Source organism: Leucoraja erinacea, chromosome 38 (genome assembly GCF_028641065.1).
Source record: "Leucoraja erinacea ecotype New England chromosome 38, Leri_hhj_1, whole genome shotgun sequence".
Lineage (NCBI taxonomy): Eukaryota > Metazoa > Chordata > Chondrichthyes > Rajiformes > Rajidae > Leucoraja > Leucoraja erinaceus.
In genome coordinates, this window is record NC_073414.1 from 8570014 (window position 1) to 8714192 (window position 144179).

General features: G+C 45.8%; 3 protein-coding genes across 5 annotated transcripts in view; all 3 read left to right on the forward strand.

The window, feature by feature from the left end:
* The first annotated feature begins 49529 nt into the window (after positions 1–49529).
* On the forward strand, positions 49530–88190 carry LOC129714253 (heterogeneous nuclear ribonucleoprotein L-like). Of its 2 annotated transcripts, none has more exons than XM_055663800.1 (14): positions 49530–49668; positions 51710–51831; positions 55362–55593; positions 58215–58300; positions 61190–61286; positions 63426–63513; positions 70607–70666; positions 71871–72190; positions 74308–74432; positions 76339–76540; positions 78018–78075; positions 79553–79573; positions 86062–86157; positions 87820–88190. In XM_055663800.1, the coding sequence occupies exons 1-14, from the start codon at positions 49627–49629 to the stop codon at positions 87864–87866; spliced, it is 1596 nt and encodes a 531-aa protein (XP_055519775.1). In that variant the 5' UTR covers positions 49530–49626; the 3' UTR covers positions 87867–88190. The 2 variants fall into 2 exon arrangements, with proteins under 2 accessions (XP_055519775.1, XP_055519776.1); XM_055663801.1 differs by having other exon boundaries at positions 63426–63498.
* Positions 88191–100274: 12084 nt separating this feature from the next.
* LOC129714254 (heterogeneous nuclear ribonucleoprotein L-like) lies at positions 100275–122535 on the forward strand. Of its 2 annotated transcripts, none has more exons than XM_055663803.1 (13): positions 100275–100430; positions 105456–105586; positions 107320–107557; positions 108513–108598; positions 109840–109936; positions 110316–110388; positions 115004–115063; positions 116597–116880; positions 117751–117872; positions 119026–119227; positions 120044–120101; positions 120211–120306; positions 122196–122535. In XM_055663803.1, exons 1-13 carry the CDS (start codon positions 100359–100361, stop codon positions 122252–122254), a joined length of 1578 nt encoding a protein of 525 aa, XP_055519778.1. In that variant the 5' UTR covers positions 100275–100358; the 3' UTR covers positions 122255–122535. The 2 variants fall into 2 exon arrangements, with proteins under 2 accessions (XP_055519778.1, XP_055519777.1); XM_055663802.1 differs by having other exon boundaries at positions 100279–100442.
* Positions 122536–125886: 3351 nt separating this feature from the next.
* The window catches only part of ech1 (enoyl CoA hydratase 1, peroxisomal), a 19699-nt gene continuing 1406 nt past the window's right edge, over positions 125887–144179 (forward strand). Inside the window, exons 1-9 of the mRNA XM_055663809.1 lie at positions 125887–125971; positions 131886–132051; positions 135041–135129; positions 137181–137305; positions 138505–138553; positions 140124–140188; positions 141551–141621; positions 142250–142321; positions 143307–143457. Coding sequence (XP_055519784.1) covers positions 125935–125971; positions 131886–132051; positions 135041–135129; positions 137181–137305; positions 138505–138553; positions 140124–140188; positions 141551–141621; positions 142250–142321; positions 143307–143457 — 825 coding nt within the window. The 5' untranslated portion in view covers positions 125887–125934. The remainder of the gene's footprint in view (positions 125972–131885; positions 132052–135040; positions 135130–137180; positions 137306–138504; positions 138554–140123; positions 140189–141550; positions 141622–142249; positions 142322–143306; positions 143458–144179) is intronic.

Sequence of the window (144179 nt, forward strand, 5' to 3'; positions counted from 1 at the left end):
AACCCCTTCAGATATTGATACAGGGGCAGTAGCCTCTCACACTCCATATAAATGTGGAACACGGTCTCTTCCTCGCCCTCTCTCTCTCACTCTCTCTCTCCCTCTCCGTCTGTCTCTCACCCCCTCTCACTCCCTCTCTCACTCTCTCTACCTCTCCCTCTCCTTCCCCCCTCTCTCTCCTTCCCTCTCTCGCACTCTTCTTCTTTCTCTCATACACTCTCCCCTCTCCTCCCGTCATTCCCATTCTAGAATGATGGAAATAGGTGGGTAGGGAATTCTTCAGATCTCATTCATCAAGTCTAATTTCATTTCCATTTGGGTCAACGACCAAGTCACACATTACCTAGAAACATAGAAACATAGAAATGAGGTGCAGGAGTAGGCCATTTGGCCCTTCGAGCCTGCACCGCCATTCAATATGATCATGGCTGATCATCCAACTCAGTATCCCGTACCTGCCTTCTCTCCATACCCTCTGATCCCCTTGGCCACAAGGGCCACATCTAACTCCCTCTTAAATATAGCCAATGAACTGGCCTCGACTACCCTCTGTAGCAGAGAGTTCCAGAGATTCACCACTCTCTGTGTGAAAAAAGTTCTCCTCATCTCGTTTTTAAAGGATTTCCCCCTTATCCTTAAGCTGTGACCCCTTGTCCTGGACTTCCCCAACATCGGGAACAATCTTCCTGCATCTAGCCTGTCCAACCCCTTAAGAGATCTTGAAGCACTGTCGAAGATACTTGAAACAGCAATGGGTTGAAAACAGAAGCTGAACTTGGAGAAGTCAGACACAGTCAAACTTAATGCGTGAAGAAGTCGTGTGTATAGAGAGTGGTGGATGCCTGGGGACATGGTTGAGGCAGCTTCAGAATTAAAGAACGTTCCTTTAGGAAGGAGATACAGGAATTTCTTTAGTCAGAGGGTGGTGAATCCGTGGAATTCTGGAGGCCAAGTCAATGAATATTTTTAAGGTAGAGATAGATAGATTCTTGATTAGTTCGGGTGTCAGGGGTTATGGGGAGAAGGCAGGAGAATGGGGTTAGGAGGGAGAGATGGCTCAGCCATGATTGAATAGCGGAGTAGACCTGATGGGCCGAATGGCCTAGTTCTGTCCTGTCACATATGAACCTATGAACAATAGCGGCATTGAAGACGTTTTTCCATAGACTGGTGGACATGCAGGGAATGGAGAGTTTAGATCGGTGGAAGATAGACACAAAGTGCTGGAGTAACTCTACGGGTCAGGCAGCATATCTGGAGAACATGGATAGGTGACGTTTCGAGTCGGGAGTCTTCTTTAGTTCTGAAGAAGGATCCCGACCTGAAACATCTTCTACCCATGTTCTCAAGAGATACTGCCTGACCCACTGAGTTACTCCAGCACTTTGTGTCTTTATTTTGTTGAAAAAAACATCTGCAGTTCCTTGTTTCAACAAACCCGGTCGTGAGATAAGAGGAGTGTCTTTATGATGCCTATATACTGGACAAATGGGAGAATGGTTTCCTGAGCAATAGGATTAAGAATCTTAGCTGTTAGTGATAAGACAATAGGTGCAGGAGTAGGCCATTCGGCCCTTCGAGCCAGCACCGCCATTCAACGTGATCATGGCTGATCATCCCCAATCAGTACCCCGTTCCTGCCTTCTCCCTGACTCCGCTATCTTTTAAGAGCCCTATCTAGCTCTCTCTTGAAAGCTAGAATTAGGCCATTAGAATTAACCATTAGGCCAGTAGAATTACATAGAAACATAGAAATTAGGTGCAGGAGTAGGCCATTCGGTCCTTCGAGCCTGCACCGCCATTCAATATGATCATGGCTGATCATCCAACTCAGTATCCCGTACCTGCCTTCTCTCCATACCCCCTGATCCCCTTAGCCACAAGGGCCACATCTAACTCCCTCTTAAATATAGAATTAGGCCATTTGGCCCATCAAGTCTACTCCACCATCACTGGATGGGTTTAAGAGAGAGTTATATAGAGCTCTAGGGACTAGTGGAATCAAGGGATATGGGGAGAAGGCAGGCACGGGTTATTGACTGGGGACGATCAGCCATGATCACAATGAATGGCGGTGAAGGGCCGAATGGCCTCCTCCTGCACCTATTTTCTATGTTTCTCAGATTTTCTTTGTGTGTTGCCCTGACTGACGTTCACCCATGGTCAGTCGTGACTGAGGGGGGGGGGGGCTACAATGATGTCCTGACCTGAGGCATAATTAAGGGGACAATTGGGTCCCAAATGAAAGCCAGACCCAGGATTGAACCGCAAATGCCTTCAGCAGTAAACAACCAAAGTCATCGTGGTTTTGAGACGTGGTTTCACACCGACTACTTTTTTGGAGTTACTTGAAGTGGTGACATGTTCTATATTTTGGTTTCTGGGAGGTATTTGACAAGGTGGCGGACTGGGCCTAAAAATATTGGTTGCCAGGAGACAAAGGGGGCCCCACTTCATCAGTGGCCCACTCGCCATGGGGCAAGCTGACACCCTGGCCAGTCCGCAACTGGTGCCACATGAAAGGTTATTGATGAAAATTAAATCTCACGGTGTTGTAGGTGACATGTTGATGTTGGCGGAAGATCCGTGGGACACACAGTGTTGGCACAGATTATGTAATGAGTGGGATGTTGGTATTGGGGCCTCAACTTTGTACAACTTTTTATAAGATCAAGTTCAAGAGAGTTTATTGTCATGTGTCCCAGATAGGACAATGAAATTCTTGCTTTGCTTCAGCACAACTGAATATAGTAGGCATGAATACAGAACAGATCAGTGTGTCCATATACCATAGAATATATATATATATATATACACACACATAAATAAGCAGATAAAGTGCAATAGGCTATTAAAGTTCAGATTTTTGTTTGAAGAGTTTAATAGTCTGATGGCTGTGGGGAAGGAGCTATTCCTGAACCTGGATGTTGCAGATTTCAGGCTCAGCCAATATAAATGGCTCAGACAAAGGCTCAGATGTAACGGTTGTTGAAAACCCAGCAGCGACCAGAAAGACGCTGCGACTCTTCGGGCAACTGAGGGGACGACTCACGACTATACAGGCGACACCCCGGCGACCATGTGGCCTGGTCGCCTATGGTCGTTTAAAAAATCGCCTGAGTGGGACAGGTCCATCAGTTGCTTATTACAGCCTTCTAGACCGCTAAGATCTTCTGAAACCAATCTGTTAGTGATTCCCAGAGTAAATACAAAACATGGGAAAGCAGGATTTAGTTACTATGCAACAAATAGCTGGAATAAACTTCCTGAAGATTTAAGACTTGCCTCAACTTTGACCACTTTTAAAACAAGACTGAAAACTTTTATGTTTACTTTAGCTTTCAGCTAAATCTTAACTACATTGCACTTTTAACTTTTGCACTTTTTATAATGCATTTTTAATTTTGCTTTTCTTTTCTTTTAGTTCTATTTTATTTCATTTTATTATTTCATTTTATTGTGTGACATGTTTTTATGTGAAGCACTTTGAGTCTGCCTCGTGTATGAAATGTGCTATATAAATAAAGTTGCCTTGCCTTGCCTTGCCATGTTAATGGGTTAATGACCTTGATGTTGTGGCTCACACTGAGATTTTATGCTGGATGTTAAAATGAGAGATCTGAATTACGGCTAGCCCCAGGCAATAAACAGTTCTTTTTTAATTAACCGGGCCTATCCGGCAGTCTAACCTACACTGTAATATGTACAGTAACTTAACACCATTCTTTCTGATCTGATTGAGATTTTTTAATTCATTCATACCGTGGGCTTTGCCCATTCCCTCATTGTCCTTGAGAGGTCCTATATAGAGTGGGTGTGGAGAAGTCTTTTCAGTAGTCGGAGAATCCAGGACCAGAGGGCACAGCCTCAGAATTAAAGGGTGTGTCTTTAGAATCGAGAGGAATTTCGTTAGCCAGAGGGTGGTGAATCTGTGGAATTCATTGCCAAGTCATTGGTATTTTTAAAGCGGAGGTTGATAGGAGGGAACGGCAGATGCTGGTTTAAACCGAAGATAGATACAAAATGCTGGAGTAACTCAGCGGGACAGGCAGCATCTCTGGAGAGAAGGAATGGGTGACGTTTCGGGTCGAGACCCTCCTTAGGGTTCTTGATTAGCGAGGGCATCATGGGTTACGTGGTGAAGGCAGTTGAGAGGAGAAAATAGATCGGCCAAGATCGAATGGCGGAGCAGGTGGGCCAAAGGACCTAATTCTGTTCCTGTGTCTTATGAGAGTGAGCTGTCTGCTTCAACCGCTGCAGTACTTAGATGCGGCAACACCCACACCCTGTCAGAGAGGGAGTTCCTGGAATTTGACCCAGCAATGGTGAAGGAACAGCAATAGATTTCTCGGTCAGGATCGTTCAGTTTAGTTTATATTAGATACAATGTGGAAACAGGCCCTTTGGCCCACTGAGTCTGGCAGTATCATCAAGGACCCACACCATCCTGGCCACACACTCATCTCCCCGCTACCTTCAGGTAGAAGGTACAGGAGCCTGAAGACTGTAACAACCAGGTTCAGGAATAGCTCCTTCCCCACAACCATTAAACTTGGCTCGGACAAAATTCTGAACATTAATAGCCCATTATCTGCTATTTGCACTTTATCAGATTATTTATTGATGTGTGTATATATTTATACAATGGTATATGGACACACTGATCTGTTCTGTATTCATGCCTACTATATTCTGTTGTGCTGAAGCAAAGCAAGAATTTCATTGTCCTATCTGGGACACATGACAATAAACTCACTTGAAACTTGAAATTTAAATCTTGAGTCCGTGCCGACCAGCGATCCCCGCACATTGACACAATCCTACACCCTTCTTCAGACTGGAGACCTGAAACGTCACCCATTCCTTCTCTCCAGAGATGCTGCCTGTCCCGCTGAGTTACTCCAGCACTTTGTGTCTATCTTCGGTTTAAACCAGCATCTGGATTTTTAACCGAAGGGAACATTTTTACATTTGTACTGGGCCAATTAACCTACAAACCTGTACGTCTTTGGGAGTGTGGGAGGAAACCGAAGATCTCGGAGAAAACTCACGCAGGTCACGGGGAGAAGGTACAAACTCCGTACAGACAGCGCCCATAGTCAGGATCGAACCCGGGTCCCTGGCGCTGTGAGGCAGCAACTCTACCGCTGCGCCACTATGGACATGGGGAGGAGGATTCCAGTAAGTCTCGGCAATATCCTGTGTTGCCTTCAAGGGGAAATTGACTAACTATAAATGTGAGATAAAATATGTCCTTCAGTACCAAGGTTAGGTAAACCATCTGATTTAATGGGAATCCCATTTCATTGAGTATAGAAGTTGGGATGTAATGTTAAAATTGTACAAGGCATTGGTGAGGCCAATTCTGGAGTATGGTGTACAATTTTGGTCGCCTAATTATAGGAAGGATGTCAACAAAATAGAGAGAGTACAGAGGAGATTTACTAGAATGTTGCCTGGGTTTCAGCAACTAAGTTACAGAGAAAGGTTGAACAAGTTAGGGCTTTATTCTTTGGAGCGCAGAAGGTTAAGGGGGGACTTGATAGAGGTTTTTAAAATGATGAGAGGGATAGACAGAGTTGACGTGGAAAAGCTTTTCCCACTGAGAGTAGGGAAGATTCAAACAAGGGGACATGACTTGAGAATCAAGGGACTGAAGTTTAGGGGTAACATGAGGGGGAACTTCTTTACTCAGAGAGTGGTAGCGGTGTGGAATGAGCTTCCAGTGAAGGTGGTGGAGGCAAGTTCGTTTTTATGATTTAAAAATAAATTGGATAGTTATATGGATGGGAAGGGAATGGAGGGTTATGGTCTGAGCGCAGGTATATGGGACTAGGGGAGATTATGTGTTCGGCACGGACTAGAAGGGTCGAGATGGCCTGTTTCCGTGCTGTAATTGTTATATGGTTATATTGTTATATGGTTCATGCCGATTCTCCCACAGTTTAGAAGCAGACTTCAAGCCACTAGTAATAACCATATTCAGACCATGAAGTAGGGAAGTCATCTTGGTAAAGGGGCTGTCCCACTGCGGCAACCTAATTGACGAGTTTAGAAGAGTTTAGGAGAGAGTGAAAAAATGACATGTTGAAGACCTCCTTCAACTATGTAGAAGACTACCTACGACTAACTTCGGGAAAATTGGACACCGAATAGTGGAGAGTGAAGATGACCTCCTTCGACCTCCCTTCCACTATGATGAAGACTATCTACGACTACCTTTGACTACCCTCGATTACCTACGACTAACATGCCGACCTACTACGACCTACTTCGACTAAACCTACGAGTAAAAAAACGTGTAAAATTGTGTACAATATGTGTAAAATTGTCTCTAGTGTGTGTAGGATAGTGTTCCCTGTCCCACGGTACGAGTTCATTCCAAGACCTCTCCCGAGTTTCTAAAAAAATCGCACTCGCGGTAAGCACGGAGAATGAACGTAGCGGGTACGTCGGAGCTCGGGGACGTCTCGTAACGCTAACGGCAGGTACTCGGGAAGACTCGCTAACGGCAGGTAAGCACGGGAAGACCCGTGAAGATTTTTCAACATGATGAAAAATGTTCACGAGAGCCCCGAGTACCGACGAGTGGCCATTATTGTAAATCTCCGAGTTCGAATCAGGGCAAACTCGGGAGAACTCTTGGAATGAACTTAGACAGTGGGACAGGGGTTTTAGAGTGCGGGGATTGCACGGACCCAGTGGGCGGAAGGGCCTGTTTCCACGCTGTATTTCTAAACTAAACTAAATAAGGGAGACAATTAGCGAGGGTACAGAACGGTGAAGAAGCAACAGGCATGAGTGTGGGCCAACACTGAATACATCTCAGCATCAAATCACACATCTTAATCATTGATAAGGTTACCTTCCTCTCAAGATAACCTTTCAAAGCAACTGAGAGGCCAGGATACAATTTATTTTGAATATTGATGAACCCTGAGCGGAAAGTGCCTGAACAGGTGTCCACAAGACTACGACATGCAGACTTCTTAAGGGGCTGTCCCACTGCGGCAAACTAATTGGCAAGTTTAGAAGAGGTTTGCCCTCGACTCATACTCGCGGCATGGTCGACACAAGGTCCTTTATAAATCAGAGCATTGAGTATAGAAGCTGGGATGTAATGTTAAAATTGTACAAGGCATTGGTGGAACCAATTCTGGAGTATGGTGTACAATTTTGGTCACCCAATTATAGGAAGGACGTCAACAAAATAGAGAGAGTACAGAGGAGATTTACTAGAATGTTGCCTGGGTTTCAACAACTAAGTTACAGAGAAAGGTTGAATAAGTTAGGTCTTTATTCTCTGGAGCGCAGAAGGTTAAGGGGGGACCTGATAGAGGTCTTTAAAATGATGAGAGGGATAGACAGAGTTGATGTGGACAAGCTTTTCCCTTTGAGAATAGGGAAGATTCAAACAAGAGGACATGACTTCAGAATTAAGGGACAGAAGTTTAGGGGTAATATGAGGGGGAACTTCTTTACTCAGAGAGTGGTAGCGGTGTGGAATGAGCTTCCAGTGGAAGTGGTGGAGGCAGGTTCATTGGTATCATTTAAAAATAAATTGGATAGGCATATGGATGAGAAGGGAATGGAGGGTTATGGTATGAATGCAGGCAGGTGGGACTAAGGGGAAAAATATTTGTTCGGCACGGGCTTGTAGGGCCGAGATGGCCTGTTTCCGTGCTGTAATTGTTATATGGTTATATGGTTATAAGGTCCTAGGAGGTCTTCGTAACTCTCCTCCATGCACGAGAGTGGTCTCCGTGTACTCGAGGCCTCAGCCAGGTCGCGGCGTATTTTTCAACATGCTGAAAAATGCCCGCGAGTAAAAAAAGATCGCCATGGGGATGTTTGATAAAATGCAGGTAGACACAAAATGCTGGAGTAACTCAGTGGCCCAAAACATCACCTATTCCTTCGCTCCATAGATGCTGCCTCACCCGCTGAGTTTCTCCAGCATTTTTGTCTACCTATCATTTTCACTGTGGTCGGGGACTGCTGTGGTACTATCTCTCAGCACATCAGATGAATAATTAAGGTGATGGATATGGCAGTTAATTAGTGTGATCGGGCAGTGCTATTCCTAGCCTGGCATTAATTATTTGCTGCCTTACCGCATTGTTATGCAACAGTATCCATCGTGCAGGGGGGAATGGGCCAAAGTGGCTGCCAGGAGCCACCTCCGTTAAACTGCAGGCAACAGTCACAGCAGATACATCATTGTTAATACATGGAATTCACTGGGATTTAGACTCTAGACTCTATCGAGATGCAGTGCGGAAACAGCCCGATAGGCCATTTAGGACCGAGACGAGGAAAATCTTTTTCACCCAGGGAGTTGTGAATCTGTGGAATTCTCTGCACGGAAGGCAGTGGAGGCCAATTCATAGAAATATAGAAACATAGAAAATAGGTGCAGGAGGAGGCCATTCGGCCGTTCGAGCCAGCGATCATGGCTGATCGTCCCCTATGAATAACCCATGCCTGCCTTCTCCCCATATCCCTTGACTCCACTAGCCCCTAGAGCTCTATATAACTCTCTCTTAAATCCATCCAGTGACTTGGCCTCCACTGCCCTCTATGGCAGGGAATTCCACAAATTCACAACTCTCTGGGTGAAAACATTTTTTCTCACCTCAGTCTAAAATGACCTCCCCTTTATTCTAAGACTGCGTGTGGCCCCTGGTTCTGGATTCACTGGATGTTTTCAAGAGAGAGTTAGATAGAGCTCTTAGGGCTAAAGGAATCAAGGGATTTGGGGAAAAAGCAAGAACGGGGTACTGATTGGGAATGATCTGCCATGATCATATTGAATGGCGGTGCTGGCTCAGGAGCCAAATGGCCTACTCCTGCGACTATTTTCTATATTTCTATGGTTCTCAACTAAACTAAACTGTATGGTGTGCAATTTCATGGCCGACTTTGAGTTCAATTTATTGTCACATGTACCGAGGTACAGTGAAGCTTTTGTTGCGTGCTAACCAGTCAGCGGAAAGACTACACATGATTACAGTCGAGCCGTCCACAGTGTACTGATATATGACAAAGGAAGTAATGTGAATAACGTTCTGTGCAAGATTAAGTCCAATAAATTGCAATCAAAGATAGTCCGGGGGTCTCCAATGAGGTAGATAGTAGTTCAGCACCGCTCTCTGGTTGTGGTAGGATGATTCAGTTGCCTCATAACAGCTGGGAAGAAACTGTCTCTGAATCTGGAGGTGTGCGTTTTCACATTTCTGTACCTCTTGCCTGATGGGAGAGGGGAGAAGAGGGAGTGGAGGCTTTGGAGAGGGTGATGAGTGCTTGGAACATTCTGTCAGGTGTTTAAAACCTTTTTTCCCATTGATATCAAAAAACTAAATTCTTGGACACACTCAATGACAGAGTCTCCATATCACTTTAAGGGCTGGTGATTCCCAAAAATTCACCAGCCTCTAGGTCAAGAAATTCCTTCCTATTTTTGGGCGCTCACGGTGGAGCGTGAAATATGAGGTGCTGTCCCTCCATTTTGTTTTTGGCCTCACTCTGACCGTGGAGGAGGCCCAGGACAGAAAGATCAGCGGTAGATTTGTTCCCTCGCAGCGCCAGAGTCCCAGGTTCGATCCTGACTACGGGCGCTGTCTGCACGGAGTTTGTACGTTCCCCCCGTGACCTGCGTGGGTTTTCTCCGGGTGCTCCGGTTTCCTCCCACACTCCAAAGACATGCAAGTTAATCGGCTTCAATGTAAATTGTCCCTAGTGTGTGTGGGATAGAGCGAGTGTACAGTGTGATCGCTCGAGAGAGAACGCAAGGGTTACTTGAAATTAGAGAAATCAAAGTCATACCACCGCATTGTAAGCTGCTCAAACCACAAAATAAGGGAAGGGATTCCACGCCAGTGGGACACATGAGTGGCAAGGGTGTGAGGTAAAATTGTGATTTGGGGAAACTGTATTGAATGTATGTATAGCCTCTGAGAATGTCAGGTGGTGCTGTGTATGGATCATTTATTGGAGGAGGAGCCTGCTTGGGGAACGGCTTCTAACCAGCAGCCGTCCGTTTAATTTGCTTTTTTAAAGTTTTTAGTGAGTCCTGTGTCTCGTCCGTTTGGAGAAATGGACTTTTAAATGTGGGGGGTAGGGGGCAATTTTGTTTCTAGGTCCCTACCTGGTAGGTGAGGCAGCTTTTTCTCCGTGCTGCCCGTCGACCCGTCCTCGCGGCCTACCAGCGGGCGTGGAGCGCCGTTTCCTGGCGGGGACCGCCCAGCACCTTGGCCTCGGTGGCGGCACAGCGCTGGAGCGCTATCGTGGAGCGGAGCGGGCGATGCCTTGCCTAGGTCGCCGCGCTGGATCAACGCGCTGGAACTCCGGTGAGCTGAGACCGCCGAGTTCAACACTTCCGGGCTGCGGGTCTGCGGAGCGGAGCGGGCGGCGCCGATTTCAACATCGGGAGCCTGGGAGCTCCAACCCGGCGCGTCCCTGTCGGCTTCGGAAGCCGCGGTCCCCAGTTAGGAAGCGGCCGTTCCAGGTGGCCCAGCCGCTGAGTGGACTCTCCTGACGCCGTGGCAACACCACCCGGCCAGAACGGCCAGGAACATCGGGCCTCCGTAGAGGCAATAGCGGAGGCCTCAATAGGCCTGACTTTGGGTGAACTTCGGGTTGGGGACTGGACATTGTGCCTTCCCCCACAGTGGTATCCATTGTGGGGGGATGATTTTCTGCCTGTATGTAATCCTGTTAGTCTTTGTCCAAGATGGCTGCCGTGAAGAGAGAGTGGACGCTGGCATGGTTTAGCTACCGCTGTTCTCTCTTCACATTGTGTTTTTGATTTTTTGTTTTTGGACTGAATTCTGTTTTTAATTTGTGTTTCTGTGATGTCTTTATTATTTATTTTATTCTGATTATATGTTTATATTTCCTGTTAATCTTTGTAAGGTGTCCTTGAGATGTCTGAAAGGTGCCCAAAAATAAAATGTATTATTATTATTATTATGAATTGGATATATTTATTTCTCGAATAAAGTCTAGTTTGAAATTTTAAAAAAAGCGAAAAAAGAGGTGCTGCTCCTCCATTTTGTTTTTGGCCTCACTCCGACAGTGGAGGAGGCCCAGGACAGAAAGGTCAGCGTGGGAATTGGAAGGGGAATTTAAATGTTTGGAGATCAGGGGGGCCAAGGCGACATTTATATCAAAGTAGTTTATGTATATCACAAACATAGAAACATAGAAACATAGAAATTAGGTGCAGGAGAGTGGACCATTCGGCCCTTCGAGCCTGCTCCGCCATTCAATATGATCATGGCTGATCATCCAACTCAGTATCCCGTACCTGCCTTCTCTCCATACCCTCTGATCCCCTTAGCCACAAGGGCCACATCTAACTCCCTCTTAAATATCGCCAATGAACTGGCCTCAACTACCCTCTGTGGCAGAGAGTTCCAGAGATTCACCACTCTCTGTGTGAAAAACGTTCTTCTCACCTCGGTCCTAAAAGATTTCCCCCTTATCCTTAAACTGTGACCCCTTGTTCTGGACTTCCCCAACATCGGGAACAATCTTCCTGCATCTAGCCTGCCCAACCCCTTAAGAATTTTGTAAGTTTCTATAAGATCCCCTCTCAATCTCCTAAATTCTAGAGAGTTTAAACCAAGTCTATCCAGTCTTTCTTCATAAGACAGTCCTGACATCCCAGGAATCAGTCTGGTGAACCGTCTCTGCACTCCCTCTATGGAATATTGTCCTTCCTCAGATTTGGAGACCAAAACTGTACGCAGCATATATAACAGAGTTCCCTCTAGCACAGATCCCTGCGGAACTCCACTGGGTACAGGCCTCCAGCCAGAATAACACCATTCCAACATAACCCTGTCTTCTATGAGTAAGCCAGTTCTGAATCCAAATGACCGATCCACCCTGGATTCTATGCATCTTAATATTCACTATCGGCCTACCATGGCACTATCGGCTTAGCATGAGGGACTTTATCAAAGGCCTTGCTGCCTTACAGTCATCGAACACATTTGTCACTAGGGTTGCCAACTGTCCTGTATTAGCCGGGACATCCCGTATATTGCGTTGAATTGGTTTGACCTGTACGGGACCGCCCTTGTCCCGTATTTGACTGTTACTCCTCGGGTCGAGGGGACTGTCGGGTCGTCCGGCCCCCGCCTCACCCGTCCCGACGTAGTGCAGCCCATGGAGTGCAGCAGCAGCAGCAGCAGCAGCACCTCGCCAGTGGCCCCATTGGTCGGCAGCCCGGCCAGTCACCGAACTTCGGACATTTACTTACCGCCGACACCACCACAACCCCTCGTGGCCCCGATCATCGGTTCACGAGTTGGACGGGGCGCCGGACTTTGCGCGCGATGTCATGCGGCCCGGGCCAAAACTCCTCAGCTGGCCCGCCGGCTGGATTTTGTGTGCAGTCCAGCACCCGAGCCAACTCATCATTCACCCAGTCACAGCCCAGTCGGTCAACGAATTGCCGTTGGGAATTTGTCCCTTATTTTGACCTTTTGTCCCTTATCTGGGAGTTGACACCTCCTCAAAAAACTCAATCAAGTTCCTAAGACCTACTGCGTACAAAGCCGTGCTGACTGTCCTTAATTAGCCTATACCTTTCTACGGATGAGAAAACCCAATGAAGGTCAGAGATCTCCTTTACTACGACCTGGAATGTTCATTCATAAATTCGAAGTCAGAAATGTCCATTCATAACCGTACGGTCTCAGGTGTCAATTCATGAGCTGCACACTTGAGGAGTTCATTCATGAAATTGGAAATCAGATATCTTCATTAATAAGTTGCGTACCCAAGGCTCGACAGAGGTGAATGGATATAAATACCAAGTTGTATTATCACAGGGGAATGTGGCATAAACGTATTAACAAACAAAAGCCAGCGGAAACAGGAAATTTGAAAACTAAGAGTTTTGCAAAGAATGAACAAGTCTTAATTATATATTTTTTAAATACTGTGTGGAAACAGGCCCTTCAGCTCACCGAACCCACGCCGACCAGCGATCACCCGTACACTAGTCCTATACAAGACACTAGGGCCAATTAGCCTACATGTCTTCCGGCGGAAACAGGAGCACCTGGAGAAAACCCACGCAGGTCACAGGGAGAACGTACAAACTCCGTGTAGACAGCACCAATAGTCAAGATCAAACCCGGATTTCTGGCGCTGTGAGGGAACAAATCTAACCTGCACGTCTTTGGGATAATAGACAATAGACAATAGACAATAGGCAATAGGTGCAGAAGTAGGCTATTCGGCCATTCACTGCGATCACGGCTGATCATCCACAATCGGTACCCCCCGTTCCTGCCTTCTCCCCATATCCCCTGACTCCGCTATTTTTAAGAGCCCTATCTAACTCTCTCATGAAAGCATCCAGAGAACCGGCATCCACCGTCCTATGAGGCAGAGAATTCCACAGACTCACAACTCTCTGGGTGAAAAAGTGTTTCCTCGTCTCCGTTCTAAATGGCTTGCTCCTTATTCTTAAACTGTGTGTGGCCCCTGGTTCTGGACTCCCCCAACATCGGGAACATATTTCCTGCCTCTATCGTGTGTCCAAGCCCTTAATAATCTCTAATAATGTTTCAATAAGATACCCTCTCATCCTAAATTCCAGAGTGTACAAGCCCAGCCGCTCCATTCTATCAACATTTGACAGTCCTGCCATCCCTGGAATTAACCTTGTAAACCTACGCTGCACTTCCCTCAATAGCAACAGATGTGATTGGAAACCAGAGCACCCAGAGAAAACCCATGCGGTCACAGGGAGAACGCACAAACTCGGTACAGACAGCACCCATAGTCATGGATCCAACCCGGGACTCTGGAGCTGTGAGGCAGCAACTCTTCCGCTGCACCATCTTGCCGCCTTAGAGTCCAGAGTTGGATTTCAACATTTCAAGCTTGACAATAGACAATAGACAATAGGTGCAGGAGTCGGCCATTCGGCCCTTCGGGCCAGCACCGCCATTCAATGTGATCATGGCTGATCATCCCCAATCAGTACCCCGTTCCTGCCTTCTCCCCATATCCCCTGACTCCACTATTTTAAGAGCCCTATCTAGCTCTCTCTTGAAAGCATCCACCACCCTCTGAGGCAGAGAATTCCACAGACTCACCACTCTCTGTGAGAAAAAATGTTTCCTTGTCTCCGTTCTAAATGGCTTACTCCTTATTCGTAAGTTGAGAAATAGCTTGCAGGGAAATAGATACCTTTCACAAAACGTAATCAATTAACTAAAATGTATCCAATTCCCAACAGAAAAATAATTAAACGGGTTTTTAAATAATTTTAAATAACTTTCAAACTCAAATTTTTAATTAACGCATATTTTAGTCAGAAAGCAGCCAACCTCATCAAAGACTTGTCCCAGGACAGGGACAAGTTAAAGCCTACGCCAGGTGTGGAGGCTGTTTACCAGATAGTGGCCGCATTAGTTGGTGGTGAATCACCTTTGTGTCATTGTAGATACTGAAGCAGCACCAATGCACCACTAGAATCCTAACAGGACGTTGACCGGATTAGAGAACTTTATAACATTGAATTCAATTAAAAGATACAGCATGGAAACAGGCCCTTCGCTCCATCGAGTCTGCCATTTATCATCCTTTCAGTCCAGTTTCCCACCCACTCCCTATCAAAGATCCTATAGCGGAGCAAGATAGACCACTCCTGCTAACTGCAATGGGCTGACGTGTAGTACGCAACGGAGCGGAACGTGGGCCTTTTTTTTATCCATTTCAGTAACCAGACCCGACCCGACTCGCAGTGTAATCAACGTTGCGGGGGAACAGTTTGTGTTAATAAATTATAATTCTGAAAATGAGGAGAAGATTTTTCCCAAAGAACTTTTATTTTTACGAGGATGTTTCCGTAACCGGCTTCCGTCTCCGCACTAGTATCTTTGCTCCGCTACGGGATCTTTGGTGCGGAGACGGAAGCCGGTTACGGAATCGGGGCCGGAAATGACCCATGAATCTGCCCATGACCGTACTACGTCTTTTTCGTCGAGTGGGCGATCTTGCTCGCTGTAGGATCTTTGCTCCCGACAGACTAGGGTGCAATTTACAGAGGCAAAATTAACATACAGTCCCACATGTCTTTGGGATGTGGGAGGAAGAAGTTAGGGCCGTTAAAGAAATGGGGTAGAGGTGAATCGGACAGTACACTAGCTTATGGAAGGTCCGTTCAGAAGCCTGATAACTGCGGGGAAGAAGCTGTTCCTGAGTGTGGAGGTGCGCGCTTTCAAGCTTCTGTACCTTCTGCCGGACGGGAGCGGGGAGAAGACGGAATGGGACACAGGGAACTGCAGATGCTGGAATCCTAAGCACGTGCTTTGTCCCTAGTGTGTGTGGGACCATGTCGACACGTGACGCCTGTGTGGTTATGAGTAGGCGCCCAAAGAGTCGTACCTTTTTCTGGTCGCCACTGGATTTTCAACATGTTGAAAAATGTTAGCAACCTGCTGCGACTATGACAATTAAGATTCCTCCTGTAAATACTGACACAGTCCCAGGGATTGTGCTTGCTATTCTTGCTATTGAGGGAGTGCAGCGTAGGTTTACAAGGTTAATTCCCGAGATGGCGGGACTGTCATATGCTGAGAGAATGGAGCGGCTGGGCTTGTACACTCTGGAGTTTAGAAGGATGAGAGGAGATCTCATTGAAACATATAAGGGTTTGGACACGCTAGAGGCAGGAAACATGTTCCCGATGTTGGGGGAGTCCAGAACCAGGGGCCACAGTTTAAGAATAAGTCGCCAATTTTGTTATATTCCGGACAGCAGAATGAATAACAACTTACACGCAGGCTGCCTGGATCACAAGAGAGCTTTATTACCCAACATCCCCATCTTATATACAACACCAACTCATTAGCATATACATGAATATGCATGAATACATTACACTAAGCCACTTAGAACGGAGACGAGGAAACACTTTTTCTCACAGAGAGTGGTGAGTCTGTGGAATTCTCTGCCTCAGAGGGCGGTGGAGGCCGGTTCTCTGGATGCTTTCAAGAAAGAGCTAGATAGGGCTCTTAAAGATAGTGGAGTCAGGGGATATGGGGAGAAGGCAGGAACGGGGTACTGATTGGGGATGATCGGGCCATGATCACATTGAATGGCGGTGCTGGTTCGAAGGGCCGAATGGCCTACTCCTGCACCTATTGTCTATTGTCTATTGCCCCCCTGCAAACGTCAATTGCCCCCCTGATACAATATTCAAAGTGCCTCCTGTAAATACAGACACACACACACTAGGGGACCCCCTATAGGGACTGAAAGAGCCAAGGTGACCCCTCCAATATATACTGACACGTTCAAAGTGGCTCCCAATACAAACATTCAGCTAAAATCAAGCTGTCCTCTATAAATACCACCAAACTCAAAGTGGCTCAGAATATAAATCTTACAATGTGGCTCCTGTAAATAATGAAACATTCAAGGTGACCCCCACCTGTAAATATTGGTACATTCAAGGTGAACACCAGGACTGCCTCCCTCGACTCCATCCAGAGACCCTGACAGTCCATTCAGGTGAGTCAGGGGTTCACTTGCACCTCCTCCAACCTCATCTACTGCATCCCACGCTCCAAGTGTGGACTCCTATACTTCAGCGAGACCAAGCGCAGGCTTGGCGATCGTTTCGACGAACACCTCCGCTAAGTCCGCCTAAACCAACCTGATCTCCCGGTTGCCAAACACCTTAACTCCCCTCCCCTCCCATTCCCACACTGACCTTTCTGTCCTGGGCCTCCTCCACTGTCAGAGTGAGGCCCAAAGCAAATTGGAGGAACAGCACCTCATATTTCGCTTGGGCAGATTACACCCCAGCGGTATGAACATTGACTTCTCTAACTTCAAGTAACCCTTGCTTTCCCTCTCCACCCCTTCCCCCACCCAAGACTTCCTACCAGTTCCACTGTTCGCCTCCTAGTATCTCTTTGTTATCACCTCTTACCCAATCTACAATGGGCCATTATCAGCCCCCCCATTTAGTTTAGCTTAGAATTACAGCACGGAAACAGGCCCTTTGGCCCTCCCAGCGACCCCCATACACTACCACTATCATACATGCAGAGGTAGAGTCGCTGCCTCACAGCGCCAGAGGCCCGGGTTCAATCCTGACTATAGGCGCTGTCTGTACAGAGTTTACATGTTCTCCCTGTGACCACGTGGGTTTTCTCCGGATATGCTGGTTTCCTCCCACACTCCAAAGACGTGTAGGTTTGCAGGTTAATTGCCTTCAGTAAAATTGACCATTTTCCATATAACCATATAACCATATAACAATTACAGCACGGAAACAGGCCATCTCGACCCTTCTAGTCCGTGTCAAACACATATTCTCCCCTAGTCCCATATACCTGCGCTCAGACCATAACCTTCCATTCCCTTCCCATCCATATAACTATCCAATTTATTTTTAAATGATAAAAACGAACCTGCCTCCACCACCTTCACTGGAAGCTCATTCCACACAGCTACCACTCTCTGAGTAAAGAAGTTCCCCCTCATGTTACCCCTAAACGTCAGTCCCTTAATTTCCCTAGTGTGTAGGATAGTGCTGGAGTACGGGGTGATCGCTGGTTGGCACGGACACGGTGGCTGAAGGGCCTGTTTCCACGCTGTATCTCTTACTTCTAAATTTAATAGCCATTCCGCCCATGTTTGCCATTGTTATTGCCATAACATTATTGTACCTGTACTGCTGCAACTTTGTTTATGGTGCTTTGTGTGTGTATGTACATGCATTATAAGCTACCTTAGACTTTCTGGTAAGCTCTCCCGGTTTAACACCTTATATACTCCTAAAGGGAGTATATATATTGTCATTTCCCAATCGGTGGCCGATTGGGAAAGGGGGAGATGCAGCAAGACCTGGGTGTTGGTACACCTTCATTGAAGGTAGGCATGCCGTGCAGCAGCAGTAAAGAAAGCGAAGTATGTTAGCTTTATTGCATTGCAAAAGGATTTGATTAGGAGCAGATATGCAGTTGTACAGGGTCTTGGTGAGACCACACCTGGAGTATTGCGTACAGTTTTGGTCTCCAAATCTGAGGAAGGACATTATTGCCATAGAGGGAGTGCAGAGACGGTTCACCAGACTGATTCTGGGATGTCAGGACTGTCTTATGAAGAAAGACTGGATAGACTTGGTTTATACTCTCTAGAATTTAGGAGATTGAGAAGGGGATCTTATAGAAACTTACAAAATTCTTAAGGGGTTGGACAGGCTAGATGCAGGAAGATTGTTCCTGATGTTAGGGTAGTCCAGGACAAGGGGTCACAGCTTAAGGATAAGGGGGAAATCCTTTAAAACCGAGATGAGAAGAACTTTTTTCACACAGAGAGTGGTGAATCTCTGGAACTCTCTGCCACAGAGGGTAGTTGAGGCCACAGTTCATTGGCTATATTTAAGAGGGAGTTAGATGTGGCCCTTGTGGCTAAGGGGATCAGGGGGTATGGAGAGAAGGCAGGTACGGGATACTGAGTTGGATGATCTGCCATGATCATATTGAATGGCGGTGCAGGCTCGAAGGGCCGAATGGCCTACTCCTGCACCTAATTTCTATGTTTCTATGTTTAGAGCAGGGATTGGTAACCTAAGGCCCCCGGGCCGAATGCGGCCCATAACCCAAAATCGCCTGGCCAACCGAGAAGCGCCGAGCGCGGCCAAGCTCTGACTCTACCGCATCCTGCGCAAAGCCGTCGGCACGGCCGTGCACCTTCTGTGGCACGTTGAAGAAAGAACTGCAGATGCTGGAAAAAAATCAAAGGTAGACAAAAATGCTGGAGGAACTCAGCGGGTGAGACATGCAAGGATTGCATAGATGCTGCCTCACCCGCTGAGTTTCTCCAGCATTTTTGTCTACCTCCGTGATTTGATCCGGGGCGGGATGGGGGCGGGATCCACATGTACACGTGATCAACGTGGCCCGCCATCCGCTCACAGACATGTGACCCGGCCCCCATGCAGAACAACGTTGCCCATCCCTGTCCTAGAGGCTGCCCCTGACTGTGGAATGTTAAGGGATGATCATTAAATATTTCATAATTAGAAAGGAAAAATATTTCATAGGGAGTGAAAAACCAAAAGAATTTCATAAGTTGTGTAGGAAGGAACCGCAGATGCTGGTTTAAATCGAAGATGGACACAAATGCTGCAGTAACTCAGCGGGACAGGCAGCATCTCTGGAGAGAGGAATGGGTGATGTTTTGGGCGAGACCCTTCTTCAGACTGATTTGTTATTGAACGGGTTTGAGTTACTCCAGTATTTAGTATCTATCTTTGATTTCATAATTGGAGGCCGAGCACGTGGACCGCACGTGGCCTACAGTGGTGGAGGACGCGCTTGCCCAGGCCCACCCTGCAACGTCGCCATGGCAACGGGCCTTCATGGTCAGGTCTTGAACCCTGCACTTACAACAACTGGGAGTTATAGAGTCATAGAGTGATACAGTGTGGAAACAGGCCCTACGGCCCAACTTGCCAACACCGGCCAACATGCCCCATCTACACTAGTCCCACCTGCCCGGACTTCAAAATGGCGCCAAACTGCTGATGCTGTATACTGTCTCGGTGTACTACTGCGATATACTTGTACGGGATCTCAGATGCTTATCTAAGATGTATCTAAGTGCTTATGTATAGTGATACTTGTAATGAACTGTATACTAAACTGAATTTCATTGTAGGGAAGGAATGGGTGACGTTTCGGGCCGAGACCCTTGTTCAGACTGAAAGTCCCGGGAAAGAGAAACGGGATTATATAGATGATGATCGACATCGGCGTCTGTATCTCTCTTTTCCCTTTTCCCGCGACTTTCAGTCTGAACAAGGGTCTCGACCCGAAGCGTCACCCATTCCTTCTCTCCAGAGATGCTGCCTGTCCCGCTGAGTTACTCCAGCGATTTGTGGCTATGCAGGTGCAGCAGGCAGTGAAGAAGGCGAATGGTATGTTAGCATTCATAGCAAAAGGATTTGAGTACAGGAGCAGGGAGGTTCTACTACAGTTGTACAGGGTCTTGTTGAGACCACACCTGGAGTATTGCGTACAGTTTTGGTCTCCTAATCTGAGGAAGGACATTCTTGCCATAGAGGGAGTACAGAGAAGGTTCACCAGACTGATTCCCGGGATGTCAGGACTTACATATGAAGAAAGACTGGATAGACTCGGCTTGTACTCGCTGGAATTTAGAAGATTGAGGGGGGATCTTATAGAAACTTACAAAATTCTTCAGGGGTTGGACAGGCTAGATGCGGGAAGATTGTTCCCGATGTTGGGGAAGTCCAGAACAAGGGGTCACAGTTTAAGGATAAAGGGGAAATCTTTTAGGACTGAGATGAGAAAAACATTTTTTTCACACAGGGAGTGGTGAATCTGTGGAATTCTCTACCACAGAATGTGGTTGAGGCCACAGTTCATTGGCTATATTTAAGAGGGAGTTAGATGTGGCCCTTGTGGCTACAGGGATCAGGGGGTATGGAGAGAAAGCAGGTACAGGATACTGAGTTGGATGATCAGCCATGATCATATTGAATGGCGGTGCAGGCTCGAAGGGCCGAATAGAAACATAGAAATTAGGTGCAGGAGTAGGCCATTCGGCCCTTCGAGCCTGCACTGCCATTCAATATGATCATGGCTGATCATCCAACTGATGAATGGCCTACTCCTGCACCTATTGTCTATGTTTCTATCTTCGGTGTAAACCAGCATATCTGCAGTTCCTTCCCGGACATGAATCTCACTGTAACTCGGTACATGTGACATGTGAACTGTCGATCCACGAGCTGGGAGTTTGGAAGGTTATGGTGATCTTGTATCAGCTTAAATCTGCCTCGAGCTGAGAAACAGTGCGGGGAGTGGGAATACCCGGCGCTCCCAGTGTGAAACTGCCGGCTACACCGCAGAGCTGCTCAACCTGTTTTGTAGCTTTCTCTGACTCATACGGTTCTGCAAACCTACACGCACCCCGATCAACTTCTCCTCTGGCTTTGAACGTGTGGCACGCTGACTCCTGCCAACCAGACGCAATGTGTAAGTGTTTCTCGTGGTGGGTGGGGAGGGGGCAAAGAAAAAAAGCCCGCACAGAAACTGAAAGCTAATCTCGTCTGTGTAAGTAGCAACTGCAGATGCTGGTCTACACCAAAGGTAGACACAAACAACTCAGCGGGACAGGCAGCATCTCTGGAGAGAAGGAATGGGTGACGTTCCAGGTCGCGACCCTTCTTCAGACGGGTTAGGGATAAGGGAGACGAGAGATATAGTCAAGTCAAGTCAAGTCTAGTCAAGTCAAGTTTATTTGTCACATACACATACGAGATGTGCAGTGAAATGAAAGTGGCAATGCTCGCGGACTTTTGTGCAAAAGACAAACAACAAAACAACCAAGCAAATTATAAACACAATCATAACACACATATTCTTTTACATGGTAAATAATGGAAGGAAAAACGTTCTGTAGAGTTAGTCCCTGGTGAGATAGGCGTTTACAGTCCGAATTGCCTCTGGGAAGAAACTCCTTCTCAACCTCTCCGTTCTCACCGCATGGCAACGGAGGCGTTTGCCAGTCCGTTGCAGGGGTGGAAGGGGTCTCCCATGATTTTGTTTGCTCTGGAGTTGCACCTCCTGTTGTATAGTTCCTGCAGGGGGGCGAGTGAAGTTCCCATAGTGCGTTCGGCCGAACGCACTACTCTCTGCAGAGCCTTCTTGTCCTTGGCAGAGCAATTCCCAAACCAGATGGTAATGTTCCCGGACAAGATGCTTTCCACCGCCACTGCGTAGAAGCACTGGAGGATCCTCGGAGACGGTGATGTGGAGAGATAAAGAACAATGAATGAAAGATATGCAAAAAAGTAACAATGATAAAGGAAATAGGCCTTGTAGGGTGAAAACCAGCTGGGAGAAATCTTGTTTGATTGGCGTTCAGCGCTATCGCTGGCTAAATGATCTGAAGAGTGAAATGACTGATCCGTTTGACAAAGTCCCAAGTTCAGTTCCTGCCGTCTGTTCGGTGAACGCCTTTAGATTCGCTCAGCAGAACGCCCACAGGTCAGACTGCTGCCTCGGAGCTGAGAGGCAGAGCGTTAATGGGGGATTTCTGCTCTAAATCAGTCCTGAGTCACCAATTTCTGGGAAGTGGGCACTGTGCGTGACTGCCCTTGGCTGAGTGATGTTCGGCTGGCTGTGGGACTTTACCATCTGTAAAAAATCATAAGATCATACGAAGGAGGATTACATTTATTAACGTCACGTGTACCGAGGTACAGGAAAACAGCTTGGTTTTAGAAACATAGAAAATAGGTGCAGGAGGAGGCCATTCGGCCCTTCGAGCCAGCACCGCCATTCATTGTGATCATGGCTGATCGTCCCCAATCAATAACCCATGCCTGCCTTCTCCCCATATCCCTTGATTCCACTAGCCCCTAGAGCTCTATCTATCTTATGCCCCTGTCCCACTTAGGAAACCTGACCGGAAACCTCTGGAGACTTTGCGCCCCACCCAAGGTTTCCGTGCGGTTCCCGGAGATTTTTGTCAGTCTCCCTACCTGCTTCCACTACCTGCAACCTCCGGCAACCACCTGCAACCTCTGGGAACCGCACGGAAACCTTGGGTGGGGCGCAAAGTCTCCAGAGGTTTCCATTCAGGTTTCCTAAGTGGGACAGGGGCATAACTCTCTCTTAAATCCATCCAGTGAATCGGCCTCCACTGCCCTCTGTGGCAGGGAATTCCACAAATTCACAACTCTCTGGGTGAAAAAGTTTTTACTCACCTCAGTCTTAAATGACCTCCCCTTTATTCTAAGACTGTGTGGCCCCTGGTTCTGGACTCGCCCAACATTGGGAACATTTTTCCTGCATCTAGCTTGTCCAGCCCTTTTATAATTGTATATGTTTCTATAAGATCCCCCTCATCCTTCTAAACTCCAGTGAATACAAGCCTAGTCGTTTCAATCTTTCCTCATATGACAGTCCCGCCATCCCAGAGATCAAGGTGACTTCCCAGGTGATGTTTCGGGTCAAAGCCCAAAGAAACGTCACCTATTCCTTCGCTCCATAGATGCTGCCTCACCCGCTGAGTTTCTCCAGCATTTTTGTCTATCTTCCATTCTAAAGGAACATCTTTATATTCTGAGGCTGTGCCATCTGATCCTGGACTCACCATTTACTGCATGCATCCCCATTCATATACTTCCATATCCAGTCTATCCAGGCCTTTCATTATCCGGGAAGTTTCAATGTGGTTCACTCCCCATCCCTCCAAACTCCAGTGAGTACAGGCCCAGAGCCAACAATAGCTCATCATATGTTCACCCAATCATTCGCATAAACCTCCTCCGGATCCTCTCCAGAGCCAGCACATCCCTCCTCAGATATGATGCTCCAAATGCGGACTGACCAGCGCCTTATAGAGCCTCAGCGTTACTTCCTTGCTTTTATATTCTAGTCTCTTCAAAATGAATGTGAATGTTGCATTTGCTTTCATAACCGTACCTCTTTGGTGTCTGTGAGGAAACCAGACCACCCGGGCCAAACTGCGGTCACTCGGACAATAGACAATAGACAATAGGTGCAGGAGTAGGCCATTCGGCCCTTCGAGCCTGCACCGCCATTCAATGTGATCAATGTAAGGCATTTCGTTGTCTCTGTACTGTACACTGACAATGACAATTAAAATTGAATCTGAATCTGAATCTGAATCTGATGTGATCATGGCTGATTATCCCCAATCAGTACCCCGTTCCTGCCTTCTCCCCATATCCCCTGACTCCGCTATCTTTAAGAGCCCTATCTAGCTCTCTCTTGAAAGCATCCAGAGAACCAACCTCCACCGCCCTCTGATGATAGTGCTCTTAAAGATAGCGGAGTCAGGGGATATGGGGAGGAGGCAGGAATGGGGTACTGATTGGGGATGATCAGCCATGATCGCATTGAATGGCGGTGCTAGCTCGAAGGGCCGAACGGCCTACTCCTGCACCTATTGTCTATTGTCTATTGTCTCATGACCCACAGAAAAGACCCACTAGGAAGACAATCATACTTGACTTAAGTTCAAGTCAAGTCAATGATCATCAATGGGAAAATTTGTTGTTGTGATATTGATGATGGAATTAACATTGGTCTGGGTACTCCAGAAACCTCCTGTGCTCCCATAATGGCCAACACAGCTATCCAGCTCCAGTAACGCAGTGGGACAGGCAGCATCTCTGGAGAAGTAGAAATGGGTGATGTTTGGGGTCGAGACCCTTCTTCAGACTCTGAACCTGGGCTGGGCAAGCCAATAGACAATAGGTTCAGGACTAGGCCATTCGACCCTTTGAGCCATTCAAACCTTCCTCTCAAAGTCAACATTTTTGGACCTGACAAAGTAAACCATATTCTGTGCAGGATGGAACTGCAGATGCTGGTTTAAACCGAAGATAGACACAAAATGCTGGAGTAACTCAGCATTTGGGACAGGCAGCATCTCTGGAGAGAAGGAATGGATTCTCATTCCATGGGTCCTCGTCTCATTCCTTCTCTCCAGAGATGCTGCCTGTCCCAAATGCTGAGTTACTCCTGCATTTTGTGTCTATCTTTTTTTCAAATCTGCAGTTCCTTCCTGTACCAGATTTAGCTTGCAGGTATAGAGCGGAAACAGGCCCTTCTGCCCGCTGAGTTACTCCAGCATTCGGTGTCGTAACCAGATTCTGTGGCTAATGTGCAGAACTCCACCCATCCACATCTCCATTCAGTGGTTCGGTGCGGTCTGCAGCCTGTGTGAACAGTGGCTGGTTTCATCACAGTGTGGCTCAGAGCCACCGCCCTGAGGATGTGATGACACTGCTCTCCACATATAGACCCGTATAAAAGAGAAGAGTCTCGCATTGTAGGGGCCCACAGTGTCAGAGTGAAGCAGGTGGAATACAAAACACTTTGCTTTTTGTCAGCACCTTTAAGAAATCCTTGAGATAACCCAGCAACAGTGTGCAGTGGAAGTTATACAGTGCCTGTTGTAATGTGGGTGATGCTGGAGCCAACTAGAGCACACTCAAATCCCCAGGCAGGATTACAGTCGTAAAAGGGCCTGTCCCACTTGGCAGTCATTTGCACCTCATTTATGCGTCATATATAAAATAGGTCAGTGCGACATCACGCGCAAATCATGCGTCATCATGCCGTCTGTTGGGCGTGATGTTATTAGAATACCCAGCGGCAACACATGGACAAGAAAGCTCATCAGCGCCTCTACATCCTGAGAAGATTACGGAGAGTCGGTTTGTCAAGGAAGACTCTCTCTAACTTCTACAGGTGCACAGTAGAGAGCATGCTGACCGGTTGCATCGTGACTTGGTTCGTCAACTTGAGCGCCCTGGAGAGGAAGAGACTACAAAAAGTAGTAAACACTGCCCAGCCCATCATCGGCTCTGACCTTCCCACCATCGAGGGGATTTATCGCAGTCGCTGCCTCAAAAAGGCTGGCAGTATCATCAAAGACCCACACCATCCTGGCCACACACTCATCTCCCTGCTACCTTCAGGTAGAAGGTACAGGAGCCTGAAGACTGCAACAACCAGGTTCAGGAATAGCTACTTCCCCACAGCCATCAGGCTATTAAACCTGGCTCGGACAAAACTCTGAACATTAATAACCCATTATCTGTTATTTGCACTTTATCAGTTTATTTATTCATGTGTGTATATATTTATATTATGGTATATGGACACACTGATCTGTTTTGTAGTAAATGCCTACTATGTTCTGTTGTGCTGAAGCAAAGCAAGAATTTCACTGTCCTATCAGGGACACATGACAATAAACTTGAACTTGAACTTGAACTTGGTTACGCACGGTGACGTAACCATGCCTCACCACGCGATACACGTGAGACGTCGGTACGCCAATGTGTCAGCGTGCGTACGCGATACGTCACGCAGGTTGTGCGCAAGGATTTCGTGCAGCACGAAACTCTGGAGCGCCGTGCGATACCACACGCAACTCCACACTCCTCCACGCCTCTCCACGCCTTTCAATGCGCCCGTCCCACGCTACCCAAACCCACGATCACATTTTTGGAGGTCGCTTAAATCACGCGCAAATGACGGAGAGGTGGGACAGGCCATTAAGTGGTCCACATTGGTGAGGTTGCTGAGAGTAACATGGTTGAAACAGTACCAAGGATTGTCTGGCATTTACTGGAGAGAGTAACCTGGAATATCACACCACTCCCACAGAGCCTAAAGTGTTAGTCTGTTGGAGGTGCGCTCGCATGCAAAAATTAACCATCTTAGACAAAAATGCTGGAGAAACTCCGCGGGTGAGGCAGCATCTATGGAGCGAAGGAATAGATGACGTTTCGGGTCGAGACTCTTCTTCAGACTTCCCCACAGCCATCAGGTTATTTAACTCCTCAAACAAAACTCTGAACATTAATAGACCATTATCAGTTTATTTGCATTGTATCTGTTTATTTATCCATGTGTGTATATATTTATACAATGGTATGTGGACACACTGACCTGTTCTGTATTCATGCCTACTATATTCTGTTGTGCTGAAGCGAAGCAAGAATTTCATTGCCCTATCTGGGACACATGACAATAAACTCTCTTGAATCTCGAATCTTGAATATATAGAATATAGAACAGTACAGCACAGGAATAGGCCCTTCAACCCACAATAGGTTAGATGGGGCACGTTGGTCGGCATGAACGAGTTGGGCTGAAGGGCCTGTTTCCCTGCTGTATGACTCTATGATTAATTATATCCACCTCAGGATCCATCCTCACCTTCTCCATCATGATCTGGTTTGGCTCAGCCACCAAGCACGACACCTGGAGTCTGCAGAGAATCGTCCGATCAGCTGAGAAGGTTATTGGCTGCAACCTTCCCTCCATTGATGAACTGTACACTGCAAGGGCCAGGAAGCGAGCGGGCAAGATCATCTCTGACCCCTCTCACCCTGGCCACAAACTCTTTGAATCACTTCCCTCTGGAAGGCAACTCCGGACTGTCAAAGCTAGCACAGCCAGACATAAAAACAGCTGTTTCCCCTCAGTAGTAGCTCTACTCAACAGCCAAAAATCTGTAGCCTTCTTTTGCTTTGGTATTTTATTTAATTCACATGTTTAATCAATAATGTTTTATTATTAATGTTTAATGTTTTATGTGTCATTCTTAATTCTTAATAATCACCGTATGTCATGTTGTCACTTGCGGGCGGAGCACCAAGGCAAATTCCTTGTATGTGAATATACTTGGTCAATAAACTTATTAATTCATTCATTTATTCATTTAAACTTACTTGCAATTGCTACAACAGAGAAAATAACACAATGAAGTCTCGTTAAGATATTAACGATACGATACGATAGAACTTTATTGATCCCAGGAGGGAAATTGATCTGCCAACAGTCGTAAACGCAACAAGACACATGAAACATGAAATTAAAGTGACAAGTGGAAAGGATTGGGGATGTGCAAAGATTGGGGGGGGGGGGGGGTGGGGAGTCGGTCTACCCCACGACAGAAGGGGGAGGAGTTGCACAGTTTGATAGCCACAGGGAAGAAGGATCTCCTGTGGCGTTCTGTGCAGCATCTTGGTGGAACCAGTCTGTTGCTGAAGGTGCTCCTCAGGTTGACCAGTGTGTGTCATGGAGGGGGTGTGAGCTGTATTGTCCAGGATGCTCCGCAGTTTGAGGAGCATCCTCCCGTCCACGACCAACCTCCCGTGAATCCAACTCCAACTCCAACTCCAACTCCAAATCCGCCCCCAGGACAGAGCCGGCCTGCCTGGTGAGCTTGCTTCATGTGTATTCAACGAGATTGCTCTTACACCACAGGGCTTTGTGGCTCTGTTTAAGCCACAACCCCACCCACAAGCACAATCAGGCAAGCCCTTTGAGCCAACATTAGTCAGACAACTAAGTATTTAGTAGAATTGTGTTTAATGTTCAATGAACCTGCCCTCGCTCCACAGATTGTGAACAATCCACTCAACAGGCTCAGACCTGCTTGAACCCTTTGGACGTCGATTCCTGCAGAACCAGCACATCTAGAATTGTTCATAGCTTTTGAGATGCAGCGTTGAAACAGGCCCTTCGGCCCATCGAGTCCATGCCGACCATCGATCACTCATTCACACTGGTTCTATGTTATCCCACGTTCACACAGCGGACCTGCCAGCTGTGGGCGGTGCTGAGTTTAACATCGCGGAGGCTTGCGATCGTTCGCCCAGGTCGCCAGTGTGAATCTCCGCCCACCTCAGGAGCCGCGGTCTCCGGGAGGAAGCGTAGCCGATTCGGACTCCAAGCCACTGAGAGTGTCCTTTCCGAAGCCGGAGATCCGAAACGTCACCTAATCCTTCGCCCCATAGATGCTGCCTCGCCCGCTGAGTTTCTCCAGCACTTTTGTCTACCTTAAACAGCATTGGAGATCAGTATTGAACCGGGGTCTGTGGCACTGTGAGGCAGAAACTCTACCAGCTGTGCCACCCAATGTATCCTTCAACCTTCCGGCTCAGGTGGATGGAACCTACCCCACCCACTCATACTCAATGGCTGACAGATATTATGTCCTGCCTAAAGCTCGAAATAATCAGGTACTCACTTCAACATTCAAATGGAAGGTTTCAGTAAGCATGGGGATCTTTTTTAAATGCATTCCAGACTTTATAAATGCTTGATCATCAAGCACAGTTTAACAGCTTAACAGTCTACCCATTCATTTATTGTGGATTATTGTTGAGACAGGCTGATATTTACATATGCTCACTGGCAGTGACTGGGGAGGGATTCTTTTTGGTATCTCATTTTTCTTTTATTGTTGTGGTCTTGTTATATGTTAGCATAAGTTGTTTTTTATTTATTCTTTTTGTGCACTCTGTCTGTAACATAATAGACAACTTTGCACTTTGTTATGTCCTGAAAACAAAATTTAAAACATTTTGATTTAAAAAGGCAATTTTCATCCTCTTCCTCAACTTTAACTCCATCGTATGATCGGAAAGGAAGATGTTTTGCCATCAACGCACCATATTCAATTTTATCTTGTTTCTCTCCAAAGCAATAGATCAGTCTGTGTTTGCCTGCAGAAAGACCTGGATAACACGTGGTCATGGACAAATGGCAAATAACCTTGGTGGCACAAATGATTGCTAGACAATGATTATCCCAGGCCAGTAAATGTTTAACCTGTTGACTTTGACATTCAGTAGCATTATCATTGCCAAGTCCTGCACTCTCACCAGCTAGAGGTCACCGTCCACAAGAAGCACAGTTAGACCGGTCACACACAATGGTGTCGGCCTCAGCAGGTCAAAAGTCAGGCAAGTTATGTTATACCCCTGTCCCACTTAGGAAACCTGAACGGAAACCTCTGGAGACTTTGCGCCCCACCCAAGGTTTCCGTGCGGTTCCCGGAGGTTGCAGGAGGTTGCAGGTAGTGGAAACAGGTAGGGAGACTGACAAAAACCTCCGGGAACCGCACGGAAACGTTGGGTGGGGCGCAAAGTCTCCAGAGGTTTCCGTTCAGGTTTCCTAAGTGGGACAGGGGCATTACTTTACATTCATCCAAAGACGTGGATAGACTTGGGCCCTGATTGAGAGGGGGAAACTTACAAAAAAGGTTGGAGCTAGATGTAGGAAATTGTTCCCGATGTTGGGGAAGTCCAGGCAGGGGTCACAGTTTTAAGGAAGGGGGAAATCCTTTCGAGATGAGGAGAACTTTTTTCACACAGAGAGTGGTGCATCTCTGGAGAGAGAGGGTAGTTGGGTGATTGGCTATATTTAAGAGGGGTAGATGTGGGCCCAAGGGGATCAGAGGGTATGGAGAGAAGGCAGGTACTCACTGATTTGATCAGCCATGATCATATTGGGCGGTGCATGCAAACTACTCCTGCACCTAATTTCTATGTTTCTATGAAGACACTGAGTGCTGGAGTAACTCAGCGGGTCAGGCAGGCAGCATCTCTGGAGAGAAGGAATGGGTGACGTTTCTGACTCATCATTTAACTCTCATCTCGGTGTATGGTGGCGCAGCGGGTAGAGCTGCTGCCTCTCAGCGCCAGGGACCCGGGTTCAATCCTGCCCTCGGGTGCTGTCTGTGTGGAGTCTGCACGTTCTACCCGTGAACACATCGGTTTCCCCCAGGTGCTCCTGTTCCCTCCTCTCAAAGACTTGCTGGTTTGTAGGTTAAATGGCCCTCTGTAAATCGCCCTTAGTGTGTAGGGAGTGGATGAGAAAGGCCCATTGTCATGCTGGAAGACTCTATGACTATGATTCACCCAGCCTTTGACAAAAGCATTTAGAACTCCCCCCCCTTCCGCATCTCATGACTGAACTTTCAAACATGAGTTCAGCAGAACATCCCCAAGGTGAGTAATGTCCAATGAAGAATGAAACTCAGGCTGAGGAAGCAGAAGCTAGCGTTCCTGTTCAGTTTAGTTTATTGTCCCGTGTACCGAGGTACAGTGAAAAGCTTTTGTTGCGTGCTAACCAGTCAGCGGAAAGACAATACATGATTACAATCGAGCCGTCCACAGTGTACAGTTACATGATAAAGGGAATAACATTTAGTGTAAGGGGTCACAGTTTAAGGAAATCTTTTAGGACCGAGCTCCAGCAGCGGAGAAAATCATTTTTTACACTGGAGAGAGTGGTGAATCTGCTGGCACCGAATCATCTCTGCTACGGAGAAGGTAGTTGAGGCCGAGAAGTGCGACATGCCCGGCTGGCTGCGGATAGGAGCTGCGGACACCGGCAAGAGGGAGTCCGGGCCGCTGAGGAGGAGATGCTCACCGGGGGATCCTTGTGGCTAAAGGCCATCAGGGGGAAGGGCCCCGACCACGGATGATGGAGGGGAAGGACTATGGTGGTACAGGATGTTACGTGACTTTCTGTGTTTGGATAAATCAGCCATGTTTTATTATCATATTTATATTATTTTTTTTTTGTGATTTTTTTTTATGTGCAGGCTAAGGGAAATTCATTTTGTTGTCGATGTGAATACAATACTCCAATCCTAGCACCTATTTTTTCTGAATCTGTGGAATTCTTCTATGTTCATTGGCTATATTTTTAATGCCTAAAGGGATCAAAGTTCGATCATCAAGATCATATTAGTGCAGGCTCGAAGGGGTCACCCTATGTTTTTATGTAAAGCCTGAGGTAGATAGTAGTCACCAATGAGGTCAGTTCAGGCCGCTGTCTGGTTGTGGTAGGATGGTTCAGTTGCCTGATAACAGCGGGGAAGAAACTGTCCCTGAATCTGGAGGTGTGTGCGTTTTCACATTTCAATACCTTTTGCCCGATGGGAGAGGGGAGAAGAGAGACTGGTCCTTGATGATGCTGCTGGCCTTGCCGAGGCAGCGTGAGGTGTAGATGGAGTCAATGAGAAGGGAGGTCGGTTTGTGTGATGGTCTGGGCTGCGTCCACAATTCTCTGCAATTTCTTACGGTCTTGGATGGAGCTGTTCCTGAACCGTGCCGTGACACATACCGATATAATTAACTTATAAAAATAGAAAGTTGGAATATGTGAGGATAAGCCTGTCATAGTCAGAGCCTGAAATGATTCGATGAAGGCTGTCTGGTTTCGCACTGGGTGGTACAGACTGGAGGACTGAGTCAGCACTTAGTCATGTGTCGTTCGAACATCACCACCTCCCAAGCAATTTGGCTGCTTTAGTTTTGGCAGAATCTAAATTTCCAGTTGAATCAGGCTCGTTACTCCTCAGTCACACTTGCGCCTCCCAGTTTTTGATGAGGTCTGAACACCGAAAGAAACAAAAAGCTGCGTGCAACTTCCTCGCAGTTACGGAAAGAGAAATCATCCCAAGATGCTCTACAGCCAGGGCCTGTCAATGTGACAGAATACTTAGCAGGCCAGGCAGCGCCCGCTCAGAGAGGAAATTATTTGTAAATCGGCCTTGGCAAAAACAACAACACTTCTCTTTCTTAAAATGATCTTTCAGCTTAGAGATACAGCACGGACACAGGCCCTTCAGCCCACCGAGTCCACGCCGACCCATTCACAGTAGTTCTATGGGGCCACACAGTCTTAGAATAAAGGGGAGGTCATTTAAGACTGAGGTGAGAAAAAACGTTTTCACCCAGAGAGTTGTGAGTTTGTGGAATTCCCTGCCACAGAGGGCAGTGGAGGCCAAGTCATTGGATGGATTTAAGAGAGAGTTAGATAGAGCTCTAGGGGCTGGTGGAATCAAGGGATATGGGGAGAAGGCAGGCACGGGTTATTGATAGGGAACGATCAGCCATGATCACAATGAATGGCGGTGCTGGCTCGAAGGGCCGAATGGCCTCCTCCTGCACCTATTTCTATGTTTCTATGTTATCCCACTTTCCCATCCACTCCCTACGCACTAGATTCAGATTCAGATTCAGATTCAATTTTAATTGTCATTGTCAGTGTACAGTACAGAGACAACGAAATGCATTTAGCATCTCCCTGGAAGAGCGACATAGCAACGTTTTGAATAAATAATAATAAGTGTCCGGGGGGGGGGGGGGGGGGGGGTGGTGATTGGCAGTCACCGAGGTACGTTGTTTAGTAGAGTGACAGCCGCCAGAAAGAAGCTGTTCCTCGACCTGCTGGTTCGGCAACGGAGAGACCTGTAGCGCCTCCCAGATGGTAGGAGGGTAAACAGTCCATGGTTGGGGTGAGAGCAGTCCTTGGCGATGCTGAGCGCCCTCCGCAGACAGCGCTAGGGGGATTTGCTGAGGGCCGATTGGGCTACGAACCCGTACGCCTTTGGGATGTGGAGCAACCAGAGGAAACCCACAGGAAGAACGTGCAAACTCCGCACAGACAGTGCCCGAGGTCAGAAACGAACCCGGGTCTCTGGTGCTGTAAGGCAGCACTGCAGGGTAGAGCTTCTATCAGCCGCAGCACTGTGCTGCCCTCTCTGTTCAGACAAGGCCACACAACACTTTGGTTTCATATCAAATCGATCCTGACTATGTGCGACAATAGACAATAGACAGTAGGTGCAGGAGGAGGCCATTCGGCCCTTCGAGCCAGCACCGCCATTCAATGTGATCATGGCTGATCATCCCCAATCAGTACCCCGTTCCTGCCTTCTCCCCATATCCCCTGACTCCGCTATCTTTAAGAGCCCTACCTAGCTCTCTCTTGAAAGCATCCAGAGAACCCGCCTCCACCGCCCTCTCAGGTAGAGAATTCCACAGACTCACCACTCTCTGTGAGAAAAAGTGTTTCCTTGTGTCCGTTCGAAATGGCTTACTCCTTATTCTTAAACTGTGTGGCCCCTGCTTCTGGACTCCCCCAACATCGGGAATTTGTTTCCTGCCTCTAGCGTGTCCAAACCCTTAACAATCTTATGTTTCAATGAGATGCCCTCTCATCCTTCTAAACTCCAGAGTGTACAAGTGTGCGGTCTGTGCAGCGTTTGTACCATCTCCCCGTGACTGCGTGGATTTTCTCCGGGTTCTCCTGTTTCCTCCCGCACTCCAGAAACCAAACCAAAGTCTAAAGAAACAGGAACTCCTGGAAGAAACCCTCGTGATCAGAAGGAGAACAGGCAAACTCCACACAGATAGCACCTGAGGTTGGCATCAAATCCAGGTTTCTGGCGCTGTGAGGCAGCAGCTTTTCCAGCTGAACCACCGTGCTGCCCTTAAAACGTTAGTTATGGGGTGATTTTGGAAAGGCAAATAGAATTATTTTTGATGGGCATGAAATCCAGTATGGATATGATGGGCCAAATGGCCTATTCCAGTGTTCTGTAAGTTCATGACTATCATAGAGAACTTCCCTTGCATGCAACCTTCTGTGATCAATAATAGACACAAAAGTACTGGAGAAACTCAGCAGGTGCGGCAGCATCTATGGAGCGAAGGAAATAGGCAACGTTTCGGGCCAAAATCCTTTTTCAGACTGATGCAGGGTGGGGCGGGAAGAAGAAAGGAAGAGGAGGAGCAAGAGGGCTGAGGGAGAGCTGAGAAGGGGAGGAGACGGCAAGGGCTACCGGAAATTGGAGAAGTCAAGCATTGGACAGGCAGCATCTCTGGAGAGAAGGAATGGGTGAGGTTTTGGGTCTTCAGTCTGAAGCAAGGTCTCAACCCGAAACGTCACCCACTCCTCCTCTCCAGAGATGCTGCCTGTCCCGCTGAGTTACTCCAGCATCTTGTGTTGAACCACAGTTCCTTCCAGCACATCTGCCCTGATCAATGATGTTCAACTATCGAGACACAAGAGACTGCAGATACTGGGGTTCAGATATGGGACGGTATCTCTTCAGGCCCCAGTTCACAGCAACAACATTGCAACATTATCAGTGGTGACCAAGGCAACCTTCCTTGTGGGAGCGTTGATGATTATCAGGCAACCGTGCCAATATTTCGTCCAAGCGTGGTTTATGTTATCAGTGACAATACCGAGTTGTATTTCTTTGTCTAGCTTGAATAATTGAATGTCTGCCAGGCTGAAATAGTGTGCTCTTTGTTCCCTTCTCATAAAAAGCCATTCAAAACTATTTATCTGGCCCAGAGTTGTACACAGAGCCTCAGTGATCTTCAACTTGTTACTATGACGATCACTCGCTCCAGCACCAGACTTGACAACACTTGAGCGGCTGTTGGGAATGATGAACTGTGACATTATTCCCAAGTAGTCGGCAAATGCCACTCGGACGTGGCGAGTGGGAGGGCGGGGTCAAAGCGTGGTGGGGCGAGGCGGGGATTGCCGCAGTTTATCAGAGTCACGGCCTCCTGATTAAAGGACGTACATTCAGAACGGAGTCACTGTGTGGAAACAGGCCCTTCGGCCCAACTTGCCCACACCCGCCAACATGTCCCAGTCACCAAGTGGCGGTCGGAGTTTCCTTCCGGTCGCGAGGGGGGTCCCCGGTGGGGGTCCCTCTACGCAGGGATTCTCCCCCTCTACATTGGGGACCTGGGGTGGAGGGTATTGCACCGAGGTGTTCCCTGCAACCTGTTTCTCTCGCGGTTCACAGACTCGCCAGCCGCCTGCCACTGTTGCGGGCTGGAAGAGTCTGTGTGCCACGTGTACATGGAGTGCGTGAGGCTGCAGCCACTGTTTGAATATCTAAAGGGGCTGCTCCTTGCCTTCTGGCTGCGTTTTTCACCCACCATCCTCACCTTTGGACACCCTGTGCGTAGGGGAGAGGGTAGGGCTGAAGATGTCCTGGTTGGGTTGCTCCTGGGCCTGGCCAAGCTGGCCATCCGCGAGTCACGGCGCCAGACTACCTGAGCCGGCTGCCTGCCCCTTTTCCGGGGATACGTCCATTCCCGGGTGCGGTTAGAAAGGGAATACCCCCTGTCTGTGGGCACCCTGAGGGAGTTCCGGGACCACTGGGCTCCACAGGATGTAGAATGTATCCTCACTAAGGATTGCATCATAATTGTATAATAATTTACTATGGATATATGTTTGTATTGTATTATGGTGGTAGGCTCTGGCTTGTTTTATTGTAGTGTAAATATTATTTTTTAATAATTGAATAAATATTTGTGGGGAAAAAAAAACCAAAAAAAACATGTCCCAGCTACACTAGTCCCACCTGCCTGCGTTTGCTCCATATCCCTCCAAACCTGTCCTATCCATGAACCTGTCTAACCAAAGATCCTACAGCGAGCAAGATTGTCCACTCGATGATAAAGACTTAGTACGGTCATGGGCAGATTCATGGGTCATTTTCGGCCCCATTTCCGTAACCGGCTTCCGTCTCCGCACCAAAGATCCCGTAGCGGAGCAAAGATACTAGTGCGGAGACGGAAGCTGGTTACGGAAACATCCTCGTAAAAATAAAAGTTATTTGGTAAAAATCTTCTCCTCATTTTCAGAATTGTAATTTATTAACACAAACTGTTCCCCCCACAACGTTGATTACACTGCGAGTCGGGTCGGGTTGGGTTACTGTAATGGATGAAAAAAAGGCCCACGTTCCCTTCCGTTGCGTACTACACGTCAGCCCATTGCATTTAGCAGGAGTGGTCTATCTTGCTCCGCTATAGGATCTTTGTGTCTAACTGCTTCCTAAACATTGGGATAATCCCTGCCTCAACTACCTCCTCTGGCATCTCGTTCCATACACCCACCACCCTTCGTGTGAAAAAGTTACCCCTCAGATTCCTGTTAAATCTTTTCCCCTTCACCTTGAACCTGTGTCCTCTGATCCTTGATCGCCCTACTCTGGGCAAGAGATACTGTGCATCCACCCGATCGATTCCTCTCGTGATTTTATACAGATGAGATGAGATAAGGAGGAATTTCTTCAATCAGATGATGCAGAATCTGTGGAATTCATTGCCACAGGCGGCTGTAGAGGCCAAAGCCAGTGGATATTTTTAAGGTGGAGATTGACTGATTCTTGATTAGTGCAGGTGTCAGGGGTTACGGGGAGAAGGCAGGAGAATGGGGTTGAGAGGGAAAGCTAGATCAGCTATGATTGAATGGCGGAGTCGACTTGATGGGCCGAATGGCCTAATTCAAGGTTTCAAGATCAGTTTATTGTCACCTGTACAAATTAAGCTACAGTGAAATTCGAATTACCATATAGCCATACTAAACAAAAAGCCACAAGACACACAACTACATCAAAGATAACATAAACATCCACCACAGTGTAAGGCAGTGTAAGGAAACACTTTTTCTCACAGAGAGTGGTGAGTCTGTGGAATTCTCTGCCTCAGAGGGTGGTGGAGGGCGGTTTTGGTTCCCTAATTTGAGGAAGGACATTCTTGCTATTGAAGGAGTGCAGCGTAGGCTTACAAGGTTAATTCCTGGGATGGCGGGACTGTCATATGCTGAGAGAATATGGAGCAGCTGGGCTTGTACACTCTGGAGTTTAGAAGGATGAGAGGATATCTCATTGAAACATATAAGATTGTTAAGGGCTTGGACACACTAGAGGCAGGAAACATGTTCCCGATGTTGGGGGAGTCCAGAACCAGGGGCCACACAGTTTAAGAATAAGGAGTAAGCCATTTAGAACGGAGACGAGGAAACACTTTTTCTCACACAGAGTGGTGAGTCTGTGGAATTCTCTGCCTCAGAGGGCGGTGGAGGCAGGTCCTCTGGATGCTTTCAACAGAGAGCTAGATAGGGCTCTGAAAAATAGCGGAGTCAGGGGATATGGGGAGAAGGCAGGAACGGGGTACCGATTGTGGATGATCGGCCATGATCACATTGAATGGCGGTGCTGGCTCGAAGGGCCGAATGGCCTCCTCCTGCATCTATTGTCTATTGTCTATTGTCTACCGTGGCGCCACTGTGTGGAGTTTGCACGTTCTCCATGTGAAGACCCTGCGTGGGTTTCCCCCCACTCCAAAGAAGTGCAGGCTTGTAGTTAATTGGCTTTGGTACAAATTGTGAATTGTATCATGCGTGTGTTGGATACGATAGTGCGATTGGGGTGATTGCTGGGTCGGCATGGACTCGGTGGGCCGAAGGGCCTGTTTCCACGCTTCTAATAGTGCCTGCTGGGCGGGAGAGGGGATTTTTCTCAGTTGGCACTGGCGAAGCAGAAACATTGGCCTACTCCCTCTCTGCCCACCACCGCATCACGGAGCCTGGCACACACGCACTGAATGAAGCGGTGTAATCCACACACATAAGCAGCTTTGTGTACGACAACCACCCTACCCCAGTCACTCACATGTTGCTCCCAACATCTGGGGAATGGTGCCTGGCTGGGAATAATCTTCAGTGGGTCTACCACCCCAGCCCACCCCACCCCCCCTACACAAATGCTGCATTAAACATGCCACGCACGGTCCCTTTAAGCATTCATCAGCTGCGAGCATTTCAATTCTGATCATTCCCTGCCACACAATCAGTTTGCCTGTGTTATTTTGTTTAATGGTGTCTTTATGCACGAGGGATGCTGAGCCTTTATGACGGAGACAGACACAAAAAGCCGGAGTAACTCAGCGGGACAGGCAGCAACTCTGGAGAGAAGCAATGGGTGACGTTTCGGGGTCGAGACCCTTCTTCAGCCTGAGAGTCAAGGGGAGAGGGAAACGAGAGATATGGATGGTGGGATAGAGAGATATAGAACACGTGAATGAAAGATAAGCAAAAAGAGTAAGAATGAGAAAGGAAGCTACTGTTACAAAATGTGTAAGAAAGAACTGCAGATGCTAGTTTAAATCGAAGGTAGGTATAAAATGCTGGAGTAACTCAGCGATTGTTACTCCAGCATTTTGTGTCTACCTTCAAGTTACAGTTATAGACAATAAACAATAGACAATAGGTGCAGGAGTAGGCCATTCGGCTCTTCGAGCCAGCACCACCATTCAATGTGATCATGGCTGATCATCCCCAATCAGTACCCCGTTCCTGCCTTCTCCCCATATACCCTGACTCCGCTATTTTTAAGAGCCCTATCTAGCTCTCTCTTGAAAGCATCCAGAGGACCAACCTCTGAGGCAGAGAATTCCACAGACTCACAACTCATTGTGAGAAGAAGTGTTTCCTCGTCTCCATTCTAAATGGTTTCCTCCTTATTCTTAAACGGTGGCCCCTGGTTCTGGACTCCCCCAACATCGGGAACATGTTTCCTGCCTCTAGCGTCGACTCGACCCGAAACGTCACCCATCCCTTCTCTCCAGTGATGCTGCTTGACCCGCTGAGTTACTCCAGCATTTTGTGTCTACCTTCGATTTTACCAGCATCTGCAGTTCTTTCTTTCTGCAGTTCTTAGCTTCTGGCACAGAGGTAGGGCTGTTTCCTTATACGGTGGCACCAGAGACCCGGGTTTGATCCTGACTATGTGTGCTTGTCTGTACGGAGTTTGCACGTTCTCCCTGTGACCTGCGTGGGTTTCTTCCAAGTGCTCTGGTTTCCTCCCTCACTCCAAAGACATGTAGGTTTGTAGGTTACACAAAAAAGCTGGAGAAACTCAGCGGGTGCAGCAGCATCTATGGAGCGAAGGAAATAGGCAACGTTTCGGGCCGAAACCCTTCTTCAGACTGATCGGGGGTGGGGGTGGGTGGGGACAAGAAAGGGAAAAGGAGGAGGAGCCCGAAGGCTGGGGGATGGGAGGAGACAGGAAAGGAGGAGGAGCACGAAGGCAAGGTTAATTGGCTTCAGTAAAAATTGTCCCTAGTGTGTAGGATGGTGCTAGTGTACGGGGTGATCGCTGGTCGGCATGGACTCCCTGGATCGACAAGCCTGTTCCTGAGCTGTATTTCTGAGGTAATCTCTGCTAAAATAAATCGGCCTCTCCAAGTCGTCAAGTCAAGTCAAGTTTATTTGTCACATACACATACGAGATGTGAAGTGAAATGAAAAGTGGCAATGCTCGCGGACTTTGTGCAAAAAGACAAACAAACAAACAAACTACAAACAAACTACAAACAGGATCACATATTCTTTTACATATTAAATATTGTGAGCGGAAGGAAAAAGGGCAAAAAACAGCAATTATAAAAAAAGCAGTAGAGTGGTTCAGTAAAGTTAGTCCCTGGTGAGATAGGAGTTTACAGTCCTGATGGCCTCTGGGACGAAACTCCTTCTCAACCTCTCCGTCCTCACCGCATGGCAACGGAGGCGTTTGCCTGACCGTAGCAGCTGGAACAGTCCGTTGCAGGGGTGGAAGGGGTCTCCTATGATTTTATTGGCTCTGGAGTTGCACCTCCTGATGTATAGTTCCTGCAGGGGGGGCGAGTGAAGTTCCCATAGTGCGTTCGGCCGAACGCACTACTCTCTGCAGAGCCTTCTTGTCCTGGGCAGAGCGGTTCCCAAACCAGATTGTAATGTTTCCGGACAAGACGCTTTCCACAGCCGCTGAGTAGAAGCACTGGAGGATCGTCGGAGACACTCTGAATTTCCTCAATTGCCTGAGGTGGTAAAGGCGCTGCCTTGCCTTACTCACGAGTGCTGCGGCGTGTGATGTCCATGTCATATCCTCAGAGATGTGGACTCCCAGGTATTTAAAACAGCTCACCCTATCCACAGTATCCCCATTTACCCTCAATGGTGTGTACGTCCCGAATCACCACTCCCCTCTCCCCCTCCACCTCTCACCTATCCCCTCTCCCTCCTCTACTATCTCCCCTCCCTGCTCTCAGTCGTGTTGCAGGGTCTTGTCCCGAAACATTTTCTTCTCTTTACCTACACAAGCAGGGCAGCACAGTGGCACAGCGGTAGAGTTGCTGCCTCACAGCGCCAGAGACCCGGGTTCAATCCTGACCACGGGTGCTGTCTGCATGCAGTTTATATGTTCTCCCTGTGACCAAGTGGGTTTGCTCCGGTTTCCTCCCACACTCCAAAGACGTACAAATTTGCAGGTTCATTGGTAAAAATGTTTTAAATGGTCCCTGGTGTGTGTGTGTGGGATAGTATTAGTGTGCGGGGATCGCTGGTCGGCATGACTCGGTGGGCCGAAGGGCCTGTTTCCGCGCTGTATCTCCAAACTAAACTAAAAGCTGCCAGACTAGCTGAGCTCCTGCAGCAACTTGTTTTTTTTTAATTCATTACTAGTGTAATTCATTTTGATTAATCTAATGCTTCTAATTCTGCGAATGGAGTGTTGTACCTGTGTTAAATGTTGAAACACGAACCAAACATGTTAAGTTCCAGGTTTCAAGGTCGCAGTTGGTAAAACGGCTCTGTAGCGCCCTCCTGATGAAAGTTAATGTAACGATTACCAGAATTCAGAACATAAAGGGACAGTGGTTGTCGGATATTAATGCTCCATGTATTCTAGATACTTTATTGTCACCTGTAGCCCCAATACAGTGAAATGCATTTTAAAAAAATATTTATTTTATTAGAAGCAATTGTACAAGGAGAAAGTAATCGACATAACAATGATACAATTTTCGTACAGCTTCAGTATTAAAATTTTATAAACTAATAAGTGAATCGGAAAAAAGAAAAAAGGAAAGAAGGGAAAGGAAGATGAAAGGAAAAAGAAAAGAAAGAATTTCGAAAAGGATACGAAAAAGAAAACAGAAAAACCCCTGAACTACCGAAGAAGTGAAAAAAAAAGTGGAGATATATCCCACTGCCCTTCCCTACACCTGCTCACCCGACCCTAGCGTCGGTTTTGAGTTTGCGTTCAACCATTCTGTTGTTGAAGAAATTCAATGAAAGGATACCATATTTTGGAAAATTGATCTAATTTGTCAGACAAAACAAGCCTTATTTTTTCCAAATGTGGTTTCTCGGTCATTTCTGTAATCCACATCTTCACTGTGGGGACTGTTGTCTTTTTCCAGAATTTAAGTATAAGTTTTTTCGCAGTTATTAAACCATAGTCAAGGAAGCGTCTTTGGAATATCGTTAGATGAGGGCAGCCCTCTGACATTGATTATAGATTATTGATTTTGAATCTGGCTCCAATTGAATTTTGAGTGTTTTAGAAGTGTATTGCTTTGTTTTGCTTACAACCTGGTAAAATCATACAGCCGACCTCTCCTGGGAAGTTCACATGGGTTGCCGCATTTCTGATGCCGACACACAAATCAACCTGTGTAAGAAGGAACTGCAGGTGCTGGTTTAAACCGAAGACAGACACAAAAAGCTGGAGTCTTCTTCTTCTTGCGAATGAAAACATAAATAAACCAAAGGAATAGTTAGATCTCAAGCCGGGTGTTGAGCAGCCAGGTTGTTGTCTCTGCGTCAATATCTGCCAGGCCCTGGCACAGCTCCATTTGGTGGGTGGTAGAGCGGGAACACAGAGATGACATGGTTGGCTGTCTGTTGTTCTGCTCCATATTCACAGGCTGGACTCTGGCAGAGGGAGCCCCCATCTCCAGCACCAAGTCTGTTGAGTTTCACCCATGCTCCTCTGGGGAGGTCAGACCCTCGACAGCTTTTATCTGGTGAAGGGTAGCGGTGTGGAATGAGCTTCCAGTGTAAGTGGTGGAGGCAGGTTCATTGGTATCATTTAAAAATAAATTGGATAGGCATATGGATGAGAAGGGAATGGAGGGTTATGGTATGAGTGCAAGGAGGTGGGACTAAGGGGGAAAAAAATTTTGGTCGGCACGGACTTGTAGGGCCGAGATGGCCTGTTTCCGTGCTGTAATTGTTATATGGTTATATGGTTATAAGGGCTGTAACTGTGTAATGGAGATGAGGTTGCCTTCCACTCCTGTGACCACTTGGTGGCGATCCAGTGTGCTTTTGTCTCAGTTGGCTGGATGGATGCTAGGAGTTGTTTTCCAGGTGGAGCAAAGGGGTGACGTTCAAATATAAAGTTTAGTCCATTGTCTTATGCACTAGTATAGTGAGCTTCAGGTAGAATGAAAAGCAAGAAGAGTCAAGAGTGTACTATTGTTATCATTCCCAACCACATTCTCCTGCCTTCCATTAACCTCTGACACCTGTTCTAATTAAGAATCTATCTACCCCTGCCTAAAAAATATCTATTGACTTGGCCTCCACAGCCTTCTGTGGCAAAGAATTCCACAGATTCACCACTCTCTGACTAAAGAAATTCCACCTCATTGCCTTCTTAAAGGAATGTCCTTTAATTATGAAGCTATAACCATTCATTCTAGACTCACCTACTAGTGGTAACATCCTCTCCACATCCACTCTATCCAAGCCTTTCACTATTTGCGGCACGCACACCCCCATCCACATTAACGGGACGGAGGTGGAACGTGTTTCTAGCTTCAGGTTCCTGGGAGTCAACATCTCCGATGACCTCTCTTGGACCCACAATACCTCTACTCTGATCAAGAAGGCTCATCAGCGTCTCTTCTTCCTGAGGAGATTGAAGAAGGTCCATCTGTCTCCTCAGATCCTGGTGAACTTCTACCGCTGCACCATCGAGAGCATCCTTCCTTACCAACTGCTCTGTCTCCGACCGGAAGGCACTGCAGAGGGTGGTGAAAATTGCCCAACGAATCACCAGTTCCTCGCTCCCCTCCATTGAGTCTGTCCAAAGCAAGCGCTGTCTGCGGAGGGCGCTCAGCATCGCCAAGGACTGCTCTCACCCCAACCATGGACTGTTTACCCTCCTACCATCCGGGAGGCGCTACAGGTCTCTCCGTTGCCGAACCAGCAGGTCGAGGAACAGCTTCTTTCCGGCAGCTGTCACTCTACTCAACACCGTACCCCGGTGACTGCCAATCCACCCCCCACCCCCCCCCCCGGACACTTATTATTATTTATTCAAATCGTTTGCTATGTCGCTCTTCCAGGGAGATGCTAAATGCATTTCGTTGTCTCTGTACAGTACCCTGACAATGACAATTAAAATTGACTCTGAATCTGAATCGGATTTGGTAAGTTTCAATGAGGTCCTTCTAAACACCAGCGAGTACAGGCCCAGTGCCGTCAAACGCTCATCATATGTTAACCCACTCATTCCTGGGCCCATGGGATGGCGCTCCGGTGGCTGAGGTGGCGTTCTGGCAGCGGCGGCGACCTGAATCTGGGGCTGTGCCGCGGGCCAGTGGACGACATCATCGGGAGCTCGCGGGTCACAGGCTGGTGCCTGTTTTCCAGAGCTCCCACGGCAACCGCTGCGTCCGCTGGACTGGAGGGCGGCAGCTTCGACCACCCCCGGGCCACGGAGCTTGAACCGGCCCGTTCACGGAGCTCGGTTGAGCCGCGGGACTGACTACCATCGCCCGGTGGGGTATCGCCTTAGCGCAGCGGGAGAACGAGGAAGGAAGAGACGGTAACTTAAGATTTTGCCTCCATCAGTGAGGAGGTGCCTGGTGAACTCACTGTGGTGGATGTTAATTTGTGTTTATTGTGTGTTTTGTTGTTTATTATTATATGTATGGCTGCAGACAACAACATTTCGTTCAGACCGAAAGGTCTGAATGACAAATAACGGAATCTCAGATTCAGATTCAGATTCAATTTTAATTGTCATTGTCAGTGTACAGTACAGAGACAACGAAATGCATTTAGCATCTCCCTGGAAGAGCAACATAGCAAATGATTTGAATAAATAATAACAAGTGTCGGGGGGGGTGGTGATTGGCAGTCACCGAGGTACGTTGTTGAGTAGAGTGACAGCCGCCGGGAAGAAGCTGTTCCTCGACCTGCTGGTTCGGCAACGGAGAGACCTGTAGCGCTTCCCGGATGGTAGGAGGGTAAACAGTCCATGGTTGGGGTGAGAGCAGTCCTTGGCGATGCTGAGCGCCCTCCGCAGACAACGCTTGCTTTGGACAGAATCAATGGAGGGGAGCGAGGAACCGGTGATGCGTTGGGCAATTTTCACCACCCTCTGCAATGCCTTCCGGTCGGAGACAGAGCAGTTGCCATACCATACTGTGATGCAGTTGGTAAGGATGCTCTCGATGGTGCAGCGGTAGAAGTTCACCAGGATCTGAGGAGACAGATGGACCTTCTTCAGTCTCCTCAGGAAGAAGAGACGCTGGGGAGCCTTCTTGACCAGAGTTGAGGTATTGTGGGTCCAAGAGAGGTCATCGGAGATCTAATCTAATCTAATTCCTGTAAACCTCCTCTGGACCTGCTCCAGAGCCTGCACATCCTTCCTCAGATATGGGGCCCAAAATTGCTGTACGCTTGGTCTCACCAATGTATAGGAGCCCACACCGTGAGCACCGGTTATAATAGATGTGTTGCAGGTGAACCTCTTCCTCACCTGAAAGGACTTCCATTGTCCCTGGATGAAGTCGATGGAGGATAAGGACATTAAAGCAAAAATGTTGGGAAAACTTGGCTGACCAGTCTCTGTTATTACTTTTCAACCTGAAACATCACCCATTCCTTCTCTCCATAGAAATGCTGCCTGTCCCGCCGAGTTATGCAGCATTTTGTGTCTTTCTTCTATTATTAAAGGATGCGGTTTCCCATATTAAGCCATCGGGTTCTCCTTGTGATGCGGTCCCTCCTCATCTTTTTAAGGAGGTTTTCTCTAGTATAGGGCAGTCGGTTCTTATCATTATTAACAGCAGCTTGTGTTCTGGGGTTGTCCCCGTGAGTTTTAAACATGCGGTAGTGCAACCACTACTTAAGAAACCTGGCCTGGATCAATCTGTTCTGGCCAATTCTAGACCCATCTCGAAATTGCTTTTTATTTCTAAATTACTGGAGAAAGTTGTTTATGCTCAGCTAAAACTATTCCTGGAGGAGCATGATATTCAGGAGGTCTTCCAGTCTGGATTTAAAACTATGCACAGCATGGAGTCAGCATTGCTAAGGGTTTTTAATGACATCCTCCTAGCTAATGATTCTGGAGATTGTGTGGTTCTTGTCCTGCTGGACTTATCTGCCGCCTTTGATACAGTGGACCATAATATCTTGTTATCTCGGCTACAGCAGTTAGTGGGCATCTGCGGCAGTGCCCTGGGATGGTTCAGGTCCTATCTGGCAGACAGAACCATGTGTGTTAGCCTTGCTGGTTTTGAATCCTCTTCCGCTCCCCTGTCATATGGGGTTCCACAGGGTTCGATTCTGGGGCCCCTGCTTTTCTCGCTGTACATACTTCCTCTGGGTTCCATCCTTAGAAAGCATGGCATCTCTTTCCATTGTTATGCAGATGATACCCAGCTTTATTTGCCGCTGAGGAAGGAAGACGCCTTTTCTGTAAAATCACTTCTGTCTTGTCTTGATGACATTAAGTCCTGGATGGCCCTAAACTTTCTAGGATTTAATGAAAAGAAGACAGAGGTGATTTTATTTGATCCTAGTGGCTGCCGTGAACCTCCATTTGTTGATTTAGGTCCATTGTCAAGGTACGTGAAGCCAACAGTTTTGAACCTGGGTTTTAGGATGGACAGTGACTTTAAATTAGATCGCCAAATATGCGCGGTGGTTAAGTCCAGCTTCTTTCACCTAAGGAAGCTGGCGAAGGTGAAGCCCATTCTCGAGCGGCAGCATTTTGAGACAGTAATCCATGCCTTTATTACATCTAGGCTGGATTACTGTAACGCACTCTATTTTGGAGTTGCTCGTTCTTCACTGGCTCGTCTCCAGTTGGCTCAGAATGCTGCTGCTCGCCTTTTAACTGGGACTCGAAAGAGGGAGCACATATCGCCAATTCTGGCCTCCCTACACTGGCTCCCGGTGCACTTTCGAGTTCATTTTAAGATACTGTTATTTGTTTTTAAATCTCTGAATGGGCTCGCCCCGCCTTACCTCTCTGAGCTGCTCCACCCATACGCTCCTGCCCGGTCCTTCAGGTCAGCTGGTCAGCTTCTCCTGGAGGTACCGAGGTCTAATCGGAAGCTCAGAGGGGATAGAGCCTTCTCTGTTGCTGCTCCGGCACTCTGGAACACCCTGCCGTTGCACATCAGACAGGCCCCCTCACTGTCCATCTTCAAATCCAGTGTTAAAACACATTTGTACTCCCTGGCTTTTGACCATGCCTGAGACTTTGCTTCTGTTTTTATTGTTTTTAATGTTTCTTTATTTTACATATCTTTTCCTACTATTTCTTTTGATTGGTGTGTATTAACTTTTTTGTCAATGATTAGTGATGTACAGCACTTTGTTGCAACTATGATTGTTTTTAAAATGCTCTATAAATAAAATTATTATTATTATTATTATTATTATTACTTTTCAAGAACAAAGTGTAGACAGGCCGAACGTAGCTGGCGAAATACCAAACTACAGGTCCACTACGACATCTACAAAGACAACCTCCGTATCTATAATCAGGAATTGAAAGGGGCAAGGCAGTCCTTTTTCTCAGAGGTTATCAACAAAAATAATAATTCCCGCACCCTGTTTGCTGTTGTCGATAGACTGACAAACCCCTCATCATCAGTCCCTCCTGAGCTCCTGTCCAGCAAGTCGTGCAATGACTTTGCAGATTTCTTCACCGATAAAATTCTGAAGATAAGACAAACAATGTCTAGCTCCACCTCAGGGAACATGGCTTTGTCACCTATGCCTCCAGATTCACTAATGAATCTACAACATTTTAAACTTTTAGATTGTGCATCTCTGACTGAAACTGTTCAACAGCTAAAGTCCACTACCTGCTGTCTTGATCTGCTGCCCACAAGCTTCTTTAAAAATATTTTTAACAGTGTTGCACCAGAAGTACTGAACATAGTAAACACTTCCCTTCAATCGGGGCATTTTCCTGAAGCCTTAAAAACAGCAGTGATCAAGCCCCTATTGAAGAAGCCTAACTTGGATGCCTCAGCTATGAGCAACTACAGGCCCATATCTAATCTAGCATTTTTGGCAAAGATTATTGAAAGGGTAGTTTACCAACAAATTTACTGCTTTATGACCCAAAACAATATTTTTAATGTTTTCCAGTGGGGATTTTGGCCACATCACAGCACCGAGACTGCACTCACTAAGGTCCTAAACGACATACATCTAAACAGTGATGCATCAAAAGCTTCAGTTTTGGTACTTCTAGATCTCAGTGCTGCTTTTGATACAGTGGACCACAACATACTGCTTGACAGACTGGAGAAGTTGGTGGGACTCTCTGGTTCTGTGCTGGTCAAAGCCCCCGGCTGGCGATGGCGATTGTCCCGCGGCCATTTAAGCCACGCCGGGTGGTGCGAGGTCGCACACCGGGTCTTGGTGTTTTCCCCCGGTGTGCGCTTTGAATCGCGGCCATTACAAGCCGCGCGGGGCAGTGGTGTTAGGGGTTCTCTCAGGGCTCCACTCTTGGACCCATTTTGTTCACCTGAAAAGCGGTCTCCCTCCTAGCGCGGGCTCCCATAGAGTCCGCATTTTTAACAGTTGCAGCCTCCGAGTCACCACACTTATGCCGCAGACAGCAGCGCTCCACCACCGCTCCGGACTCGGCCAGCTCCACGACGGTGAGGTGAGTCGGCACCAGAGTACCCGGCTCTTCTGTTGGAGGCCGTCAAACATAGCCCCAACGACAGTGAGATGAACAAGAAAAGGTCGGGTCTCCAGCTCAATGGAAATAATTTAAAAGTTATTGTCTTTGGTCCCCCAAAAAACAACACCCCAACAAAAAGTAACTCAACTCGACTAGACAAAAAACTAATAAAAAACGGCAGACGGGCAGCAGAAGCCCGAATGCTGACCAGGTGTAGTCCTACCGGACTTGGACCTTGTCATGGACAGTAGTTTTGGACTCGGATTTGAATTTTAACATATAAAGACCATTACCATATCTACCTATTACCAACTAAAAAATATTGCAAGAATCAAGGGATTTCTGTCCAAAGAAGACATTGAAAAACTTGTTCAAGCATATATTTTTAGTAGGTTAGATTATTGTAATGGCATCTTTACAGGTCTCAATAAAAAATCAATTAAACAACTGCAGCTTATCCAAAACGCCGCTGCCAGAGTCTTGACCAACACCAAGAAAATGGACCACATTACACCTGTCCTTAAATCTTTGCACTGGCTCCCTGCGTGTAAGAGGATAGATTTTAAAATTCTGTTACTGACCAACAAGGCACTGAATGGTCTAGGTCCAAAATACATCTCTGACCTACTTGTTGTATATGAGGCGCCTAGACTCCTCAGGTCTTCAGGGACAGGTTTACTCTGTGTTCCCAGTGTCAGAACTAAAAAGGCTGAAGCAGCATTCGGTTTTTATGCTCCACACCTGTGGAACAAGCTCCCTGAACACCTGAGGTGTGCACAGACTGTAAGCGCATTTAAATCAGGCCTAAAAACACTGTTGTTTACTATAGCTTGTCCATAACCCGACATGCAGGTAATCTTAACCGTCTAATTTTAACCCTTTTATGTGCTTCTTAAAATCGTTTTATTGTTACAATGACGTTGTTTTATTATTCATACATTTGTCGTATTGCTTATTTTGCAATTTTTAATTATTGACTATTTTATTTTTTCTTTCCTGTAAAGCACCTTGAATTGCTGTTTGCACGAATGGTGCTATATAAATAAACTTGCCTTGCCTTGCCTTGCCTTGCCCATTTTCCTAATTTGCTGGTTGCACTAGCTAATTTTCACCATGAATGCACAATCCCTGTGCATCTCCATTCAGCACCAGATACTTGCTGGTTATTTTTCCATCATTGCCCACTTTTTACACCAGTTGATCTGGGCACACTTGCTGTCAACTCCGGCACCAATTTCATGAATGAATTCGCGCGCCACCGCCAAGCGTTGGGGCGGCTCCCCGCTGGAGGGGAGGGGTGGGGGGTCTGCACTCTGATTGGAGGAAGTCCGCTGATTGACGTGGCCTGGCCCAATGGTGAGGCTTGATGGGGAATGAGGGGGCGGGTTATGTGGTGATTGACATCGACTGGCCCAATGGCTAGACTCCCTGGAGGTGGCGGGATTACTCGGCGGCTTGCCTAATGGCGAGGCTCACTGGAGCGGGAGTGGGCGGGATGTCCTCTGATTGACGCCGGCCGGCCCAATGGCGAGGCTCGGTGGGGAGTGAGGGGCGGGATGTCCTGTGATTGACGCCGGCAGGCCCAATGGCGAGGCTCACTGGAGCGGGAGGGGGCGGGTTGTCCTGTGATTGACGTCGGCGGGCCCAATGGCGAGGCTCACTGGAGCGGGAGGGGGCGGGATGTCCTCTGATTGACGCCGGCCGGCCCAATGGCGAGGCTCGGTGGGGAGTGAGGGGCGGGATGTCCTGTGATTGACGCCGGCTGGCCCAATGGCGAGGCTCCGTGGGGAGTGAGGGGCGGGCTCTCCGGCAGCGGCGGGATCGCGGCCGTCGCCATCTTTTCTTCACCGACCGTGTGCGAGGCGGCGTCCGGCGAGCGCGATGGCGGGCAGGCACCAGGCGAAGCGCTTCAGGCTCGACAGGGTGAGGGCGTCTGCATCTCGTTCCCCTTCAAACCCCCGGCTGGCAGTTAACGGGGAGGAGGTGGGAGAGGGGGGAGTGTTTGTGTTAAAAACCGCCTCAGCGACCCCGGGCCGGTAGGGATGGAGCTGAACAAAGGGGCTTCAAGGCCTAGTGGCGGCGGGTGGTCCGCGGGCCCTCGGTGCCGACCCCGGCCCCTGACCCACCGCCGGGACCACGGCGAGCGTTTTAAACCCCTCACAACGACCCCCTTCCTACCCCCGGGCACAGTTATATAACGGACCCGAGACCGTAACCGCATGCAACGAAATAAACAAACCCTCCTACAACATTTTAACGTCCCGTCCTCTCTATTTAGTTCAGTTAAATATCACCACGCGTTAAATATCATCCATTGCAGTTTTCAACGGTTGCATGCTTGAAAAAATAAATCTGTGCTGATGCCATTCATCTTTTGCAGATGCAAGAACTGTGTGTGTGTGTGTGTAGGAAGGAACTGCAGATGCTGGTTTACACCGGGAAATAGACACAAAATGCTGGAGTAATTCAGCGGGACAGGCGGCATCCAGAGATGCCGCCTGTCCCGCTGAATTACTCCAGCATTTTGTCGCGGGTCTCGACCCGAAACATCACCCATTCCTTCTCTCCAGACATGCCGCCTGTCCAGCTGAGTTATTCCAGTGTGTTGTGTCTAATCTGTTTGAACCAGCGTGCACAGTTCCTTACTACACATCCAACCTTTTGTCTGTGCCGTTACATTTCAGATATACACGCATTGTCGGTAGGGTGGCGCCTTAACTGATTTTCTTCCCACCCATAAGATTTCAGCGGCCGTGCTTGACGTTTCTGTGCCAGTTATTTTTACTGGCGTCCTTGAGCTTGCTTCCAGATTAAGGGATAACTTTTTTTTGTGTGGCGCTTTTGACCACGAGTTTTCGGTGCCAATTCCATTGCTAAATATACATTTTGTTGTAGTTCAGACATGGGTTGGGCCTGTGGTAATTGAGATTTCTTTGTTCAAAAAAACACCATGTACTGCAGTTATTCCAGCACTTTGTCCCCATTTCTTTTGTAAACCAACTTCTGAAGTTCTCGTGCCCAGGTTTTTTTTAATCATGCAAGCTTGGGCAGTGAATGTTGGTTAATTATTTATCCGAGACTATCCAGGGGCTGTTTTATTCTCGTTAGAAACATAAAAAAAATAGGTGTAGGAGTAGGCCATTCGGCCCTTCCAGCCTATTCACTATGATCATGGCTGATCATCTAAAATCAGTACCCCTTCTTCGTGCGTATGGCGTGCACAGACTAAAGTTGTAGACACCAAAACATTACATCTACTTGTTTGTGCACGTCGGGTTGATTGCATTAGTCGAAACGGGGTGAACCATGTGAAGGTTGCAATCTCCCACCCCACCAGTACCCTGTTCCTGCTTTTTCCCCGTATCCCTTGATTCCTTCAGCCCAAGAGCTAAATCTAACACTCTCTTGAAAACATCCAGTGAATTGGCCTCCACTGCCCTCTGTGGCAGAGAATTCCACAGATTCACAACTCTCTAGGTGAAAAAGTGTTTCCTCATCTCAGTCCTACACAGCCTAGCCCTTATTCTTAAACTGTGACCCCTGGTTCTGGTCTCTACCAACATCGGGAACATGTTTCTTGCATCTAATCCTTCAAGAATTTTATATATTTCTATAAGATCTCTCATCCTTCTAAATTCCAGTGAATACAAAACAAGCCCAGTGTTTGCCAATTTGGAATATGAATAAGGAGTGAAAATGGAAGTAGATTTTTTTTTAAACCATTTTCCTTAATTAAAGTCCCAATTGTTTGTGGTTACTTAATGAAATTTGTTTAGCTTCATTGAAGGATGCTTATGTTGCAGTGTTTACAGTTCTCTTCTGTGCTATTTGACAAAGTTGCAAATGATTCTTTGTAATGAATTGCAGGAATGCCAAATTATTTATATGCAATAAAAATCATCTGTAAGTGTCTAGATGAAAGTGAATAAGTAATATGACAATAGTTGACCCGTCTTAATTTCAGGATGGTGGATCTGAAAACCACAATAAGATTTTGCCATCTGCTGTGGTACATGTTCGGGGCCTGCTCGATGGAGTCGTGGAAGTGGACCTCATGGAAGCTCTTCAGGATTTTGGCAACATCAGGTATGACAAGTATGAAATGTAGAGTTATACAGCACAGAAACAGGCATATCGGCCCAACTCCTCCATGCTGACGAAATTGTCCAAGTTAGTCCTACTTGCCTGTGCCTGACCCATATCCCGTTAAACCTTTCGTATCCTTGTACCCGTCCGTCTAATTGTATTTTAAATGTTGTAATGCTACCTGCATCTACCAGTTCCTCTAGCGGCCTGTCCTGTGAATAAACTACCCTCTATATGGGAAAAGTTGCCTCTTTTATATATCTTTCCCCTTAAACATCTGCCCCATACATTTTGACTGCCTTACTCTGGGGGAAAAGACTGCCTATTCACCTTATCTAAGCCTCTCCTGATTTTATACACCACTCAGCTTCCAGGGCAAAAAGATCCAGCCTGTTCTCATAGCCCTGCAGATTCGGTGACATGCTCGGATCTTTTTTTATCTTTTTCAGATAATGACAGTCGGGTGACCAGAATTTGTGTGCACTATCCAAATGTGACCTTGGAATAGAATAGAATTCTAAATGTGACCTTGGAATAGAATACTGATCTGATATATAATGTTTTGCTAAAACTTCAGAATATCTGAACTGATAGGAAAAAGATAATATTGCTTCAATATTAGATACATTTTATTGCACGCTGTCCAGCAAATGCTGATTGTTTTATGCATCTTATAATGTTTTAATACCATTCTTCTAATGCAAGCATTAGAATCAAGAACAGTATATCATTATTGAATTTAGTGAAGCTAGCAAATGATTATTTCATTTGTGATTTCTCTCTGTCAGGATCTCTGTCAAAGATTTCAGCAAATTGTCCATTCTGTCAATTTTATGAATCATTGCCTTGGCTTTGCAAAGTCCGGTGGCTGAGATGTCAATTCACGGGTGCATCAATGGTTTTTGGTGTGAATATTCCCACCATTTTAATACTAAGCTTGGGAGTAATCCTACTATTCTGGTTAACCTAATGTCCCTTATCCAAAATTATCTGATTGTGTGTGTTACCAAAAATATGCAAAAACTCACCCAGTTCATTACACAAACCAGCCTCCTCTCTTCCTCATCCATGTATATTTTACTTGAAAGCAGCTAACATAATCAAGAACCATTGCATCCCAGTTATTTTCTCCTCTCTTCTCCCATCAGCCAGAAGACATAAAAACATGAAAGCACAAACTACGAAATACAAGGGTAGCTTCTTCCCCGCTATTATCAGCCTCTTGAATCGACCTCTTGTGCATTAGGGATGAATTCTCAATCATTATAGTTTGATTGCAAAGTACAGAATGGAACCAGTCCCTTCTGCCCACCAAGTCCACACTGACCTGCTGATATTAGTACAATGTTGTTCCAATTTTGCATCTGTTCCATAAACATTCTGAGAGCATTTAGATAAGCCAATTAAATTGCAAACTGGCATGTACTTTGGATGTGGGAGGAAGCCAGAGCACCCAGAGGAAGTCATGGAAGGGTGTGCAAACTCCACGCAGACAGCACCTGAGGTCAGACTTGAAACTGGGTCTCTGGCACTGGGGCAGCAGCTGCACCACCATGCAGCCAAACACTATTTATTTTGTCTTGCACTAACTGATGTATTAACCTATGGTATGATTTGCCCGGTTACCATACAAAATAAGTTTATTATCCTAGTTATTTTCTCTTCTCCCTTCTCCCATCGGGCACAAGACACAAAATCATGAAAGCACAAACTACCAAATTCAAGATTAGCTTCTTCCCCACGTGACATTAATGGTGTTATCTGTAGTTTCCCCACAGACCAGTTCTTCTTCTTCTTGAGTATGGCGTGCACAGCCTAAAGTTGTAGGACAACTTGTTCTATTTGATCTTATTTTATTGTGCACGCCAGGTTGATTGCATTCGTCAAAACAGGGCGGGCCACGTGAAGGTTGCAATCTTCCACCCCACAGACCAGCTCGAGCTGCATCTTGTGGGCATTTTGTATTGAAACCAGTACTTGGCTTGAAATCTGAAATCAGTTAATCATAGGAAAAATTCCCCGTTTTATTTCGCCAACGTTGAGATCAATATTTGGTGCAATTGTTCCTTTACTCATATTTACTTACAATTGTGGTTATCATTGACAAGGTCTTTCATTTAGTTGTTCTTGAAGGTGGCAGTGACCCACTGCCTTCAATTGCCGCACTCCCAGTGACGGTACTCCTACAGCGCTTTTGAGGTGGGTGTTCCAAAATTTATATCCAGTGAAACGTGCCATTTAATGATATCTCCAAATCACGATGGTGTGTGACTAGGAGGGATGGAACCTAGGTCTTGGGCACTGTGAGGCAGCAGCTCTACCAGCTACGCCTCCATGCCACCCAGCACCTGTAATGTTGGTATCAAAAATGCTGGAGAAACTCAGCGGGTGAGGCAGCATCTATGGAGCGAAGGAAAAAGGCAACGTTCGGGTCGAGACCCTTCTTCAAACTGATGTGGGGGTGGGGCGGGAAGAAGAAAGACAGAGCGGAGACAGTGGGCTGTGGGAGAGCTGGAAAGAGGGAGAAAGCAGGGATTACCTGAAATTGGAAGTCAATATTCGTACCGCTGGGGTGTAAACTACCCAAGCGAAATATGAGATGCTGCTCTTCCAATTTACGGTGAGCCTCACTCTGGTCATGGAGGAGGCCCAGGACAGAAAGGTCAGATTCGGAATGGGAGGGGGAGTTGAAGTGCTGAGCCACGGGAGATCAGGTTGGTTATTGCGAACCAAGCGGAGGTATTGAGCGAAGTGATCGCCAAGCCCACGCTTGGTCTCACCGATGTAGAGCGGCTGATACCCACGGCAGCGGATGCAATAGATGAGGTTGGAGGAGGTGCAGGTGAACCTCTGGCGCACCTGGAAAGATTGCTTATGTCCTTGGATGGAGTCAAGGGGGGAGGTAAAGCGACAAGTGTAGCATTTCCTGCGGCTGCAAGGGAAAATGCCTGGGGAGGGGGTGGTTTGGGTGGGATGGGACAAATTGACCAGGGAGTTACGGAGGGAGCTGTCTCTGTGCATATGGAGGGAGCGGTTCACAGCCACACTTGAAATGTTGGAGCTGCTTTTATCCAGGCAAGCTTTATAGTTTCTGGAATCAGCTTGTGTGTTTAAGCAACCTGTGAGCTGTAAGATATGCAGCCTGTGAACCTTTTATCATGCTGATCACTGGTTGAGGCTGATGCTATTATCCACTAACCAGCCCCTTAGATGATCTTTTAAGTCAGTTTTTGCATTGGTTAGCCCAGGTCAGTCTCTGGTGAATAGTGAGTCACCATGTGCTGGTGGGGGATTGGGAAATGATATTTCGGCAGGCTTGACACTGATTCATGGATTATGGTGTTAACTGGGTGTGCAGTGTAAGCCACTGCTGGAATAATCTAAAGCTTTTACTCCCCAGGACGTGTTAGTTGTGGACTGTGCTATTATGACTTTTATAAGAGTGAGTTATTAATATTCTCCATTGATGATTCAGTGCTGTTCAGAACCCCAGACCTCTGCTATTAATGATCTTTGCATTTGGTTTGCAGTTGCGTAATGCTGATGCCAAGGAGAAAGCAAGCACTGGTGGAGTTTGAAGACATTGGTGGTGCTTGTAGCTGTGTGAATTATGCGGCAGACAACCCCATTTATGTTGCTGGGCAGCTGGCCTATATTTGCTTTTCCACAAGTCAGAAAATTGCCAGGCCAGATGACGACGACTCCAAATGCAATAATGTCCTATTGATCAACATTGGCAATCCTATTTATCCTATCAATACAGTAAGTTGAACAGAAGATACATAACATGTGAACATTGTGTTCAGAACACTCAAGATGGTTTGGGCAGCTTTACAAATATTGTCTATCAACCTTTCTTCTTTTCCCTCTCCATCACCTAGCCAATGCCCATAATACCTAGCCAGCCTTCCTTTACTATTAATAACAGTGATCGTTTTCATTCGAGACGCATGCTATTTGATTGCTACCTGAAACAATGCCACAGCCTTTGATTATAAGTCCACTTGGAACTCAATCCTGTGCACAAACTCAAATTCCTGCTTCCTCCTATACCCAGTCTCATGCTCTATATGGTAGACAAAAGTGCTGGAGAAACTCAGCAGGTGCGGCAGCATCTATGGAGCGAAGGCAATAGGCAAAGTTTTGGGCCGAAACTCATCTTCAGACTCTTGCTCATGCTCTATATTTATATAACACTCTATAGGGAGGTTTCACGGCAGTCGGGTCACGACCCATGACCCGTACAGTTGCTAGGCTACTCCAAATGGATTACACGCGATGAACTGCAGGTAGGCACTTACCATTGTTTCCAGCGTAGCAGGCCTGTTAAAACCCGCTGAACTTGTCAATTTTTGCGCTTTAAATAATTATGGAAATCGGGATAAGCGTGTGAGACATTTAGCCGACTTCAGAATTCCAAAAGTGAGGAGAAATGACGGTAGATAAAAGCGAGAGCTGAAGGGACAACAGCCAAAGTGCTTGGCGAACATTGGCCGTTTGCTCACTGCATTTCATCAACAGTAAGGCATTATTTGTGTTTTTTCTTGATTCCTTTGGCATCTTAAAAAGTTTCATAAGTGATAAATCTGACTAATTTTTTTATATCGCCCATTGTTCTCGTGGGTTTTTACATACAAAATGAAAACGCATCTGAAGAAAAATTTACAGCCAGATTTATCACTTCTGAGAATTTTTAGATACCAAAGGAATCAAGAAAAAACGCAAATAATGCCCTACTTGATGAAATGCAGTGAACAAACGCAATAATTCCCAATATTTTCAATGTTTACCAAGCACTTTAGCTGCTGTAGTCCCTTCAGTTCTCGCTTCTCCATACCTTCATTTCGCTTCACGTTTGGAATTCTGAAGTTGGGTTAATGTCTCTCACACTTACCCCGATTCCCACAATTTTCTTCAGCGCAAAAATTAAACATTTTGGCGGTTTTTAACAGGTAGGAAAGTACGCGTTTCTAGCATTAATAACATATACTAACATTAATAACATATAATAACAGTGACGGATGTCTTCCAGTTGGATTTAGCGGCTCCGTGCGTCGAGCCCTATGACCCCGTGACCTTTCGTGCAACCACCCTATATAACACTCATCCACTATATGTTTTAGTTATTTAGTTTATTGTCACGTGTACCGAGGTACAGTGAAAAGCTTATGTAGCATGCTACCCTGTCAGCGGAGAGACGATACATGATTACAAGTCAAGTCATGTTTATGATTACAATCGAGCCATTTACAATGTATAGATATATGTTCATTTCCACAGAGCATTGCCTTGTTTCAGATGCTGTGGGAGCTTGTGTATCTGACATGGGTGTTTAGCATCCAACTAATTTTCAATACCAGAGTCTTTGCTTTCCGTGTTAAGTCTTCCAAAACTCAAAGGGTATTAAACAAAAATTGATTTTCCTTTGGCACTTGTGCATTTTAAAATAATTGTTTTAAATGATTCTGATGGAATTGTTGACTTAACTGAATTACCTTCCCAGCACTTTCTGTACAGCATTCAAGAGCAGAGGCGGTTGCTTTCATTTTCATTTTCTTCTGCAACATAGCTAAGCATTTGAAATGATTCAAAGCCAGATGACTATTCTCCCCTCTCCATTAGTTGGGACTTTAGTTTAGAGATACAGCGTGGAAAACAGGCTCAGAAGACTTCGGCCTACCAAGTCTGCCAAACTGCGATCCCCGTACACTTACACTATCCTACGCGCTTACAGAAGCCAATTAACCTACAAACCTGGACATCTTTGGAGTGTGGTAGGAAACCAGAGCACATTGAGAAAACCCGTGCAATCACAGAGAGGATGTACAAATCCGTACAGACAGCACCCATAGTCAGGATCAAACACTGGTCTCTGACGCTGTAATGCAGCAGCTCAACTGCTGTGCCACCATGCCGCCCCTATACTTCCATATCATTAGCCCATTTGGCCCATGAATCTTTGCCAGCATTCAGAACCATCCCGTTCTCTTTTGCCGTCCCAATTCTCCTGGAATATCATTGAGAAGTGGGAGGTAATCAGACCACCCAGGAAAAATCTGCACATGGAAAATGTCCAAACTCCACACAATACTGGAGGTCAGGATTAAACCAGTGTCATTGGAGCTGTGGGCTCAACTAAATTTTCCTTGTAGACAAGAAAGTTGATGCTCAGAATACTTCAATGGATATTAATGATAGTGCAAATCTTATTTGATTAGGGACTTTGGTAATTATTGAATGCACAATGAAAAGGCTATCTCGCTTGTCAAGATTATTAGTTTTACTCGGTGTCCTACTTAAGTTTTCCATGTAGGTATTACAATCACTTGGGGGATTTCGGTTTGTGCAGTGAATGTTTACTTGTTTACCTCTTTGTTTTTCAGGATGTTCTGTACACAATCTGCAATCCTTGTGGGCCTGTTCAAAGGATTGTGATCTTTAGAAAGAATGGAATTCAAGCAATGGTGGAATATCCTTTGTGTAAGAAGGAACTGCAGATGTTGGTTTAAACTGAAGATAGACACAAAAAGCTGGAGTAACTCAGCGGGACTGGCAACATCTCTGGAGAGAAGGAATGGGTGACGTTTTGGGTCGAGACCCTTCTTCAGAGTCTCCAGCATTTTGTGTCTATCTGTGGAATATCTTTTGCAGGCTTGCATCAGTGCATTTTTTCTTTGACTTCAGTTTGTGTAATTGATTGCTCCTGAAGCAAAACTTAAATATGCATCTAGTAGGCCCCCCTCGGTCATGATTGACCATGGGTGATGCATCCTAGTTTGCAGGTGATGTGTGGGCGGATGCAAGCCTGGGCGATGTCATGGAGGACAGGCTGTTGCCCATGCAGGTACACAAAAATGCTTGAGAAATTCAGCGGGTGCAGCAGGAAATAGGCAACCTTCTTAAACACTGTTGCCCATGCAGCATTTGCCCCCTCTCCACATCGCTGATCGATCCAAAAGAACAGCAGGGCCGTTACAGTTTGGCACCAGCATGGTCGCAGGAGCTGCCAGAGCGAGGTTGTAGACAACGACGAACTGCCTTAGGGGCTCTGACTGGATTTTCGTGAGGTTTACTCCTGGAGCCTTTTCCATGACTGGATATGGCCACAAGGCAGCGGAGATTTTAAATCAGTTTTCCCTCTCCTAGATGGACTGCCTTCCCTGGCTGACGAGCCCCATCTGCCCGAGACTCATGGGGGCGGGAGCGTCTACCTTCCCGTGCAGGTCTGCTGCACCTGCCCACTGCCTAAATGTGCAGTGGGCAGTTACAACTTGGTAAATTAGTAACAGAAGTAAGCCAGTCAACCCCTTGGACTTATTCTGCAAAATGACATCCTTGGGTGCTGGTTGCTATTAATGGCCCTCAGTGTTGCCTTCATAATGGTATTAAAACAACATTAAAAAGACACTGTGTGGGTGTAACTTACCGAGTAAGGCAGCATCTCTGGAGAACATGGATAGGTGACGTTTTGGGTCTGCAACCTTTTTCAGATTGATTGTAAGAGAGCAGCAGGAATCACAGCAGCTGGTGTGGTGTGAGTGACGGTCTCGGAACTTACGTCGGAAATGGAGAGAGTATGCTATGCAAGCATTAGCATACCTTGAGATTTACAGTGGAGCAGTAAAATGGAGACGGCAAGGAATTGCAGATACTGGTGCAGAAAAAGACACAAAATGGTAACACAGTGGATCAGCAAGCATCTCGAGAGAACATGGATAGAATCAGCCTGAAACAAGATCTCGACCTGAAACGTCATCTATCCATGTTCTCCAGAGATGTTGCCTGACCCGCTGAGTTAATCCAGCGTCTTTTTTTTGTACACCAGCATCTGCCGTTCCTTGTGTCTCCTCTTAAGAACTGATAGTTGACGGTAAGGGTATTTGCAAATGCAGACCTTTCAGATACCGCAAGTGAAAAATGGTAATAGCTTAGGAATTTGTTTAATTAGTGAGGAAAAGATGTGCTAAATGGCTTCCTCCCTTGGAGTAATTGTTTTTGTATCTCTATATTGCCAGCTTAACTGATGTACTTGGGCTACAGTACAAGTTAGAACGTGAAAAGAAACGTGGCACTATCACAAAAGTAATGTTATAGATGAACAGCTTCTTTCCGGCGGCTGTCACTCTACTAAACAACGTACCTCGGTGACTGCCAATCACCACCACCCCCCCCCCCCCCCAAATCGTTTGCTATGTCGCTCTTCAAGGGAGATGCTAAATGCATTTCGTTGTCTCTGTACTGTACACTGACAATGACAATTAAAATTGAATCTGAATCTGAGATGCTGTGAATGCATATGTGTGGGTTTATATCCATTCTTGATGGCTTTGGCTGTAAATGTTCTTTGGAAATGGTACTTTCACATATAGGTAACGTGTAAACCCTGGAAAAGGATGCAACAGTGCTTCAGAAAGATTTTGCTGGAAATGAGGGTATAAGGCAAAGTCAGGAACATAAGAATTTTTGTCCTTGGATCTAGAAAGGTTAATTTAATTTCATTGTTTTTAGATATCAAAATGACTAAAGTTCCTCACTTTGTGAGTATCAGTCATGGATTTTCAGGGTCAGGTAGCACCTGTTGAGAGAAAAATAGTCAACATTTGAGATGAAGGTTGATGTCGGACTAAGACTAAAAGACTGGCTTTCATTCATCCCTGGAGGGAAATTGGTCTGCCGACAGTCACAACACACAAGGCACCCAAAAACTTGACATTAAAAGTGAAACAAAAAGAAAAGGACAAGCAACTGTTGGCTGGCTGCCGTGTGCACAGCTCCTTCACCAGAACAAACACAGACTTATTCCCTGGGCAGAGGATTCTAAACTAGAGTGCCCCACACCGGGTCCACCTTTGTTCTCCTACCGCCCTCACAGCGGCCCCCCACGCCAGGTCCCCATTGTTCTTCACGGAGGCCCCTCACGCCAGGTCCCTGTTGTTCGTGGCGGTGCCCCCACGCTGGGTTTCCATTGCCTTCTCCTCGCCCTCACGTTCATCGACCGCGAGGCCCCACCTCCACCGGCTCCCATCGCCGCCACTGCTGAGGCTCCTTCAGCCCAGGCAAACCTCGCCGCCCGGCTTCACCACAGCCCCCTGTGAGGCCTGTGGGATGAGTTGGGTCTACTGGAGTGCGTTCTGGTCTTCCGTCGGCAGCAGCGGCGCAGTTGTTTGGTAGGTGGATCGGGCCCGCGCGACTCCCTGGGATACTCCTGCCACACGCAATAGTGAACTGTGACTGTTGGACTTGCTTGATTCATTTACCCACTTAACCATTGGATGCTGTTTAGTTTTTGTGTTCTTGGTGAAAACATTGTCATTTGTATTGCATACTATGTAGCAGTATTGTCCTTAATTTACTATACATTTGACTCGGTTCAAAGTGCGCAGAAGGCTAAGGCTTCTCTTAATGGTGCTGATATTTATTCTGGATGTTGCACTTTGAAAATAGAATATGCAAAGGTAAGTCTTTATAGGAAGTTATTGTCTGTAAGTACACATATTCTACCTTTCCCTTCTGTCTCTCCCTCAGAACCCACTACTTTCAAATGTCTCACGAGGATGTGATTCCAACAGTAGCAAACGGCCTTTGCGCAAATAGTGTATTCTACGCTCGTAAACCAAACAATAAACAACACCAAACATAAATCCCTGCCTGTCTCTCCCTCAACACCCTTTAGAACATAGAAATATAGGTGCACGAGTAGGCCATTCGGCCCTTCGAGCCAGGGCTGATCATCTAAAATCAGTACCTGTTTTTTCTCCATAACCCTTGATTCCTTTAGCCCTAAGAGTTAAATCTAACTCTCTTGAATTTCTTTAATTGACTTTCTTTCAAATTCCTGTCTTGAGAATGTGATTCCAACAGTATAGCAAACTCCCTTCGCACAACAAGCATATTCTACGCCCATAAACAATACAATGAACATTGACAGGCTCTTTGTAGCCTGTCAGCTATTGAAGCTGTATCCTGCCCTCTTGCAAGCATACTTGTCTTGTAACTGGAAAAACAATTTTAATGCCAAGTAATGTTCTGTAAGACTACTGTTAATTAAGTACTGTTGTTTATTCATCTGCAGGATTTGGTTATGGCTGCCAAGGACAGCATTTATCTCTAGTTGCCTCCGATAAGGAGATTGTAAGACTTCCTGAATCGCAGCAGTGAAATGTATTTGATTAGTGCCAGTGGGTTGTGTGTTCCAGCATTTTATTTAATTGACAATAGAGGAGCAGTGGCATGTTTCTTAAATTCGAATGCGTTTGACTTTTTAAGTTTCAAGGTGTTCATATGCTCTTGCTGCTCTCGTCCTTCGAATGTATACACAAGGGCAGCAGTGTTGAAGAAGCCGCAGGTGATGAAATGTTGCATAATTTATCCCTGTCCTATGCCATGCCTATCCCTGTCCTATGTCCATGCCATGCCATGCCATGCCAATAATGGGTGCCTCCTCCACTGCCAGAGTGCGACTACACACAAATTGGAAGAACAGGACCAGGCATTCCACTAGGGTAGTCTTCGAACCAACTTCATGAATATTAAAGGGCCTGTCCCACTTTCATGACCCACTTCACGATCTTTTTTACTCTAGAAAAAACACCGCGACCTACTTGAAGCCACGAGTACCCACGACTAGCATCACGACCACGTGCTGCGAGTATGGTCAAACTCGGCAGAGGTTGTGAAAGTGGGACAGGCCTTTAAATTCTTCAATTTCAAATTCAAGGAAATCTCCCTTACCCGGTTTCCAGCAAGGAGAAAAATTCACCTATTTAGTTTGTTATTAGCTCCTTGACGCTTTACTTTGTTATTTCCCTCTGTAATACAGCTCCTGTGTGTGTATTTGAGCCAGTCTCAATAATGGGAGGCTATTTGCTTTTAATTTAGTCGGTAAGCAAGTCCCACTTGAGAGTATTATTGGTCTCACTTTTACCAAAATAATATTGGAAAACGGAGAAGGGATGAATGCAAGTCATAGAACTGCATAGCATGGAAAACAGGTCCATGGTATTGCAAGAGGTGGTCTCTGGTGTTCTGTTGATGAGGTATGATTAGGTTTGTGCAGGGTTTCTTTCTAATAGTTCCATGATGCCGGCCTCCCCGAGTTCAGTCTCTGGAGTGAATTTGATTTTGTCACTTTGTAAATTGCCTCAGTAAATTTGAAGCATTGTCATTCAAGATTACTTCATTCAAAATAGACCTGCAAAAGTAAATAACTTGTGTAGGAAAGAACTGCAGATGTGCTGGTTTACAGCGAAGATAGACACAAAATGCGAGAGTAACTCAGCGGGTCAGGCAACATCTCTGGAGAAAAGGAACAGGTGATGTTTCGGGTCGGGACCCTTCTTCAGACTGAGAGTCAGGAGACAAGAGGAGACCTCTTCAAGGTGAGTATACCTTGACGAGATTTTCCAGTGGAGGAGGCAATGTGTAGGAAGGAACTATAGATGCTGGTTTACACCATAGATAGACACAAACTGCTAGAGTAACTCGGCGGGTCAGGCCACATCTCTGGAGAAAAGGAATTGTGGCATTTTGGGTCGGGACCTTCCTTCACACTGATAGTCGGGGAAGTTGTACAAATATCTTGCTTTCTTTTGCAGCCAACCCGCCTGAATGTCTTTAAGAATGATGCTGATACCTGGGACTATGTAAACCCAAACCCTGGTAGACCAGGTAAGACCATAATAAGTGAGTTGTTATTCTCTCTTGCACAACCTATCTTTGTGTCCTGCTTTTATTCAACATTATTTTCTGTTTGCAAACCTATACTGGAACCTCTGACCTTCAGCCATTGTCAATTTGAGTGCAGGGGCAAGCATATCTAGTTTATCTATGTAGAATGTATGGATTTGAGCAGTCCAGATTTGGTTTGGCAGCCTGAATTTTTATGATCAAAGTTGATGGAGTTCTTATAATTTCTCATCGCTGACTTTAAAGTTGCTAAAGGTTAGCTGATACTTGTGGTCTGCAGGTAGCCAATTCCAAAGGTTTCTGTTCAAATCCCTCAATGGGTTTCTGTCACCTATATTCTTTTACATTTCTAAGGAAATTGCCTGCCACCGTCCCTGGCTCGTATGCATCTCCTCATCCCTGCCAGTTGCAGACGTGCCTTTAGCTTTGTTTGGATGAAACTCTGGAAATATCTCCTTTGGAAAATCTCTAGTGTGAAATGCCCAGGGCCTAAACTTTCTCCAGTTTCTGATGCATTTTAAACGCAAGTTTTATCCTTGATTTAAATATAAAACTAAAATTAATTTAGTAAAGGGATATCCTCATCCCTTCCCCTTCTGAGGACAGTTCTTCATGCTGCAATTCCGTTTGCTTTTTGATACCTCATCGATTTAATCTTGGTTTTAAAGGTTTCAATCTTTCACATGCATATGTATCCATGCATTTTAAAATGGTCAGGAGGAACGATACGTTAATGGATATCACAGGAATTCTGTGGCAATTAAATCAAAACTGGTAGAGCTGCAAACCTCGCAGTGCCAGATATCCAGGTTTGATCCTGATCTTGAGTGATGTCTGGAGTTTGCATGTTCTCCCTGCGACTGCATGAGCCTGTTTCCTAACTAAAAACAACTATTTCAGAGTCTTGATGTGTTCTTGTTAAAGAAGACATTAAAACTATGATGAACGTGGTGGAGACTGGAAAGTTCTTCCGTCAAGTAAAATTCTAAAAATTGGCTTCATTGAAGGAAGCCATTTTTCATTTATTCTTTTGCTCTTTGAAGGCTAAATTTAAAACCCAGTCTTATTCAATTGCCTTTTGTTGACATAGCAGATTATGTCATGGAGTCCCATAAAACCAGCAGACATATGCCATTACTTTTTAACAATGTAATTATTTTTTAATTGTAGGAATTATGTATAGTTGTGGAGATTGCATGCAAAGCTAAACTGTTTAGCTGATTTTCTCTAACTGAGTATCAGGAAGTCTAAATAAAACTTTTGTTGTTGCTCTCCCATTAAATTGTATCGTCTGATACTTTCAGCTCTTAGACTTTTCTCTTTGCCGTGGCTGGTCATTGACTCATTACAAGTCTTATTCAGTCTTGCTAATCTTTTCACAAATATCCATTACATGTTTGCCCCCAAGCCATTTGCAGATGCAAATTGACTGAGTTGATTGAAATTTTTCCTTTAGTTCCTGAATTCAGTCTGTGATTTAGATTCATACATAATGTTTGGTGGAAAGTAATTTGAGGAGAAAGTATACTGATCTTTTCCAAATACATTTAATATAGCTGCTTCTTGCCCTGGTTTTGTAGTGATTATCTAATTAACCCAGTATAAGGTTAAATATTTTTTAATTTGGCCCTAATCTCATGGATAATGGTTGAAAGTCAAAGGTTAAATCTTGAATCTACACTGAGGTAAGCTTCCAGCACTGGTGATATTGGTTATCCGGTCCTGTGACATTTGGGAGATATAGATTAAAATTGGTGTGAGCAAGGTGATAATAAAGCAGGTAGACAACCACAGCGCTTCAAATTGTTTCCTTTCAAACTTTTTCTGAGACATATACCTGAATCTTCTTAAATCTATTCACAGCAATATCTAAATACATAAACTGTGCTGTAAATGATTCTTGCATTGAATTATACTTGTATACTTGGATTGGGCTGCCCGGAAATAAATTGTATGTTAATGCAGAGTATGATTTGCTTGCTTGGGTGTTGTCACTGGAGACCAGGAACTATCAGTACTCAAAGCAAGCTAATTTAATACTCTGCAGAGACTTACTGTATTACAATTAATTCATAACTTCATATCTTTCCAAACACTAGTGACAGGCCAATAACGCTAATGTGTAGCTTGCAATGCTCTGTAAAGACAACTGAATATTGGGAAGTTAGAATTATGATCCTTAATTCAAAATGGGATTCAACAAACATTTCACGCTCGATATTATGCTTGGCAGAAACCTTAGTGGGAATGCAGACAGAATAGGGTTATTGGAAATGGAGTCTAATAATATTTGGCTTGATACTGAGCCAGTTTGGTTTAATTTGTGAGATTATTTGTCTCCCAGCACTTATTAAAACACCTCAGTGGATTTTCAATAATTACGGTAAATTTATAATATGGTTATCTGGTGAAGTTGTGGCTTCATGAAAATTTCCATGTGGGAATGCATTACCAAATATTTCTACAATACATTTGACCTATTATTCCCTATAAACATTAACCTTTCTTGTACGATCAATAGTTGTAAATTTACCCGCCTTCACCAGCCTACCAGCTGGGTGTAAACCCAGCACACATGTTATTAACCTTGTCACCAGTTTATTGTTTAAAAGAACTCTGAGCTATTTAATAGTTTGATATAATGTTAATTTCCTGGCCTAAGCTAACAGTGTGCCACACTTATTAGAGTCTATCAATTTGTTTCCTGCCTTGTAAGCACCCCTTATGACTTGTAACATTTTTGAAGGCCACAGGTGATGGTCAGTAGTAATGTATTAGATGATTCATGATTTATCGAGAACTATTCACATTTTCTCATGTAAGGGAAATTAACCAATGTTACTCTGAGCTTCAAGTACTTTGTATTTGATTATTATAGAATTCAGTGAAACACCTCCACAATATCTCAACATGGTTATTGTACCTAGATGTATTTCGTGAGGAGCAACCTGACTACTATCTATTTTTAACCATTAATTTGTACTGTGAATTGAAGGAATTCATTTTGTGGTCACCTCAGTTCTTCAAATATTTAATCTCAATAAATCTGAGTGTGGATTTCATCAAAGACTCAAGGCTCGTATCAACTTTCTGCTATTTTGTCGGAGCATTAACCTCTCACCTCATTGCTAATCGGAGCAAAAACATGCTGCAAATTGTCGCTCTTTTTTGCTCTGTTCGCCCGAGATCTTCAAGAGTCTTGAAGGGTGAAAAATCTACAAATTAATGTATGTATAATGCAATTTTCATGTCTGTTCTATGTTACCCTGTCAGAATGGAGTGGTTACATGCCATACCTTTAATTCTGTGTTTCTTGCTTTCAGTTGTTTAGTTTCTCACGGTTTCCTCACTTGCTCCCCACTTTTCTCGGTATTCCACATTAAGTTTAATACAAAAATGGCTCCAGGAGATGATGAACAAAATCACATTAATGCCATAAGAGTTTGGGATATTTCTTTTCAGAGTGGGATCTGCCAAGTACCCTATTTGGATCACCTTGTTTACACTGTCCTTTAAATCATCTGCTATTAAACGTAGTCATGAGACTGTAAAGATTATTCTAAATGGGGATTAAACAACTGTTGTCTTCATTTAGTCTTATTAACTTTAAACCATTAACTATGGAGGTAAATATATTTGTAATCTAGCAATAATCTCCCCTTAATATTGTCGATCCTGCATTCCTCGAATGAAAATGTCCCCAGCAATTGGAAAGCGGTCCCAGAATTGTTTCTAGTTTGCTTAATTGCGTTGAGACTTGGATTTTTTTGAAGTGCCAGCCAATGCCAGTGTGCTAACCAGAAATCGAAGGTTGCTGGAAGCTTACCCTCCTCGTACAGCGATCCTTCAGCCTTTCCTCAACAGCCTTTATTCACTGACTACAATACAAGATGCTCATTTATACATACACTTGTAATGGTGAGCATTACCACCGCTGGACATCGACTGCACGCACGTCTTGTCATGTGAACAACACTGTACTCAATAAGAATTGAACGAGGATGTTCTTCAAGTGGCCAAGACCATGAAATACCTGAATAATTCACCTCAAATATTTCCTGTTTTACTCTGTAAATCTAACGAATCTCTAGCAAGGCGAAGACACTGAAATAATTGATCTACAAAGCCTCCTATCCCTGTTAGCTGCAGAAAAATGTGACACTTTCTCACATGCACTGAAACAGCACGTCCACCGGTACAGAAGCTATTTTGCCATAAATTACTCCAGTCATACAGAATCTGTGAAGGTTACCAGTTCCTTCCACTTGACAGACCATTCTACCACCAGAGAGGCAGTCACTTCCGCAGGAGAAGTCTTGCTGACACCATCTGTGAGCAGGTACAGTCACTGCTAAGGGTTTATAAGGAGCACGAGGGCAACTACACATTCCACCATTTCAATTTTTTGTCACGCATGGGGGCACCACGTCGCCATTCATTCATTGTAGTTTAAGAATCAAAATGTAATGAAACTATTTAAATGTCTACATGAGGTGGGATACTTAGCAACAATTCTCATTTCAACCGTGGGTAACTTGATAAGTCTTTGTCGGTGACTTCTTCAGAAATCAATGTACTAGCTTTGGTTTCTCATAACTTAAATTTGGGGAGTAGAAACACTTCTATTGACTATCCCAATGTGACGTGGTGCTCCCATGTTAAGCTACACAAGTATTTGCACCTTTTCATGCAAGTTCTACAAGTGCCACTAGTTTGGGGTTTTATGTTGCAATTTTGCCTGTCTATACATGTTTTGAACATTGTCACCTCAAATCCCAAATGCTTCACCGGGTATTTTCCTAAGCTGCATTCTTTGTGATGCTTCATATTAAATTCACCCTGGTCCAAATCGTCCGTGTTCAGTTATACCGCATTTATGGGCAGGGGATGAGTTCTTTTTCCCCCGCACTCACTTTTGTTAATTACCCCATCTCTAAAACATCACCCTTGATTCTTTGTTTAAGGGCTTTTTAGGTATTTAGTTTTAAATGGGACTTTGTTTTTCCAAAATAAGTATCTTGCAAAACAAACTAAGGGGAAATATCTTGTGGTGAATCGACATTTGGAATATATATGTGTCAAGTTCATTGGATGCCATTTCTGAAATGCAAGCGATTCTGAAATGACAAATGACTCCCAACTATGCAGTGGTAATCCCCTGACCTGGTTCTGTCTTGTAAGATGCTTTAGGGTTTATATAGCCTTTAATAAATCAAACCAACTGGAATGCATCAGTGCCTATGGAGAGCATGAGCAGAATTTAAAAGTTCAGCCAAACATTTGTGGATATGTGGACTGTTATGGAATCTCTGAACAGAAATGTGGAACTTGAGAACCCTGATGGTGTTAACTATTGCCATGGAATGGAGAAGAGATGATATAGTTTCTGAGCTGATGTGGTTTCCATCTGTAAATCGTCTTCAGAAGACTCTTAGAATTTTGGGAACAGTAATGTAGATGTGACAAGTGCTGACCTCAATTAATAATGTAATCTAAAGGGAATGTGGTATCCATGCACTGTCAAGGAGATTGGTTACTTTAATATTTTGCCACTTTTACAAAGAGATATTTGATAAGTGGAAGTGATGGATTTCCCTCTGTATTAAATAGCAGGAGTCATGAATTCCAAACATTAATGAACCTCTGAAACTTAAATGAAGTTTTTTTGACGGTCAAGGTGTTTTCAATGGCATTTGTAAATCTAAGAGGATGGTGCTTGGTTAGGGAGCTGTATGTGCTCCCTACTTCTCGCTTTAGTGCTTGCTTAAAGTATGTTGTGTTTTTCAATGACCCGCCCAAAGTAACTATTTGTAAGTTTTAAAGGTCAATGTGCAGGTAGATGAATGGTCTGCTGACATTGAACCCAAGCCTGACCTTGTCACAAGTGATGGGAGCAGAATTAGGCAATTCGACCTTTCATGTCACTCTGCCATTCAGTCATGACTGATCTATCTTTCCCTCTCAACCCCATTCTCCTACCTTGTCCCCATAGCCCCTGACACAGTACTGCATACATTTCCACTGCAGGCTACAGGAAAGTAATTGGAAAGCAATTTGTGGGCAGTGTCTTTGTGTTCTCAGTAGGTGCTGAAGCTTAACTGCCATGGCACAGTAAAGAGAAATGATGAAATGCAGAAGATTGAACCAAGGGCTCAACTGGCTCATTTATACATTTGCCTATTGATTTTTCTAAACTGCTCCAATAAGTTTGGCTGAACTTTAATTCAATATGCTTATTGCAACTATGGTCACTAGAAAGGGGAATGTGCACTGAACCCTATACAATAGCTTATAGAGGTTAGATAAGGCACATTAGCCGTCCATATATTCATTTGCTGATCAAAAATTTAAATTGTATGTTACATATTAAACTGTTTTTAAACACATCCCATAATGCAATGTCTGTCGTCTACTATAAACGGGTGATGTTATATTTGCATAAACAATAGTCAGTAATTTAAAGAAAAAAATGTACTGCGCTTAGACATTTCAGAATATGTACACTTAAATTTCCAAATGACCCAACAAACCAGAGAATGCTGTACTTCAGGGTTCAAACACTGATGAATAGCTTTTCCTGTATCACCTCTCACATTATCTGGTTGTCGGTCTTTCATATGTTAATGTGTTTCTTCTGTAATTTCCTCTGTGTGCTGTAAGCTTAAAATGCAAATAAAGATCTATGATGTTTAGAGAATTTTCTAATTGTAATCTTTTGTTTCTATGGTCATTTATTGTAAAACCTATGATGCAGGGTTGAAGTTTCAAGCCTGTGTTGAACCTTCTTGCAACCGTATGTTTGATGGAGAGCCATCTTTCAAACCATTTGTTGCTGTTGAGGCATAAAAGTGGTAAGATAATGTTCACTTGGACCTTGTGCCCTAGCACTGCTGTAAGTAGACATTTATGTATTAGTTCTGTCTTATAATGCATACTTTTGAATTGACTTCCAATAACTGTTTGGTATTATATCCTTGGGGAAAGCTATTAAATCTTGTGCTGAAAGTGGGACTTCATGTGTAACAATGTTGGTGTTTTATTTCTGTGGGATGCATTTCTTTTCTTCGTTTTCTTTCATCTTCTATTCCAGAGCCTCCAAGCAAGCGTTCAAGACCACCTGCCTTACTTGGTGATGCTCCATCCAACTTTGGTGAGTAACTTTTTTTTTGGATAGTATTAAGAAAAATAGTAGTACTGAACGGTGCGTTCAGCTTTTTGCTCGACTAATTAAAGTGCAATGCCGTCACTATATATTTTGAATTGATTTTAAATGTTTGCACATCCAGCACCTGTGATGTGGCTTAACATTCAAGACAAGACTGTGTTTGAGGCCTGGATATTCGTCCTCTTACGCTTGACCTTGCTGGGCAAAGAGTAAGATCTAACTACTCAATACAGCCATAAATGAAGAATGAGATCCAATTGTACTGAATCCAACTGCATTTGCCAAGTGCACTGGATGGAATTGCCCATACTTTATCCCTTTTTCCAGTCACAGTATTTGTGATGTGCTATCACCTCAGAGACCATGTGTTTGTAGCACTTACCTCCCACGTCCTCCCAAAATTATATATTAAGATTGTTAAAATCTTTATGTTATATTCTCTTTATTCTTAGTTCCTTGAAGTGCCTTGTGGTAAACAAATAACCATATAACATATAACCATATAACAATTACAGCACGGAAACAGGCCATCTCGGCCCTACAAGTCCGTCCCTTAGTCCCACCTGCCTGCACTCATACCATAACCCTCCATTCCCTTCTCATCAAATAAGCACTGTTGATTTGTACGGTATTGAATCAATCTTTGAATCTTAGAACGGAGATGAGGAAACACTTTTTCTCACAGTGGTGAGTCTGTGGAATTCGCTGCCTCAGGGCAGTAGAGGCAGGTTCTCTAGATGCTTTCAAGAGAGCTAGATAGGGCTTAAAAACAGGGGATATGGGGAGAAGGCAGGAACGGGATACTGATTGGGGATGATCAGCCGTCATCACATTGAATGGTGGTGCTGACTCGAAGGGCCGAATGGCCTACTCCTGCACCTATTGTCTATTGAATTACTTAACAGTTTCGCAATACAGTTAGCCTCAAGCTGCAACTTCTGTCAAATCTCATGAAACACAAGATGTCGCTCTGAATTTCCAGTTAAGATGTTCAAAGTTTCTATTTTGGGTGTGGAACGCCACTACTGATCCAAGCTGATACACATTGGGCACCATGGTTTCCAACAACCAGTTGCATTGTCCAAAAACTACAAGTGGTGTTCCACTTTCACATGTGGTCTTCTAGTTTTCAGTCTAACTTGCTTGTTTAGCTTGTGTTTCTGACCGTGCGTCATTTCATTTTGACCAGGTCACGGCTATCCTCCCTCAACATATCATGGCTTTTATGATGATGATGACGATGATTATACTCCGCCACATCGTTACGAAGGCAGGGGGATGGGTCCTCCACCACCACCACCTCCATCATCAGGTCCTCGGAGGGGTCCACCTTCACGGCGCTACTCATCTCAGTATGGCTCTCCAAATCAGCCACCTCCTCTTTCACCACATGGTGATTATGGTCCTCTAGCAGATAGTCCAGTCCTGATTGTTTATGGGCTAGATACTAAGAGAATGAACCCGGATAGAGTGTTCAACGTTTTCTGTCTCTATGGAAATGTGCATAAGGTATGTTTTCACTGGACTTGGCGCTGGTCTTTATAAGAAGTCTGAAATTGTTTCTGATAGAAAGTGTTCACAATCTGTTTCCCTGGTTAATTCATTCATGTTTGCCATTTCTTTTCAAGACTAATACTTTGACAAGTACAATATGATAACATGGGACCATGTAAACAGGAATTCATTGCCACAGACTGCTCTGGTATTTTTAAAGCAGAGATTGATAGGTTCTTGATCAATGTGGGTGTCACCGGTTACAGGGAGAATGGGGTTGTGAGGAAAAAGTAGATCAGCCATGATTGAATGGTGGAGTAAACTCAACGGGTCGAATGGCCTAATTCTGCTCCTATGTCTAAGAGGGAACTGCAGATGCTGGAAAAAAAATAATCGAAAGTAGACAAAAAGTGCTGGAGGAACTCAGCAGGTGAGACAGCATCTATGTAGAAAAGGAATATGTGACATTTTGCGTTGAAATGTTGGCTATTCCTTCTCTACATAGATGCTGCCTCACCCGCTGAGTTCCTCCAACACTTTTAGTCTACCTGCTCCTATGTCTTATGATTTACACAGATTTGTTGATCCTATCTTTGAATTTGAGCATACTAGTAATGTGTGGTCACATTTGCTGTTATTTGTTGGGATGGCTAAGAAAAAAGTGGCTGCCAATTTGCACATAGGAAAGTCTGGCAAACCAAAATGACTTGCACAACAACGTTTATTTCAACATAAACTGCTGGACTCGTGCAGGTTCCTGACCCAAAACATGGATCGTCCCTTTGCCTATACAGATGCTGCTTGTCCCGCTGAGTTCTTCCACCAATTTTTTTTTGCTTCAGATTCTAACAACTGCGATCTCTTGTGCCTCCACTGTTTTATTTATGTCGATTAGTGGGCAAGGCTTAGCCAACTTTTGGGAAGTGTGAACACATGCCCTAGTATTTCCTTTTTCTCGCCTTCAAAGATCTGGCTAGCATCATCACTCTTTATCATCAGTGTTTAGGGTTTAGTCTGAAGAGTCTTTAGTCTTGGTCTAAAGAAGGGTCCCTGACATGAAACTGAAGGGCCTGTCCCTTTTAGGCGACTGCCAGCAACTAGAACAATGGAATAACAAAGTCAGCCCCGGAGACAACCTACAACAGCCCAAATTGTTGCCACTGTCAGCGAAAACTTTTCAACATGTTGAAAATCTGTAGTCGCCGGCAGTCGCTTTAAAAAATCGCCTAAGTGGGACAGGCCCTTTACCTATTCATGTTCTCCAGAGACACACCATTGAGTGTAAATGGGGGTACTGTGGATAGAGTGAGCCGTTTTAAATATCTGGGAGTCCACATCTCTGAGGATATGACATGGACATCACACGCCGCAGCACTCTTGAGTAAGGCAAGGCAGCGCCTTTACCACCTCGGGCAATTGAGGAAATTCAGAGTGTCTCCGAGGATCCTCCAGTGCTTCTACTCAGCGGCTGTGGAAAGCATCTTGTCCGGAAATATTACAATCTGGTTTGGGGAATTGTTCTGCCCAGGACAAGAAGGCTCTGCAGAGAGTAGTGCGTTTGGCCGAACGCACTATGGGAACTTCACTCGCCCCTCTGCAGGAACTATACATCAGGAGGTGCAACTCCAGAGCCAATAAGATCATGGGAGACCGCTTCCACCCCAGCAACGGACTGTTCCAGCTGCTACGTTCAGGCAAACGCCTCCGTTGCCATGTGGTGAGAACGGAGAGGTTGAGAAGGAGTTTCTTCCCAGAGGCCATTAGGACTCTAAACTCCTATCTCACCAGGGATTAACTTTACAGTACCACTCTACTGCTTTTTTTTTTTAATTGCTGTTTTTTTTCCCTTTTTCCTTCCGCCCACAATATTTAATATGTAAAAGAATATGTGATTCTGTTCCATTCTGTTTGTAGTTTGTTTGGTTGTTTGTTTGATGTCTTTTTGCACAAAGTCCGCGAGCATTGCCACTTTTCATTTCACTGCACATCTCGTACGTGTATGTGACTAATAAACTTGACTTGACTTGACTTGATCTGCCGAGTTACTCCAGCACTGTAGTTTTTCAGGTTTCAGATCCTGATTTTAAAACAAATGTCAACTCTATATTTCAGCTACTGATCTGTTTTTACAGGTTAAGTTCCTGAAAAGCAAACCTGGAGCTGCCATGGTGGAAATGGGGGATGGATTTGCAGTAGACCGAGCCCTCACATGTCTAAACACTGAAAACTTTCTGTTTGACCAGCACATAAATGTATGGTAAGGAAACCGTGTAATAAAGTCTGGCATGTTAGTCACAGACCATGGAGATTGCTGGAAAAGCCAATGTTTAATACCCATCCTGGTTGTCGAAGAGCAAGACCTGAAATAGCCAAGTGATTTAGGTGGCTGTTTCAATGGGACAATTGAGGGTTACGGACGTGAAACAGGCCCTTCGGTGTCCCAGCTACACTAGTCCCACTTGCCTGCGCTTGGTCCATATCCCTCCAAACCTGTCCTATCCATGTACCTGTCCAACTGTTTCTTAAACAATGGGATAGTCCCAGCCTCAACTGCCTCCTCTGGCAGCTTGTTCCGTACACCCACTATGTGAAAGAATTACCCCTCGGATTCCTATTAAATCTTTTCCCCTTCACCTTGAACCTCTGTCCTCTGGTCCTCGATTCTCCTACTGTGGGTAAAAGACTGTGCATCTACCCGATCTATTCCTCTCATGATTTTGTATACCTCTAAGATCACCCAGCCTATTCAACCTCTCCCTATAGCTCACACCCTCTAGTCCTGGCAACATCCTCGTAAATCTTTTCTGAACCCTTTCAAGCTTGACAATATCTTTCCTATAACATGGTGCCTAGAACTGAACACAGTATTCAGTATTGTGGTCTCACCAACATCTTATATAACTGCAACATGACCACCCAACTTCTATACTCAATACTCTGACCGATGACGGCCAAAGTGCCAAAAGCCTTTTTGACTGCCTTATCTACCTGCGACTCGACCTTCATGGAATCATGCACCTGTACTCCTAGATCCCTCTGCTCTACAACACTACCCAGAGGCCTACCATTTATTGTGTAGGTCCTGCCCTTGTTCGACGACTCAAAATGCAACACATCATCCTGGAGTCTAGCCTGCTGCCACAGAATCTCCGGTCCGATTTTTTGTCCGTTGTCTCCCACCCCTACGGCTCTGCCTGATGTCACTCTTCCCCATTGAGCCTCAGCACCAGGGTTTAAATCACAGACCTGATTACCACTCAATCTTGTCATGTTGTCCGCTTCCAAGAGGGTGTACCTGTTTTCAGTAGGTACAGCCTCCTGCCCTCCACATTTTCTCCTTTTTCCTCACAGTCACCTACCTTTACTCTTCCTGCATCCTTGGTGTGACAACCTCACTGTAGGTCCTGTCCAGAAAATTCTCGTTTTCCCTGATGGTCATCCAACTGCTGCTCCAGTTCCCCAACATGTTCATTGAGGAGCTGCACCTGTACACAATTTCCGCACGTGCGGTTTCCAGAAGTACCAGCAGTGTCTCAGACTTCCCTCATCCTGCAGGAAACACACTGGATCGTCCTACCTGCCATTTCTTCAACAGACACAAAAAAATCACAGCTTTCGAATCAAGTGTAGCTTCCTTGCCTCAGTCTCCTCGCCGAAAACTCTGGAGCCAAAGACTCACACTTTACTCACCAAGGCACTTCACCTCAGCAAGGCCACTCTGCTACAACTGCACTTGTTTTTAATCTCTCACCTAATTAACTACTTTAGGGCTAATTAGTAAATTACCTGAATTTGGGTCTTGGCGCTCATTTTAAACTGTCTTTCCCTCTGACTCACCTTCTTTCTCACGGACTTTCAAGCCAATAGTCTCTTCTCTCTGCTTCTGCTTGCTGCGTCTCCGAGCTCCACGTGACTGGGGCTGGAACCGGGTCTTGGCGCTCTTTTTAAACTGTCTTTCCCTGTGAGTCACCTTTCTAAGATGATTTCTTATGATGGCCGTGTAATTTTATGGGCACGACTTCAGATAGTAGGCATTTTATTTATCTGTGAATGGGAGTGGGATTTGAAACTGTCCCAAAGCTAGATCTCTAAATTGGTAATCAATAGTTCTAACATCTGCCCTTGTATCTCTCGCTGATATGTTTTCTCTCCTCTTACCACAGTGTGTCAAAACAGAAGGTAATTGTTCCTGGCCAGTCATTTGAGTTGGATGATGGCTCTTGTAGTTTCAAGGATTATGCAACTAATCGAAATAACCGCTTCACAAATGTAAAGCAAGCTGCCAAAAATCGAATCCAGAAGCCCAATAATATGTTACATTTCTTCAGTGCTCCTCCAGGCATTGGAGAAGAAGTATTCCATCAGGTTTGTATTTATTTTTTTTCTTCGTGGACATTGACTTTGATCTGTCCTATTCCAAAATATTGCTGTGCAACACCAGACGTGGAGCCCCAGTGCTCACCCTGCTATTAGTACATAGAACAGTGTAGCACAAGAGCAAACCTTTCAGCCACAATGCCCGTGCTAAACATAATACCATTAAACTAATGTTCTCTGCCTACATGCTGTTCATATCCCTCCATTCTCTGCATATCCGTGTGCCTATCCAAAAGCCACTTGAATGCCACAAGCAATATGGGCGACACTTTAACTTACGATCGAATAAGTTGATTTGAGGAAGTTGTGGCTTTGTCGCTTGACACATTACAGTCAGAATCTTTTTTCCAGGATGGAAAATTAAAAAACTAAAGGGCATAACTTTAAGGTCAGATGGGCAATGTTTAAAGAGAGATACGGGTCAAGTATTTTTGTACAGATGGTGAATGTCTGGAACCAAAGACCCTATAGTGAGCAAGATAGATCACTCGACGAAAAAGATGTAGTAGTACGGTCATGGGCAGATGAAAAAATAAAAGTTCTTTGGTACAAATCTTCTCATTTTCAGAATTATAATTTATTAACACAAACTGTTCCCCCGCGAGTCGGGTCGGGTTGGGTTACTGAAATGGGTGAAAAAAGGCCCTCGTTCCGCTCCATTGCGTGCTACACGTCAGCCCGTTGCATTTAGAAGGCATGGTCTATCTTGCTTTGCTATAGGATCTTTGTCTGGAACGCTCTGCCAGGGGTAGTGGTTGAAGCAGACATGTTAGTGGCATTTAAATTACTTTTGGATAGGCAAGGAATGAGGGATATGGGTTACCTGCAGGTAGATGAAGTGATGGTCTTGGCATCGTGTTCGGCAATGATATTGTGGGTGGAAGGACCTGTGCTTGTTCTGTACTATTCTATGTTCTGCATTTAGCGACCGTTGACCTAGGACCTGACCAGTTTGGTTAACTGCAAGAAGTTTTAGTAGGTGCCTCTTCATAAAATATAAATTACAGACTATATTCTCTGCCTTTGTTTCCCCCAATCTAAGTGACATTCAAGGTTAAGGCAGAAGCTAGATGATTATCAGTAGAAGATTCCCTTAACCTGAATCCATGAGGCTTCCTGTAAGAAGACTCGCAGACCCCACATCAATCTATCATCCTTTGATATCTTTTGATTCATTATTGTGATACTTGCATTAAATGTAGGCTATCCACCCGCTGTTCGGTAAGAGATCTCCCTTCTTAAAATGGGTTATATATTGCACAGGGAATCTGTCCAAGATTGAGGGTGACTGAGACATTACAGGATGCCTCAAATGCACAGGTTGAGAAACTAAAATGCAGCTTTATTTCTGCTTTGTACTTCACTTTTCTTACCTTATATGTCACAATTCCTGGGCTGATTATTTTGCTACTAATATCTGTGTTTGGGGAGACCACCAGACTTGTAAATTTGAATTGTTTTCCAGATATCGGACAAAGTTGATGTGAAGAGGCCTAAAAGTGTCATATTTTTCAGTGGGAAAGGTGGGTGATTTATTGCTCTGCTTAACCGTCAAACAATGCTGTTGTCCTGTTTTAATGGAATGGCTGTTGGCATGGAATGGCATGAGAGATGCCAAGTTAATTTTTAAACATTCAGTGGGGTGTGATAATTGGGCGTTTCCAAATTCCAATCTTTGTTGCATTTGAGCATTTACTTAGTTAATTATCTATAATTGAGATTTGGCATGTTACCAGTAGCCAACAGTGTTTTATTGTCATATGTCCCAGATGAAAAAAAATTATTTCTTGCAGCAGAACAGTAGAATATGTAAACATAGTACACTGTAATCAATATAATAAACGAGAAAAAAAAGTTCAGTGAGTGAGTATATATACACACATACCCACCCATACATATATTTTATATATATATGTGTGTGTGTGTGTATATGTGTGCGCACACACAAACACATGCTGCTGGAGTAACTCAACGGGACAGGTAGCATCTATGGAGAGAAGGAATGGGTGACGTTTCAGGACTGAAGAAGGGTCTCGACCAGAAACTTCACCCATTCCAACTCTCCAGAGATGCCGCCTTCCCGCTGAGTTGTATCTATGGTTTAAACCAGCATCTGCATTTCCTTCCTACACATACATATATACGTACGCATAAAAAACAAACAGACAATATTTGTGTATGAGCTTATTTGATGGTTATAGTGTTTAATAGCCTGGTGGCTGTAGGGCAGAAGCTGTTCCTGAACCTGGACGTTATAGTTTTCAGGCTCCTGTACCTTCTTCCCGATGGCAGGGGTAAAATTAGTGTGGCCAGGATGGTGTGGGTCTCTGATGCTGGCTGCCTTTTTGAAGCAGCAACTCCACTTTGATGGTGGCGAGGTCAGAACCCGTGATGGACTGGGCAGTGTTCACAACTTTTTGCAGTCCTCTTCACTCCTGGGCATTCAAGTTGCCAAACCAGGCCGTGATTCAACCAGTCAATATGTTATCTACTGTACACCTGTAGAAATTTAAGAGAATCCTCTCTGAGATACCAAATCTCCGCAATCTTCTCAGGAAGTAAAGGTGTTGATGTGGTTTCTCTATAATTGCATCAGTGTGCTGGGTCCAGGAAAGATCTTCAGAAATACGTAGTATTTATATTGAGGAACTAAAATCTTGAATGAATGTACCTGATAATGTAAATAGTTTGGAAGGTACACAAAAAAGCTGGAGAAACTCAGCAGGTGCAGCAGCATCTATGGAGCGAAGGAAATAGGCAACGTTTCGGGCCGAAACCCTTCTTCAGATGTAATATGTAAATGTAAATAGTTTGTTTGCTTTCGCAAAATATTTATTTCTGAAATGCAGGGCAGTTATCACTTGTTCCTTGTCTTGTGTGGTATAAAGCCCCACGTAAATTAATTTTAAACAACAGATTATATGTTGTAGGTTGTATGTGAATTAACAATATGTTTGTGCTTTCTTCCAAATATCTTTGGCATTTTCCAACATGGGCCAGGTGGATCTAAAGGCAATCAAGGTAGGGCTCAAATTCATTTTCAGATTCCTTGGAATGTGAGTTTTGAAGTGTTTGTGTCTTTGTTAGAAGTGAGTGATAGTCTAACGTGTTCTTTTAATTTGGATGACTCAGCGCTCTATAGGAAAAAACATTTACTATTGTTTTCGTGTCAGAATGACAGGTTCCAGCATTTTTATTAATATTTGGACACCTTATGTAATTAAAATAGGCGTTGCCTCAATTCATTCTCGAAAGACAGCCTTCATCGACATGTTATGGAAACGCTTGTTTTTAATTAGGTACGTCCATATAATACATCTTGCACCTGTGCAAATTAACCGTCAACTTATATAAGGTCCCTTAGTTTAATACATTTGTTGTTGACTTAAGTCCGTTTTCTCAATAGTTATTACTAATAGGCAATGGATGGTATATTAACCCCTTCTTGAGGTGAGCACAGGCTTAAATAGATAAGATGGAGAACCTGCCGCAACTTACTGTCAATGCCACTGTTTCTGGTAAAACTAGGACATGTTGGGATCCGCCAATCGCCACCAGTCGGTTGTATCAGTAAATGTAGTATTTAACAGAAGTTCTAATCGTTGTACTTCAACGGCTTTTTTAAACTATGGTTTGTGTGCTTTCCTTGGCTACGGGAGGCAGGGTTTGAGAAAGCTGTGGGTCGAGCACATTGATCATTTTCCAGCAGTGTTTATGACCATCTCCAACCCTGTTGCTCCCTGACAGTGGCAACACAGGTGAAAATGGTAAATAAGCCCTATGGTATACTTGCCTTCATTGGTTGGGGCACTGTGCATAAGAGTCCAGAAGTCATGTTGCACCTCTATAACATTTTGGTTTGGCTGCATTTGGAATCATGTTTGCAGTTTTAATCATCACGTTACAAAGGATGTGGAGGCTTTGGAGAGGTTGCATAGGAGGGTTATTACAATGCTGCCTATATTAGATAGTAGTAGCAGTAAAGAGAGCTTGGACAAACTTGCTTTGTTTTCTCTTGAATGTGGGAGGCTTAAAGGGAGACCTGATAGATGTCAAGTATGCAAAATTATGAAAGACAGAGATAGAGAAGCCTGGTGTCAGACGGTTTAAGTTTAAAGGAGATGTGATGAGCAAATTTTCTCTGGGTGGACAACTCAAAAGACTTGAGACGTAGCTTTAAAGGCAGTGGGTCTAAGTTTAAAGGTGATGTGTGGGCTAATATTCTGATACAGATATAGGTGCATGGAACATGCTGCTGCGGGGATGGTAGAAACAGACACAACATAATGATATTATGAATTTGAGGCATTTAGACAGTCACCTGAACAGGCAGGGAACTGAGGAATGTGGATCCATGTCTAGGAGATTGGTTAGTCTCGGCGTCATGTTTGGCACAGATATTGTTGTCAAAGAGCCTGTTCCTTTACAGTAGGCTTTATGCTGTATTCATCAGTTCGGTTTTCCACGCTTGATCAAAAATCACGGCTAAATTTGACGTGACCATGACGGTTCCCATATTTCTAAATGTTCTCAGCTGCAAATGATTGCTGCTGCTCCCTCTCCCATAAATATGGTGTTTGCTTTGCATGAAGAGTCAGTTAACTGTTAGCACTGCAGGTCTTGCGAGTACCCAATGCTAATCTTCTGCCAACTCAACACGAAACAGGAATTAGGGCGGCACAGTGGTGCAGCGGTAGAGTTGCTGCCTCACAGCGCCAGATACCTGGGTTCCATCCTGACTACGGGTGCTGTCTGTATGCAGTTTGTATGTTCTCTCCACGACCCTTGTGGGTTTTCTCCTCTAGTTTGCCCCCACACTCCAAAGATGTACTGGTTTGTAGGTTAATAGGCTTGGTATAATTGTAAATTGTCCCTAGTGTGCATAGGATAGTGTTAATTTGCGGATATCGCTGGTCGGCGCAGATTCTGTGGCCAGAGTTCGCTTCTGTGCTGTATCACTAATCTAAATGAATTACTTTTGATGTCTTCATTATTGGATCTTTCGAACATTGTGCTGATGGCAGATCCATTAATGGCTTTAAATTCAGCTGGTTGACAGTGTAGTTTTAGATTGAACTGTATTACACAAACTAGGGATCAAGCCAGCTGTACATGCACAGAAATCTGTGGTGTTTGCCGCAGTAAGTTCAGTGCCAGCCAGTTTGCCCCACTCAAAGCTGGCTTGTTTTAGAGCTTGGTTCGAAACAGACCCAGATCACAGTTGTTGAAGTATCCTGTATTACTGCTGCCAAATATGAGGAATATGGAATTATCAAATGTGTCTGCTGTTCTGTTTCAGGTGGCAACTTTGGTTCATGTCATACAGCAACTCCCAATTTCTCTGCTTGCAATTGAGCAAACACACCGTCTAATTTCTACTGCAATTGGACAGGAGACGGAGGTTAAAAATAACTAATCAAAATCTATACCAACTGAAACGACCCCGCTATAGTGGCTGCAATTCAATCTGCTTCAAAAAAGACTTATTTTAACTTATCTAAATCTTGTCAGTAGAACTAATTGGACTTGATGTTTCAAACCCTGTAGTAAGTCGGCACTCTTGCTATTTGCAGTGGGATTGGAGCGGTGAAGGGTAGGATAGGTACGTCATCGGGATCACCAGGTGGGAACCCTCCTTCTTTGACGTTTCATCGATAAGCCCACAACGTCTCCAGAGGGCTCAACGGTGATATCTGGCGTCCCAGTTACACCCCCTCAATTCCATACCCTCCTGTCTTCATCTTGCAGCCCAATTGTTGTCTTTCCTTTTCATTCAAAGCCAATTGCTGCTTTTTTTCTGCTGAATTTGACAATGTCTTGATTGCTTGTTGGAGGGAGCGGTCCCTCACCCCCATTTTCTTCAATAGGCTGGTCCTAGATGTAGTAACGAATCCCCCTGCATCCCACTTCGACAGAGATAATCTAGGTCTTCCAGCCATACTGGGCAGCTTCAGTTGCTAGTACTTGGTCTTTCTCCTCTCATAAGCTTCTTCAACACCATCTTCCCATGGAACTGTCAATTGCACAACATATGCCAACTTGGCTGTTGTGGACCACAGGACCATGTCTGGCCGGATTGTTGTAGCCACAATGTCTGGGGGAAACGCAAGCCTTTTTTCCAAGTCCACGTCCATTTTCCAATCCTGAGCAGGCTGCAGATGCTTGCATCCTTTGATTGTTATCTGGTGCTCTGGAGGTTGGCCTGCTGGTACAAATGTTGTGAAGTGGACATTTCCTGCCGATGTTTGTGGGGAAGCATTTGTGATAGGGGTTTCACAAATCAGGAAACTTCAGGATTCATGCCAGCTGTCCAAGAGCTTGGTTATGCTGCCAAGTGTAACGCCCTTGGGAGAGGCTCGTGTTAAAATGTGCCTTAATGATGCAGGAGCTTGTTTAGGGAAAGTTTTAGAGACACTGAGTGGAAACACTCCTGCTATCCAATTTCCGCATCCATTCCCTACACCCTAGGAGCAATTTAACAGAAGCCAATAAACCTGTACGTTTTTGGTATGTGGGGCAGAGCCCACACTGTCACAGGGAAAAAATACAAACTCAACACAAACCACACCTGTCAGGCACTGTGCCACCATAGCTGCTCTACTGTCACTTGTGGCTGCACGTGCAGGCTGATAGAGCAGTCTGAGTTGATCGGCAAAGTGGTTCATTACAGCATTGTGAAGGGGACCACACCTGTGATTTGATGCCAAGAATGTGAATAGTAATTTGAAAGTGTCAGTAAGTTAGTTGTTTACCTGGAAGGAAGTGAGTACAGGATTTTTTTTTTTTTTTAAAGACTCGAATTAATGGGAAGAAAAGTTTGAGAAGGGATAAGAGAGTGAGGTCAGGGCCAATTGAGGGGAGGTGAATACCAAGGTCAAAGTGTTGTATATGTATGCGCAAAGTATAAGAAATAAAGTGGACGAGCTTGAGGCTCAGTTAGAAATTGGCAAGTATGATGTTGTGAGAAATACAGAGACATGGCTGCAAGAGGGCCAGGGCTGGGAACTGAATATTCAAGGGTAAACCTCCTATCGAAAAGACAGACAGGTGGGCAGAAGGGGTGGCTCTGTTGGTGAGGAATAAAATTCAGTCCCTTGCAAGGGGTGACATTGAAACAGGAGGTGTGGAGTTAGTATGGATAGAACTAAGGAATTATAAGGATAAAAATACCCTAATGGGACTTATCTACAGGCCCCCCAAACAGTAGCCTGGAAATAGGGTGCAAGTTGAATCGGGAATTAAAATTGGCATGTAGTACGGTTGTCATGGGAGATTTCAACATGCAGGTAGATTGGGAAAATCAGATTGGTACTGTTATAGTTGAATAAAGGGGACTATGGAGCCATGAGGGAGGAGCTGGCCAAAGATACCCTAGCAGGGATGACAGTGAAACAACAATGGCAGGTATTTCTGGGAATAATACAGGAAGGTGCAGGATCAGTTCATTCCAAAGAGGAAGAAAGATTCCAAGGGGAGTAAGGCGCGACCGTGGCTGACAAGAGATGTCAGGGACAGTATAAGATTAAAAGAGAACTATAACATGGCAAAGATGAGTGGGGAGCAAGAGGATTGGGTAATGTTTAAAGCGCAACAGAAGATAACTAAAAATATAATATGGGGAGAAAAGATGTGGTACGAAGGTAAGCTAGCCAAGAATTTAAAGCTTCTCTAGGTATGTGAAGAGGAAAAAAAAAGTTAAGACGAAAGTTGGACCCTTGAAGCCTGAAAAAGATGAATTTATTATGGGGAACAAGGAAATGCAGATGAGTTGAACAGGTACTTTGGATCTGTCTTCACTGAGGAGGACACAAACAATCTTCCTGATGTACTAGTGGCCAGAGGATCTGGGGTGACGGAGGAACTGAAGAAAATCCACAGTAGGCAGGAAATGGTGTTGGGTAGACTGATGGGACTGAAGGCTGATAAATCCCCAGGGCCTGATGGTCTGCATCCCAGGGTACTTAAGGAAGTGGCTCTAGAAATCGTGGACGCATTGGTGTTCATTTTCCAATGTTCTATAGATTCAGGATTGGAGGGTAGCTAATGATATCCCACTTTTTAAGAAAGGCGGGAGATAGAAAACTGAATTCTAGACCAGTTAGCCTAACATCGGTGGTGGGGAAGATGCTGGTCAATTATAAAAGATGAAATAGCAGCACATTTGGATAGCAGTAACAGGATCGGTCCGAGTCAGTGTGAATTTATGAAGGGGAAATCATGCTTAACTAATCTGGAATTTTTGGAGGATGTAACTAGGAAAATGGACAAGGGAGAGCCAGTGGATGTAGTGTACCTGGACTTTCAGAAAGCATTTGATAAGGTCCCACATAGGAGGTTAGTGGGCAAAATTAGAGCACATGGTATTGGGGATAGAGTGCTGACATAGATAGAAAGGCAGACAGGAAACAAAGAGTAGGGATTAACGGGTCCCTTTCAGAATGGCAGGCAGTGACGAGTGGGGTACCGCACGGCTCGGTGGTGGGACCGCAACTATTTACAATATACATCAATGATTTAGATGAAGGGATTCAAAGTAACATTAGCAAATTTGCAGATGACACAAAGCTGGGTGGCAGTGTGAACTGCGAGGAGGATGCTATGAGAATGCAGGGTGACTTGGACAGGTTGGGTGAGTGGGCAGATGCATGGCAAATGCAGTTTAATGTGGATAAATGTGAGGTTATCCACTTTGGTAGCAAAAACAGGAAGGCAGATCACTATCTAAAGTGTCAAGTTGGGAAAAGGGGAAGTACAACGGGATCTGGGGGTCCTTGTTCATAGTCAATGAAAATAAGCATGCAGGTATACCAGGCAGTGAAGAAAGCGAATGGCATGTTGGCTTTTAAGAGGAGTATAGGAGGAAAGAGGTCCTTCTGCAGATGTACAGGGCCCTTGTGAGACCACACCTGGAGTATTGTGTGCAGTTTTGGTCCCCTAATTTGAGGTGGGACATTCTTGCTTTTTTAGGGAGTGCAGCGCAGGTTTACAAGGTTAATTCCCGGGGTGGCAGGACTGTCATATGCTGAGAGAATGGAGCGGCTGGACTTGTACACTCTGGAGTTTAGAAGGATGAGAGGAGGTCTCATTGAAACAAAAGATTATTAAGAGTTTGGACACGCTAGAGGCTGGAAACATGCTCTCGATGTTGGGGGAGTCCAGAACCAGGGGCCACAGTTTAAGAATAAAGGGTAAGCCATTTAGAACCGAGACGAGGAAACACTTTTTTTCACAGAGAGTGATGAGTCTGTGGGATTCTCTGCCTCAGAGGGCTGTGGAGGCAGGTTCTCTGGATGTTTTCAAGAGAGCTAGATAGGGCTCTTAAAGATAGCGCAGTCAGGGGATATGGGGAGAAGGCAGGAACGGGGTACTGATTGGGGATGATCAGCTATGGTCACATTCAATGCTTTTTTCCCCTCTTCAATCTTCAATTGATGTTGGCAATGGTATATTATATGTAAGCAATTAAATCCTAAAGTGTTATAAACTTGCTCTAAATTGTTGTTTTGCAGGTGAGAAAAGTTCTTCTGGGCTCCTGGAGTTTGAATCAAAGTGCGATGCATTTGAGGCACTGGTTATGCTGAATCACTACAGGATAAAAAATCCAGGTACATTCTTCGATTATGAATTCTGGCATTGATTCCATAATGAGCTTCCCTGTGCAAAGGATTCTTGACTTTGCATTGTTGTTTACGAGTTATCTCATTGATTTTAACACAATAAATATAAAATCCAGCATATTGAGCAAGCAATGTACCTTTTGTTTTTTGAAGTACATGATGTAATATGAAGGGGAATCTCACTGGATGTGGTGGAAGGTGAGGGGGAGGGCATTGATATTTTAGCTTATAACCAGGCATATTAATAAATGACAAATGGAAAATGTTTAAGTATCGGAATTTAAATCAGTCATTTGCTTCTTCCGAACGAACCAAACATGGCTTGGGGCAGAGGCTGGGTGGGTGCGGCCCTACTAAAGTGTTTTATAGTTGCGTTCCATATGGTAGATGGAGAGGTTTCTATTTTTATGACTAAGCTAAGTTATCGTAAAAATAAAATATGCTACTTGAATCCACTGACCACTTAGTTATAGAGTCACACACTGTGGAAATAGGCCCTTTGGCCCAACTTGCCCACACCAACCAACATGCCCCATCTACACTGGTCCCACCTGCCTGTGTTTGTCTCGTATCCCTCTAAATGTAGTCTAAATGTACCTGCCATAACTTCCTCCTCTGGCAGCTCCTTCCATACACTCAACACCCTTTGTGGGCAAAAGTTACCCTTCACAGAGCTGCCAAGTAGCACGGATTTTCCGTATTTTGTGTGGAAATGCGATAAGAATACGGATGTATGGATTTGCTTTGTAATATACGGATTTTTTTTTAAATCGGCCCGACTTGTTTCATCTTGTAAGTCATACTGTAACTAAAAATTATAGCAGATTAAATCTATTAGTATTTTAAATGTCAAGATCTGGATGATTATTTTTGGAAGCTTTGACCTGCCGGTCCCACTGCAGGTTTAAACAGCGTTGTCAGTTTAATGCGTGAGAATTTGAACGAATGGTGCAATGGGTTCTAATTATAACGCTACCAGCTGGAGTGCTATTGCCTTTACACATAACGCTATGGCCACAGCGCTATGGGTCACAGACTGTTCAGGGAGGGAGAAGGAGAGGGGGGGGAGATAAAAAGGAAGGGGAGAGGGAGGGGGAGGGTGGGAGAGAGGGAGGGAAAGCGAAGAAGGAGGGAGAGAGAGCGAGGGAGGCTTCCAAAATGGCTTCTACATCATCATCTGGTGCTAAAAGCAGGAAGCAGCCGTTCAAACAAGTATACAAAGAGATGGCAATTAATGCACTGTCAGGTAAGGTGCGTAGGGGACATATCAAAGTGGTAGCAAAGTTATGCATTCTTGTACTCTTACATGGGTATGACCGCACATAAAAAAACTTTTTTTTTCAGCAAAATGGTACAGCTTAAAAATACCGATTTCCTCAGCAAAATATTGATTTTCAGGTGTTAGAATACTGAAATGCTGTGACAAAACTTGGCAGCTCTGCCTTCAAGTTCCTATTACATCTTTACACCCTTACCTAAAACCTATGTCCTCTGGTTCTCGATTCCATTAGCTAGGATACTGTTTCAAACTCAGGTTGTACATTTACATATCGATGTATTGTTTTGGAAATGTGTATTAGTCATATTTGATAGCTACGTTCTCCACTGATGTGTCTGTGTCTCTATTTTTACTCTGAAAACTCTCCACAGATGGGCCCGACCTGTACACACTGAAGCTGTGTTTCTCGACTGCCTAACAGGATCCTGACGTGGGAGCAGACACAAGGCTGATCATTGCTTTTGATGTATCCGGTTTTGTTCCAACTTGTTTTTTTTATCATTTAAATGCTGTAACATGTGGTAACCCATGAAATGGAATTGTATGTTCTCCAGTTAAAGGGCAGGTTTTTTTTAGTTTTCCCATGAATGAATGGTTAGTAAAATGTGGAATGTGACTTAGTGGTTAGTATGTACGAGCAACTATTTCAACTTGTTTAATAATTGGAAAATTCCTGCACTGCTTAATACCGTACACTATTTATGTTACAGCTACAAAGTATTAATAAATGATTCTTTTAGTCTTTGTGACTCCTAGCAATCTTTCTTTTGGGGAACCGTGATAATTTGGAAATACACGAGACTCTTGGGGTGTGCAAAAAAGATTGTGAATGAGGCTTCGACTTAAATGAAAGATAACTCAGAAAGACCAAACAATATAAAATTTAGGAACAGAACAGGGATTAAAAATAAACCCGATAAACAGCCATCCACCATTACCCTCTGGCTTCTCCCACGATGGGACAAACAGGTAGTAAATGGAGTCCACCTGCCATCCACTAACCCCCTATAAACAGCCATCCACCATTACCCTCTGGCTTCTCCCATTCAGCCACTGTTGAATCCATCTTGCTATTCCTGCATTTTACCCAACAGTTGAACCTTCTTAACCAATATGGATTTGGGAAGGGGGATAGATGATGGGAGGGTTATATGGTCTGAGCGCAGGTATATGGGACTAGGGGAGATTATGTGTTCGGCACGGACTAGAAGGGTCGAGATGGCCTGTTTCCGTGCTGTAATTGTTATATGGTTATATGGTTAAAAGGTGAGTCAAACCAAACTGAAAATAAATCTAAAAAGGGCAGGAAGCACTAGTTAGGCAATGTTACAAAATGAGCTACACCTGTGCCAGCATTCCTTCCTTGTCGAGGTTTTCCATCAAGACAAACAAAGTGCTTACAGAGCTTAATGGGGAGAGATATTGATGTTGATTGTGGCTGAGCTGCCTGAAACTAGGTGTCACACCCTCAAAGTAAGAGGATGACTGAGAGAAGAAATGTCTTCACTAAAAGAATGGAACATCTATGAATTTTCCATCCAAGTGGGCTGTGTTTACACAGTTGTTTTTACACAGAGGGCAGTGAGTGGCTGGAATGTGCTACCTGGGATAGCAGTGTTGGAGGCAAAAATGATACTGACATTTAAGTATTTTAGATAGGTGAATGAAATGGAGGGATGTGGATCATGTACAGGCAGATGAGATTTGTTTAACTTGACATGATGTTTGGCTTGGATATTGCACAAGGCCTGTTCCGGTGCTGTACTGTTTTCTAATCTATGTACATGACTTTAACTATATTGAATTGCTCCTTCACTGGCATTAGTGTCACGAAACAACATTTCCTTTCTCACTGTCTAACCATCTACACTTCACCCTGCCCGGGAAAAACAGCTAACGTAATCAAATACTTGTCTCACCCGGTCATTATTTCTCCTTGCTGCCAGTAGGTATAGAAACTAGAAGTACGCACTGTCAGATTTGGGAACATCTTCTCTGTTTTCTGGCTTTTGAGCAGTCATTCCGTAAGCTAAGGTACTATTCGATTCACCTTTGATAGATAAAAATGCTGGAGAAACTCAGCGGGTGAGGCAGCATCTATGAAGCGAAAGAAATAGACAACGTTTTGGGTCGAAACCCTTCTTCAGACTGATGTGAGGGTGGGGAAGAAGAAAGGAAGAGGTGGAGACAGTGGGCTGAGAGAGCTTGGAAGGGGAGGAGAAAGCAGGGACTACCTGAAATTAGAGAAGTCGATTTTCATACTGCTGGGGTGCAAACTGTCCAAGCGAAATATGAGGTACAGCTCCTCAAATTAACGGTGGGCCTCACTATGGCCATGGAGGAGGCCCAGGATAGAAAGATTAGATTCACATTGGACTCTGCCTAAGGAATCGACGGGGGTCGCCGGAGAAGAGCTCCGACCGCAGGCCTGTGGTCTACAACATCTTGGAGCCTCGGTCTGTGGAGCTTCTGGCGGCAGGCGTGGAGTGGACCTTTCACCGTGGAGCAGGCGATCCCTCTCCGGATAAGAGCTGCGGCCTACAAAGGCGTTGTCTCCGGGAAGGAGGTGGCCGATTTGGAAGCTCCAGGCCGCGGGATGTGCTCGACCTGTCCCGACCAGGGGGCTTGAACATCGGTCCATCCGTAGCAGCAACTATGGAGAGTCAGGGCCCCGACCACGGGTGAACAAGGGAGGAGGAGGAGGAACTGTATTGCCTTCCATCACAGTGAAGAATGCTGCGGTGGATGTCTGTGGAATTATGTTGTGTATTTAAGAAGTAAGTTTATAGGCCAAGTATTCACATACAAGGAATTTGCCTTGGTGCTCCGCCCACAAGTAACATGACATACAGTGACGGTTACGAATGACTCGGAAAACACTAAATATTAATAATAAAACATTAATGATGAAACACCACTGATCAAGCATGTGAACCAACAAAATACCAGATCAAAGGGAGGCTACAGATTTTTGGCTGTTGAGTAGAGCAACTCGTGGATAAAAACTTTTTTGGTCTGGCTGTGGCAGCTTTGACAATCCGGAGTCGCCTTCCAGAGGGAAGTCTTTCAAAGAGTTTGTGGGCAGGGTGAGAGGGGTCAGAGATGATCTTGCCCGCTTGCTTCATGGCCCTTGCAGTGTACAGTTCATCAATGGGGGGAAGGTTGCAGCCAATAACCTTCTCTGCTGATCGGACGATTCGCTGCAGCCTCTGGATGCCGTGCTTGGTGGCCGAGCCAAACCAGACCATGACGGAGAAGGTGAGGACAGACTCTACGATGGCCGTGTAGAATTGGACGATCATTGCCTGTGGCAGATTGTGCTTCCTCAGCTGCCGTAGGAAGTACATCCTCTGTAGTGCCTTTTTTAATTGTAATGCTGCATGGTAAATTACATTTCACTGCACCTTGATCGGGATCCGCTCCAGTACATCGAGCACTTGGACTCTGTAAATGTTGCCACATTGAACCGTTGTTGAGAGCAAGATTGTTGTTGCGGCCAGTCAGATTTTCAATCTTTCTCCTGTATTCAGACTCATCGTCATCCATTATTTATCCAACGATGGTGGTATCATCTGCAAATTTAAAGATGATATTTGAGCTGTGTCTGGCTACACACTCATTGGCATAGAGTAGGGGACTGAGCATGCAGCAAGCAGCCTTGAGGTGCTGCTAGGTTGATGGTTATCGAGGAGAATAAATGTTGCAAATTTACACCGATTGTGATTTGTCGAGTTAAGATCCAGTTGCATAGGGATGAGCAGAGACCCAGTTCCCGGAGGTTGACAAGTTTCGAGGGGGCAAAGATTGTGAATGAGGCTTCGACTTAAATGAAAGATAACTCAGAAAGACCAAACAATATAACATTTAGGAACAGAACGGGGATTAAAAGGTGAGTCCAACCAAACTGAAAATAAATCTAAAAAGGGCAGGAAGCACTAGTTAGGCAATGTTACAAAATGAGCTACACCTGTGCCACCATTCCTTCCTTGTCGAGGTTTTCCATCAAGACAAACAAAGTGCTTACAGAGCTTAATGGGGAAAGATATTGATGTTGATTGTGGCTGAGCTGCCTGAAACTAGGTGTCACACCCTCAAAGTAAGTGAATGACTAAGAGAAGAAATGTCTTCACTAAAAGAATGGAACATCTATGAATTTTCCATCCAGGTGGGCTGTGTTTACACAGTTGTTTTTACACAGAGGGCAGTGAGTGGCTGGAATGTGCTGCCTGGGATAGCAGTGTTGGAGGCAAAAATGATACTGACATTTAAGTATTTTAGATAGGTGAATGAAATGGAGGGATGTGGATCATGTACAGGCAGATGAGATTCGTTTAACTTGACATGATGTTTGGCTTGGATATTGCACCAGGCCTGTTCCGGTGCTGTACTGTTTTCTAATCTATGTACATGACTTTAACTATATTGAATTGCTCCTTCACTGGCATTAGTGTCACAAAACACAATTTCCTTTCTCACTGTCTAACCATCTACACTTCACCCTGCCCGGGAAAAACAGCTGACGTAATCAAATACTTGTCTCACCCGGTCATTATTTCTCCTTGCTGCCATCCGGCAGTAGGTATAGAAACTAGAAGTACGCACTGTCAGATTTGGGAACATCTTCTCTGTTTTCTGGCTTTTGAGCAGTCATTCCATAAGCTAAGGCACTATTCGATTCACCTTTGATAGACAAAAATGCTGGAGAAACTCAGCGGGTGAGGCAGCATCTATGAAGCGAAAGAAATAGACAACGTTTTGGGTCGAAACCCTTCTTCATACTGATGTGAGGGTGGGGAAGAAGAAAGGAAGAGGTGGGGACAGTGGGCTGAGAGAGCTTGGAAGGGGGGGGGAGAAAGCAGGGACTACCTGAAATTAGAGAAGTCAATTTTCATACCGCTGGGGTGCAAACTGTCCAAGCGAAATATGAGGTACAGCTCCTCCAATTAACGGTGGGCCTCACTATGGCCATGGAGGAGGCCCAGGATAGAAAGATTAGATTCACATTGGACTCTGTCTAAGGAATCGACGGGGGTCGCCGGAGAAGAGCTCCGATCGCAGGCCTGTGGTCTACAACATCTTGGAGCCTCGGTCTGTGGAGCTTCTGGCGGCAGGCGTGGAGCGGACCTTTCATCGTGGAGCGGGCGATCCCTCTCCAGATAAGAGCTCCGGCCTGCGGCCTGCAAAGGCGTTGTCTCCGGGAAGGAGGTGGCCGATTTGGGGAGGTGGCCGATTTGGGAGCTCGACCTGTCCCGACCATCCCGACCAGGGGGCTTGAACATCGGTCCATCCGTAGCAGCGACTATGGAGAGTCAGGGCCCCGACCACAGGTGAACAAGGGAGGAGGAGGAGGAACTGTATTGCCTTCCACCACAGTGAAGAATGCTGTGGTGGATGTCTGTGTGGAATTATGTTGTGTATTTAAGTAGTAAGTAAGAAAGTGAGTTTATTGGCCAAGTATTCACATACAAGGAATTTGCCTTGGTGCTACGCCCACAAGTAACAATATGACATACAGTGACGGTTACGAATGAATCAGAAAACACTAAATATTAATAATAATAAAACATTAATGATAAAACACCATTGATCAAGCATGTGAACCAACAAAATACCAGATCAAAGGGAGGCTACAGATTTTTGGCTGTTGAGTAGAGCAACTCGTGGATAAAAACTTTTTTGGTCTGGCTGTGGCAGCTTTGACAGTCCGGAGTCGCCTTCCAGAGGGAAGTGATTCAAAGAGTTTGTGGCCAGGGTGAGAGGGGTCAGAGATGATCTTGCCCGCTCGCGTCCTGGCCATTGCAGTGTACAGTTCATCAATGGAGGGAAGGTTGCAGCCAATAACCTTCTCTGCTGATGGGACGATTCGCTGCAGCCTCTGGATGTCGTGCTTTGTGGCTGAGCCAAACCAGACCATGACGGAGAAGATGAGGACAGACTCTACGATGCCCGTGTAGAATTGGACCATCATTGCCTGTGGCAGATTGTGCTTGCTCAGCTGCCGTAGGAAGTACACCCTCTGTTGTGCCTTTTTTAATTGTAACGCTGCATGGTAAATTACATTTCACTGCACCTTGATCGGGATCCGCTCCAGTACATCGAGCACTTGGACTCTGTAAATGTTGCCACATTGAACCGTTGTTGAGAGCAAGATTGTTGTTGCGGCAAGTCAGATTTTCAATCTTTCTCCTGTATTCAGACTCATCGCCATCCATTATTTATCCAACGATGGTGGTATCATCTGCAAATTTAAAGATGATATTTGAGCTGTGTCTGGCTACACACTCATTGGTATAGAGTAGGGGACTGAGCACGCAGCCTTGAGGTGCTGCTAGGTTGATGGTTATCGAGGAGAATAAATGTTGCAAATTTGCACTGATTGTGATTTGTCGAGTTAAGATCCAGTTGCATAGGGATGAGCAGAGACCCAGTTCTCGGAGGTTGACAAGTTTGGAGGGGGCATTGTTGAAGGCCAAGGTAATACGGTCATGGGCAGATTCATGGGTAATCTTCGACCCCATTTCCGTAACCGGCTTCCGTCTCCGCCATTGCTGAGCAAAGACAACAAGTATTTGCTGGTTACGGAAACATCCTCGTAAAACTCAAACATATTTGGTAAAAATCTTCTCATTTTCTCTCTGCCCCGTTAAAGAGACTCACTGACTGGGAGGAGGGAGGAATAGGGTGAGCATGAGATCCGAAGCTGAGAACAGACGGCCCTTCGGTCGGTGCAAGCCTCAGCCCCTCGCTCTCACTCTCGCTCACTCTGCCTTTCTCTTTTTTGCGGAAAAAAATAAACAACCAATTTCGAAAAGGCACGGCGGAGACAGAAAGAGGGAAGCGTGGATTGGAAAGGTCTCCCCTTTTACACTGCCGTGTGGGCACAGCCTCTTTGCCCTCAGTGTCCCCTCCACCCTTGCACAGTCTGATCCCAATCCCCAGGGTTTTGAATCCAAAACAATAAAAAGAAAATTAACTGAATTATAATTTATTAACATATTAATCATTAACAAAAAATAACAGAATTATGAATCTAACATTATATCACACAAACTGTTACCCCGTCCACCCCCGCCCCCGATCAGTCTGAAGAAGGGTTTCGGCCCGAAACGTTGCCTATTTCCTTCGCTCCATAGATGCTGCGGCACCCGCTGAGTTTCTCCAGCTTTTTTGTGTAACCTTTGAATCTCCAGCATCTGCAGTTCCTTCTTAAACACTGTTACCCCGCAACACTGATTACATTGCGAGAGGGATATACAAAGTCGGGTCGGGTTACTGAAATGGCCGACGTTCCGCCCCGTTGCGTACTTACACGTCAGCCCATTGGATTTAGCAGGAGTGGACTATCTTGCTTGCTATAGGATCTTTGGTTCTTATTGCCCAATGCAGAATGGAGAGCCAGCAATATCATATCCCTTGTACTGTGGCGGTAGGTCGTCTTCTTCTTGCGTATGGCATGCACAGCCTAAAGTTGTAGGACAGCTTGTTCTATTTGATCTTATTTGATTGTGCACACCAGGTTGATTGCATTCGTCGAAACAGGGGGGACCACGTGAAGGTTACAATCTGTGGCGGTAGGTGAATTATGGTGTGTCCCCTTGAGGTCCTTACGAAAGGTCCTTAGTAAGGTGAGACCAGATATGTATCATAATAAACCAGTCAAGCACTTCATCAGCAGGAACATCAGTGCCAATAGTTGGTAGTCAATGAGGCATGTCACCTTATTTGGTTAGTTTAATTTATTGTCATGTGTACTATGGTTCGTTGTACATGGTTCATGTTACAATGACAATAAAGTTACTATTATATGTCTATGTTCTACTAGGGTACAGTGAAAAGCTGTTGTGTGCACTGATACTATGGCTGCCCTTTTAAAGCAGGTAGGCACATCGGACCTAACTAGTGAGAGGTTGAAGATGTCTGCAAGATTTTGACAACAAATTTGCATATCTAAAGAGGAAGTAATTTTTTATTAAAAAACACTAAGTTTTTTAAGAAAAAACTTCCTCTTTTGATATGCAAATTTTTTCAATAAACTTATAATGAGCAACACAATGGAGCAGCTGGTAAAGCTACTACCCTGCAGCATCAGAGAGCCGGTTTGATCCTGAGCTTGGTTGCTCTGTGGAATTTGCACGTGCTCCTCGTGACTGTTTGGGTTTCCTACCACATCCCAAAGAAACATGCAGGTTTGTAGGTTAATTCCCACTGTAAATTGTCCCTCGTGTATGGGGAGGGGGATAATGTAGAACTATTGTGAATGGATGGTTGGTGGGCTGCAGGGCTTGTTTCCATGCTGCATCTTTCAGTCCATATGTAAAAATTAAGCGTTTTTCATTGATTTCAGTAAGGCATTCATTTTTCCATGCATCTGCCATCTCAGCTAAATATGTGGCTGAGTATTTAATGATTCACCATACTGCTCTGATGACAGATAAAAACTTGGCATTCAATTCTGCGTCAGTTACTGTAAGAACAAATGTTTAGAGCTTCCAAGTTCCTATCAGGAAATATCAACAATTTGAACTGGTCCAGCCACATTGAATTGAATATTGCAACCTGTTTCGACAAATGCAATCAACCTGTCATGCACAATCAGATAAGATCAACTTTAGGCTGTGCACACCATACGCAAGAAGATGAATCAGAAGAAGAATTGAATAATTGATTGTCACATGTAATGTCACAGTGACCTATGCTTGATTAACCAAGGTGTGCAATATTCGTCACATAAAGGTCACAGCATCTCAGGAGAGAAGAAATGGGAGACATTTCAGGTCGAGATCCTTTTAATAATAATAATAATATATTTTATTGTCATTGCACAGAAGTGCAACGATATTTGGTATGCAGCGTCCATCCGATGTCATAACTTAAATAACTAATAAAATTTAGATTTAGATACCCCGAGAACATGGTTTGTAAAAAGAACATTAAAACAGTAAAACAGTCAAAACAGTTCAAACAGACTAAAGTGTAGATGTGTCTGTGACCATCCGAGGGAGACAGTCCATGGGGATGGGGGGAACTCAGTAGGGCCGGTTCAGAGCCGCTATAGCTCTGGGAATGAAGCTGTTCCTGAGTCTGGAGGTTCGGGCGTAGAAGGCCTTGTAACGTCTGCCGGAGGGAAGTAGTTCGAACAGTCCATTACAAGGGTGTGAGGAGTCTTTATGGATGCTGATGGCCTTCCTGAGGCACCGTGTGTGGTAGATGCCCTCCAAGGCTGGTAGCGGTGTCCCAATAATCCTCTGCGCTCTGTGGACGACGCGCTGAAGAGCTCTCCTCTCCGCCTGCGTGCAGCTGAGATACCACACAGAGATGCCATACGTTAGTATGCTCTCTGTGGTGCAGTGGCTTTCCGAAGGCTAAAGAAATTCAGGATGTCCCTGCAGGTTCCAAGGTATCAAGTAGGTGACTCCCAGGAATTTCTACAAATGCAACATAGAAAGTATCCTATCAAGAGTCAAGAGAGTTTTATTGTCATGTGTCCCAGATAGGACAATTAAATTCTGGGACACATGACAATAAAACTCTTGACCAGGGGTGGGGAACCTGCGGCCTTCTAGGTCATTAAGTGCGGCCTTTTGAATGAATCCAAATTTTGTACAACAAATTCTTTTATTTTTATTAATATGTTTTTTTTGTTCGTCTTTTATTATTTTAATTTTAATCTTAAAATGAACGTATTTAAAATACCAAAGAGTAAAAGAAGATTCAACGAGATATTCCTCCCCTACTGACGGCCCCATTTAAAACATTAGTAAGTCATGAGGGCTATTTTAACAAAATAATGTACATTTTGAAGTGTATCTAATTGAAGTTTCTTGAATGCGGCCTTATTAGATTACAGCTAACTTAATGCGGCATTCCAACATGAAAAGGTTCCCTACCCCTGCTCTTGACTCTTGATGTATCAAGGTGCATCGCTGCCTTGTTTGGGCAACAAGAAAGTTCAGAGAGTTTTGGTTACAGCCGATTCTATCACACAAACCAGCCTCCCCATTTCAATTGACTCTGTCTACACTTCAATGTCACCTCGGGAAAGCAGCCAACACAATCAAGGACCACTTACACCCTAGTCATTTCCTCATCTACACGTCCTGTCGGGCAGGAGATACAAAAGCTTGAAAGCATTTACCAATAGATGCGAGAACTGCTTCTTCCCCACTATTATCATTCCATCGAATGGATCTGTCATAAGCTGAACATAAGGCTATATTCCTGATCTTCCAACCAACCCGTTGCAGCCCTTGCACTTTAAAAAAAAACATCTGCACTTTCTGCATATGCTCTAAGTGTTTCTCTTTGCACAACTTGTTGTTCTTGTGTATAGTTAGATTAGATTGTACTCATGATTAAACTGAATAGCACACAAAATGAAAGTTTCACTGTATCTCAATGTGACAACAATAAAGCAAAACCAATACCAAAGTTGAGGCTTGGTTTCACTCTACAAGAAATTCGATTCCATGTCATTTCATGATTCATAGGTTTATTCATAACTAGAGCCAGGATGTTTTTTTGGGCAGTAAAAATCTCTGAAATAGGCAGGCAAAAAGGCATAATAAAATTACAAAAAAGGCACGAAAAAGGCATTTATTGACTAAAAAGCCAACTATTTCCACCACCAAAATATGGTTAAAAATGATAATATAAAGGTATACTACATTAAATTACCAAAGTTGCCTAGTTGCACATAACTACTCGCATTTTTATCTGGTGTTAAACGATGCCGTCTGTCAGACAGAATATGCTTCAGTTGTGAAAAAATGTCTTTCTACCCCAGCTAAGGTCACTGGTGCATACCTGAAACAAGCTACAAACTCTACATTCATGTTGATATCTTGTGCATTACAACTACCTTTGAGAACTTTAGCTATGTTTTGTATTTCTTCAAGCTCTTTGTTAGCTAAAATCACTCTCTCACATTTTCCTTGTATGTCTTTACCTACATCGCCAGGAACTTTAAGTACAAAGTACAGCAAGTGAAGATGTAAACAACTGAGCAATAGTTGAGCTCTTTGACTTCTCCAATACTTCCGATGTCAACAAATACTCCTTTGATGGTTGACCTGCCTCCAGTGACCACATTGGCAACATATCTCCCACAGCATCAGTTATCTCGTCTATTGAGATCCATATTTTGTTGCGTGCAACTTCATCTCTAATTTTCTGGTTCTTACCTTGCCGGAGATGTGATTAATTTTCTGATCACATCCTCCGGGCGCTCTGCAGCCTTCCATAGACGGAGCTGGAAGCCTCCTTGGATTGACTTTGAGCCCTATCGCGGGGCGCGGACTTAACATTGGAGCTAATCCCTTGCCTTGGATCGCTCCCACCTCGACCACCGCGAACTTACCATCAAAAGCTCGCAGTCTTCGGGAGAGGCCGAGTTGGGAAGCTCGAAAGTCACGGAAGGTTGGACCAGCCCCGACGTGAGGTTGGATCGCCCGGCGCGGGGGAGCTGACATCCCCCCGATGCGGGAGCTTATCGCCTCGACGGGGAGGGTCTGAACGCTGCCGGCTACGGGAGTCAAGATCATCTCGTCAACGGGGGCTTGAGGCCCACGACCGAGGAAGAACTAAGGGAAGGACTTGAACTTTATTTCACCTTCCATCACAGTGAGGAATGTGTACGAGTCACTGTGTTCATGTTAAATATGGATGTTCATGTTAAAATGTGTTTTTGACTGATCTGTTGCTTTTAATTGTATGACTGACCTGGCCAATGAAATCCTCGTTTGTTGCAAATCATACTTGGCGAATAGACAACAGACAATAGGTGCAGGAGTAGGCCATTCAGCCCTTCAAGCCAGCACCGCCATTTAATGTGATTAGGGCTGATCATCCCCAATCAGAACCCCGATCCTGCCTTCTCCCCATATCCCCTGACTCTGCTATCTCTAAGAGCCCTATCTAGCTCTCTCTTGAAAGCATCCAGAGAACCTGCCTCCACCGCTAGAGGCAGAGAATTCCACAGACTCACAACTGTGAGAAAAAGTGTCTCCTGGTCTCCGTTCTATATGGCTTTCTCATTATTCTTAAATTGTGCGGCCCTTGGTACTTCTTTAGTGTGGCGTGCACAGCCTAAAGTTGTTGGACAACTTGTTCTAATTGATCTTCCGTTTGTGCACGTCTAGTTGATTGCATTAGTCGAAACAGGGCGGACCACGTGAAAGGTTGCCATCTTCCACCCCGCCCCTGGTACTGCACTCCCCCAACATCGGGAACATGTTTCCTGCCTCTAGCGTGTCCAAACCCTTAACAATCTTATATGTTTCAATAAAGTGTGATTCTGATCATCTTTAAGAGGAGGAATAGCGCCAGTATAATAGTAGTCCAGTAGTACACCGAAGATAGATACAGGTTGCCGCCTATCCTGCTGAGTTACTGCAGCATGTTTTGTGTGTATCAGTAGTAGTGCAGCCTGGCACACAGGGTCCACGTGGAGCGCAGGCGGAGCCTTTTGTTACAGTTCCGAATGTGGTTTCATTTGATGGACGTTCGGATCGGCCAATAGCGGTGCGGGGACGCAACGGCCGCGACCAATGAGGTATAAGGGTGGGCGGGCCGTCGCGTGGAGCGGCCAATGGGATATCAGGGACAGCGGACCTTCGCGTGGAGTGACCAATGGGATATCAGGGATAGGATATCAGGGAGGGCGGGCTCTCGCGTGGAGCGACCAATCGGAACGGAGTACATTGTTCCGCGGAGCCAATGGGAGCGCGGAGCGGGCGGTTGCTGGGTGGTGATTGGCCAATGGACGTCGGCGGGGCGGGAGGAGCGGTGACGCGGGGCTATTTATAGGCGGGCGCCATGTTGTGTGTCTGTGCCGGAGTGTGAGGGGAGGGAGACGGACGCGGACCCGCGGCGCGGCGGCAGCGGCAGCAACTACAGCGGCGGCGGCGGCGAGATGGCGACCAGGCAGCAGGTGTACGATGGCCGGGCGGCCAAGCGGCAGAGGACCGAGAACGATGGCAGCCGAGTAAGGGCGGAGGTGACGAAGGAGATAGAGATAGCGGCGCGGCAGGCGAGGCGGGGGGCGGGGCGGTGCGGGGAGGGGCAGCTGAGGGCGGCAGCGGGCGGAAAATGGCGGCGCGGGCAGCTTACGGAGCCGGGGCCGGGGCCGCTCGGCGGGACGAGGACGAGGACGGGGACGGGGACGGGGACACCGAGACTGGGACCAGGCCTGTGAGTGGGACGCGGGGGGGAGGGAGGGTGAAGTGGGATTCGACTCCCATCCCGCCCGCCTGGGCCTGTGAGAAGCCGCGGGGAACGGGGGCGGCGGTTGGATCCCGTCCCTGGGGCAGCGCGGTGGCCTCACAGCGCCGGAGACCCGGGTTCGATCCCCACCACCACCCCCGCTGCTGCTGTCTGTACGGAGTTTGCACGCTCTTCCCGTGACCCGTGTGGGTTTTCTATCTCCGGTTTTCCTCCCACATTCCAAAAACGTGCAGGTTTGTAGGTTAATTGGCTTGGTATAAATATTAATTGTCCCTAGTGTGTGTAGGTTAGGTTAGTGTGCGGGGATCGCTGGTGGGCGCGGACTCGGACCAAAATTTCCGCGTTGTAATTTTAAATGAAACTAAACTAAATAATCCCGCTCGGCGGGACGGGCTGTGAGTGGGAAGTAGGGGCCGGGCTGTGTGGGGAGGAGGTGGGATCCGATCCCGCTCGGTGTGTGTGGGGGAGAGATGGGGGTTTGCGTTTGGTAACTCCCGCCTCGTTAATGGGTTGTTAAGAGCCCGCTCTCCTCAAACGCCCACTCCAACGGCACAGATGACACGGGGAAGCCCGCATCCCACCGCAACCTCAGTTGCAACTGCTTCGGTCAATAATTCACCTAATAATGTTTGATAAATCATTATTGGTCATTGCTTCCTCTCAATTGTGGGCCTCATCGTCCACGTGTCCGCGCCTTTGTGTTCGAGGACGTCATGTGCGCTATTAATTATTATTTTTTTTCTCCTTACCTGTGCCTGTTGCTTTATTGTAATTTTCCACGTTCTTCTATCCCATTTTTTCCCATCCCAAATGTATGCCGTTTGATAGATTAGTTAAAATTTGTGGACAAATGCAGGGAAGTGAGTTGGGGAATGGTGATTTTAATCTTGTGGGCTGAATGGCTTCATTTGTTTTTTAAATGTTGCTGAGTTTAAAGATGTGTGTTGGGGCTTACATAGAAACATAGAAAATAGGTGCAGGAGTAGGCCATTCGGCCCTTCGAGATTCTATATGATCATGGCTGACCATCCAACTCGGTATCCCATCCCTGCCTTCTCTCCATAACCTGATCCCTTTAGCCACAAGGCCACATCTAACTCTCTCTTAAATATAGCCAATGAACTGGCCTCAACTACCTTCTGTGGCAAAGAATTCCACAGATTCACCACTCTGTGTAAAACATGATTTTCTCATCTCGGTCTTAAAAGACCTCCCTCATCCTTAAACTGTGGCCCCTAGTTCTGGACTTCCCCAACATCGGGAATAATCTTCCTGCATCTAGCCTGCCCAACCCTTTAAGAATTTTGTAAGTTTGGGCTTGGGATGTATATTTGTGAATTAGATATACCACAGGCCCAGTGTGACTGGCAGTGCAATATTTAGTCTGGTAGAGTGCCCGATAGCTGCTTTTTCACGATGATCCATCTTGTACGTTGGACTCTTGTACGTTGCTCTCACCTAGGCACATGAAGTGTAATCTATCACACTCCTGACTTGTTTCCTGTTGCTGATTTAGGTTCAGAGATTCAGCATGGAAACGTGCCCATCAAGTCCACACTGACCATCGATCGCGCATTCACATATTATTATTCCATTTTTTCATCCAGTACACACCAGTGGCAATTTACAGAGGCCAGTTAGCCCACAAACCCGCATGTCTTTGAGATGTGGGAGGAATGTGGAGCACCCAAAGGAAGCACATGCGGTCAGAATCGAAGCAGGGTTTCTATGTCTGTGGGCTGCCAGCTGTGTCACCATGGCGCACTAGTGTCCTTGGGAGTCCTAGTTAGCTGGATTATAATATGCCATCATTGATCCGGTTTTAATTCACAGAGCTGTGAATGCACTGTGCTACAAAAATGCTTCTCCAACTTGTTCAAAGTTGGTCAAGTACAAAACATAGTTTGCAGTTGCAAAGTTAACCAGGTTCAGGGTTAAATTGTGGGGCACCCTAACCGAAGTAATAGGCAAATGATAAAGTGTTTAAGATGTAGGGGCAGAACGGTGGCCCAGCGGTAGAGTTCCTGCTTACAGCGAATGCAACGCAGGAAACACGCAGGATTCCGACTATGGGTGCTGTCTGTACGGAGTTTGTACGTTCTCCCTGTGTCCTGCCAGGGTTTTCTACGAGATCTTAGGTTTCCTCCCACACTCCAAAGACGTACATGTTTGTAGGTTAATTGGCTTGGTAAATGTAAAAAAAAAAGTCCCTAGTGTGTGTAGGATAGTGTATATGTGCTGGGATCGCTGGTCTCTAAACCGAGAGAGAAAGGTTCATAGTTTAGAAAGTCGAGTAAAATTGCCTTGGGTGGAACTATAAATAGTGACGGTGGTTCTTGTCTGGAGACCTGCAAACAGTAGAGTAACAGGTGTCAAAATATAAATCAGGAATTTATTGTGGCACAATCTATATCCTGGAGCTCCCTGCCAAGCAGAACAGTTGGAGTAGTTTCAGCAGTGTACTGTATCAAGCAGGTAGGTCGTCACTACCTTGTCAAGGGCAGCAGGGATTTACAATGCATACTAATGTTGCCAGCAACATCCGGATCCTGAACAGTGAATAAATGGGAATGGTTACGGGGAACTTCAATTAGTCTGGCTAACCAAATTAGTGCATATAGTGCAGTGGATGGATTTTCTCCACCATTGTTGAGAGAACAGACTCTTTTTATTTAACATTGTGCATTTTCATAGGATTAATTAAATTTGGTAGGAAGGGGGACCTTGTACTATGTAGCATTTTACATGAATTGAAAGCAGCCCAATACGTTGTGATGTTTGAGCTGCCTGTGGTAGTTTGGAAAACGACATTTTAAGTTTGATGTGGTTCAGCAATCACAGTGGTTAACATTTGAAGCATGAATTCAAAATTTTACAAGAAACGCATTTCCTTGTTACCAGAGTTGTCTAGCAAGAAATAAGTGCTCAAAGCTTCCATAGTTACGCTGAAGAAAGCACTTGGGTGATAAGGAGATAGAGGGATTTGTCATATTTTGTCTACCTTCACGAATATGGTGCAGAAAATCTAGAAATAGCAGAGAATAATGGGACTAGAATGTGGAGCTGATGGCAATTAGCATGAGTGAAAAAATAATTGGGTGGATAATGGGACTGATAAGACCAGCATTCAAGTTTTGAGTCACCAATGGTGATAATGGATTCATTGGTTATCATTTCTCAAAGTACCATAGAGACTAGATCTAGGGAAGGTGGGGGTGGGGGGAGAGATAGTGGAATCCGTTGAAAAAATGGTAGGTTAACATAGATTTATTGAAAACCTGTATTTATTTGACACAGTAATTAGCAGAATAGTCGAGGGGATCCAGTGGATCTGGTGCATTTGGACTTGAGGAACACTCTTATTAAAGTGCTGTGTTAAAGTCTGATGAAAGGTCTCGTCCCGAAACGTCGCCCATTCCTTCTCTCCAGAGATGCTGCCTCACCCGTTGAGTTACTCCAGCATTTTGTGTCCACATTTTTGCTAAAGTTCTGTGCATGAGGTTTTTCAACCTAATTTGAGCACAAGCTGCAGGCTGTGGAGTCCCAATGGACAAAGGTGGAATGTGATTCATTTTCTGGTTGACGTACGTACGTCATCAGGACTGATGCATTTAACTCATTGTTGTGTATGATTGCCTTCAAGGATTTTGAGTGTCGCATGGCCAACATGCCATGTTTGCTGATCAAATGATACCGTGGCTTAAAAATAAGATCTCTGGGTCCATGAATGCTCAGTATTGTATCTTGGCAGCTGAAAATAGACAGCTAATTGCTGTTGGGAATTCCAAGGATTTACAACAATCTTAAGTGGTAGTTGGGGAAGGACCCTCCTGATATCTAGGGACCTCCTGCCTTGATCTGTACTTCATTGTCTGCTAGAATAACTCATAAGGAATGTAGACTCTTAAAGATTTACTTACTTGTGAATTGGTTAATTCTGAGGGGAGGGGGGTGATATTGATGACCATGTTAGTAAGATGGGGAAGCATTTGGAATCTAATCCTGAAAAATGTGGGGATGTTATTGGAGGATTTCTACATAAGGGAGTTATGATAATGAATGCTAGGATTCAAAGATATGCCTCGTTTGCATCTTATATCTGATCTTACAACCAGAACTGCTGCTTTATATGATTTATTAATCAATTGCCGTCATTTTTTTGTGTGCTTTCTGTTTCATTTCATCCTACTCCACCATTTCTTCCCCCCTCAGACAGGTTGAATATACTCACGCGACATTGGAGTTTTGATTGGTTTCTGGACATTTTGCCTTTCTGCTCTTGTGGAAACTTAATTAATTTGCCTATCTTTACTGTTCAAACTAGCATCTTTCTGTCTAGTAATTCAAATAATTCAATCAGTAATTCTAGTAATTCAAATAATTTGAATCCCATTGAGGTTAATGATAATCCTATAGTTTTAAGAATTGCCGTCTTGTGTTTATTAATTAAATTCTGAAGTCCACCCGAAAATGTGGCGCAAATGCTGAGATTCGAGGCACTGATGTCCCCCAAATCGCCAGACACCTTGCCAATTACCCCCCTCCCCCCTTCCCGTACAAGAAACGACCCCTTCGGCCAAGGATCTGGAACACTGACCTGACTGGAGCCAATGGGTAAAATTATGTGGATGCAAACAGATGAACGGGATGGGTCATCTCATTGTGGGTAGATTATTAGAGAAGGCATTGTGGTAGATTTCTAGAGAAGATGCTTGTTGTTCCCGGGCAGATTGGTGTAGTGGGGAGATGACACAATTCACTGCACTAACGTAACTCTCCTTTGCAGCAACAGGATGGCAGCTATCTTGAAGATCCTCATAAACCGTCTCCATCCCCTGTGGTACATGTCAGAGGCCTGTCTGATGGAGTAATGGAGGCAGACCTTGTCGAGGCACTGCAAGAGTTTGGTGCCATCAGGTAAGCGCAGGTCCAGAGTCGATGGAAGATTGTCCTTCGCAAATATTACATTTATTAACTTTCCCCGTGGTGGATAATATTTCATGGGCTTATTTAAAATGTGAGTGATTGGCAAAGCCCGAACGAGGTTGTGAATCGATTCTGACACCCCTGCTAGAATTGCACAGTCCGTATCCTGACCTAGTTTCTGAGATCCTGGTTCCCATCTGCTGCCTCCAGATTATAATTAGACCTGACATCATGTGTAGTGACGTGAGTGCAATTAATTGCCTCGAGGCTGAGCCAGATTCATTTTTCAGGTAACATAGATTATAGCAGTGTAGAATTCATGAAATTTAAAAAGCAGATTTCTGACTTTTGGTAATATCTATTTCAAATTTATGTCACAACGCATTTACAAATATAGCAGATTTGATTGCAGATACACCATCGAAACAATCCATGTTTCCTTGGAGACGTGGGGGGGGGGAATAATTAGTGGGTCAAAGGTGTATTGTTGAATTATTATTGATTGACCTCTGGCAAAGTGGTAAATCCAGCACTGCTGTGGAATAAGGGTGTTGGAAAATTGGTGGTAGACCTACAATTTGTTCATCGAATGTGGCAGAGATTAAATGAGTAGAAATGCAGTGTCAGAGCGAAGTGTTAAATGTCAATTGGAAAAAAAATCATTTACTCGTTTTGGAAGTGACTCAGACCTCTAGGTGCAAGCTTTGTGATAGCAAGACATACATAGATACATAGACACAGAGACAATAGATGCAGGAGTAGACCATTCGGCCCTTCGAGCCACCACTGCATTCAATATGATCATGGCTGATCCTCCACAATCAGAACCCCCTGATTCCGCTAGCCCTAAGAGCTCTAACTCTGGCCATTCTGTCCATCGAGTCTACGACATTCACTCACGCATGATCTATTTTCCCCCCTCTACCCCATTGTCCTGTGTTCTCCCTATAACCTTTGACACCCGTACTAATCATGAAACATCTACAGTCGTTTATATGCTGGACTTTTAACCTGTGGAACCATATGTGGGTGCACATCACTGAAGTCATGGTGACACTGTGGTGGACTGATCGCTATTCTATGCACTTGTTTGTCAGCAGATGTATTGGTGCTTGAATTCCAGATATTTGGATTTGGCAAGGGATCCCATAATTGACCGTTGAGTTATGAAAACGAAGGTCTTCTTGCACTATGCCCATACCTGTTTAGAAGGAGCAGCTGAGCACTTTTCTCAACCTGTCTGTAAAAGAGTCCCAGCCCAAAACGCTACCTGTCCAGTCCCTGCCCGAATACTGCCTGGCCCACTGTTCCTCTAACACTGTTGAATCATGATATCAGAATCTACTGCATGTCTCTTTTTTAGTAGTTTGTTTCATGATCAATTTATCAATTTGGATGAACGAGAAATTTATAATTTGAGCCATTTTGTTGCTGAGCTCCATAGCATTATTTAATTGAAGATTTAAAATGGCTAGCTCTCCAATTAACATTGTTATATTCTCTCATTTTGACTGTCACCCATAAGGCTAAATCACAACATGCTTTTTTTTAAAGGAATCCTTATTGCTTTTTCCTTGGTTTAAAGGCAAAACGCTTTAGCTCTTTGTTGAAGATAGTTCTGGGAATGCCTTGCTTAAAATGGAGGCATTACTTGACTACGTTCTCACGTCGACACCAACTGACTGACGTTCACAAGTGACGCCAGCTTTTCTTTGTGCTTGCAGCTATGTGGTGATGATGCCAAAGAAGCGACAAGCATTGGTGGAATTTGAGGAGCTGAATGGTGCGTGTGCCTGTGTGAACTTTGCCGTTGAAAGTCAGATCTACGTGGGTGCGCAGCCTGCTTTTGTTAACTATTCTACCAGCCAGAAAATCTCCAGGCCCGGTGACTCAGATGATTCCAGAAACGTAAACAACATACTGCTCTTCACAGTGATGAACCCCATCTACCCAATTACAACGGTGGGTTAGCAAATGTTATTGTGCATTGTGTACAGTTATTAACCATGAAACAGGTGATGAGGATTAAAATCAGTAGGACTTGAGAATTTAAATAATACATTTGTGTCACAGTTCAGCGATCCGCATTACACTCTTTATGCTCAGTTGCCCAGTGGTTAGTTAGTTTTCGCTTTAGAGTTTGAGATGCAACATTCGGACCTCCGCTGCCGATCGATCACACGTTTCATGCTAGGTCCATGTTATCCCATTTTCTCATCCACTTCCTACACGCCAGGGGAAATTTACAGAGGCTTGTTTAACCGACAAACCCGCACACCTTTGGGACGCGGTCACAGGGAGAACATCCAAACTCCGTACAGACAGCGCCTAAGGACCTGAACCTGGGTTTCTGGTGCTGTAAGGCAGTAGCTCCACTGCTGTGCCACTGTGCTGAGTTGTTTACTGTAAAGCTCCCCTAGTGTGCAGTTGGGTGATAACATTTGCGATGGGGTTTGTAAAAAATATGGAGTAATTAGAATGGGATTGATACAAGATTGTGTAAATGAGCTTAGTGGGAGGAAGCCTGCTCTCCTGCTGTGAGACAACTAGTGCGAGTCCCAGCTGGTGCGACTACCACTTTTCCACTCCAACAAATGTGTTTGTACCCAGTGCTGTCTTTGTGGAGCTTGTGTGTTCTGTGCCCTTTAAATGCCTCACTTTCTTCCCTCATGCCAGCAGCAGTGGTGTGAATGGGTGCTTTATCGTCAGTGTGGATTCAGTAGGCCTGATGAGTGTGTTTCTGCACTAAATCACATTATAGCAGTTGAAAGGGGGATGCAACATTTAAGTGTGCATCTTTATACCTTTTCTTTTGTATCTTTATATAATTTATTCTGTGGGCTGGAAGAGAGGGCAATGTTGAGCACGATGTGAAACTGTAAGCTCATTATAACAAACCATTGTTTTTATTTTACAGGATGTGTTATACACAATTTGCAATCCTTGTGGACCCGTGCAAAGAATTGTCATATTCAGAAAGAATGGTGTGCAGGCAATGGTGGAATATCCTTTTTAGCACTGAATGTGTGGGGGCATTGGACAAAGTTTCCACTTTGACATATTCTATTGTTAAAGTAGTAATGGGGATATGGGCACACTCCTATGGCTTTTGTAAGTTAATTGGTCCATGTCTGGGATCTGCATTAGCTGCAGCAGTGAGACACACCAGTTGTTTTGGATTTAATGCAAGCTGCAGCTCAAGCAACTGGCACAGGAGTGGGATAGAACAGTCAATTCAATTATGTTGGTGACTGAAGAATAAACTTGTTTAATAAAGAACTGCAGATGCTGGAAAAAATTGAAGGTAGACAAAAATGTTAGTTTTTCCAGTATTTTTGTCTACCTTCGAAGAATAAACATGGGCGAGTTCTGTTTTTTTAATCTTTCCTACTGCCCCCTCTTGTCCATATCCCTCCAAACCTGGCCTATCCATGTACTTGTCTAACTGTTTCTTCGACATTGGGATATCCCAGCCTCGACTACCTCCTTTCACAGCTTGATCCATACACCCACTACCTTTTGTGTGAAAAATTCCACGACAGCCTATTCCATTTGTATGTTGATGTTCCACTTCTCTAACGCCTCTTAGTCCCTTTGTTACTCTGCTTGTTATCTTCTTAAAGCTCCATCTCACTCGTGCTGCATCAATCTGTTTCCCTCGATTGAAATAAGCTTTAATCTCCCTGACTTTAGTCCCTTTGCCATTGGCTCAAACTACAAATTTGACCTGAAATTATATGACTATTTCCTCCTCCCCCCCCACTCCATACAGACAGCAGTCATAAACCACTTTCCCACGGTACGAGTTCATTTCAAGAGCTCTCCCGAGTTTGGCCTGATTCGAACTCAGAGATTTACGGTAATGGCCGTAAATCTCGTCGGTACTCGGGGCTCTCGTGGACATTGTTACATCATCTTCACAAGTCTTCCCGTGCTTGCCTGTCGTTTGCAAGTCTTCCCGAGTACCTGCCGTTAGCGCTAAGGGACGTCCCCCAAGCTCCGATGTACGCGCTACATTCATTCTCCGTGCCTACCACGAGTTTGATTTTCTTTAAACTCGGGAGAGCTCTTGGAATGAACTCGCACTGAGGGACAGGGCTAATAGTAGTGAGGATCAAATGCGGCTCTCTGGCTCTGCAAGGTAGCAACCGTAGCGCTGTAAGGCAGCAACTCTGCTGCTACGCCTCTGTGCTGCCCCTTCAATGTGCCTTTCATCTGATTTTATTTATCTTAACTTGAGACACATTTGACTCTGTGCAGAGTGCTCAGAGAGCAAAAGCATCTCTCAATGGAGCAGACATTTATTCTGGATGTTGTACCTTGAAGATTGAGTATGCAAAAGTAAGTGACATGTTAAAATGGACGTACTGCCTGGTACTCTCGCCAATGAAGAATGAGAACATTGTTGAACTGAGACGATGGGTTGAATTAATTTTATTCCAACAAATCTATATTTCCACAATTGTAGAATGTCTTGTTATGGCTGCTAAATGACATTGAGGTTAGAATTAAGATAATATCTATGTTGTAAACATGAAACTCTTGTAACATGGTGTCTGTCTCTTGGGGTGATGAGGTGAAAGGGTTCACAGTGCCTCAAAGCTTGGTTTGTATTGGATAATCACACTACGTTTTTTGGCTTGAACCATGGTTGTTTACTGGAAAGCAGATGTTCCACATTAATTCATTGCACTAATATAGTTTGAATTCCACTCTATAGCCTACTCGTTTGAACGTCTTCAAAAATGATCAGGATACATGGGACTATACAAATCCTAATTTGGGAGGACAAGGTAATATACACTTGGTACATATGCATTTAAATTTACATGCAATTCTTGAATTTTGAAACTCTTGTACATTACCACTTGTTTTGCAAATTACATTCCATCTAACCCTACACCATATTTTACAGTTATAACATTGGTGCTGTCAATTATGGCAATTCAGAAAAGCTTCCAGCAACATTGGAATACTGCACCTTGTAGGCTTCTAACAACTGCTCAATCTGTCTTATGGTGGTGGGTTCTCGTTTGGTGAATTGCTTTCTTTTCCAGTCATCGGATGGCTGTGGAAGCTCAGGATAGCTGAACAGGCATGCACGTGGGTCTATTGGTAACCAGCTTAATAACCTCTTAAGCTGCTGGCAAGCTTTGTGGTTAAACCATGCAAAAAAACACCCCATGATGTTTTTGCTTACCACGTAGTAAATGGGGTTCTTAAGTTGATATTACAACTATAAATGTGGAGCTTGTGTTTTATTTTAACAATTTGTGGGACGGATCTTATCTTGAGTTCTGTTTTGATCTGGTGATCTAAACATGGTTTATATTTGTTTCTCTACTTTGTCACTGCTCGTGTAATTAATTTACTTCAGTTTGATTGTGTTGAGCTTAATCACATGTAACGCTTTTATCCCCAGCAGCTACCTGCATCGTGATTTATACCATGGTTTATTTGTACCAGCTAACTGCTTTGCTTTTCATATTGTCAAAGCACAATGTCCGCCTTGCCAAAGTCAACTGTTGGGTCTGGGATTAGTTGGCAAGATGTACAGGCCCTTCCAGTACAACATGTTTAGTAAGGCTACAGGAATCCTTACATTTGGATTTGAACGATTCTGAAGCTTTGGTGGATAATACAGAATTGTTATACATTTACAAAACCTCTGCTTTCTACAGCTTTAATGGAGGTGTTTTCACTGCTTATTCTACACAATTACAGATTAGGGAGATTTATTAGCCTTGGTTGAAGTTCTCTCTAGCTGCTGAATGGTTACAGGGTTACTGGAATTGGTCCGTTCAAGGCATTGATGTCTAAAGTCTGAGCGTAGTATTTTGTGTTTGAATCCACAGCAGTTACTTCATATAAATTAATGCCTTTTACCCTTTAAGCACTCTTAAATAAACTATAATATTGCAGTTGAGGATTGAACGGTGGATTAAGGTTTACAGCCTTTACTGAACTTGTTTTAGTCAGTTTTAACTATTCAAACAATCATCACAGTTTCTGAAAATACTTTCTTTGTGTATATATAAATGAAATTGCACATTTCTCTGTTACATCTGTCAGGATTTAATCTTTAAATAATCAATGATTCTGAATTATTTTGACTTAAGATTTGTGTATCATTGCAGTCCATAAATGGATTAGAAGTTTTGATTTTCTGATGCTTCATAAAATGCCACTCTGTTATTAATCACTAAAAAGAAATGTTGTGAAATCAGCGGTTTTGGAAGGCCAAATCTTCCTTCCAGTTTGGTTGTGGGGCTGGACCAAGCTTTGAAATGGCCAAGGAATACAAAGTTTGCAGTCCTATCCAGATCCCAACAATCCTATAAAATTGTTGGTAAACATCAAGATTCAAAGCTTATTTGTTTGCATTGCGTAAGTGCCTCAAACACTGCCCAGAACATTTCACTTTAATTGCAGAGATATTTCTAGCATGGAAGTGTACCAAATGGTACGGTGAAATAGAGCTTTTAATGTTGAGATTTTTATATTTGCAAATGCACAAGATTTTTTAATGGCGAGTAAAATTGTGAACTGGAATTTGTACAGGGGGAAAAACCTGCCTCAGCAAAGCCACGATCTCCGTTACATTCATGAATAAATTTTCAAATTTTTCCAAAGCACATTGTATCCGAATGAGCCTCAAACACATGTAGCTATTCTGCCAAACATTAAATCAATGGTGTTGTTTCAATGGGTGATCACAGCACCTGAAAGATTGTTTCAAGAATATGAAGCAGGTAGAGTTTCAGAGTTATAAATATCTTATTAATGATCTACTGTGAGTTGGCACACATTGTTATTCATATTCATGTCTCCTGGGTGTTCTGTATAATTGCTCTTGCAATTCACTTGGGTACACTGATATTTCAGGGCATTTCCAAAATAGGTAATCCAAGTCTTAAAAAATATCAGTAAGTGCATCAAATAAAATTGTGGTGGATTGTAGTTTTGAAAAATGTATGTTCTGGGTGATAAATGTTTTCCTGCTTTCATTATTACTCTGACTGAAATTTGTGTCAAAGCAGAATGTTGCTGGAAGTTTTCCATCTTTTGCACGCTCCACAAGGTTTGACTTTCCTGGCAATTGGCAGGTCCTCTAGGTGTTCAGGGACAGTAGTCTGCATCAACTGACATTCTATAGACTAGAGGCAAAGGCATAAAAGAGTAGTTTGGACATCAGCACCTAAGGTTGACTACAAATTGACAGGAAAACTGATTACGGGTATTGCTAATGGCTGGTATTATATGTCCTTCATAGGGCAATTACTTTTCTAGTTAGAATTTACCAACATCCTGATGAACACCAGTTAAAGCCATTTAAATCGACCGTCATTTTAATTTCTGCGGTTCATTTTATGAAAACTTTCATTTATATATTTGGGTATTCTAGCCACTCTACACATGGGAGCAGGCAGCTGATTTACCTCTGCTAGTCTGATGCTCGCTCATTTGAGATTTGGCCTTATTTTTATGCGCAAAGCTAATCAATATCAGTTCAGGCCTGAATATAGAGTTGCATCACCTCCATAGGAATGCATGACCTTAATCTCTGGGCGGTGATGTTTTAGCGGCTTCTGAAATTGGACTGTTAATTTTCTTTAGCATTAACATTCCGATATGCCCGGGGTGTGTCCCAAGTGGTTTTAAGGTGCCATGAAATGCATCTTTGCATTGAACAGAAAAGGAAAGTCAAACCTGAGATTTGGCAGCCCAAATGATGACTGTAAATTGTGACAGCATGTATTTAACCAACTTTGTACAGTTCTTTCATTGAATTCCTTCATTTAATGCATACTGGAATTTGATTTGGGTATAGTGAATCTTAATCATGGTGCACTTCTCGTCTATAACGAGCACATCTAAGGCAGCATTAATATTATATAATGCCTTTAAAAATAGGGTGCATGTGCGTGACTCACTATTTGGAAACAGCATAGCTTCAAATTAACAACAGTGTAACTTGCAAGTAAGAACGGTGTAAGTTTGCCAATAACTGGAGTTTAATCTCACATTAGGAGTTTTTCATAATTTAAATATGTTCAACTGTGTTTATCTGTGATCAAAATAAAAACTGGAATTGTATTTTTTTGCTTAAATGTTGAACTGTGCTTGATAGCCTGTTAATTTTAAACTGCTTTTGCATTATATAACAACCATTTGATGGGTAAGGGCTCACAGTGCAACAGTAATAGGCAGACCTTTCTGGAGAAGCGAGCAGAATTGTTTCCTTACTGAACAAGAACAAGCTCCTGGTCCAATACATCGAGTGTCATACATTGAGCCAAGATCACCCAGCAGCGATACGACATGCCATGACTTACATACTGTGAGGCAAACCACCATTGTCCTAGACTTCTGAAGTGAAGGTAATGGAGGCAGACAATGAGGCATATTCGCCAGAGACTTAAACGTGTTCATTTTCAAGATTTCTTCAAACAAAGGCCAAAAACACTGCCTCATGTGAACTGATACAGAATTTTTTCAGGGGCTTCCCCTCACTTTGCTTAGAGGAATATTCGTCATAAGACCAGTGCATTCATACAACGCTCTTGAAGTACACGCTGAATTCCTTCCACCAGTCAACCCAACCTGTCGAGAAACATTCCTACATTTTCAGAGAACATTCAGACATGAACAACTGATACTCGGCAACATGCAACTTCAACAGGAGGGAATAAGAGACACATTGTGTGAGGCACATCAGTACAGCCATTTTGCTGCATAAACGATACATTACCAATGGTACACCACTGCCTATGTGGGAGATGTACACAGATCCTTCACAAGTAAGCCTTGCTACCACAAAGACCATCGCATCCAACACTACTTTCAGGAGCGCGACATGGAGGAACACTGGGTTTTCATATTCACCACTTTACTCAACCATTTGACATCTGTGAAGAAAATGTTACCTGAACTGTGAACGTTAAGAGATTGTTGCTAGATGCAATTGTTAGAAGCTAGTACTGTCTTTGTAAAAGATTTCTATTCATTGCTGTAAAACGTGTAATGCAGGGTTGAAGCATATGTTTGGGGCGCCATCTTTCTGCAATAAGTTGCTGTTGAAGCATTGGGTGGTAAGGAAAAAATGCAGAAATATTGTGCACATGGACGTAATTCTCTAACTCTGGCTGTAAGTAGACCTTTTTATGCTTGAACCTTTGTGACATTAGATTTATTAGACTGTTGTATAAATTCAAAGTTCAAAGTCTTAAATATGTATCTCTGTACTGTGGGGGAAAAAATTGTAGTTCTCTTAATGTATTCTATGCTGGGTTTTTTTTCTTTCTCCCTGTACAAAGTTTTGGTTTTACTTTTCTATTGCGATTGTTTTGGGTGCCATTGAAAATGATTTTAACTTGTTTTTTCCCCTGCACTTTTCACTTTGCACAGGAGATCCCAACAAGAGGCAACGTCAACCCGCATTGCTTGGAGACCATCCTTCTGAGTACGGTAAGAATATAGGCTGGTGGGAGTGAGGTGACTGACCGATCCTATTTGAGTACATTGAAATTCGTTAATGCCGGTGGCGATTTATAACTTCAATGAGCAGAATTGGGCCATTCGGCCCATCAAGTCTACTCCACTATTCAATCATGGCTGATCTATCTTTCCCCCACAACCCCTGACATCCATCCTAATCAAGAACTTAGTATGGGGAACTAATAAACATGGGGGCGATAGCATGTTGGCCTCCAACCCGACACACTATCCTGACTTGGAGATATACTGCAGGTAGATAAAAATGCTGGAGAAACTCAGCCGGTGAGGCAGCATTTATGGAGCAAAGGAATAGGCGACACTTCGGGTCGAGACCCTTCTTCAGAAATATATTGCTGTTCCTTCATCACCCCTGACACCCTTGCTAATCAAAAATCTCAATGTGCCGTAAAAAATTAATTGACAGCCTCCTCAGTCAAATGGGGCAATGAATTCCACAGATTCGCCGTTCGTGCCCTCAGTCTCTGACGCTGCAGTAAAGGCTGTAAACCGTAATCCCTCTATTCCTCGTTAACCTCCAAAGCCTCCACCCACGTCTTCTATAATGGGGCCCAGTTCTGTAACTGCTGTACCCAGCTGCCTACTTCACAACCTTCCTCACTGTGCAACTCCACCAATTTTGGTGTTGAATGTAGGCTTACCAATCCATCTATATTTGCTGTTTATATAAACCTCAAATAAGGGCCCCTGTATCACAGACCTCCGTGCAGAATAACAACACCTTTTCTCCACAACCCTGTCTTTTGTGAGCAAGCCAGTTCTGAATCCAAACAGCCAGGTCACCATGAATGTCATGCATCTTGAACACTGACTGCCTGCTTGATGTGAAGGCATTGGGAGTGTAAGAGAGGCAAGCAGTGCGTGTGACTGGGAACTTATGAGAGGGACATGTCCATTGCAGTTTAATGGTTTAGGAAGGAACTGCAAGATACTGGTTTAAACCGAAGGCACACAAAAAGCTGCAGTAACTCAGCGGGACAAGCAGCTTCTCTGTAGAGGGAATGGTTGTCGTTTTGGATCGAGACCCTTCGGACTGGTTAGGGATAAGGGAAACGAGAGATATAAACTTAAGATGTGGAAAGATAAAGAACAATGCATGTAGGCAACTTACAGCCCAGTGGTATGAATATTGATTTCTCTAACTTCAAGTAACCCGACATTCTCTATCCCTCCACCACACAAGTCGCACCAGCTTCTTGGTTCACCCATCATACAGCTAACAATGGCCTGTTTCCTTTATCATCGTTAGTTTGCATAAGTTTCATTATTTATCTCTACATCATTGTCTATATCTCTCTTATCCCTTATCCCTAACCAGTCTGGTCTCGACCCAAAACGTCACCCATTCCTTCTCTCCAGAGATGCTGCCTGTCCCACTGAGTTATTCCAGCTTTTTGTGTTCATCTGCGGTTTAATGTTTGTTTGTTTTTCAGTGCATTGCCTCCTGAACAAAATCCATGTATCTGCTTTGATTTCCTACTGTAGGAGCCCCACAAGGAGGTTATAGTCACTATCCAGATGATGACTATGGTCCACCGGCCCATTATGAGCGCCGTCGGATGGGAGGTCCCCCTCCTGTGGGTGGTCCTCACCGGGGCCCACCCAGCCAACGCTATGGCCCTCAGTACGGTCCACCACCACCCCCACCCCCACCAGAGTATGGGCCGCAAGCCGAAAGCCCAGTGCTGATGGTCTATGGATTGGAGCCTTCCAGGATGAATTGTGACCGGGTATTCAACATCTTCTGCTTGTACGGAAACGTGGAGAAGGTGCGTGTTGTGTCGTGTATAAATGTCTTCTTGTAAATCAATTAACCACATTTCATTATGCAAGTTTGTATGCCTGATTTTTATTCATGTGAAGATGGTATCTGTAATGCAAGTGCCGACATCTGCTGGAAAATTATTGGAGAGGTTTCTGAAGGAGCTATACATGCATTTGGGAAGTCGAGAGTAGTCCACGTGTGTATGTGTGCGAGAGATCACGGCTCTCATTTGTTTTGAGTTTTGGAATATTAACCAAGAAGCCCTGTACCCACTATCAATATGGATTTTTCTTACGATTGGGGAATTAAGGGACTAGAGGGCTTAGAGGAAAGATTTAATTAGATCCCAAGGGGTAACATTTTCCACAGTGGGTATATGGAACATCCTGTCAGATTAAGTGGTTGCGTCAGATACATGAATGCTTTGAATTATTTGGGCATGTACATGGATAGGAAAGATTTAGAGGGCTATGGGCCAGATGTGTGCAAGTGGAAATAGTTTGAATGGGACAGCATGGACGAGTTGGGCCAAAGGGTTTGTTAGCGTGCAGTATGGCTCTATAACAGACAGAGAGCTGATTCTTCACACAAATGGTGGTGGGGGTATGCAACAAGCTGCCACAGGAGGTGGTTGCTGAGACTATCCCACTGTTTAAGAAACAGACAGGTACATGGCTAGGACAGATTTGGAGAGCTATGGACCAAGCGCAGGCAGGTGGGACTATTGTAGCAGGTCATGTTGGCCGGCGTGGTCAAGCTGGGCCGAAGGGCCTGTTTCCACACTGTATCGCGCTGACTAGTAGCTAATTGAAAATTAATTTTGTTTAGCATCATTTTTAGTTCTGTTTCTATATATTTTTTTCTGCTTTCACAGGTGAAATTTATGAAGAGCAAGCCTGGAGCTGCCATGGTAGAGATGGGAGATGGATTTGCTGTGGATCGTGCCATCAACCATTTGAATAACACCTACATGTTTGACCAGAAACTAAACGTGTGGTACGTGGGGACAATGTGGGAAGTTGATTATTTCTCTCCCCCCGCGGAGATAGTCTGATGAAGGGCCTCGATCCGAAACATCACCCATCTCTTCTCTCCAGAGATGCTGCCTGTCCCGCTGAGTTACTCCAGCTTTTCATGTCTATTGTTTACTGCAACCTGTTCAGGCCAAGTCAACTACTCAGTTAAAAGTCAGCCTTTGCACAATGTATAAGGCCTGGGTCTTATGAGATTGCTGCAGAGCTGCTGATCTTAGAAGGTAGACAAAAATGCTGGAGAAACTCAGCGGGTGAGGCAGCATCCAGGGAGTGAAGGAAATGGGCGATGTTTCGGGTAGAGACCCTTCTTCAGACCTGCTGATTTTGGAACGTTGGTTTTATATTTAAGGCATGGGTGATGCGGTTAAGGTATAGTAGAGCATCAGAGCTGCAAAACCTCTGGTTGTATCAGGGAAGCCATGTTTCTGCGGGTGGGATTGTCAGAATTGGACAATCAGGATAAAGGAACTGGGAGTCTCTTACAATGTGACTTGGTTGATTTGAAACACTGGGATCAAGATCCTTTCAAAGCTGCTTCATAAATTGATGGTGAAATGAACCCTTTAGGTTATTTCAAACGGTATTGTATCTTTTTGTAGAAATAAGCAATTGCAGGCGCTGGTTTACACAAAGGGACATAATTCAGCGGGTCGGGCAGCATCTGTGAGAACAAGGGTGACATTGCGGTTGATAATCAACATGGGCAGATAGCACTGAACCTGAAACATCACATCCATAAGATAGGCAGAAAATTCTGGAGTAACTCTGGAGATCAAGAATAGGTGACGTTTTGCGTCAGTGCCTTTCAGAGTGCCTGACCCGCTGAGTTACTCCAGCCTTTTCTATCTATCTTCGGTATAGACCAGCATCTGCAGTTCCTTCCTATACTGTCACCTGTCCATGTTCTCCACAGATGCTGCCTGATCTAAGGTCAATTACTTTGTGTCTTTCATTGTGTCTTCCTGCTCATTTGGGATTGGTATAACATTGCAAATACCTGTCATCAAAGTTGGTAAACATTGTTCACTTTTTAATGGTATGAGCAGGAGGTATTTTGTACACATAGCACAAACTTGCATTTTAAAAAATATTTGTCTGCTTGTGTTTTTTTCCAGTGTATCCAAACAGCAGGCTATAATGGCTGGTCAGTCGTATGAACTTGAAGATGGCTCTTGCAGTTTTAAGGATTTCTCTGGCTCAAGGAACAATCGCTTCACCACCCCGGAGCAAGCGAGCAAGAACCGAATCCAGCACCCAAGCAATGTCTTGCATTATTTCAATGCCCCTCCAGAGGTGACAGAAGATGCTTTCTGTGAGGTACGGTTAAGTGAATGTTTTTGCTCTGTGCTACGTGACTCATCATGGTTACTACGGGTGCTGTCTCCAGAGTTTGTACGTTCCCCCCGTGACCTGCGAGGGCTATCTCCAGTTTCATTGGGTTGGTGTCATTGCAAATTGTCCCCGGTGTGTGCAGGGTAGTGTAAGTGTGTGGGGATCGCTAATCGGTTCGGGCGGAAGGGTCTTTTTCCGTACTATCTCAGCTAAACCAGCTTGCCTCTGAAGTTTGTAGATATTGTTTAAGGAACATCATACAGTGAATGCTGTTTTTTTGGTTTGTGTCTGAATGAGATATTGGTTATTTATTGCTTGGAGACTAAACTGTTCTACGCAGGAATGTTTAAGAAGGAACTGCAGATGCTGGAAAAATCAGGGTAGACAAAAATGCTGGAGTAACGCAGCAGGTGAGGCAGCATCTATGGAGCAAAGGAATATAGCTCCATAGATGCTGCCTCACCCGCTGAGTTTCTCCAGCATTTTTATCTACCTTTAACTAAGCAGGAGACTGTTTTAACAACTTCTGGCAACTGAGTTACAGAAACTTCAATGGGACTTGACAAATAAAGTTGTGGCTGGTATCCCTCGGCCAGTGCTGCTTATAGACAGAATGGCAGGGTCTGGTACAAAATGATCAATAGAATCAGTAGAATTTCAATTCTTTTGAATGGAATTGGATCAATAGAAATAACAGTTTAAACATTAAGCGGTGGTTTGATTTGAAAGGTGGGGATGTGTGACTTAAAACGAGTTGAAATGCCTCTCCCTAGCCTCAACAGAAAACTCCTCTTGTTTCAGGTGTGTGATGAGCTGTGTTTGAAGAGACCATCGGCTTTCAAGTTATTTTCTGGAAAGAGTGAGTATTTGGTGTTTGTCGATGTAGACCAGGGGGGTTTGCATTCTACTGTGAGGTTTGCCCCATTTTGTTTTGCCGCTTGTGATTTGACTCTGTGTCATTGTTGTAGGTGAGAGGAGTTCCTCTGGCCTGATTGAGTGGGACACTAAGAACGATGCCATGGAATCACTGTCCCTGCTGAATCACTATCAAATGAAGAACCCAAGTACGTCCTTCTGCATTAAAATCTTGTGCTGTATTTTTTGGTTCTTGAAAATGCTGGATTGCATTACATGAGTGTACACGCCCTTATAAAAAATGTTCACGTGCATAGAAAGGCATTCATGTCAATGCAGCCTGTTGGCTTGCGTCATGATTTTACAATTGTCGTAGTAGTAAAAGTATAAGCATTTCTGGGACTTTTGTTTGAGGGAAAGTGCTGCGTCTGCCTTGCAGAAATTGCGTGTGCATCTAATGTGACGATGTCGCCAACAACTTGCTCTATACGTCAGCGTGCTAATCTCTGCATTGTGTGTAGGAAAGAACTGCAGATGGTGGTTGTGTAACTCAGCGGGGCGGCATTTCTGGAGAGAAGGAATGGGTGACGTTTCGGGTCGAGAATCTGAAGAAAGGTCACCTGTTCCTTCTCTCCAGAGATGCTGCCTGTCCCACTGAGTTACTCCAGCATCTTGTGTCTAAGCTCAGCAACATATTGCCATCAGCACAATGTAAACTCCAAACCTACGCATTCTTAGCCTTGCTGCAGCATAACAAGTTACATGCTAAATACCCCTCTATTACACATTACCAACAATTGCCATCTATATTCCAATTGTATCCGCAATTCAAATAGTATTTTTGTGTTCATTCACGATGGGCAAGTTTAAATAGAAAAATACAATGCAAGGTGGTTTTTGAATGACAGAAAATTGACCCATCAAAGGGGCTTTTGGAAAGTAATACATCAAATGCATAAAAACACATTACATTACAAATACATTAAAAATCAATATCCCAAATTCCTTTAGATTCTGCATTCATACTTGTACAGTACGGAAACCCAACTTGCCCAAGATGCCCCATCTGCACTAGTCCCACCTGCCTGCGTTTGGTCCATATCCCAATAACCAGTGGTTCTTAACCTTTTTGGCACCAGTATGCGCATACGTGAACAAAATACTGTATGTGGTATGTACCTTTGTTAGGTTCCTAAACATGGGCTCAACAAATTGATAGGTTATTTGTGTTCCCTTCTAAGCCCAAACGACCACGAGATTATGAACCACTGCTTTAAACCTTTCCTATACATGCACCTGTCCAAATGTCTTTTAAGTGTTATGGTACCTGCCTCAACTACCTCCTCCGGCAGCTTGTTCCATGCACCCAGCACCATCTGCAGTATTCTTGGTTTTTGATTATATATGTGGCACTGCTGCGATGGGGCTGTTGAAGTCCAGTCCATGCCGGCAGTGTCGTGCAGTACTGCATTAAGCTGATTACAGCTGCATGTCACAGCTCCAGAGGTAATGTTTTCAGCCATACATACATAAACCAAGTGAAAGTCCGTCTAGACCTGCCTGATCTCCCAGTTGCCAAACACTTTAATTCACCTTCCCATTCCCACATTGACCTTTCTGCTTTGCCATTGTTAGAGTGAGGCCGAACACAAATTGGAGGAACAGCACCTCATATTTCACTTGGGCAGCTTACACCCCAGCGGTGTGAACATAGATTTCTCTAACTTCAAGTAACCCTTACAATCCTCTCCTGCCTAAGTTGTTGCTGGCTTCAAAGTCGTCTTGAGTCTCATTTGTCTAACTCGTTTTCACTTGGCCCACAGCTAACAATGGCCTGTCTCCTTTATCATCGTTACTTTTTTTGCATATCTTTCATTCATTTGTTCTATGCCTCTCTACCTCACCATCTACATCTCTCGTATCCCTTTCACCTGACTCCATCTGAAGAAAGTACTTGACCTGAAACGTCACCCTTTTCTGCCTGACCTGCTGTCTGTCTGACCTGCTGAGCTTTTTGTCTTATCTTTGATGTACATTTGACTTCACTTTGCTAAAGTGGTTTTGAAAAGACTGACCTGCCTTTTTCTTAACCCTCCAGGTGGTCCATATCCCTACACTCTGAAACTGTGTTTCTCCACGGTACAGCATGCAGCGTAAAGACCAGCTCAGCGATGGACTGCCAGCCATTCTCTATAATCGTGACTTGTATTTTAGTATTTTTATGCAGTTGTTAAAGTGCAGTAAACCTTTCATTCATACAGAAGAAATGAGCCACATTGGGTATTCCAGTTTTTTTTATTTTCTAGTTATAGGTTTAACTTTTATTTTTAAGTAAACCCATATTGTAGAAGTGAAATACTCTTCATTTTTATCACTTGTGATTAGATGGAGATCCAGTACTATGATTCAATAAAAGACAAACCATTTAACTGGCACAATTGTACCTTTATTTCAAGCTAAGGACTTGCCAGGCCCAGAGGGCCTGAGCTATAGGGAGAGATTGGGCAGGCTTGGACATTATTCCTTGGAGTGCAGGAGGCTGTGATATTAAGTTTAAGAAGGAACTGCAGATGCTGGAAAATCGAAGGTCGACAAAAGTGCTGGAGAAACTCAGCGGGTGATGCAGCATCTACGGAGGGAAAGAAATAGGCAACGTTTCGGGCTGAAACCCTTCTTCAGACTGATGTGCGGGTGGGAAGAAGAAAGGAAGAGGAGCCAGAGGGCTGAGGGGGAGCTGAGGGAGACAGTTGGGACTACCAGAAATTAGGGAAGTTGATGTTCATACAGCTGGGGTGTAAACTGCCCAAGCGAAATATGAGGTGCTGCTCCTCCAATTTCCAGTGGTCCCCACTCTAGCTGTGGAGGAGGCCCAGGACAGGAAGGTCAGATTCGGAATGGGAAGGGGAGTTGAAGTGCTGAGCCACCGGGAGATCAGGTTGGTTATTGCGAACTGAGCAGAGGTGTTGGGCGAAGCGATCGCCAAGCCTGCGCTTGGTCTCACTGATGTAGAGCAGCTGACACCTAGAGCAGCGGATGCAATAGATGAGGTTGGAGGAGATACAGGTGAACCTCTGTCGCACCTGGAACGGCTGCTTGGGTCCTTGAATGGAATCAAGGGGGGACGGTAAAGCGACAAGTGTAGCATTTCCTGCGGTTGCAAGGGAAAGTGCCCGGAGAGGGGGTGATTCGGGTGGGAAGGGACGAATTGACCAGGAAGTTATGGAGGGAGCTGTGATATTAAAATGTTTAAAATCATGAGGGGAATTGATAGGGTGAATGCACAGATTTTTACCCTAAGTGCGGGAATCAATTTTGGGTAACATCGACAAACCTCCCTTTCTCCTCCCCACCCCTCCTTTTTTGCCCCTTGCACCCTTCCCCATAAACTTGGTTGACCTTGCACCAGATTCTCCCTCTTCTCTTCCCTTCCTCCCCCCTCGACCATCTCCGCAGTTTCCAGCTATGTGTACCTCTCGGGCTCACGCCCGTCTCGATCCACGGAATCTCCATGCCCGAGGTCATACGAGCAGCTGAGAACCTAACTCCAACCAGCTGTCCATCCTATCGGCAATGTATCTTTGTAGATTAAACACCATGGTGGCACAGCAGTAGAGCTACAGCCTCACAGCACCAGAGACCCGGGTACGATCCTGACCACAGGTACTGCCTGTACGGAGTTTGCACGTTTCCCCAGTGATGCCGAGGTGCTTTCTCATGGATCTCCGGCTTCTTCCCGCACTCCAAAGACATATAGGTTTGTGGGTTAATCGGCTTTGGTAAAATTGTAAATTGTCCCTAGTGTGTGTAGGAGAGTGCTAGTGTACTGGGTGGTTGCTGGTTATCCACCCCATGATCTCTCCCGTATCATTGCCATTTTTTCCTGTAAAAAAAATTCCATTTGTGTTTTTAGCCCAAAATACATACGATGTAGATTATTTGTCATTTGAATAAATTATTTTGACTGATGAATAAATGGCTGTATGGAGATTACACCTCTCCCCGTGATGGCGTGGGTTTCCTCCTGGTCCTCTGGTTTCCTCCCACATCCCAAAGACGTGCAGATTTGTAGGTCAATTGGTCCTATGTAAATCACCCCTAGAATGTCGGGAGCGGATGAGAAAGCAGGTTAACTGAACAGGGTGATCGATGGCGTGGCTTTGGTGGGCTGAAGTTTCCATTCTGTATCATTCGATCAAAGACTGCTTCACCCACCCTCTCGCCACTTCCATTCCTGGCATCGAGGGTTGCAAATGGATCTCCAGGTGGAGCTGCCATTCATGCAATCCTTCCCCTTTTCATTTTGCGCTCCCAATGTGACTTCCTCAGTGGCAGACAGCTCAAAAAACAACTCTTGTTGGCCAAAGTGCTTTACATTGGTGGAGGTACTAACGTTGTACAACAGTGGTTCATTGATTAAATACAAACATCACTACATACATATAGCCCTCGCTCAAATGAGGTCAAGAAAGGCTTGGGAGGTGATGAGTTTTAAGTCTCGACTTAAAGGAGTCGATGGAAGGGGGCCGTTCTGATGGGAAGAGGGATGCTGTTCCACAGTCTAGGAGCTGCTTTGTAGACATAAAGGAGAATCTTAAGATTTATTTGGAACCAAAAGGAGTCTTGCTGTGGCTTTTTGGACCAGTTGCAGGCGAGACGGGGAAGATTGGCTGATGCCAGTGGAGAGGGAGTTGCAGAGGGAAAGTGAAAAGCTTTTTGTTACATGCCATCCAGCCAAAGACTACATGATTACAACCAGGATCACACTCTAGCTGATGAGAGGACTGTTTAGTTGTTTGATAGTAGCAGTTTGATAGAAACTGTCCCTGTAGGAAGTTGTTTGATAGTAGCAGGCGCTGGTTTAACTCTTAGATAGAAATAAAATGCCGGAGTAACTTGGCGGGACGGGCAGCATCTCTGGAGAGAAGGAATGGGCGATGTTTCGGGTCGAGACCCTGAAGATCCTTTTGTGTTGATTTACACAATAGACATTAGGTGCAGGAGTAGGCCATTTGGCCCTTCAAGCCAGCACCGCCATTCAATGTGATCATGGCTGACTTCTGTTCCAATTGTTTATATTTCAAGGTGATTATTTTTTTTTCCTAACAGCTGCTTTTTACACCATGCACATAAAAATATGAAGACAAATTCACCCCAGCGGTGCAAGGGCTGTAGTACCAGGCGGGGCCGCTAAGTGGCTGGCGTTGTGGGTCGCTGTAGCGAGTTGCTGGCGGGGGGGGCGCTGTAGTGGCGCGTCACATGGTATTGCTGCAGCAGCACCGGGTGGAGGCTGCGGTACCGGGCTCGGCCGCGGGGAGGAGGGGGGCGCTGCAGCAGTACCGGGTGGAGGCTGCGGTACCGGGCTCGGCCGCGGGGAGGAGGGGGGCGCTGCTGTGGCACCGGGTGGAGGCTGCGGTACCGGGCTCGGCCGCGGGGAGGAGGGGGGCGCTGCTGTGGCACCGGGTGGAGGCTGCGGTACCGGGCGCGGCCGCGGGGAGGAGGGGGGCGCTGCTGTGGCACCGGGTGGAGGCTGCGGTACCGGGCTCGGCCGCGGGGCGGAGGGGGGCGCTGCTGCAGGCACGGGTGGAGGCTGCGGTACCGGGCTCGGCCGCGGGGAGGACGGGGGCGCTGCTGAGGCACCGGGCTCGGCCACGGGGCGCGGGGAGGCGCTGCTGAGGCACCGGGCGGTACCGGGCTCGGCCGCGGTTAGGAGGGAGGCGCTGCTGTGGGCAGCGGGCGGTGGCGGGCTCGGCCGCGGGGAGGACGGGGGCGCTGCACTGGCCCGGTGGAGGCTGCGGTACCGGGCTTGGCCGGGGGGCGGAGGGAGGCGCTACAGCGCGATGGCGGCTCGCGTTGCTCAGGGGGCGCGCACTGTCCGTGAGTAGCGGGGAGACCCGGCCCCGGTGGGGAGAATCCCCTACCCCTCAGGCCCGGGCCGCCCCTGTCACTCCCCCCCCCCCCCCCCCCCTATCCCCTCTCCTCACCTCTCCCCCTCTACCCCCCACTCACACCCTCTCCTCTACTCCCCCTTCTCTCCCCTCGACCCCCTCTCCTCACCCCTCCCCCTAGCCTCTACCCCTCCCCCTCGCCTCTCCCCCTCCTCTCCCCCCCCTCTCCTCACTCCTCCCCCCCCCCCTCTCCACCCCCCCCCCCCTCACCCCCTCCCCCCCTCTCCCCCTCCTCCCCTCTCTCCCCCTCTCCACCCCCTCCTCACCCCTCCTCTACCCCCTCTCTCCCCCCCCCTCTCACCCTCCACCTTCTTTCCCCTTTCCCCTCCCTCCCCCCCATCCCCTCCACCCCCCCCCACCCCCCCCCCCCCCCCCGCCCCCCCCCCCCTCCCCCCCTTCCCCCCCACCCCCCCCCACCCCCTCCCCTCCCCCCCCCCCCCTTTTCTTTCCCTCTCCCTCTCACCCTCCGCCTCCCCTATAGGGTGATTTCACGAAAGGTCACTGGAGCGTAGATTCGCACCCACGTGACCGAAAATCTCAAGTGGAGGACATGCTAGACATCCGGTACATGTTAGTGGATGGGAAAACACGCACTTTCACACCCGTTAAAAACATAGAAAACGGCCAGGTTTTGCGTCAATAATGCCTTACTTTTGATGAAATTCAGCGAGCAAATGCGATAATTCCCGATATTTTGGACCTTTAAATCTCCACGGCAAATGTCCGCTGTTCACTTCCGCTGGATTGGCACCTTCAGCTCCCTCTTTAATTTACCTTAGTTTCTATCTTTCTTTTTTACTGTAAATCTAGGTAGCTGTGCCTCACGGTCACCCCGACTGGCACAGTAAATTGCAGCTCAAAACCTGGCCGTTTTCTATGTTTTTAACGGGTGGGAAAGTGCGTCCCCCCCCCCCCCTCTCTCCCTCTCCCTCTTCCTCTTTCTCCCTCTCCCCCCCCCCTCCCCCTCCCCCCCTCCCCTCTACGCCCCTCCCCCTCCCCATTACCCCACTCCCCCATCCCTCTAACTCTTTTAAATTCGTCCAGTGAATAGGCCTCTACTGCCTTCTGTGGCAGAGAATTCCATAGATTCACTACTCTCTATGAAAAAGTTTATTCTCATCTCAGCTTTAAATGGACTCCCCTTTATTCAGACTGTGGCCCCTAGTTCTGGACTCCCCCATCATTGGGACCATTTTTCCTGCTTGTCCAGTCCTTTTATAATTTTATAGGTTTCGATAAGATCCATATAAATTTCAGTGAATACAAGCCCAGTCTTTCCAATCTTTCCTCATATGACAGTCCCGCCATCCCGGGAATTAACCTGGTGAACCTACGCTGCACTGCCTCAATAGCAAGGATGTCCTTCCTCAAATTAGGAGATCAAAACTGCACACAATACTCCAGATGTGGTGTCACTAGGGCCCTGTACAACTACAGACTAACCTCTTTACTCCTATACTGAAATCCTCTTGTTATGAAGGCCAACATGCTATTAGCTTTCTTCACTGCCTGCTGTACCTGCATGCTTACTTCCTGGAACTCCCTCCCGAACAGCGGAATGACAGCATCTTGACCAGCAGGACTGCAGTGGTTCGAGAAGGCAGCTCATTCCTGCTTTCTAGATAGTAATAAAGAATAAGCAATAAGTTCAGGCATTGTCACCCTTTCCCTTCCACCCATATCCCTCCCTCTGGCTTTACTTCTTCCTTCCTTCCTAACTTATCTGACACCCTTTTCATCTCTAGCCTTTGTCCACCCATCTGCCTATCAATCTCCCACCCTCACCTGTATCCACCTTTGTCCCATCCCCACATCTCTTTTCCGGTTTTCCATCCCCCTACTACAGATAAAAGGACTGGACAAGCTAGATGCAGGAAAATTTTTCCAAATGTTGGGCGAGTCCAGAACCAGGGGCCATAGTCTTAGAATAAAGGGGAGGCTATTTAACCATTCCCAATACAGCACGGAAACAGGCGATCTCGACCCTAGAACCATAATCTCCCCATATACCTGCGCTCAGACCATAAGTCAATTATTTTAAAATGATAAAACGAACCTGCCTCCACCACCTTCACTGGAAGCTCATTCCACACAGCTACCACTCTCTGAGTAAAAAGAAGTTCCCCCTCATGAGTCCCTTAATTCTCATGTCATGTCCCCTTGTTTGAATCTTCCCTACTCTCAGTGGGAAAAGCTTAAGACTGAGGTGAGAAAAAAACTTTTTCACCCAGAGAGTTGTGAATTTGTGGAATTCCCTGCCACAGAGGGCAGTGGAGGCCTAAATCACTGGATGGATTTAAGAGAGAGTTAGATAGAGCTCTAGGGGCTAGTGGAATCAATGGATATGGGGAGAAGGCAGGCACGGGTGCTGGCTCGAAGGGCCGAATGGCCTCCTCTTGCACCTGTTTTCTATGTTACTACATGCAGTTGAAGAAGATCCCCAAACCAAAATGCCACCTGTCCATTCCCTCCACAAATGCTGCCTGATCCACTGAGTTCCAGCGCCAGAGACCGTAGTCAGGGTTCGATCCTGACTACGGGTGTTGTATGTACGTTGTTCCCCTGACAGCGTGGGTATTCTCCGGGTGCACTGGTTTCCTCCCACACTCCAGAGAAATACAGGTTTATTGATTAAATGTCTCCTGGAAATTGTAAATTGTCATAAGGTCATGTGAAAGGTGTAGAATTAAGCCATTCGTCCTATCTGAATGGCGGAACCTACCCCGCCATTCAATCATGGCTGATCCATCTCTCCCTCCTAACCCCTTTCTCCTGCCTTCTCCCCATAACCTCTGACACCCGCACTAATCAAATTGTCCCTAGTGTGTAGGATTGTGCTGGTATACAGGGTGACCGCTGGTCGGCGGGGATTGGGTGCGGTGAAGGGCGTGTTTCCACGATGAAGTGTAAAGTCTAAAGACGGCCTTCCACACAGTGCAGCCAGCCATTTGGTCTCCCCAACCCCCACCTCTGATCAAGCAGTGCAAAGTCTGAGTGATGAAACCACGGCTGGTGATCAATGGCATGAACGGGGGGGGTGGGGGGGGGGGGGGGGGGGGGGGAGAGATAGATAGAGCCCGTCAACACACTGAACGCTGGCCCTGACAAGTTAAAACACGAGCAGAGGCTCTTCAGATCACCTACAACCAAAGATCCTATAGATAGACCACTCATAAATGCAATGGGCTGACGTGTAGTATGCAACGGAGCGGAACGTGGGCCTTTTTTTCATCAATTTCAGTAACCCGACCCGACCCGCAGTGGCGGGGGGACAGTTTGAGTTAATAAATTAAAATTCTGAAAATGAGGAGAAGATTTTTCCCAAAGAACTTTTATTTTTACGAGGATTTTTCCGTAACCGGCTTCCGTCTCCACACTAGTATCTTTGCTCCGCTACGGGATCTTTGGTGCAGAGACGGAAGCCGGTTACGGAAATGGGGCCGAAAATGACCCATGAATCTGCCCATGACCGTACTACGTCTTTTTCATCGAGTGGACGATCTTGCTCGCTATTGGGTCTTTGCCTACGTTTAATGCCCCCCTCCCCCCCCCCAGTAGTTTGTAGAGCGGCCATTTTGGGGAGCGGCAGGAAAGGGGGGGGGTTAGTTTAAGATTCTACGGGTCCTGAAGGCCGTGAGGGGGGAGCAGACTGTGACCTTCTCAAGTGTCTGAAGGGTAACCCGGAGATCTGACAGAAGTCTGGTAGGCGGGCAGCACAGTGGCGCCGCAGTAGAGTTGCTGCCTCACAGTGCCCCAGGTTCGATCCTGAATATGGGTGTTGTCTGTACGGAGTTTGTACATTCTCCCAATGACCTGTGTGGGTTTTCTCTGGGTTTTTGGCACTAGTGTGTAGGATAGTGCTTGCTGGTTGGCGTGGACTCGATGGGCCGAAGGGCCTATTTCCGCGCTTTATCCCTAAACTAAACTAGTTCCTCGGCCCATTCTGACTCCACCGCTCAATCCCCTGGGAATGTTTTCATCCTGAATTCTAAGAGTGGACAAACTACTCCGGATTCAGCAGGAGTTTCCAGAGGGTAGTCTTCATCTGTCATAGAGTGATACAGCGTGGAAACAGACCCTTCAGCCCAACTTGCCCACACTGGCCAACATGTCCCAGCTGCACTAGTGCAACCTGCCTGCATTTGGCCCATATCCCTCTAAACCTGTCCTATCCATGTACCTGTCTCTTAAACGTTGCGATAGTCCCTGCCTCAACTAGCTCCACAGGCAGCTCGTTCCATTCACCCACCACCCTTTGTGTGAAAACGCTACCTCTCGGCTTCCTGTTAAATCTTTCCCCCCTCACCTTAAACCTATGTCCACTGGTTCTCGATTCTCCTACTCTGGGGACGAGACTGTGCATCTACCCATCTATTCCTCCCATGTGTTTGTACACCGCCCTCTTCTGGTGTACACCAGGATGTACAGTGCTCACCCGCAAAGTGGCGCAGCGGTAGAGTTGCTGCCTCACAGAGTCAGAAACCCAGGTTCTATCCCGACCACGGGTGCTGCCTGTACGGAGCTCGCACGTTCTCCCCCCTGACCTGCGTGGGTTTTCTCCAGGTGCTTCGGTTTCCTCCCACACTCCAAAGACGTGCAGGTTTGTAGGTTAATTGGCTCCTGTACATTGCACTGTATAGTGTGTAGGATAGTGCTAGTGTGCGGGGATCGCTGGTGGTCGGCGCACACTCGATGGGCCGAAGGGCCTGTTTCCATGCTGCATCTCTAAACTAAGGTAGAGGCCTCTTCAGTTCCAGTAATTCGCTGGATCATTGGGTTAGCTGGCGGGAACAAATGGCTGCGTTCCGGTAATGATCCACGTGAAAAACGCTGGTTGGATGGTCGCTTGACGGTCGGCGTGGACTTGAAGGGCCTGTAACAATAGACAATGGACAATAGGTGCAGGAGTAGGCCATTCGGCCCATCGAGCCAGCACCGCCATTCAATGTGATCATCCCCAATCAGTACCCCGTTCCTGCCTTCTCCCCATATCCCCTGACTCCACTATTTTTAAGAGCCCTATCTAGCTCTCACTTGAAAGCATCCAGAGAACCTGCCTCCACCGCCCTCTGAGGCAGAGAATTCCACACATTCACAACTCTCTGTGAGAAAAAGTGTTTCCTCGTCTCCGTTCTAAATGCCTTACCCCTTATTCTTAAACTGTGGCGCCTGATTTATAGTTTATAGTTTGTTTGGTTGTTTGTTTGGTTGTCTTTTTGCACAAACGTCTGCGAGCATTGCCACTTTTCATTTCACTGCACATCTCGTATGTGTATGTGACGAATAAACATGACTTGACTTGACTTGGTTCTGGACTCCCCCAACATCGGGAACATGTTGCCGATGTGTCCACGGTGTATCTCTAAACTAACCTAAACTAATATCTGGGTGGAGTGAGTGGCTGAGCATTTGGGTGGCTGGTGGCTGAGTGTGGGAAGTGAGTCCCTGCATGTTACCTACTGGGACCCTCTGTCTGGCTGTGATTCTCGCCCTCTACCCCCTGACCCCTCCTGTGTCTGGTAGACAAAAGTGCTGGAGAAACTCAGCGGGTGCAGCAGCATCTATGGAGCGAAGGAAATAGGCAACGTTTCGGGACGAAACGTTGCCTATTTCCTTCGCTCCATAGATGCTGCTGCACCCGCTGAGTTTCTCCAGCACTTTTGTCTACCTCAGTTTTTCCAGCATCTGCAGTTCCTTCTTAAACACTCCTGTGTCTGGCCTGGGTTCATTCCCCTACATTCCCAGCCCCTTTCCCCAACTAAACCGAGGACTTGAATTTGCTTCTCCAGCCCTCATTCCACTCTCTCTCTATCTCTCTCTGACTTTTGGTGTTTGACCCACAGGCCGGGTGTCACGGGCGATGCTGGTGGGGTCACGGGGCATGTCGGTGGCGGCGGCGGCCCCCTACAGCTTCGAGAGCCTGCGCGCCACGCGGGTAGGTGACAGCGTGCTCCACGTGGAACTGAACCGGCCCGAGAAGAGGAACGCCATGAACAAGACCCTCTGGAGGTCACTATCCATCTTGTTCACTACCTGAGAGTGCAAATGCTGGCCAACTGCTGCCCGCATTGTAGTGTAGTGGTAGACTACTGCCCAACTGCTGCCCGCTATGGAGTGTAGTGGTAGACACAAGGAAACGCAGGTGCTGCTTTACAAAAAAAGACACAAAGTGCTGGAGTGTAGGTGGCACGGTGGCGCAGCAGTAGAGTTGCTGCCTCACAGCGCCAGATACCCGGGTTGGATTCTGGATGAGTTACTCCCAACATTTACCTTCGATTTAAACCAGTTCCTACACGGGAAAACAAGGACCCAGTTTGTGGTATTTTTGTCTTATGAACTTCTATAAGGGCAGTGGTAGGGCGGTGGCTCAGTGGTGGAGTTGCTGCCTCACAGCGAATGCAGCGGCAGAGACCCGGGTTCGATCCCGACTGCGGGTGCTGTCTGTACGGAGTTTGCACGTTCTCCCCGTGACCTGCGTGGGTTTTCTCCGGGTGCTCCGGTTTCCTCCCACACTCCAAAGACATGCAGGTTTGTCGGGCAATTGGCTTTGATTAAATTGTAAATTGTGCCTAGTGTGTAGGATAGTGTTAGTGTACGAGGTGATCCCTGATCGGCACGGACTCAATGGGCCGAAGGGCCTGTTTCTGTGCAGTAGCTCTAAAGTCTAAAGTAAAATCTAAGCAGTGGGTCAGGCAGCATCGCTGGTCAAATCATCTAATTTGATAGTATTATCCAATTATATATTAAAATAACTAATTGGATAACATGCAAAACAAAGGTTTTCACTGTACAATGAATTCAATTATACTTTGAAGGAGTGTCTCGACTTGAAACGTCACCTATGCCTTCGCTCCATAGATGCTGCCTCACCCGCTGAGTTTCTCCAGCATTTTTGTCTACCTTCGATTTTTCCAGCATCTGCAGTTCCTTCTTCAACGTAGTGTCACATGCTTTTGTATCTGCATGAAAATCGGTATAAAACAGTCTGAAGAAGGGTGTCGATCCGAAACGTCCCCCCATCCTTCTCTCCAGAGATGCGGTCTGTCCCGCTGGGTTACTCCAGCTTTTTGTGTCTACGTCCGGTAAAACAATACAGCAGACCTCACCGAGGCAGCACACAAGAGTCGCCATGTTTCCGACGCCGATTGTTACAAAAAATGTTTTACATATCCAACAGACTTATCTTCTGCTCGCAGCGGTGTACCTGGCCTACCGCCGCTCCTGGCAACGTGCGAACCTCCCACCGGACCCCCCCCCCCCCCCCTTCATTCCCGGTTCACGCGGCAATAACATATCACCTAAAGGTAGCTTGCCAAGATTTGGCCCCCCGTAACCGTCACAGAGGACAACCCCAAGACATTGGATAGAGTGGATGTGGAGAGGATATTTCCACTAGTGGGAGAGTGTAGGACTTGAGGTCGTAGCCTCAGAATTCAAGGACGTTCCTTTAGGGAGGAGATGAGGAGACATTTCTGTAGTCGGTGGGTGGAGAATCTGTGGAATTCTTTGCTACGGAGCTCAGTGGATATTTTAAAGGCAGAGATAGATAGATTCTTGCTTAGTACGGGTGTTGGGGGTTATGGGGAGAAGGCAGGAGAATGGGTGTAGGAGAGAGATAGATCAGCCAGCCATGATTGAATGGCGGAGTAGACTTGATGGGCCGAATGGCCTAATTCTGTTCCTATCACTGATGAATATTCGCTGTAGTTTTAAATCACTTCAAGTCTTTTTTCTTAGGTACACAAAATTGCTGGAGAAACTCAGCGGGTGCAGCAGCATCTATGGAGCGTAGGAAATAGGCGACGTTTCGGGCTGAAACCCTTCTTCAGACTGATGGGGGGGGGAGGGGAGAAGGAAGGAAAAAGGGAGGAGGAGGAGCCTGAGGGCGGGGGGATGGGAGGGACAGCTCGAGGGTTAAGGAAGGGGAGGAGACAGCAAGGGCTAGCAAAATTGGGAGAATTCAACGTTCATGCCATCAGGATGCAAGCTGCCCAGGCGGAATATGAGGTGCTGTTCCTCCAATTTCCGGTGTTGCTCACTCTGGAAGACCCAGGACAGAGAGGTCGGATTGGGAATGGGAGGGGGAGTTGAAGTGCTGAGCCACCGGGAGTTCAGGTAGGTAATTGCGGACTGAGCGGAGGTGTTCAGCGAAACGATCGCCCAACCGCCGCTTTGTCTCCCCGATGTAAATCAGCTGACACCTAGAGCAGCGGATGCAGTAGATGAGGTTGGAGGAGATACAGGTGAACCTTTGTCGCACCTGGAACGACTGCTTGGGACCTTGAATGGAGTCGAGGGGGGAGGTGAAGGGACAGGTGTTGCATTTCTTGCGGTTGCAACGGAAAGTGCCCGGGGAGGGGGTGGTGCGGGAGGGAAGGGAAGAATTGACAAGGGAGTTGCGGAGGGAGCGGTCTTTGCGGAAGGCAGACATGGGGGGAGATGGGAAGATGTGGCGAGTGGTGGGGTCACGTTGGAGGTGGCGGAAATGGCGGAGGATTATGTGTTGTATTTGCCGGCTGGTGGGGTGAAAGGTGAGGACCAGGGGGACTCTGCCCTTGTTGCGAGTGCGGGGATGGGGAGAGAGAGCAGTGTTACGGGGTATGGATGAGACCCTGGTGCGAGCCTCATCTATGGTGGCGGAGGGGAATCCCCATTCCCTGAAGAACGAGGACATTTCCGATGCCCTGGTATGGAATGTCTCATCCTGGGAACAGATGCGGCGTAGGCGGAGGAATTGGGAGTAGGGGATGGAGTCTTTACAGGGGGCAGGGTGGGAAGACGTGTAATCCAGATAGCCATGTGAGTCAGTTGGTTTGTAGTGTATGTCGGTCAGAAGTCTGTCCCCTGCGATGGAGATGGTGAGGTCAAGGAATGGTAGGGAAGTGTCGGAAATGGTCCAGGTGTATTGGGGTGCCGGATGGAAGTTGGCTCAAGTGAAATCCTTTTTCTTCGCTGGATTTGATGCATAACCAGCAACAACTGTGCCTTGATCCAACAGAGAGATGGTGGAATGCTTCGACAGAGTAGCCCAGGACAGCGACTTCCGAGTTGTGGTGATCTCAGGAGCTGGAAAGATGTTTACTGCAGGTAAATGTGGCCCCAACACTGGCACAAAGCACGAGAGCCCAGTCAGTGCCGTGTGAACGTCCATGTTTATCGCTGCAGTTATTAAAACGCAGATCCCTACAGAAGGTGCGCAAGGATTGTGGGCTGCGTGGCCTTTGTGTGTTCAATTTGTAAAGAAAGACGGGCAACTTTGAAAGGAGCTTTGCTTTGCATGGAGGGTGGTGCTTGCCTGGAATGCTCTGCCAAGGATGGCGGTAGAGGTGGTCTTTAAGAGGCTATTAAATAGGCACCTGGATATGAGTAAGAAGGATCTGCGGAGGCTGGTTTAAACCAAAGATAGACACAAAAAGCTGGAGTATCTCAGCTGGACAGGCAGCATCACTGGAGAGAAGGAATGGGTGACGTTTCTGGTCTTAAGAAGAGTCTCGTCCTGAAACGTCACACATTCGAGTCCGGAACCAGGGGTCACAGTTTAAGAATAAGGGGTAGGCCATTTAGTACTGAGGTGAGGAAATACTTTTTCACCCAGAGACAATAGACAATAGACAATAGGTGCAGGAGTAGGCCATTCGGCCCTTCGAACCAGCACCACCATTCAATGTGATCATGACTGATCATCCCAAATCAGTACTCCGTTCCCCTGACTCCACTATCTTTAAGAGCCCTATCTAGCCCTCTCTTGAAAGTATCCAGAGAATCGGCCTCCACCGTCCTCTGAGGCAGAGAATTCCACAGACTCACAACTCTCTGAGAAAAAGTGTTTCCTCGTCTCCGTTCTAAATGGCTTACCCCTTATTCTTAAACTGTGGCCCCCCTGGACTCCCCCAAGATCGGGAACATGTTTCCTGCCTCTAGCGTATCCAAACCCTTAACAATCTTATATGTTTCAATAAGATCCCCTCTCAACCTTCTAAACTCCAGAGTGTACAAGCCCAGCCGCTCCATTCTCTCCACATATGACAGTCCCGCCATCCTTGGAATTAACCTTGTAAACCTATGCTGCACTCCCTCAATAGCAAGAATGTCCTTCCTCAAATTAGGGGACCAAAACTACACACAATACTCCAGGTGTGGTCTCACTAGGACCCTATACAACTGCAGAAGGACCTCTTTGCTCCTTCTGTTGTGAATCTGTGGAATTATCTGCCACAGAAGGCAGTGGAGGCTAATTCACTGGATGTTTGCAAGAGAGAGTTAGATTTAGCTCTTAGGGCTAACGGAATCAGGAGATATGGGGAGAAAGCAGGGATGGGGTACGGTTCATCCATTCTTTCGTTGTATGTCAGTCCCGCCATCCCGGGTATTATATGATGATAACCCCAAGGATATACTGGCATCGACACGCCTAGTCCAATAGTTTAACTGTGTGAAGATTCTCCTGTAACATTGGCATTGTGTTTTTAGTTTGTGTGTTTGTCTGAGACTGAAAAAGGATCTCAACCCGAAACGTCACCCATTCCTTCTCTCCAGAGATGCTGCCTGTCCCGCTGAGTTACTCCAGCATGTAATGTCTACCGACCTTATTTTTTGACAGTAATCCGTGATGTAAATGTTTGGAATGATGTGTAAGGCATCCACAAGAGAGCTCTGATTGAGAAGAGCTATGATGGCAATGAGTTTGCCGCAGAGCCCAGAGTCCCGGTCTTTCTGCAGGTTCAGTGTTGTACATTGAGCTGCACAGCTCCAGCAACCCCCTGTTCAATTTTGAACCCTGGTGTGGCACAACAGAGGGTGTGAGGGGTGGAGGGGGAGTGGGAGGTGGGTCAGGAAGAGTGGGGGGGGGGGGGGGGGGGGGGGGGGAGGGAGGCGGTGGGAGCAGTGGGGGAGAGAGGGTGGAGGGACAGGGAGTGGGGTGGAGCTGAGTTGGGCTGTGCGGCGGGCATCGTGTGAGTGGGGCTTTGTGAGAGTGAGTATGTGGGTCGGATGGTGGAGGGAGCTGAGAGTTGGGCTGTGGGGCGGAGGGGACAGGACGGGACGGGGCTGTGGGGTGGAGCTGAGAGAAGGGCTGTGTGGTGAAGTGTTCGGATGGTTAATTTAACCCAGTCAATGATGATGTTGGGTGTCTCGTGCAGGGATTGATCTGATGGACATGGCAGGAGACATGTTGCAGTCGGAAGAAACAGATGTAGCCCGTAAAGCGTGGAAGCTCCGGAACACCGTCCTCCGGTTTCAGGAAAGTTTCAGCGCGATAGAGAAGGTAGGACTGATGCGGGGAATCTACAAATACTAAAGGTGACATTGACTAGTGGTATGTGTCAATGGAAGTAATTTCTTGTCAATTTCAGTGAAACTGACAGACTGCTCATAAGAGACAATGGTGTCCGATTAATCCGGGGAGGTTACATGGAAACAGTATTATTTTTCCCCGGACTGTTTTTTCCAAGACAGCTTTTTTTCCTACGTTATTTTCCAAAGTAACTTTTAAGTTCCCAATCAAAATCACGTTATAACCAATTCGGCCCACAAATATTGTTCCCTAATTCATCTCTCACATTCTATTTAATTTGTGGTGTTAAATACCACATGGTGCAGATGAGTTACCCATGTATATCAATTACTCAGGCCTGAGTGAATAAGGTAGTTCCTAATTTTGCAGACCACACAATGTATGGAATAAGCATGAACTGTGAGGAGATAAGCAAGCTGGTGGGACGGGTGAATGAGAGGTGTCACATTTTGGTAGGAAGAATTAGGTGAGGAATTGCTACCTAGAGATCTGGGGTATAAATTATATTTATGTGCATAACTTAAGTGTGCACAGTGGCGTCGCTAGTAGAACTGGTGTCTCACGGTTCCAAGGACCTGGATTCGAACCTGACATCTAGTGCTGTCTGTGAACCCTCGGATTTCTGCCGGGTGCTCCTGTTTCCTCCCATTGCCCAAATATGTGCAGGTTGCTAGGATGTGTAGGAAGGAACTGCAGATGCTGGTTTACACCGAAGATAGACACAAAATGCTGGAGTAATTCAGCGGGGCAGGCAGCGTCTCTGGACAGAAGGAATGGGTCATTCCGTCTATCCAGAGATGCTGCCTGTCCCACTAAGTAACTTTAGCAGGTTGCTTAGTTTAGTTTAGAGATACAGACCGGAAACAGGCCCTTCGGCCCACCGAGTCCGCACCGACCAGCGATCCCCGCACATTAACACTATCCTACACACACGTCTTTGGAGTGAAGATTTCTGAGAAAACCCACGCAATCACAGGGAGAACGTACAAACTCCGTACAGACAGCACCCGTAGTCAGGATCGAACCCGGGTCTCTGGCGCTGTGAGGCAGCAGCTCTACCGCTGTGCATTTGTGCACAGGAGAATTCCGGCCTGCGTGCTCTCCAACAAGGTGAGAATGGCTACTCCTCACACCCACAGTCTAGATTTATCTTGTGTTTTTTTTTGCAGTGCCCCAAGCCAGTCATTGCCGCCATACACAGTGCCTGCATCGGGGGAGGTGAGTTCTCAGCATCGCTTTAATCATCGTAGAACCGAGGGAACGGACCCTTGCCAAGCTGCCCGTCCAGCTCATCTCCATCCACATCTATAATGACGCTCTTCACGTCACTCTCACGACCCAACTCTCCCCCTGCAGCCCAGACCATCACACAAACCAACCTCCCTTCCACTGGCTCCATCTACACCTCACGCTGCCTCGGCAAGGCCAGCAGCATCATCAAGGACCAGCCTCACCCCGGTCACTCCCTCTTCTCCCCTCTCCCAGCAGACAAGAAGTACAGAAGTTTGAAAACGCACACACCTCCAGATTCAGGGACAGTTTCCTCCCAGCTGTTATCAGGCAACTGAACCGTCCTCTCACCAACCAGAGAGCAGTGCTGACCTCCCATCTACCTCATTGGCGACCCTTGAAATATCTTTAATTGCACTTTACTGGACTTTACCTTGCACTAAACGTTACTCCCTGTATCCTGCATCTCTTCATTGTGGAAGGCTTGATTGTAATCATGTATGTGTAGATGCTGGTTAAAACCGAAGATAGACACACAAAGCTGGAGTAACTCAGCGGGACAGGCAGCCTCTCTGAAGAGAGGGAATGGGTGACATTTCGGGTCGAGACCCTTCTTCACTTTGAAGAAGGGTCTCGACCCGAAACGTCAGCCATTCAGTCCTTCTGTTCAGAGATGCTGCCTGTCCCGCTGAGTTACTCCAGCTTTGTGTGCCATCGTGTATAGTCTTTCCACTGACTGGATAGCACGCAATGAAAAGCTTCACACTGAACCTCAGCGCACGTGACAATAGCAATCTAAACTCACCCAAAGAAAAGAAAGCTTGAATGACACCATATCGGAACGGTCTTCCAGATAACCTCTGCCTCGTGACCCAGTCAGTTGTGAGTCGTACACTCCCACCCCTGTCGGGATGAAAGACGCTCTTTGGTCGGCCCGAACCTTGTTGACCTCCCAGCTGAGTGAGATGGCCGACGGGGAATGTCCACGGCTTTGGAGCTCTAGAAGTTCCAGCAAGAGGCCGCCAGCTCCGCGTGTGTGTGTGTACACAAACCAAGAATAATAGTGCAAAAAAACAAAACCAATGCCCCCAAGTCTATGTAGTTCAGAGCTTATTTGGAGGTTGCAGTGTTTAATAGCCTGATGGCTGTAGGGAAGAAGGTGTTCCTGAACCTGGACGTTACAGTTTTCAGGTTCCTGTACCTTCTTCCCGATGGCAGGGGTGAAATGAGAGCATGGCCAGCTCTACCACCATGGCCAGTCCAACAAAACCTCCCAACTGTACATGACACCCAGTACGTGACAAAACTATATCAAAACCAGTATCAGCCCTGGCAGGGCCTCTGAAGTGTCTTAGTCATGTCCAGGAGGCGCTACTGCAGGCTAATGACTTCCCTTGCTGTCCTTCTGTACCTGCGCATGTACAGGGAAGCTGCCTGGTCCCCACTCCGGGAACAGAACCATGTACAGGGAAGCTGCCTGGTCCCCACTCCGGGAACAGAACCTTGTCTCCAGTGAGCTCACTCATTCTCCCTCTCTCTCTCCTTCTCTCCTGGCCAGGTATAGATCTGATCACAGCCTGTGACATCCGGCTTTGTTCACAAGATGCCTGGTTCCAAGTGAAGGTGAGTGTGTTTGTTTAGTGAGTTCCATTTACGTTAGTGTGCAGCAAGGAACTGCAGATGCTGGTTTTCACCAAATGTAGAGGCCATTTGGCTTTATTTTGTGTGTCATTAATTATGACATTTGCCTTTAAATTTTACTCTGCCCGTGATTACGTGGGTGGGATTCATTGCGTAGTCGGTGGCGAGTTTGCTGCTGGGTTCTCTTGCGCAGAAGCTTAGTTGGTTAGTTTGGTTTTAGAGCTCGACATGGCCAGAAGAAAAACCCTTCGACCATGTGGAGTTTTGCCTGGACCCGAGGTTTTCTAACGTTTAAAAGCGATATGCTTGAGTTTGATGAAGATTCAAGTGTACGAGTCAGAGAAGAAGGTCGGATGAATATCTTAGGGAGACATAAATGCTGGAGAAACTCAGCGGGTGAGGCAGCATCTATGGAGCGAAGGAATAGGTGACGTTTCTTCAGTCTGAAGAAGGGTCTCGATGTGAAACGTCACCTATTCCTTCGCTCCATAGATGCTGCCTCACCCGCTGAGTTTCTCCAGCATTTTTGTCTACCTTCGATTTTCCAGCATCTGCAGTTCCTTCTTAATCAGATGAATATCTTACTGTTTTTCTTCAACAATAAAGAAGCTATTAATCAAAAGACTGTGTTGTGAAGATTTATCTCCAGAGAAGCTCTGAAAGTCTCACGGAGAGCTCGCATGCGTATTACGACATTCTCCTAAAGGCATGTTGTCTCTTATGTGGCTATAGGGAGTAATCTCTTGAACGATATAAATATCTGCTGCACCCGCTGAGTTTCTCCAGCAATTTTGTGTACCTTCGATCTTCCAGCATCTGCAGTTCCTTCTTGAAAACTAAATATCTGCCACTACAGATAGACACAAAACGCTGGAGTAACTCAGCGGGACAGGCAGCATCTCTGGAGAGAATTAATGTGTGACAATCTGAAGATGGGTCAAGTCAAGTCAAGTCAAGTCAATTTTATTTCTATAGCACATTTAAAAACAACTCTCGTTGACCAAAGTGCTTTACACTAGTACAGGTACTAATGTGCTACATACAGTGGTACATAGATCTACAATACATACATAAATACATACATACAGCGCTCCCTCAGAACGTACAAACTCCGTACAGACAGCACCTGTAGTGGGGATTGAACCCGGGTCTCTGGTGCTGTAAGGCAGCAACTCTACCAACGGCGCGCCACAGTGCCATCCTAAATCAGGTTGATCAGGTTTTGTGACTGACCTGATCGTACTTGGGACTCGCCGTGAGTGGTGTTTCACGTTTAGCCTGCCTGCACTCTGTAAGATAGACCAGTGCGCATTTAAACAGAATGTTTCTCTTGTTTTTGTGCAGGAGGTGGATATCGGAATGGCAGCCGACGTGGGAACTTTGCAGCGACTCCCTAAAGTGATCGGAAACGCCAGGTAGCTTTTATCCCTCGTGTCATAGAACGAATATTGATTTCCAAAGCTTCAAGTAACCCTTCCATCCCCTCTCTCTCCATCCCTCATCCACACGTCTTGAACTCGGTTCACAGTCGCCTTGTTGAGTCTCGTTGTCTGTAACCCGTTTTCACCCAGCCCACAGCTAACTGTTTCCTTTATCATCATTATGGAATTATCTGCCTCAGAGGGCGGTTCTCTGGATGCTTTCAAGAGAGAGCTAGATAGGGCTCTTAAAGATAGCAGAGTCAGGGGATATGGGGAGAAGGCAGGAACGGGGTACTGATTGGGGATGATCAGCCATGATCACATTGAATGGTGGTGCTGGCTCGAAGGGCCGAATGGCCTACTCCTGAACCTATTGTCTATTGTCTACTTTTTTTGCATATCTGTCATTCATTTGTTCCATATCTCTCGTTTCCCTTTCTCCTTGACTCTCCAGTCTGAAGAAGAGTCTCGACCCGAAACGTCACCTATTCCTTTTCTCCTGAGATGCTGCCTGTCCCGCTGAGTTACTCCGGCTTTTTGTGTCTATCTTCGGTTTAAACCCACATCCGCAGTTCCTTCCGACACGGCTTCACCATGTTCCACCCTTGTTTGTGTTTTGCAGCCTGGTAAATGAGCTCGTTTACACCGCGAGGAAAATGATGGCAGATGAAGCCATGAGCTGCGGTCTGGTGAGGTAAACCCTAGGCCCGAAGCCTTTAACCTGCAATTGTTCGTCCTGCCTCTCCTCCCTCTCGGCTTTCTTCCCATCCCCTCACAATCGGTCTGGAGCAGGGTCCAGTGTTGCCTTGATGTCAGCATCCATAAAGACTCCTCACTCCCTTGTAACGGACCGTTCAAACTACTTCCCTCCGGCAGACGTTACAAGGCCTTCTACGCCCGAACCTCCAGACTCAGGAACAGCTTCATTCCCAGAGCTATAGCGGCTCTGAACCGGCCCTGCTGAGTGCCCCCCACCCCCCCTGGACTGTCTCCCTCGGATGGTCACGTCACACCGTTTATTTATTTATTTAATTTTTTTGACATCGGTTGGAAGCTGCATACTAAATCTCGTTGCACTGATGTGCAATGACAATAAAAGATATTATTATTATTATTATTATTATTATTATGTGTTAACAGTGAAATTCAAACAGTTCAGTAGGGTATTGCCACACCCCCGATCAGCGAGTGGACAGATATCGTCCACTGAGCCCGCATGCAGGAGACGCCATGTTTTTGCCGCCATTTTCAAAGTCGACGCTCCAGTTGTTATGAGCGATGGCCGGTCCAGGCGAGTCCCAGGCTGTTGCCGGGCCTCCAGCCATCGCCTGCCTTGGACCCTCTCCTCGCCCCAGTCCACCTTTGTTCCCGGGGAGGGTGGGGGCCTCCCGCAGCCGACCTTGAGTGCGGGGTTCCCTCTCCTCTCCTGCTGGCCTCGCTCCTCGCTCCTCGCCCTCTCCCTCCCGTCTCCGGTCTCCTCTGGCCCTTGGGGGACCAACAGGGGACCCGCTTTGCGGAAGCCGTGATCCGTCGGTCCAGGGTTTGAGTTCAGCCGCACAAGGGCCGAAGCCTCCTGGGAGGCATCAAGGGAGCCGACCAGAAGCATCAGAGATGCTGCTGAGTTACTCCAGCACTTGTGCCTGTTGTCACAAGGTGAATTCCTCTCTTTTTCTCCAAAGCCGAGTCTTCCAGGACAAAGAAGCCCTGCTGGAGGGTGCCTTCCATCTGGCGTCTGAGATTGCCAGCAAGAGCCCTCTGGCGGTGCAGGGATCCAAGCTGAACATGATCTACTCCAGGGACCACTCTGTCAAGGAAGGCCTGGATTACATTGTGAGTATACGTGCTAGAGGTTGATGTGGCCAAAAAACCTGATGTCTCATCACCGGCCCTCTACTCTGTTTCATTGTCAGAGTGAGGCTAAACGCAAATTGGAGGAACAGCACCTCATATTTCGCTTGGGCAACTTACACCCCAGTGGTATGAACATTGACTTCTCTAACTTCAAGTAGCCCTCGCTTTCCCTCTCTCTCCATCCCCTCCTTCCCAGTTCTCCCACCAGTCTGACTGTCTCCGACTACGTTCTATCTCTGTCCTGCCCCCTCCCCTGACATCAGCCTGAAGAAGGTTCTCGGCCAGAAACTTCGCCCATTCCTTCTCTCCAGAGATAGAAACATAGAAATTAGGTGCAGGAGTAGGCCATTCGGCCCTTCGAGCCTGCACCGCCATTCAATATGATCATGGCTGATCATCCAACTCAGTATCCCGTACCTGCTTTCTCTCCATACCCCCTGATCCCCTTAGCCACAAGGGCCACATCTAACTCCCTCTTAAATATAGATGCCGCCTGTCCTGCTGAGTTACTCCAGCAGTTTTTGTCTGTCCTCTACTTTGTTTCGACAGGAGTGTCTGTTGCATTGAATGGAGATGAGGAGGAATTTATTTAGCCAGAGGGTGGATTTCATTGCCACAGATGGCTGTGGAGGTCAAGTCAATCTGTATTTTTAAAACAGAGATTGATTGGTTCAAATGTAGGAACGAACTGCAGAATCTGG

What these genes read in the sequence shown, in the direction of transcription:
- LOC129714253 (XM_055663800.1), top strand. Translation starts at nt 49,627, where the DNA reads ATGGCGGGCAGGCACCAGGCGAAGCGCTTCAGGCTCGACAGG. An exon ending in AGCGCTTCAGGCTCGACAGG is followed by an intron (nt 49,669 to 51,709) that starts GTGAGGGCGTCT and finishes TCTTAATTTCAG; the next exon opens with GATGGTGGATCTGAAAACCA. An exon ending in GAGAAGAAGTATTCCATCAG is followed by an intron (nt 76,541 to 78,017) that starts GTTTGTATTTAT and finishes ATTGTTTTCCAG; the next exon opens with ATATCGGACAAAGTTGATGT.
- LOC129714254 (XM_055663802.1), top strand. Translation starts at nt 100,359, where the DNA reads ATGGCGACCAGGCAGCAGGTGTACGATGGCCGGGCGGCCAAGCGGCAG. An exon ending in GCAGCCGAGTAAGGGCGGAG is followed by an intron (nt 100,443 to 105,455) that starts GTGACGAAGGAG and finishes TCTCCTTTGCAG; the next exon opens with CAACAGGATGGCAGCTATCT. An exon ending in GACCAGAAACTAAACGTGTG is followed by an intron (nt 117,873 to 119,025) that starts GTACGTGGGGAC and finishes GTTTTTTTCCAG; the next exon opens with TGTATCCAAACAGCAGGCTA.